The sequence below is a fragment of the Pistacia vera genome, unplaced genomic scaffold, assembly GCF_008641045.1.
Source record: "Pistacia vera cultivar Batoury unplaced genomic scaffold, PisVer_v2 Contig196, whole genome shotgun sequence".
NCBI lineage: Eukaryota > Viridiplantae > Streptophyta > Magnoliopsida > Sapindales > Anacardiaceae > Pistacia > Pistacia vera.
In genome coordinates, this window is record NW_022195997.1 from 2113682 (window position 1) to 2257860 (window position 144179).

The window sequence follows — 144179 nt, forward strand, 5'->3', positions numbered from 1 at the left end:
ACGATTAGCAAGTAGCAAAATAGTTGGTCATTTGGGTTCCATCCCTCAAACTTAATCAAGGTTCTTTTAACTCAAGCCTTCTCAAAAAAACCATTGACCTATTATTGTCTGATTTATTTATGGTTCTGTGTTAATTCATTGAAAGTTCAATTTTTGATGTTTAAAGCTAACCTCGGTTATGTAGTGTCTCCCGTAGGCTATTCTCGTTAGCTCACATTGATTCTCTTTCGGACCTTCAACATTTACTCAAAAAAAATGTCTTTACATACCAAAGTTGTATAGACCATACGTTCCAATCAATTCCAAACATTAATACAATAAATCTCTAGAAAAATGAAACATCATTTCACTTCCTTAACAATCAAGAATTTGAACCAACATTATCAAGCAAGCTATATGGCTAAAATCGCAATATTTACCAATACTATGTAAGCATGTTACTGAAAAATGTTTTCCTAATTTCGTCCCAAACTCCAATTGAGACCAACCCAATCGCCTTAATAAAACAGTAACAAAACCTAGATATGTAATCAAGCAAAGAAACACAATGAAACTGCGCTTACAGTTAGTTCACTATTTTCAAATTAGAAGTTGCAATGGTTTGAATAAAAGGTAGTCCATAAGTTGAAAATCACCCCCACACCACCATTCACCTCATCAGCTTCCACTCACTAAAACCCCTATCATCCCACCTAAGATCACCCATCAATTGTGCACGTGTTAGGTCGCAGGCACGCAAGTGTGCCTGCATGCACGAAAGGGGTAGGTAATATGAAGTTTCAAATTCATGTTGAATTTGTGTGCCTTTGAGTGATAATTTTCAAATTGTTGGATGGATTGCCACCTACTAGATCCATATATCTAGTGTCACTTGTAAGTGAAATCTGAATCCGGATTTCCAATCTTAGTGAAATCTAAATCAGGTTTTCCAATCTTTGAACTCTTGAAGGAAAATAATTCATGAAAATGTAAACTCATGTTGGCTCCATCTTGCAACATCTTCTGTTGAACAATATTTGATAATAAATCCTATAACATGCAACCTCGCGGCAGACGTGTGAGTAGAAGCCAAAGAGAGCGTAGTCTAAGTGGGAGTTAGAGTAGGAGTCCAAGTGTTTCGCGATCCCGTTCACCGTCAATATGATTCGTCTCATATATCACTTTACTTTCATTATTTTTTATCAATGATATACCATCTTAGACATTCTCCTCAACTTCCTAATTCTGGTTATGGTGATATTGGCAGGTGAGATCTGATGATTGATCCTGACTTGGTTGGTGACTTCAGGGATTGTGTTATTGAGAACAGTTTATATGTTAACATTAGTCTTAGTTGAACTTCTATGGTGAAATGCTAGAACTTCTTATTAATAATATGATTAGGTATAGCACACTACCTATGAATTTGAAATATTATTATTGAAGGATCATGTGCTCTTATTTTTCTGAATGAAATTTGGACTCCCAAGCATTGATATTGAGATGATAAATTTCCTCGGTTATTTTATTGTGATGGTTTTATACTCGTTTTTTGGCAATTCTCTCTACATGTTTTCGGGTTAGATGATAAAGTTTGTGACTAATGAGAATTTAGTTGGCCCCTTTTGAATGCTTTCAAGAAGCATGATAGCAGGTAGAATAATTAAACACAATTCAATTTTACTATTTTCAAGACGAATATGTAAAGAAGAATAATTTAACTTATTTATATCCTGTTTAATGAAGAGGAATTGTTGTATTATACTCACAAGACCTTAAAAAAAAAAAAGAATTATTATCCGATAATTGTCTTTCTCATAACTCGAACAAAATTTTTGGATATAGCTAATCTTAGAAGCTAAAGAGTTTGTTATTTAGTCACAAGGAGAGAAGTTACTCAACCTTCAACATATTAAATTAATTAAAATTTCGTGTATCTTTATTGTAAACCCTGAAAAGATTTTAAATATTTTACAGGAATTTTTAAAAGAAAATCTTAATGCTTGTCATCAATAAAATTAAACCCATAATTTATTATAACTTGAAAAAGTAATAAAAACAAATGTTTTGTGAGATGAATAAAGTAGAATATTATTTTGAAAAAACTTCGGCTTCATTTAGTTCATTATTGGATGATTTTTAGAATAGTATTTTGAAAAAAAAAAAAAAGTAAAATTGGGTTATCTTTATGAGAAAGATAATTATTAATGTTTTGTGAGATGAATAAAGTAAAATATGATTTTGAGAATATTGAAACAAATGCATTTTTGGGTTTAACTTTATTGAGAAAACCAGAATAATATTTTAAAAAGTATACCAAACGGAGCTTAATTTTTACTTTTTAGGTCATGTTGAGCCTATTGTGAGTTATCAACATCATAAGATACAATTCGATACAGGTTGCCAACGATACGTATCAGAAAATGTATCCTAAACCTTTCAATACCTTAATATGTATCCTTAAAAATATCGATATAAATCGATACGACTTTATTAATTTGGGCCAAAAGCTCAAAAAAAAAATTCGGGTCAGAACCGGGTCACCCAACCTAGTTCACTAAAACCTATCCAAATTTACTCATTTTGCATAGAGAAAGTGAAGAGGAACATATGTTTCCCATTTTGCATGATAATAATAATATAAGTGGAAATATAAATATTGACATTGATCTTGGAAATGATATGAATGGTTGAGAGAAAATACTATAGATTCTTAATTTTGTGATTAATTTTGATTATGTAATACCATAATTTAAAGCCAATAATACCACAAAATTCTTTAATTAATCTTGTGGATGATATTAATTTTTAGAAAATTTTGATTATTTTATTTATTATTTTATTTATTTTTTTGAAAAAGGTGTATCCTACTATACGATACGATACGTGATACACGATTAAAAAATTTGGTTTTCGATACACGATACGATATACGATTTGACAACCATGATCAGCATGACTCTCTTACATTATTAAGATAGCATAACTTAAATTTTGGATTAAGATTATAAAAGTACTAATTTATTATTTCCAAATACAATAATTATAAACTCTATGTTGGATTGACTTATCAAATTGTTTGAAATTGTATATCCTAAATAAAACCTTTTGGGGGTGTTTGGTTGGCGGTAATATCCGATTATTGGGGTAATATCGTCTTATATTACTTGATTATCACATTTAGTTGTCAAGTAATATAAAATTCCGGTAATCTTCAAATACCAATAGTACGATTGTCAAGTAGTTACTATTGGTAATATTGGAGGTAATCTGATTACTTCAATTTTCTTAGGTATTATGAGATTACCAGGGTTATCTTTTTTTGTTACAATTTTATCCCTTATTAATGAAAATTTTGGACAATAATGACCTCATTTAAAAATAAATTTACATTAATATCCTATTTCAATTTTACCCTTGTTTAACTAAAATTTTGGACAATAATGTCCTTATATTTAAAACAATTTACAGACCACCACTGCCACTCAGCCACCATCACCACTGCCACCCAACCACCACCGCCGACAGCGGCCAACCACCACGGACTGTCGCTAAAAACTCGTCAGAGTCCCTAAAAAAGAATGAGTTTCTGTGGAAGGCTCCAGGAGGCTTCGATATGGCCATTTCCAGCCATATTGATGGCCGAAAACGTTCATATCAGCCTAGATCTAGCCGATAATGGTCAGGGATTTGACCATTAACGACCAGATCCATCGATCTGGCCTGATATGGCCGTTTTCAGCCATCAATATGTCGAAAACGGACATATTGAAGCCTCTTAGTCACAGTGAGTTACTAATGGGGACTTTCAGAGACATCCAGCGGTGGTCTGCGGTGGCGGCAGAAAGTGGGGGTGATTTCGTAATAAATTAAAATTTTATATAAGCAGAGATGTTTTAACTAAATCTAAAATATTGGGGGTTAAAAGAAATTATTCAAAAATTAATAATAAAAATAATATTATATTAATATTTGTAAAAGGGACAATTTAATAATTTAAATAACATACCCACCAATTTATTCCCCATAACCAAACATATTAATATAACATATCCACCAACTAACCGAACACATTTTCTTAAAGATTCTTAGTAATCTTCCAAAATAATCTATCTTTCCAATAATCCAACATTCTCAATAATCTAACATTCCTAAACCAAACGCCTCTTTAGGAGCATGTTACATTGCATCAAATTTAATCTTATAAGTAGAGATGCTTAAGCCAGTTTCACACTTCAGAGGCTAATTCTTTAAAGTTGTTTGTATAAGAAGACAAATAAGAGGGCAAATTTTACAAATTCCAGATATACAAAGTTTCTTTTTTCTGGCTTTGGGCTCTGGCACAAAAGCATGTTCACATTATGCTTCGGCCATCCAACATTTGAGATTATTTCATATCCTCAATAGCAAAGAAACTAGAGGAAGCCAAATTGTTCCATCACATCGCCACCCGACTGCTAAAAAAGACCGTTTTCGAAGGCCACTCTCAGAGTTTTTTTTGAGTCTGTTCAAGACTCCAAGCATTATATATCGTTTCTCAAGCATACATAATTTTGGTTTCAGTCATAGTAGTGTTAAGTTTGATGCACCAAAATAGCACAAGCTATAAATTTTCTATGACTGATTTTGTGATAATGTCCTCTCCGGTCCATGCCTTCGTCGCAAGCTGCTGGGTCTAATGCCTGGATCTGAGCCACCGGCGGGCTGATGGAATCCACCCCAACTGGAGTCTTGGTCAACCTGGTTCATGGCGAATGACGGCAAGGAATCTCTTTCCCATGCATGGAAACGACTTGACAAAAGATTGTCGGCTTCTTGGTAATTACGGCCTGATGTACCTGGAGGGAAGAAATAGAAGCCACCGGTCTGATCTGATGATGAGGCCACTGGCCCTACTTGTGGTATACCTCTATGACCACTAGATCTTCGGCTGCCAGGGATGATGGGCGTTCGCATGGCTGGCGAAGTGCTGGGTTGTTGCTGTTGATAGTATGCCTGGAGAGCCTGGACTCTATCACGTGCGCGGGCATTGCTGCCTGGGTATGGAGGTATCATAGATGAAGCAACTGAACTTCCAGCTCTAGCACTGAAACGGAAATATTTTCACTTAGAATCAATAATTTAACTGAAACATATAATTCAGTGAAATAAACAGAGGTGGAGGGAAGGTTCTAATAAGATGTTATTAAGGTAAATATTCAAATAATCATGCAATTACCATACTCAACACCAAACTTTTGCTTGACAACATTTAAAACCAACACGGAAAAAACAAATCCATGCAACAGCAAGAAATTTATCAGGACATACCTGTGACCAACAAGGAACGGATGCATAAAAGATCCTGATCTTGGTATATCAGATGTGGTCCTTGTTGACCTCTGAGTGACAGGTGGAATTGAAGGCTGATCACCACTACCAACTCGACTGCTGGATGTAGAGAAGGGAGAAGAATGCTGATCCCAAGTGTGATAATGGAGATCCATGGGAGGGAAACTATATGAAGTTGGCATCTCACTATGTACTGATGGACCATTCCAGGGATTGTTGAAATTAGAACTATCTGAAACACTTCCGCTGCTGTTTGAGGATGAGGGATGAATGGGTCCAAAATAAGCAATATATGGACATGGGTGAGTAGCGGATGATACAGCTGTGTGTTCGGCAAAGATAGCATGTTGTCCCAGTAGATCATGATCTGCATTACAAAATTACTTCATCAATATACTATCTACAGCGCCTTCCACCATTCAATCTTCTACAGGAAATCTTTAGTTATGCATAAAAAGGAGGAACATCTTACATGCAGTTGAAGAAAATTCTCCTTCTCTGCAAAAATTAGAAAAAGAAAACATGTTTAGGAAAACTGAAAACTAGAAATAGCAAGAAATACCAAGCAAACTAAACCACAATGCCTACAAAGAAAAAAGAGAAGGAAAAAACATTGCATCAATGGAAATTTTTTCCTGGATGCAAAATATTTTTGCGTGCATGTTAATAACAGCAGCATGATTTTACTAGTTAGAACCATTTCTAACAATCAGAGCATGGCTCTATTTTTCTGTCAAGGAAGTACATAATCTGTAATAAATCCTGAGATTCAAATACTTCCATCTTAATTTGTACCGGTCTCATTTTTTCCAATCCCTTAATCATTTCTTTTTTCTAACTGAATCAAGAGATCTTCTCTATGATTTTTTTTTTTTTTTTTTTTTTTTTAATTACAGAGAAAATATTGTTGTTTAAATCTTATGCAAGGCATTCTTCCAAGATATGACAAAGTTAAAATAATAAAACAGCTACCCACAAAATTGCAAATTAGAATTTTGAAGCATAAAACAACACAGATTTATTTTTTCTTTTTTTGTAGGAAACATAGAACTCAACATACTAATAATAAGGTAAACAACAAAGATTTAAGCTCTAAAGGGTGAGATTGTGCTTACTCAAAAGATGAAGGGAGTCGCGTTAAGCTACCAAATGGACACCAGTGAACTCCAAAAGACTGCAAAACCCATTTAGACACCGCAATAAATATGTTGAGTCATGTAAAGTTCAATAATATCATTATCTTGTTCTCATAAACCCAAACACATATTTACACATACATTCATTGAAGAACAACTGCGTTGTTTCATTTTTCATAAAGTTACAGAGACAAAAAAGGAGAAAAATGAAATCACACAAAAATGATAGAGAATCATAAATAAAAAAATTAGTATAGAAGTTATCAACATGTTGACATTCAAGTGCAAGCTGGTATAACAAATTCTAGCACATCTTCAACTCTTATTACACCATTACTTGCCTCCTGAATAATTCAAAGTATCACCCTGGAAGAACTTACAACTAAAAACTATGCAGAATGTCTCCAGACAACATAGCTGAAATTTTCATGACAATACTGAGAGATTCAGAGATACTTATTGGTACAAAACTAGTACAAGAGAAATTACTAAGGCATTGGTTTTATAAATTAATTTTAATTTCTAGGAAGGACCGATTTCCTAAACTTCTAGGTTGTCTGCATTGCAGAATTCTTTGAGTCTTTCACATTATTATCTTGTTTTCTGGATATATAGTTTGGTGAACAATGATGTTGACAATGGAATGTTTAAAAACTTTGTTCCCAGTAACAATTAGCATTCTAGAATTTATTTTCATAACTCAGATGCAAATAGGTATTACTCGTGAAACTGTTCTCCAAAAACACATAGCATTTATTTTCTCATCCTCTCTGTTTAGCCTAGACACTCATGTGATCAATGTTACCATTCATTTACCCATTCCCAATCCTACATAAATCTCTTCCTTGTTTAGACAGGCAAAGATACTTCAAAAACCTAATAAGAAAGTTTCCAAATCAGTAAATATTGAAGCAAAGTCTTTCAATTTAGAGAAGATTTACTTATCCTCTGCACCTTGTCAAGAAGCTGCCTTTGCAGGTTTGCTTCTGTTAGATAGTATTTAATGCTAAGTTTATTTGGCCTTCTAACAACTGCCAAAGAGGGGTGATGTATGAAAAAATAACTTTGCTGATTCTAAGTCTCCTAACTTTATTTGTACATAATGATACTAGAGCAATCAGCATGTTCATTCTTGCATGAGACCAGAATATCAATAGATAATGTAAAATCTTGCATGAATTGGAAAGTAAACCAGATTAAAAAATTAGTATGTCATCATCACTGAATTAAAATTTTAAGAGCATGTGTGAAAAAGGATGCAATTGATTATGTGGGTAAAACGAGAAGGTTCAACCTATTGAATAAAAAATAAAATAAAAAGAGAAGTAACTACAATAGGCAATGGAAATTCTAATAGAAAAATTGTTTTTACCATTTCTGAGTAGCTTAGATCATACAGATCTTCGTCATGCGTCCAGTCATCCATGGTAAATTCAGGAAAGGAACGGCAACCATTTGCATAAAGCCATTGACCTTTCTCAATTTTTCGACAATTAGGGCATTGCATTGCACCCTTTACATTGAAGGCTGACCCAATGCAATCTGAAGACAATCATGAAAAATAGATTATAAATTATGAAAGGAAAGATGAAATGATATTAATATATTCTAATTTGCATGTTAAATCAATGTCCTCCAAAAGTTGGGAAAAGTTATTCTATAAGTCCAAAATTATATTCTAGAGCACATGATCTTAAATAATCCAAATAGAAACTTCATGAAAACCTAGGCCAGTACAGTCATCCCTCAAAGAAGATAATATCACAATTTTATTACTTTATTTGGAAGATCTATAGCATCATATTATTATAATGTAAGTCGAAACAATCAATTGATGTACCTACTCCCATCACCGCCAACAAACATAGCAGACAAACACTTTAACTCAATTCTTACACTCAAGTCAGTTGAGGTCTCCCTAAGGCTACAACTCTTTTTAATTTTTTCCTCTTTTGCTATGAAAAAAAAGGAGTAAGCCACAACCCATTGGTCCATGAAGTCACCATACACAAGGACAGAGGCATGGCAAAAACAACCCCATTTCAATATACCCAAACATGATCATGCTCCTATTTTAATCAGCAACTTCTACCAATCTCTAAACTCTAATAACAATGAAAACGTCCATAATTTGGTTCCAATATTATACCAAATAACAAAAATAAGAACTGTGAATCGAACTAATATCCGCCACTAAAACAACAATCCTATCATAAAAATTCTCTCATACTCTAATCTCTTTGTTAACCTGACAAAATGTAACATCACAAACTAAATTCCAACATATTCAAATAATCACAATGAAAATAACTTACCTTAATGTAAGTTCTCATTTTGTACATGTCTAATATATGATAAAAAAATAACCATTAACAAAAACAGACAGGGAATCCATTAACAAAATTTTAAAATATTCAGATCATCAAATTACCAAAAAAAAAAAAAAAAAAAAGGAGATCTCATCAAACAAAATCCAACCCATCAAATCAACCCAATTCAAAATCTCGAAATACAACCTTAAACTCACCTAAATGAAATTGATGACCACATTGAAGCTTCGCCCACGACCGATCCCCATTATCGGTGACCAAATCAAGACAAATCGAGCACGAAACGGAGCCAAACCCTTTACCACCACTGTTACACTCACCTCCATCGCCGACTGCATCATCAACGGCCACATCATCGTCGTCATTAGCCCCTAATCCCATAATTAACCAAAATCCCCAAATTTGGAAAACCCTAATTCAACGAAATCAAAATTACCACCACCACGACCCAACGACAACAAAAATAAATAAATTAAAGTTGAATTATGGAACCAGAATATTCATTGACAGAGAAACGAAGAGAGAAAGATGGTGAAACGAAATGGGAAATAAAAATAAAAATAAAAATAAAATGTTGCCTTCGTGTTTTTGTTTCCAAAACTGTGTTGCCTTATTATCTTTTGTGTTGAAAATTGTAGATTTGGGACCGTTAGATTTGGAGCCTGTTGGATTACTGTTAAAAAACCGCTGTCCAAATGATGAAGATGGACGGCTGAGATCATTTTGAGAGGTCTTTGAGGATTGATTTTGGTTGACATTGGTTGTTGCCTTGTCTTTGTCTAAGATCAGATTTTGTTAGTTTAACTAATTAATTAATTTTTTTAACCAAAATTATATTTTCATTTTTATGAAATTTAATAATATTTTTATTGGGTTTTAAATTTGATGCCCATCAATATTTAATTTTCTTTTATATGATTTTTTATGGATTTATCATATAATTTAATTTTAATTGATCAATAAGGTAGGGATTAATTAACCCAATTAAAATTTATATATATTATATATATATATATATATATATTATATATATATATATATATAATATATATTATATATATATTCACAATTTAATTTATAATTAATCATAATATTATTTGCTTTAATATCATAATCAACAATTATATCTTCCATAATTAAAAGATTCTATATAACTCTCCCCTGTGGTCAGGATGAAAGCCGCTTAGATCTTGTGTTTGTTTCGTGGTCTGAGGATTAAACGGACTCAACTAACAATTGTGTCCGAATACCCAATTATAAAAAAATAAACTGTAAACTTAAACTTGACAATAAAAATCATGGACAGAGTCAAAATCAATCAATCTCAATCTTTTTTTCTTTTTAAACTTTTTTTTTCATATCTTGTAGTGATGCTAGCATAAGGGCTCCACAAATATCTAAGATTAAATAATAGGGTTTAAATTAATTAAAATTGTGATAAAAAAATCAAACTCCTTTTTTAGTTACACCAAACTCATCTCTGTTCAACTAATTAATTATTTAAAGTAATAAGAAGAAAAAAAAAAGAATATTAATAACAGGTTTTATTTACATTTAATTGAAAATTTTTGGTTAATTGATTTTACATATGTTAAAAATATTTTGACTTTTTTTTTTCGGTATTATGAGTATTTTAAGATCAAATAGATATAACTACCTTCAAATAGAATATTTTGAGGTCATATGAAAAGTCTTAATTAAATCTCGTCAAAATTAGGGTTTTAAATAAACAAAAACGACTAAATATATCTCAAGGGTGTTGCATATTTCTATATACCCTTTGGTGTGCAATCTTGGCAATATTTTAGGAAAAAAAAATAAGAATATTGTAACATGTTAAATGAAAGTACTTCTGTTTTCTGTGTTGCGAATTCAGTGATATGACAGTAAGCAAATGAATATGTATAATTGGCAACAACAATAAAGGCTTATTAAACTTAAATTGCTTGCAAGGCTTCTAAAAGTGCATTTGGCATTTATTCTTGAAGTTAAGAGAAGGTTGTATTGTGTACTTGTTTTGGGTTCACAAGTGAACTCAATTTGATGTTGTATATATGAGTTGTATATAGTCCTACATACTTTAATTGTACTTCATACATTTATATATACTTTTAAAAAAAAAAAATCAATGAACATATTGTTGTGACCTGGACGTAGCCAGGATTCTGAGTTAATAGGTTTAAAATATCAAAATATCAAAATTTATAATAAAATATATACTGAAGTAATGAGCATAAAATGTACATTTAAAAGTTATACATACCAAATTATCAATTCTATAATTGTCCTTGACATTTTTTCATATTCTGAAAATGTGGCATAATCCCCAAATCTCTATAACTTAGGGTTTCATTAATTCTTTAAACCATTTAAAATTAACTCAATAACTAGCCAAAATTTATCAAACTCAACTTAAAATAATAACTAATTAACTCATACCTTAACATAAACAAGATTAAATCAAAACTCACATTAATTTAATTTCTAATTTCAAACTCATTTATTAAACTCAACAAAAACTCATAACTCATGATCTTTCATCAATTAAGAAAGCTAAAAGAAAAAAACTTTAAGTAAAAAAAATTAAAAAAAAATGAGCATTAACTTACCTTGTAATCCAAAGGAGTGGTCTTCCTTGAGTATTTAACCAAAGGAAAAATATAATATGAGGGAAAATGAAGAAGAGAGAAAAATTAAAAAAACAGTTAATTAATAATTCATGAGGTCAATATGAAATTAAGTTGGGTTAAAATTGTAAAATTCATAAAATATTAATACTCTTTTGAAATTTTTAAAAAGTTGAGTGGGTTCAATTGAACCCACAACTCTCTATATGGCTACGTGTCTGGTTGTGACCTAAAGTTTCATATCGCTCCTATGTGAGGATAGATGAGTGTTTAAATAGGGCTAATAAATCTATATTCAACATAAATGTTTTAGGCTTAAAGCCCTAAGACAAAACCATGAGACATTGCAGTGCTAAAACGGACAATATCTATTGAGCTATTTACAACATGCCATCAACCGGGAGCGTTGACATTTGGTCAATACATTAAAAATTTTAGGACGAAATCCAAGAATAGTTATATATATATGTATTTATAATCTGTCTTTGGTATCAAACTTTTTAACGTGTGAATCAGAAGTTGATGACTAGTCACTAACTTAACAAATGCAAAATCAAAGCTCGTACCTAGATATCAATCTTTGATTAGAACATTAAAAATTTCAAAATATCCATAATAGAGAATATATAACCTCTCTATAATGATAATATTAGGTCTAACTAAATTTATTATTATGAGGAGATTATTATTTAATAGATGTGTAGTTACAAGAATTAATATTTTGATTTCTTATTTTATAATTCACGTTTTAGTAGTATTAGGATTTAAATTCATGTTTTAGTAGTATTAGGATTTCAATTCATTATTTTAGTAGTATTAGAATTTCTTATTTACTTTTCATGATGTAGGAATATTACTTGATTTCTTATTTTATAATTCATGTTTACATAATATTAAAATTTCAATTCATATTTTAATAGTATTAGAATTTTTAATTCATTATTTTAGTAGCATTAGGATAGTACAAAAGTTGATATAAAAAAGTCATTGCAAAATTAAGTGATCAAATTCGACAAGAAGAGGAAGGATATAATCCTGAGAACAATAGTATGGAAATACCAAAAGTTTCATGTCAATAAACTCTAAATATGCTTGAAAAGTTAGAAATATTTTGGCTTCAACAAAAAGGTGTCCATGCTAACAACTTATTACGAACTTGCAAGATAAAAGATGTAGTAATAATTCTAAAGCATAAAACATTGTCCCAAACAACTTTAGATAAATGTTTTATTTCATCTTAAACATTTAATATAATATATAACATATATTTTTTTGCAATATACATATAATTATTATTATGTAGAGACAAGTTTCTTAAGACGAGATCTAGAAAAATTATAATTTATTACAATATGAAATTTGTTCTTATTTATAACTGACCCAAGTTGAGATCAGAATTTTTTATGACTACATAGAAATTATTCTTATATAAAGTATCTCTATAAAGAAGTTCTATTGTATGTGTAATTAATGTGCAAATATCGTGAAATTTTTAATGTGCAAATTAATTATAAACTATTCATCTTTATCAATTTAGGGGTGTTGAAAAAATCAATATTGATATAATACTCTATGCTTTTAACCTATCAATACATTCATATTACAACTTGGTAAGTTTTTGAGAGCCAAATCATGTTGCAAGCAAATTGAGTCCAATCAAACATCTTCAAATTTTTATGTGCTAGCTAGCCATATGGGTCATTTTTATTGGAAACAAATATATGGGTAGTAAAAAAATAGTGGTCTCAAGGTCAAAATAGTAAAATCAGTTATTCTAGTCTCACCAAGATATTTAATGGAAGGATAATACTAGCCTTACTAATTCCATGTGGTAACTTGCAATTGGCTTGGTTAAGCGAGACTCATTATTGAAGAGATATGTCTCATGCGAGCTAGCCAATTGCGAGTTAACACGTGACGTTTGTAAGAGAAAATTAATGAAAAATGTTTATGAGTGTAGTGTTACTCTTAATGGAATATGTCTCTATACAATGGATATTCTTAGCCACTTGTAAAACTAAACTACCCATTGGTCCATTGTTCATTTTCTTGCTTTATCTTTTGACTGTAGCCCACTTGATAAATGGGTTTCCGTTGCTTCTAATTGAACCCAATCTGATTCTGATTCTTTAGACTTCGGATCCTTGGTCAACTTAATTATATATAGATTTTGGTGCAATAATTAAGGGATTATTCTTGTAAGAGTCTAGCATAAGAACCCATCATCACGACTCTCCATTTAAATCGTAAATACTCAAATAGAAAAATAAAACCGTGTGTTTATTTACATTATCTCTCCATTTCGCCCTAACCATCTAAACTACTCATAGATAGATAGTCTTAACTTTCATATACACTAATATTTTCAAAAATTTATTATAATTTTTTTTTGCACGTCGAAAAATCTTCAAACATTTTAACATAAGTATTCCTCGTCCTAGATTATATATGTAAATAGAAAAAATTTCAAATTTTTTTATTTATATATTCAATTAAATTACTTCAATATGTTCATCTAATAAGCTATAAACATTTAAAAATTGATTTATTTTTATTCTTACATGTGGGTCAACTAATAACTATTGTGTGGCCAAAAGGCCCAAAACTCAAAACACAATACAATATTGGAATTTTAACATAAATGGAAGGCCAAATTCGTAATTTCATGGTTACAATCTTTTGCCCCAGCCCCCACGTGTAACACTGTTCACTATAAATACTCACCGCCTCATGCCAGCGAAAGACACTCAAGACGCTCTCTCAATTTCTCTTATTTCTGTTTCTGAATCAGAATTCAACTCACAAAGTTAATCAAATTATCACTTTTAACTAAAGATGTTAGTTTACCAGGATCTTCTCACAGGTAAAAATCACTTTTTTCAAAGTACCTTTTTGATGATTTTTTATGGTATGAGAAACATATAATAATGTTATGTTAGTATTGATATGTTTGTTTGATTCTGTAATTCTCACGCAAGATTTTTTTTTTTTGGGGATAAATTTATTATCTTTACATAATAGGATGAAAAGGGTGTTTGTTTATTTAATTTTTTTACATAATTGTGAACTTTTTTTTTTTTTTTCTTTTTTTTTTTTTTTTTTTAAATATATTTTCTGATGTTTTCTGTTGGGCTGAGATTAAATTTTGAGTTAGGGTATTACTTGATTTTTATGATTGAAAGATTGTAGTTTTGATTGGTGAGTTTGACGTTGTTTGTTTTGTTTTGTTTTTGTGTTTTTGTTGCTAAACTTTGTTGGGGTTGATCAACTTTCAGGTGATGAACTTCTCTCAGATTCATTCCATACAAGGAAATTGAGAATGGAATGCTTTGGAAGTAGAGGAAAAGTTAGTTCTTAATCTCAATCTTCTTTGATATTGTATCATGAACAATTTCTATTTTGATTGTCTCTTGATATTAATGTCTTAGTTAGTTTTTTGATGTTTTGACTAGAATTTAGATTTACTGAACTCTGGAAAACTCGACGATGATTGTCCTTAACATTTTCATATGATTAACGTCTTGGCAGTGGGTTTTTCAAGGAGCAGTTGATGTAGACATTGGGGCCAACCCTTCTGCAGAAGGTGGCGGCGAAGATGAAGGTGTTGATGACCAAGCTATCAAGGTTGTCGACATTGTTGATACTTTCAGGCTTCAGGTGGGTGAATTGAATTGCTTTGGATGATTTACTGCTGAGGTTTCACTTGTATAGGTGTTCTAAATAGTTGAGTTCTGTGATTCACAGGAGCAACCTGCTTACGACAAGAAGCAATTTGTCACCTTCATGAAGAGGTACATTAAATTGCTGACACCAAAATTGGAGGCAGAGAAGCAAGAGTTGTTTAAGAAGCATATCGAATCGGCAACCAAGTTCCTGCTATCTAAGCTCAGTGACCTTCAATTGTATGCCCTGCCCCTTGTTCTTCATATTGATACTGTCTTATAGGAGCAATAGTTGTCACATGATGCATAACTTCTCACATGATAAAATCTAAAGGTATACTTAGTCATAAAATGTCGAATATCTTATCTAGTTGAGTTCTCATTGCAGTTTCGTGGGTGAGAGCATGCACGATGATGGCAGCGTGGTGTTTGCATACTACAAAGAAGGTGCAACAGATCCAACTTTTCTGTACTTGGCGTACGGGTTGAAGGAAATCAAGTGTTGATCAAGCCTTCACAAGTCGGTAAACGGATGGTCGTGTCCTATAGTTTAGGCATTAAGTTTTATAAGCTATTTAGTGTCTTTGTTTACCTTAGTACCAAAGAATGGTTATAGTGCGTTTTAAACCCATTTAAAGAGTCGCAGATTCAAACTCAAAACTTATTATTATTACATTTTACATGTTCTTCTGATGATGAGGATATATATATATATATATACTTCATTCAGCTGAGGAATAAAAAAATGTACATTATATTTCATTCCTGCTGTTGCAGTATTTGATTTCGGCTTTTCAATGAAAAGATCATATTCAGCTGGGGAATAAAAAAATGTACATTATATTTCATTCCTGCTGTTGCAGTATTTGATTTCGGCTTTTCAATGAAAAGATCATGCTGAATGGCAATCAACTACATCCAATTTTTGCTTATTGATTGCTGCATGTTAAGCATTTTTGTTCTGGTCAAGTGGTGATAAATTATCAGAGTATTGGGGTGGGTGAAGTAGATGCAAATATTCCCCTTGTTCATTTGATTGTGGAAGAAGAACTGATTCTCTTCCATCTTGGATGGTTAGAAATAGAAGGGAATACATTGAAAAAGAAGAAGAAAACGAGACAAATAAAAAAGCAATGCTATTTACCTTGTATGGATGTATTATGCCATATGTCTCAAGAAAGGGCAATACTATATTTATAACTTAATCTCATAAACTTTAGCAATTGGGTAAGTAGGACTCATAACGAGCAAATGAGACTCATTTACGAGCTGTCATTTTGGAATTGTAAGAGAAAGTTTGTAGGATTGAGTTCTGAGCCAATCTTTATTGCTCAAGAAATTATTAATCAAAACCATTGGGCTTGTGACTGTATGACAAGACCTTAACCATTTGGGTGAGTTACCCAAAGGTCTTGTGTTCGAGTATAATGACTACTTATCACATTTATGACTTACTTGATTCATTGTCTAATAGGGTGTTCAGTAGGTCTTTGGGATTAAACCCTGGTTATCAAAATAAATATATAAATTATTAATCAAGTAAGGTGTCTTAATTTAGCCTTAAAAAAGGGTATTTTTTTTTTTTTTTAGTAATCGAGTGTTCGGACCAGTTTACACACACTTCAAGTAGTCCTCATGATCCATTGAACACATCATCCACTTAAGCTATTACTAATTACCTCCCAAGCGAGGTCCAATTTTAAACTTAACAACTAAACAATCTCCCTTTTGCATTCAATACTTGCTTCAAACAGAGATCGATTCCAACAGGGGTAGGATAAATAATCCAAAAATAAATTTGAAATAATTTTTCAATATATGCTTTATATTATTAAATCGTAAGTTGGTGACAAATGTTCTTGACACGCCAAAAGTCCCTCACTTTCATTCAGGTTAAGGAACTTTTCTGTTTTACATAAATTTTAACATTGAGCTCAAATGAAAACATGACACAGCAGAACCTCAAATTCCTCATCACCAATCACCATCCTCTCCAAGCTCCTCTGCTGGTTCATCACAGCACCAACACTTCCACCTTGAATCTTCATTTTCACTCCCAAGGCTCTGGAAGAGGTTTAGATGGACCTTAGCTTTTCTCATACTTTCTTACAATGTTTCTGATTATCAAAATCGAGCTACTTAATACGAATTCTTAGGGAAAGTTTATCCGAAATGAGAGCTATGCTCTTCAAGGTTTCTACTTTTCTTTCCCCTGTTCAGTAGTTTTACTGAATTCAAGTAAATCAAGAGCCTCTGCGCATGACTATCAAAGTAAACAATGTTAAAGAGTTAAAACTGGGAATTGAAACAGGATTTTTAGGTGGAGGTGGATTTATACTGGATTGTCACTGTTCACATAGAATTCCAACTACAATTAGCTCGGCTCTTGTAATCAGAAACATTGCAAGACAATAAGAGAAACGTTACCATCCATCCACACGTCTTCCACCGTCTTAGGCTGTGATAGAAACGAAGTGAATACGTCTTCCGCCGTCGTAGGCCATGGTCGAAACCATCGAAATGAATATGGTTGACATGGGTTGGGGGCTGTGATAGTGTGATTAACCAGAAGAGGAGGACTGCCTGACGTTACAGTCCATAAAAAGACTCAGAGAGGAAGAGGAAGGGGAAGGTGATAAGGAATTTGGTTGAGCCGCAAGATCTCAACTCTATTTTATATGCCTAATTTTTTTTTACTAAAAATCAATATAAACTCCAAATATATATCATAATTCCCATCATATCCCTTACACAAAATTATAAGAAAAATACGAAAATGTATTTTCACCACAACTCTGCTCAATTCACTTACCCATATTTCCCTCACTCAAAACAACACACAAGGATTCGTACTCCCGGACCGAAATGTCTCGGCGATCGCTCCACCTCCTTAAAAACCTCACCACAACTTGATCCATCACCTACATGCCCCGACCCGGAGACGGCGCTCCTCGACCCGTGACTTTAATCCCTGGCGACGGGATCGGACCGTTAGTAACGGAAGCCGTGGAACAAGTAATGGACGCGATGCACGCGCCGGTGTACTTCGAGAAGTACGAGGTGCACGGTGACATGAATCGAGTGCCGGAACACGTGATGTAGTCCATAAAGAAAAACAAGGTGTGCTTGAAAGGCGGGCTAAGGACTCCGGTGGGCGGGCGTGTGAGTTCGTTGAACGTACAGTTGAGGAAAGATCTGGACTTGTACGCGTCGTTGGTAAATTGTTTTAACTTGCCTGGATTGCCGACACGTCATCAGAATGTGGATATTGTTGTGATTAGGGAGAATAGGGGGAGTACGCGGGACTCGAGCACGAGTCTTAAGGTAATTAATTAGTTAGTTTAATATTTGTTTTTTTAATTATATTAGTTCAGCTGCTCCATGTCTTGAGATTATAAAAAAATTATTAAAAAAAGAACTATTCTTTTGATTGACACAAGGAAAGGGAAATTTTATTTTACTGTATCTCAATTCTGGTAATGTTACCGAGTGTGTTGTGAGAAGGGAAATTAATGTTCTATTGGCAGGGATTTGCTATATTGCTTGCCAAGTGGTGTTGCTGGGCCAGTGCCATTTTCTTGCCCCTATTAAATAATATTAGTGTTGGGTACTACTGTTAGTGAATTCTGGAGATGTTACCGGGTGTGCTGCAGGAATGGAAATCTGAAATGTTCTATTGTTAGGGATTTGCTATTTTGCTTGCCAATTAATGTTTTCAATTTGTTTTTGGTCAACTGGCTTTGTAACATTACTTGTGTTATCGACCAATGCTGTAGTAATGTATTTAGACGTGATTCAGGTGTTTTCTGATGTTTTGGGAATAGTTGGGCCTGCTTTTAGTTGAATATTTTAATTGTTGTGGTAGCATTTCTGTTTCTTTCTCATTCGGCTCTTCTTCTTCTAGGTGATGACAAAGTTCTGCTCAGAACGTATTGCAAAATATGCATTTGAGTACGCCTATTTAAACAACAGGAAAAAGGTGACAGCTGTGCACAAAGCCAACATTATGAAGCTTGCTGATGGCTTGTTCTTGGAATCTTGTGGGGAAGTCGCAATGAAGTATCCCAGTATCAAGTATAATGAAGTTATTGTTGATAATTGCTGTATGTAACTTGTTTCAAAGCCTGAGCAATTTGATGTAATGGTATGTCACTTCCAAAGATTGATATAGATTAGTTCAGTCTTTCTTATGACAGTTTGCTGTTAATGCTAAATTTTGTTGTGTTTTGGATGGCATGATCATTAATTAAATAATTGAATGAGTATAATCAGCTCGGCTAATTGTTAAGGACTATTCTTCCTTTTTGGTACATTTTAGCAATGGCACCTCTATGATTGAATTGGCATGTGAGACAATGCTGATATATAGAGATGCAACTTTGGTCTAAGACTAACTCTTGATGGTTTAGCTCATATCCAAGTGTTGGTTAGCCAGTTTGGCGTTGACTTTTTCTAGCTTTCTAGCAACCTAACTTATGGAGGCTGTTTTGTATTTGTAGGTGACCCCAAATCTTTATGGCAACTTAGTGGCAAATACAGCAGCTGGTATTGCTGGAGGCACTGGCGTCATGCCTGGAGGTAAAAATCACTCTGATCGATAAGTTCTAATACTTTTTAAACTGTTTCCTGTATGCTTTGTTGAGCTGTGATATTTAGATATTATTTTATGGTAATTAATGACTAAGCTATTTCATTGATGAATATACTCAAGAAGGAACCACCTAGGCAAAATTGTTTTGGTGCTGCATCGATTCCTCCGAATGTGATTCTTGTGTCAGTTATGAGTCATTCTCATCAAGTGTTTGGTGACTACAGGTAATGTGGGAGCTGATCATGCTGTTTTTGAGCAAGGTGCTTCAGCAGGAAATGTGGGAAATGAAAAAGTACTGGAACAGAAGAAGTCAAATCCTGTGGCTCTGCTTCTTTCATCAGCCATGATGCTGAGGCACTTGCAGTTTCCTTCATTTGCTGATCGACTTGAGACTGCTGTAAAACGTGTAATATCCGCTGGAAAATGCATGACCAAAGATCTCGGTGGACACAGCACTACTCAAGAGGTCGTCAATGCTGTCATTTCTAATCTGGAATGATCACCTTGTAATATTCTATCTACATTGTAGGCATCAATTCAAATTTTAGATTCTTACCCAAGTCATTATTTCATGCTTTGAATGACCAGTTTTGAATAATACGAGTTGATCTCACTTATCAGGAAATGTATAATGCAAAATCTTTGAGCATACTTGTCAAAATTCTTGTATTATGATGCAATATTTTTTTATCAGTTTCTTATAAAACAGGATCTCACTATTACTAATCAACACTTTATTCTGATGAAGCACCCATTCACATTTGTTCATAAGAAACTTTAGAAGACACGAAAAGTTAGCCAACTGTGATTCACCCTTAATTTTTTAATCTTGAGATCTTTTTCTTTGGCCGTCAATTTAGGGTAGGGATCTTGACTACTTCATGTCATAGTTAAAGTTTCCATGTATGTCGGTGGAGCAATCAGACAATGTGGGGTAGTAAATATTTCATTTGTCCATTTTTCAGTGTCTTAGTCAATAAATAAAATTATAGAAATCTCTCCACCCAGGAAAATAGATGCACGATGACTGAAACTTGCCCTTTATGGCTGAAAGCTAGTCTTTACAGTTCATAATCATTTTGATACGTGGGGATTTGACAGAAAATTGTCCATCCACTTTTATGATTTCTGATTTGTGTCGTGATAAAGTGGGGTGACAATACATCATCCCATTCACATTTATGAAACACAATATGGGATGCCATTCACACTGATGGAACACAAGAAAAATAATTTTACAGCAGCTACTGTACAAAATTATGTGAACTTCTTAAGCTTGATCTTAGGAAATGTTACAATAAATCAGTTTGAAAGTATCCAAATTTTCAGGCCTCCCATAAACTCTTGAAAGAAAATAGCATAATGGATATTTTGGTGCCATCTGTGTTAAGATTGAGAAGTTATAGGATATTCCTAGTAGTCAATTGCAAGGAGGCTCGTCACTAAACATTCAGCATTATGTCCAAAGATATTAGCTTTACTCAATTTAATCTACTTTCTTGGTTGTTACTGTTGGCTCTTGTCTATTTTCAACTCTTTATTTTATCTTATTCCTATTGACTCCTTCTGTGTTTCACGATGTACCCAAGTTCCTATATAAAAAGCTTCATTTACATGCCTAGTTTCTGGCAAGGTTATTTCTTGTTTCCTGAACTTTTCAAAGTGCGTTTATCACACACATTGTTCTCTTCTGTAAAGATTATAAGTTTATGCAAATAGAGTTTAGTTAGTAATGTTGTGGTCTATTGCGTTGTGTGTTATAGCATTGGTTATCATATGCTTAACTCATTTTATATTAAAGTGGAGAAATCCCAAGTGCAATGAAGTTCTTCCTCCAGGATCAATGGGGCTTCCTTTCATTGGAGAGACTATTCAGTTAATTATCCCCAGTCATTCCTTGGATGTTCCACAATTTATCAAGAAGAGTGAGAGGTATTGTTACTAATATGTAAATTTACATGAAAATATTATTATACAACATTTTAGATGGGGGACTATAACCTTTCTATGATGTTTCAGATACGGTCCAATATTTCGAACTAATGTGGCTGGTCAGACATGGTTGTGTCTGCTGATCCTGAATTTAACCACTTCATTCTTCTCAGAGGAAAGTTGGTTGAAGCTTGGTATTTGGACTTATTTGCTAAGGTTTTCAAGCAAGGGGAGAATAAAGCGACAGGGCCTCCATTCACAATCCACTCGAAAGATATCTTTGAATCACTTTGGTGTTGAAGCCTCAAAGGAAAGCTGCTTCCTAAGATTGAGGAAATGTTTCATAAAACCCTTAGCAGTTGGTCAAGCCAGAATGCATAGAAGTGAAATACGCTACTTCAGTTGTAAGTTTCAAGCTCACTTGCTATGTTAATATGGTGCAATTTTGCACAAGATGTGTCTGTTAAAATAGAGCCTCATAAATTACTTTGATGATACCAGATGACTCTTGATTTTGGTGCCAAGCAGCTCTTTAGTTACGATAATAAAATCACCAATGAACTTCTGTGATAAATTCATTAATTTCTCACGAGGTCTTATGTCCTTTCCCTTGAATATCCCTGGAACTGCATACTACAAAGTTTAAAGGTAATTCCCATCCTAAGTTCATTAAAGTATCTTTAAACATAATCATTCTAATCTCTTGAAAATTATTCAGGACTATAAAAGACATTTGAAATGTGGCCAATGTGTCCAAGAGAGACGAGCTTCACCTATAGGCAACATGGTGATGTCCTTGATCATGTTATTGAAGACATGAATGTTGAGAAGTTTTTAACAGAGGATGTGTTGTTGTCTCAACTTATGTTTGGACTCTCTTTGTTAATTTTGATTCACTTTCATCAACATTAACATTAGTTTTCAAGTTACTTTCAAGAATCCTTTGGTGTTAGAGGAACTGACAGTAAGTAAACCTTTATAGCAGATTTACAGAAATTTGGAAATACATACAAATAATTACTTTACATACTTGTTGCATCTGTGGTTTATTTATCAGGCTGAGAATGAAGCTATTCTAAGAAGGGAGAAAAATCAGATTCCCCAATCAATGGGAAGAATATAAGTCAATGACTTTTACCCTTCATGTCAGTGCCATAGCTTTAACTTAGTCTATTCTTGTGTCTTTTGCTAGAGAAACGAAAAATTCTTATGCAAATTTCTCTATTTACTAACTTTCTTCTCTATGAGAAATAACAGGTAGTAAATGAGACCTTAGATTAGGAAGTGTTGCACCAGGGTTCTTGCGAAGAGCACGGCAAGATATTCAAGTGAATGGTAAACTCAAACCAGAGATGAAACTTATCACCATGTTTAATTTGATTGAAAGTATGACATAAAAGAAAATATGGATTATTTCTTCACAGGATATACAATTCCAGCTGGTTGGGCGATTATGGTTGCCGCTTCAGCTCTCCATTAAATCCTGACACATACAAGGACCCTCTTGCATTCAATCCATCGCGTGGATGGTAAAATATTTATATTCTGATCAACACCAAAAATAAACCATTAGCAATAACTGTTGGCAATTAGATTGACACTTTTTTCATCTGCCTTTCTTAAACAAAATTAGGACCTTAAAGCAAATGTTATAGCAAAGAATTTCATGCCTTTTGGTGGAGGCATGAAGCAATGTGCAGGTGCTGATATAGCAGGGTGTTGTTGGTCATCTTTCTCCATGTCTAGTCACCAGTATAGGTAATATTAAAATATCAGCTCAACATGCTTTTTTTTTTATTTATTTATTTTGAAAATCACTTAGCACACACATGGGATATTCTGAATAGTTGAACAAGCTTTATACATATATTTTTTCTCTTATATAGGTGGACAAAGATCAAGGGAGGAAACATTGTTCGGAATCCTATTTTACAATTTAAAGACGGCATTCACATTAGATCTCAGAAAAGCATGGTTGAAGATTGTTGCAGCATTTGTAAGAGATGCAGCCTCAAAATCATCCTATTTTGTGGTTTATACAGTCAAGGTTGGTGTGTTGATCTGTTGATGCTAAATATTTTAGAGGTTTTCCAAGCATCAAAATGGCAACTTATCAAAATACTAGTTCAATATGTGTTTACTGGTTAGCTAAATAACCTGTAAAACTGAAATGTGACCTCAAAGTAATTTGCACCTTGTAAGATACAATCTGAGAAATGTATTATGATTGAGTAGGGTCTAATAGAAGCTTTCCATGACCATTCCAAGTCTAAAAATACCACTTTGTAATCTAATTCATAAGCAGAAGAAAGACTGAATTTTCTATACAGTAAGACACATTATCTTGCACAGTTTAACCAAGAAAAACAAAAAATCGCCTGTTTGCCATAAACTTTTGGACAAATATCTCCATGAAGATCTTAGTTACGATAATGCATTTGACTTATTAATGGAAGAAATAAAAAGCATGTGGGGTTGGAGTATCTTATAGGTGGATCATGAATATTTCTTTTCATGTACTCTTACAATTACTTACCGCAAACCTCTCCACCAGCTTGCAGTTTGTCTTTCAGTAAACTATGGTGGGAAAGAAGTGCTTTTGGGCCATAATCGCTATTGAAAACTTCTAACAAACACAATAATAACGAAGAAGTCTTAGCAATAAACAACTAGAATGCTATTTTATATACAAATATTATATCATCTCCAACTATTCAACTAGTATGATGCAGTATAACTTCATATACTAAAATTTCTCATTCGGTGTGCTACCCTTTTTCCAAATCTGCCAAGACTATACTTTGTCTTACCATGAGTTGGCAAAATTCAACCACTAAATGTCCCTGTTCTTGAGGACTGAGTTTTGAGTATACAAACTCTTCAATTTGTCAATTTATGATGACAAATGCGAGAGAAAATTGCCCGGAAACATTGTATGACTAGAAAACTTGTCATTTCTATGGAAGATTAGATTGTTAACCTGTAAGATCAAGCCTACTAACTGGCCATATTGAGCAGGTGCGCAATTATCGGAGGTATTTAATCAATCAACAGTCCATTGGAAATCAGAACTTTGTTTAATCAAGATTAATATAAGTATCCCCTTTGTTTATGGGTCAACTTTCAGTAATGATAATAGGTTGGCATTTGATGCTTGATGTCACTGTTCCATTTTCTAAGCTATCACTGCATTATTTTAATGGAATAAAATCTCAGGTGTATCTCCTGCAATGAAAATTATTGATAAATGTCAAAGTACAGAATGAATAGGATCCATTAATAAGATCATGACAATTATGGATTGTTTTCTCCTCAAAATTTCCTAACTGAAATATTACAAAAAGACTGTCAAACTTCATCCTGGACTATTTCTCATTCTCTTCTTAGCTTATGTAAGTTGATACCAGAAGATAAGCTCCAGAAACACTTGGAATTCAGGAGATAAAAGGGTTTCCTCTTTGTTGTGGGGTGTGTTTTTGCACTTGAGGTATGAAGTTGTAACTACTTTTATCTAATCTCTTTTTTTGGAGAATGTGTAAGTTGAAAATATGCAATTTAAAAGATAAAGAAGAGGAAACTTTCTTCTGCAATAGAATAACCTTATCACAAATTTAGGAAGTCTCACCCAGTGCATGTCATGAACGGATATACCAATTAATTCTGGAGTGCGCCATATGGTAGATGCAATAAATGGTTTTCCATTTTTTAATATTGATAATCAATGAACTGTGAATGGAATAACACCAGGGAAATGGTCAAGAAGTGAGACTCTTTTAACTTAGACTCTGAAGATTTAAGAACTTCTTGATCTGTTGGAAGTTACATGAAGGGTTTTGTTCTGGGAAGTGAGCTAATACATGTGAAGTCACATGAAGACGGACCATTTCTACTATTTCTTTTCATGTACTCTTACAACACTTGCTCACAGCAACCTCTCCACCAGCTTGCAGTTTGTCTTTCAGTAAAACTATGGTCGAAAAAAGTGGTTTTGGGCCATAATCACTTAATGAAAACTTCCAACAAAGGCTATAATAACAACAAGCCTTTGGAATAAACAACCAGAATGCTACCACCATCCAGCTTGCCGTTTGTCCTGTCATAAGATATTTTATTTATACAAATAAAACTTCTAACAAACACAATATACAAACAAGCCTTTGTCATAAACAACCAGAATGCCCAACCTCCCAGCTTGCGGTTTGTCCTGTCATAAGATATTTTATTTATACAAATATTATATCATCCTCCAACTATCCTTTTATTCGTGCTAGGTTATGCCTATTTTAACTAATCTCTTGTGACCCTGAAGTTGACAACCGAGTAAACCTTTCAGTGATCACTCCTATTAGGACCAATAAAGACTCAAACTCAAAAGTTCATAAAACCTTCTTTTATTTTCTTACAATCAGATCACCGTATAGTAATTAACTATTCAACTAATATGATAGCAATATAACTTCATATACTAACATTTGTCATTCGGTGTGCTACCCTTTTTACAGATCTGACAAGACTATACTTTGTCTTACCATTTTGTATATGGATAAAAACAACATAAGTTGGCAAAATTCAATACTAAATGTCCCTATTCCTGAGGATTAAATTATGAGTATATCAAACTCTTCAGATTTGTTTAATCACAATGGGTTACTCTGACGGTAAAAAAGGTTTGTTCTTTTTTTTGAGTTTCTGTGTTCAAACCTTGACGTCACTTAATACAATGATATTGTGGCTTATCTGATTCTTTCAGCTTGTAAGATGTTCAATGGATCTCTGAGATTAATTAAGATGAACGCAAATTTACCCGAATACCTTGGTTACCAGAAAACAAATTCTTCAACTTCGTCCAGTTATGATGAAAAATGTCAGAGAAAGTTGTCCAGAAACATTGTATGACTCGAAAATTTGTGATTCCGATTGATGATAAGATTGTTAATCAGTTAGATCAGGCCCACCGACTGGCCATATTGAAGCAGGTGCACAATTTTTAATGTCTATGCATATTGATTAGTCATTGGATGTATTGTCAACATCACTGACGATAAAAGGTTGGCATTTGATGTGACTATTCCATTTTCTAAGTCACCACTGTATTATTTTAATGGAATGAAAATTACTAATAAAATGTAAATAGAATCCATTAATATCTAATTCTTAATAAGGAATGTTACGGTCACTCAAAATATACGTTAAATTCACGCATTAACATATGTGGTATCATCTATTTTTCTTAAAAAAAAAAAAATTCATAATTAATTGACGATCAAAATGATGTTACATCTATCGACGTATAAATTTAGTGTATTTTTTTTGAGTAACTGTATCATTTTTCTTAATTCTAAATGCCTAATAATTAAGATCATGACAATTATTGATTGTTTTTGCCGTCAAATTTTCCTATATGAAATATTTCAAAAAGGCTGTCAAACTTCATCCTGGATAATTTCTCATTCTCTTCGTAGCTTATATAAAGTTGCTACCAGAAGATAAGTTCCAAGAAAACACTGGAATTCATGAGATAATTTGTTGGTGGAGGTGTTCTTTTTGCACTTGAGGGTATGTCACTACTGCTTTTCTCTTCTCATTTTTTTCAAGGATGTGTAGGTTGAAAATGTGCAATTTCAAAAATAAAGGAAACTTTCTTCTGCAATAGAAAAATTTTATAAAAAATTTTAAAAGTCTCACCCACCGGCCACTGCTTTCATGAAGTGATATACTAATTAATTCTTGAGTGTGTCATATGGTAGATGCAATAGATGGTCTTCCAATTTTTTAATATTGATAATCAATGAAGCGTGAATGGAATAACACATGGGAAATGGTCAAGAAGTGAGACTCTTTTAGCTTCAATTATGAAGAGTTAGATCTGTTGGAAGTTACATTAAGGGTTTTGTTCTGGGAAAGTGAGCTAATACATGTGACCATTTCCATTTAAGTTGCTATAAAACTGGTTGATGAAAATAAAATTATGGCTCTGGCAAATCAAATCAGCTCCCGCTGGAATTCTGTGAATGATTGAATTTCAGATTGAATCTGGAAATATATTTTACTTTTCTTGCTTGCTTGCTGGTTTATTGGAAGAATAATTTATTAAAATTTACACATGGTTGATTTTTGTAGTAACAATGTATTTACTATCCATCCCCCCACTTGTATAGATAAATATATAAGCAGGCTCTAAGGAGGACGAAGCATATGCAATTGATAGCTAACACTAGTTAGCAATGGAGAAAAAAATAGCCATCATTGGAGCTGGTATTAGTGGTCTTCTTGCCTGTAAGTACGTTCTGTCAAAAGGTTTCCATCCCATTGTTTTTGAGGCGAGAAGTAGCATTGGAGGAGTATGGATAAAAACTGTTGAGACAACAAAAATACAAACGCCTAAACCAGCATATCAGTTCTCAGATTTTCCGTGGCCCTCTTCGGTCACTGTAGACTTCCCTAGCCAACATCAAGTCCTTGATTATATTCAATCTTATGCACATCATTTTGACTTGCTTAAGCACATCAAATTCAATACCAAGGTTGTTGGCATTGAATATGAAGGTGCTTCCGATGAAGAGATTGGGTCTTGGAGTTCATGGAATGGAAGTGGTACGCCCTTTAGCTCTCAAGGGAAATGGAAGGTTGTAGCAGAGGACATACAAAGCCATTCAACTGAGGTACATGTATCCTTTATATATCTTTGTTTAGAGTTTTAAGAACATATAGATACAGTTCATTATGATCTAGTATGTTTCTTTTTGCTAAGGACTTATTGAAAATGCAGGTTTACCAAGTGGACTTTGTAATTCTCTGCTTGGGGCGATTCAGTGATGTTCCAAACATGCCAGAATTCCCTCCAAACAAGGGTCCAGAAGCATTTCATGGCAAGGTGATACACTCTATGGAATACGTTGCCATGGATTACAAAAGTGCTGCTGAGTTTTTGAAAGGGAAGCGAGTTACCGTGGTTGGGTTCCAAAAAAATGCATTGGACATTGCAATGGAATGCAGTGCAGCAAATGGTAAGACAAACTTAACAACTAATCATTCTCAACTAAAGTTTCCTGTAAAAGACCAAGCAATTTGTAGATCCTCATATAACTTGTGCCAAAAGTAGAAGGAATCTCCAGTTTACTGCATTAATCTTCTATTAACCAATTTTATTGGATTCCAGGGTTGGAATTTCCATGTACGGTTATGTACAAGACTGAACACTGGAATGTCCCTGATTACCTTCCCTGGGGAGTCCCTTTGGCATACTTTTACCTGAACAGGTTCTCAGAGCTTTTGGTTCATAAGCCTGGAGAAGGAATTCTACTGAGCCTCTTGGCAACATTGTTTTCACCACTGGTACACTTTTTGTATTCCTTTATGAATCATTCAAAATATTTCTTCCATTCCAAAGAAAAAAAATCACCATCTTAAAGGACTAATTTACTTGGGGTATGCAATTTACAGAGATGGGCATTTTCAAAATTTGTAGAAAGCCATATTAAGCACAAGCTTCGATTAGCAAAGTACGGAACGGTTCCCAAACACAGTTTCCTTAAGGAACTGAATTCATGTTTGATCGCAACGGTGCCTGAAAAGTTCTATGACAAAGTTGATGAGGGCAGCATCATTTTGAAGAAATCTCCAAGTTTCAGCTTTTGTGAAGAAGGCATCTTGGTTAATGGAGAGACCGAGCCTCTGAAGACTGATTTGGTGATATTGGCTACAGGATTCAGGGGTGAAAAAAAGCTAAAAGACATTTTTGTCTCCCAAACCTTTCAAGACTACATTTTAGGCTCGCCAAAGGAAGCAGTTCCACTCTACAGGTTAGCATATACATTAATGAAAATATTCAGGTACCAACCTCTTATTTTTCTTCACTGAGATTATTAACTTTTAATATGTTTACATTTGATCAGGGAAATCATTCATCCCCGAATTCCTCAACTGGCAGTAATTGGATTCTCGGAAAGTGTTGCAAATTTGTACACCTCAGAGGTAAGATGCCAGTGGCTCGCAGAACTTCTCTATGGAACTTTTATATTACCTAACATAAAGGAGATGGAAAAGGATATAAAGAAATGGGATGAATTCATGAAGCAATCCTCTGGTGAATACTACAGGAGATCATGCATAGGTGGGCTTCATATATGGTATAATGATCAACTGTACAAGGACATGGGAAGGAACCCCAAGAGGAAGAAAGGATTTTTTGCTGAACTATTTGAGCCTTATGGACCATCTGATTACCTCCCTTCTTCAAGAAGCAATTAAACTGATGAAGTAATGATATTTTGCTGGAAATGCATTATTCAGAGGCTGGTTTTTTTAAAATGTTTTTGGCGCCAAGGAAGACTGTTTTGCTGTGCTGAACAAAATTGGTTAAGGGGCAGCTGGATGATTTGTTTTTGTGATGTAATTAGGTAGATGGAGCCGGGATTATGGCATTTTGTCTTTAAATTATAATGTATTAGTTTTAACTTGTGTGGCTTAATTTAAATTCTGTAGAAGTGTCCCTGCAAGGGTGGTTGTAACAGTGGACTCTATCTAAGCAAGTATTTTGTGTAAGTTTGTTCCATGTTGTTCAATGAAAGATAACCTTCACTTCTCCGAATTCTTTTCTTCTTTTCCTTTTTTGATTGGTCTTGCATTAACACCAACAAATGGTATCAGAGCCATTTCACTAGACCTCTAGATAGAATCAAAAATCTAATCGTCAAGGTCAGTCACCCTCCATTTTTTCCAAAAAAATAGCTATGTCCCAAGTCTCAAAACCTGCTTCTATGGCCTCTCAATTAGCCTCCCTTTCACCTCCTATCTTCAATGGTGAGCAATACCACATGTGGGCTATAGAATGAAGGCTTATCTAAGAGGGCAAGGACTCTGGCAATACGTGGAAGAAGAGAAACGGCCTCCTCAGTTGGGTCCAAATCCCACTCTAAATCAAATAAGGCTACACGAAGAGGAATTGTCAAAGGCTCCAACAGCTTTATCCCATATTCATTTAGCTGTTACAGACCTTGTGTTTACAATGATAATGGCGTGTGAAATAGCAAAAGAAGCATGGAAAGTGGAGAGAGGAGTTCATGGGAAGTGACACAATAAGAAACATGCAAGTGCTGAATGAGAAGGGAATTTAAGATGTTGAGAATGCAAAAAACTGAGAGGGTAAAATAGTATGTGGATAGACTGATGAGTGTGGTCAATAAAATCAGGCTACTTGGAGTGGAGATGACTGACAAGATGATTGTTGAGAAGGTGCTAGTGAGTTTGCCTGAGAGGTTTGAGTCAAAGATTTCCTTCCTAGAGGATTCTAAGGACCTGTCTTAAATCACCCTTATTGAGTTGGTCCATGCATTGCAAGCTCAAGAGGAAAGAAGGTTATTGAGGCAGGAAGATGCTAATGAAGGTGCTATGATAGTAGCTCAAAGAGGCAAGGTTATGCAAGGGAATAATAGAAGGTATGTTGGAGATAAGAAGGGAAAGGAAAAGACTAATGGTTAGTGGGGAAAATCAAGTGGAACAAGAGGCTATCCACTATGTCCTCATTGCAAGAAAAAGAGTCATGCAGAGACTAGGTGCTGGTTTAGGCCTGGAATTCAATGTAGAGCTTGCAAACAATTTGGCCACATTGAGAAGGTGCGTAAGAACAAAAGAACTCAGCCACAACAACAAGCACAAGCCATGGAAGATCAACAGCAAGGCCATGAGTCTTAACAGCTTTTTGTGGCTTCCTGTTATACGACTCAGGTCAGCAATGAGGTTTGATTGATAGATAGTGGCTACACCAATTACATGGTAGCAGATTTGTAGAATTTTATCAAGCTGGATATGTTATATAGCTCCAGAGTCAAAATAGGGAATGATGATTATTTGGAGGCCAAGGGAATTGGTGATGTTGCTGTCCTAACACAATCAGGTACAAAAAGTATTTCAAATGTTTTGTATGTGCCCGAGATAAGTCATAATTTATTAAGTGTTGGACAAATGTTAGAAAATGATTATTCCCTGCATTTTCAAAATCAATCATGTGTTATATTAGATAGAGGGGGAAATGAATTGATGAGTGTGAAGATGTTGGGAAAGAGCTTCCCAATTGAGTGGAAAATATTAGAAACTCTTGCACTAACGAGTAGGCTAGAAGAGTCTAAACTTTGGCACAAAAGGTTTGGTCATTTCCACTATATTGGCCTCAAAGAGCTTAGAAGTAAAGACATGTCCTAGTTTACCTAAAATTGAAGAGAAGAAGAGCCTTTGCATAGCCTGCCAACTTGGTAAACTCAACAGACCACCTTTTCCATCAAATTAGGCTTGAAGAGCAACTAATAAACTCTAGCTGATCCACACTGATGTGTGTGGCCCCATGAAAACTGAATCACTAAATGGAAGTAAGTATTTCGTTCTATTTATTGATGATTTCTCCTTGATGGCCTGGTTGTACTTCCTAAAACAAAAGAATGAAGTGGCTACTGTGTTTAGAAAATTCAAGCTTCTGGTGGAGAATCAGCAGGGTTGAAGATCAAGGCCATAAGGAGTGACAATGAGACAAAATATACATCAAGTGAGTTTGGCTCAATTTGCAAAGAAGTTGGGATTATGCATCAATTCACCACTCTATACACCCCACAGCAAAATTGGGTAAATGAAAAGAGAAATAGTACAATCATGGAGATGGCAAACTTGCTATTTGATGGGACGTGGGACGACACCACAAGGGTGCGAGGTCCATAATAGTGATGACCTCACAATGACGCAAAACCCATAAGGTTTTTCCCATCCTATATAGACATGCGAGGTTCATAAAATGCATTTTAGGTGAAAGACGCTTGTGAAGCCTAAATGCAAATGTGCAGGCCAAACAAAGCCGTGCATTTTGAGTAATGGACGTTTACGTGATGCCCGAATTCAAATCCGTGCAAGCCTAGTAAAGCGAATAATATCTACTCAATTGGACCTAAAATTTTACTATAACTATTATAAAAATGGTCTCTAAACATTGTAACTAGTAAGAAACTGTTGTGAAAGGTTTCCATCACTATGCTAAGACTAAAAATATCACTTGTATATCTAATCGTGAAACAGAAAAAAGTATCACTTCCACAGTCTAAATAAATAAAAAGAAAAAGAAAAACATGTTGTTTGTGACTTGTTTGCCAGAAACTCTTGGACAAATTTTTCCATGAAGATATCAAGTACAATAATAGCGGTTGACTTATTAATTAAAAGAATGTGGGGTTGTGCTATGACTATCATATAGGTAGATGATAATACTTTCTTTTCATTTACATCCTATTCCTCTATTAACCCATTTGAACTAAAACAATTGCACTCACACAACCTACACTTACTACCAGCAAACTTCTCCACTAGCTTGCAGTTCGTCTTTCTTTAAAATTATGGTGGGAAAGAAGTGCTTTTGAGCCATAATCACTTTTGAAAATTTGTAACAAACACAATGAAAAGAAGTCTTTGGAATAAATAAGAAGAATGCTGCCACCAGCAGCTTGCAGTTTGTCCTCTCACTGATATTTTATATACACAAATATATATCATTCTCCAACCATTCAGCTAAGATGATGCAATATAACTCCATAAACAACACCTTCCCATTCTGTATGCTACATCTAATTTCCACATCTTACAAGATTATATTTTTTTCTTACTCTGTATTTGATATATTGACAAGCACCAAATGAGTTTCCTCTTTTGCTGGTGGTGTTGGTGTTGTTTTTGCACTTGAGGGTATATAACTGCTGCTTATCTTATCTCGTTTTCTGAGTTGAAAATATGCAATTTAGAAAATACAAAAAAGGAAACTTTCTTCTGCTATAGAATAACCTATCCCAAATTTAGATAGTCTGTCATGACTTGATATACAAATTAATTCTTGAGTACATTTGACAATTTTCATGTCTGGTGCTATAAAACTGATAAAGGAAAATAAACCCATGGCTGCTGCAAATTAACTCAGCTCCCTCTTGAATTCTGTGAATGAGTTTCACATTGAATTTCAACAAATTGTAGAGAATTAATCTGATCACATATATATTTTACTTTTCTTGTTTGCTTGCTGTTTAATTGGAAGAATAATTTATTAAAATTTACAAATGGTTGATTATTGTGGTCAACTATAAAAATATTTAACTCCCCACTTCTATGTATAAATATATGCAGGCTCTAAGGAGGAAGAAGCATATGCAATTGGTAGCTAATAGTAACAAGCAATGGAGAAAAGAATAGCCATCATTGGAGCTGGCATTAGTGGTCTTCTTGCCTGTAAGTACATTTTGTCAAAAGGTTCCCATCCCATTGTTTTTGAGTCATAAAGTTGCATTGGAGGAGTACGGACTAAAACTTTCCAGACAACAAAGCTACAGACTCCAAAATCACAGTATCAGTTCTCTAATTTTCCATGGCCCTCTGCGGTAATGAAACACTACCCTAACCAACGTCAAGTCCTTGATTATATTCAATTTTATGCACATCATTGTGATTTCCTTATGCACATCAAATTCAATACCAAAGTTGTTGGCATTGAATATGGTGTATCCGATGAAGAATTGCGGTCTTGGAGGTTATGGAATGGCGATGGTACGCCCTTTAGCTCTCAGGGGAAATGGAAGGTTGTAGCAACATACTAAACCATTTAACTGAGGCATATGTATGCTCTATATATCTTGTTTTGTTTTTTAATAAAATATAGATTTTTACATATACAGTTCATTTATGGACCTAATAGTCATGTCTAGTATGTTTCTTTTTTCTAAGAACTAAATGAAAATGCAGGTTTACCAAGTGAATTTTCTAATTCTGTGCGTTGGGCAATTTGGCGATTGTCCAAACATCCCAAAATTTCCTTAAAACAAGGGTCCAGAAGCATTTCATGGCAAGGTGATACCCTCCATGGAATATGCCGCCATGGATTATGAAAGTGTTGCTGAGTTTGTGAAAAGGAAGCGAGTTAAGGCTACATTTTAGGCTCTCCAAAGGAAGCAATTCCACTCTACAGGTTAGCATATACATTAACGAAAATTTAAGCATGTGTAACTACTAGATTCTTAATTAGGTGGAAACTTTTAATGTGTTTTCATTCGGTCAGGGAAGTGGTTCATCACCGAATTCCTCAACTAGCAGTGATTGGATTCTCAGAAAGTGTTGCAAACTTGCACACCTCAGAGGTGAGGTGCCAGTGGCTAGCTATAGGAGCAGATAGTGAAGAGGTTAATTGGCTCTTTCATTGTATTCGATATGTACAATATATATACTGATTACATGAGTATAAATTAGGAAATAGAATAATTGTAATTGCAGACAATATCCTATAATCAAGCTATCCTATAAATGTAATATTGACCCTGGGAATTTGGCAATGATTCTTGCTCTACCGTAGTCTTATCTGTCAATTGCCTAATATGCCCCCGCAAGATTGGGGTACCAGAATGGACTCCAATCTTGGCTCGATGTGCTTCAAAGAGTCTTCGATTCAACAGTTTGGTAAGTGAATCTGCAAGTTGATCAGAAGAGGGGACGTGACTAACACGAAGTAGACGCTTAAGAACTTGATCACGAACAAAATGATAGTCAATGGCCAAATGTTTGATGTGAGAATGAAAAACAGGATTTGCAGAGAGATAAGTGGCACCCAAATTGTCACAATAGATTGTAGGCGTGATCGAAGAGCTAAGACGCAGCTCACTGAGTAGATTTTGAATCCAATTAATTTCAGCAGCAGTGGAAGCAATAGCACGATACTCAGCTTTTGTGGAAGAGCGAGCAATAGTGGGTTGCTTCTTAGAGCTCCAGCTAATAGGATTTGCACCTAGAAAGACTACATAGGCAGAGTTAGAGGAGCGATTGTCAGGATCACCCGCCCAATCTGCGTCAGCAAAGGCATGGAGCTGAAGAGGAGTGTGACGGTGGAGAAAAAGACCATGTGAGATGGTGCCAGAGAGATAACGAAGGACTTGTTTCATTGCACGCCAATGTTGCTCAGTAGGTTGATGCATGAATTGAGACAATTTGTTGACAGCAAATGAGATATCTGGCCGAGTGAGGGAGAGGTATTGCATAGCACCTACAATCTTCAGAAAAGGCCGAGCTTCGACAGCAGAGCTACCATCATTAAGGCAGAGAGATTCGATGGCCGATAAAGGTGTAGACAGAGGCTTGCAGTCTTGCATATTATTGTTGACCAAAAGATCATGAATATACTTTTTCTGAGTGAGAAGAAGCCCGGAAGGAGTGGAAATAGCTTCAACACCGAGAAAGTAGTGAAGAGAACCCAAATCCTTCAGAGAGAAGCGTGCAACGAGACGATGAATGAATTGGTTGACCAATGGAAGAGAAGTCCCGGTGATAATGATGCCGTCAACATAGACTAGCAAATAAAGGGTTAATCCGTGACGAGAGAAAATAAAAAGAGATGTGTTAGACTTGGAATTACTGAATCCTTGAGCAAGAAGGAAGGAGCGGAGCTCATTATACCAAGCGCGGGGTGCTTGACGAAGACCATATATAGCTTTCCGTAATTTGCAAACATGAGTGGGTTAAGCAGTGTGAATAAACCCCTGTGGCTGAGCCATATACACATCATCCTCCAAGTGGCCTTGAAGAAAGGCATTATTGATATCCAGTTGACGAATGGGCCATCCAAAGTGAAGTGCCAGTGTAAGAATAAGACGAACAGTGGTAGGCTTGACCACGTGACTGAACGTGGATTGAAAATCAATGCCAGGTCGTTGATGAAATCCTTTTGCAACTAAACGCGCCTTGAAACGTTCGATAGACCCATCGGCGTGCCTCTTTATCCTGTAAACCCACTTACAACCAATAATGTTTTGTGAGGGATGAGAGGGGACTAGGTCCCATGTGTGGTTACGAGTTAAGGTATCAAATTCGTCATTCATGGCTTGACGCCATTTTGGTTGTTTTTGGGCTTGACGAAATGTGGTGGGTTCCGTGGTATCAAGAGTAGAACTACATGAGGTCATGTAGAGGTGATAATCGGAAAGAGTGGTGTTGGGTTTGACAATATTGTTGTGGGATCGAGTAACCATATGATGGGAGGGTTGGGGAGTGGAGATCGGTGGGTCATTAGGTGATTTGAGGTGATGAGATGACAAGTCGTGTGGGGGCGAGTTTTCATGGTGTGTTGGGTGTGTGGAAACAGTGGTGTCTAAACGACAGGTCGTGGGAGTGGTGGAGTTTGGGGTTTTAAGGGAAAGTGAATGTGGGGTTGAGGGAGTAAAAGAGGATGAAGGTGAAGAAACAGGGATAATGGTAGTTACCTGATCTGAGGATGTGGTCATGGAGGGATCCGGCAAAGGTGAAGCACTTGCACCAATCGGAGTAGGAGATGTCGAAGAGTGGTGTGCACTATCCTAAGAGTTACTGGAGGGTGATGGACTAGAGGGGAATGAGCGAGTCAATCCCTGAGTTTTGGACACATATGGTCTTGGACGAGAACTTGGTGGAGATTTGAGGTGAGTGATGGGAGATTCTAGAGAAGATGGACATGCTCCCAAGATGCAGGATGTTTGTGGATAGGAAGGTGGTGTGGAGGTAGGTGAGTCAAGATACCAGTGATTCAACACAGACTCGGTCAAGGAAAAGGAAGTACCTTGATTTATAATGCCAGGAAATTTATCCTCGACAAAGAGTACATGACGAGAAATGAAGAATTTGGCAGTGTCGGGGTCAAAACATTTGTAAGCATTATGAGCAATGGAGTAGCCAAGAAAAATGCAAGGTTTTGATCTTGGTTGTAATTTGTGCTTGGTGTACGGTTTCAGCCAAAGATAACAAAGGCATCCAAAGACACGTAATTTGGTGTAATTTGGAGAAATGGAAAATAATTTTTCAAAGGGAGAGATATGTGAAAGAGGAGGAGTTGGAAGACGATTAATGAGATATATGGCAGTAAGAAACGCTGTAGGCCAGAATGAGAGAGGGATAGAAGCTTGATGAAGAAGGGTAAGACCAGTTTCAACAATGTGGCGGTGACGCCGTTCGACTGTACCAACAATTTCGGGTGTGTATGGTGGTGAGGTCATATGTTGAATGCCAAGGTTAAGAGCAGTAGTGTGAACACCATTATATTCGGTGCCACCATCGGTGTATAGAGTGAGAATTTTTGTTTGAAAATAATTTTCCACTAAGTTTTTAAAACGAGTAAAGATGAGTGGGACTTCGGATTTTAATTTGAGCAAGTAAAGCCAAGTGTACTTAGTATAATGATCTACAAAAATTACATAATATCATGACTGATCAAAACCAAGTACAGGAGCAGGTCCCCAAACATCAGAATAAATTAATTCAAGAGTTCTAGAGCTAGACAAGGTGTTAGGTCCAAATGGAAGCCTATGACTTTTATTGCAAAGACAAGAATTACAGTGACTGGAAATAGGAGACTTGGAAATTTTAAGAGAGTGATGGGAAGCAATTTGGTGAAGGACGCGGTTAGACGGATGACCTAATCGTCGGTGCCATTGATTAAGAGAGCCTTTGGTAGAGAGAAAAAGTTGAGAAGATGGTTGCTGCCACTCATAGACATTTCCATTACTCCGGCCTTTGGAAAGCGATGCCCCCGTGCTCAAATCCTTCACAACAAAATTGTTAGGAAAAAATTCAATAGAGGTATTGTTTTGTTTGCAAAATTGTGAAACAGAGATTAGATTCTTTTTAATGGAGGGAGCACACAAAACATTATTAAGTTGAAAAGTAGAATTACATGAGGAAAGAGTGGTAGAGCCAGTATGAGTTATCGGTATACCTGAGCCATCACCGATTATTATGCCATCATTACCCACATAATCAGAGTGAATAGACATATTTTGGAGATCAGAAGTGATATGATGAGAGGCTTCAGAATCCATGATCCAATTGGTGTTGTTGTTTGTCTCACTGGCAGTATAGTTGGCTTGAGGTGAGGTTCTGCAAGAGCGAGCTGTATGGCCAGGCTTATCGCATAGTTGACACATTGTTTTGGGTTGGTTGTTTGAGTTTCCGTGCCAAGGTTGAGTGTTCCACTGCTGGTTGTTTTTGTTCCCTTGGTTGTGGTTACCTTGGAAGTTGCCACCGCTACCTCTGAAAGGCTGAAAGTTGTTGGGACTCTGGGGCCGAGAGTTGTTGTTCCGATTGTGTGGATTCTGATTGTGCCATGAGTTGTTGTTGTACCTTCTGCCGCTGCTATTGGAGCTTGATCGTTGAGAGTATTGAGCAGTAAACTGGTGGGAATCTTTACGAGCGTCATCAAGCTTTAAGAACATTTCATGATCAGACAATTTTTCATGAAGTTCCTCAAAAGAAATAGCTTCGGAGCGTGCCCGGATTCCAGCACTGATTTCTTTGAATTCGGAAGTGAGGCCTCTTAGAACATGATGAACAATTTCATCCTCTGTGAGGGGATGCCCAATCAAGGCTAGATCATTAGCCAAAATTTTAATGGCTTGCATATATTCAGAGACAGATTTTCCTTCTTTGCTGATGTTGGAGAGAACATCTCGAAGTGTGAGATATCGAGTACGAGAGTGATTTGCGTAGGTCTCATTCAGTTTTTTCCAAGCTTGAGCAGCTGTTGTTAAACCATTAAGTGAAGGTTGAATGGCAAAAGTGGATGAAGAAAGAATCGCATGACGAATAAGAGCATCTTGACGAAGCCATTTACGATAATCTGGGTTTGAAACAATTTGTTTTTCATGAGTGATTGTTTCTGGTGGGCAAGGAAAAGAGCCATCGAGATAGCCATCAAGGTCAAGGCCAAGCATTAAGGTTTCAAACTGAGTTTTTCAGGATGAGAAATTGGTAGGGGTTAATTTCAGAGGGAGTTGTGTTGTGGTGTTAATGGTGATAATATCACCAATTGAAGATGAAAAATCGGGTAGAAGGTTTTTTGAAGTGGAATTGATGTTTGCACTCATTTCTGACATGATTAATTGAGGAAGAAAAGAGGGAGGATCGAAGGAGCAAAATCTCGTGAGAGTAGATGCTCTTATACCATATAGGAGCAGATAGTGAAGAGGTTAATTGGCTCTTTCATTGTATTCGATATGTACAATATATATACTGATTACATGAGTATAAAATAGGAAATAGAATAATTGTAATTACAGACAATATCCTATAATCAAGCTATCCTATAAATGTAATATTGACCGTAAGAATTTGGCAATGATTCTTGCTCTACCGTAGTCTTATCTGTCAATTGCCTAATACTAGCAAAGCTTCTTGATGGAACATTCAAATTACCAGGAATAAAACAGATGGAAAACGATATAAAGAAATGGGATGAATTCGTTAAGCGATCCTCTGGTGAATACTACAGAAGATCATTCATAGGCGGGCTTCATATTTGATACAATGATCAACTATACAAGGACATGGGATTGAACCCCAAAAGGAAGAAAGGATTTTTTGCTGAAATATTTGAGCCTTATGGACCAACTGATTATGTCCCATCTGGAAGAAGCAATTAAGCAATTGTCCAACCACATTTTCTTTTTCTTTTTCCTAGATGCAAAAGGGTTGTGGTCGAAACATTTGATGTAATGTTATGTATGATGAAGCAACATGTATAATACCGCAGCAAAATCAATAAAAATTGGTATTGTGTTATGTAAATCATTCTCTGAAGTGTTAAAGGCTCAAATGATTGAGAATTAATTGTTAATAGAATATCAATCTCTTACAATATTAAGAAACAGAAATGTATTTGTAGTTGAAGAAAGATAAATTGGTTAAGAAGTTGTGGGGTAGGATAGATACAAGAAAATGGAAAAGGATATAAAGAATGACATGTCGTTAAGNTTTATGCAGGAATCCTTTGGAATATGCGGTGGAATTGGTGAAGAAGGCGAAAGCTGAAATAAATGAAGAGTATGTAAGATCTGTGGCAGATCTTATGGTCATCAGGGGAAGGCCTAAATATACAAGCGAAGGATACTTCATTGTTTCTGATAATACTCGGACTGGGTTTGATGAGGTTGATTTAGGGTGGGGGAGGCCACTGTTTGGTGGAATCGCTGGGGCTTTATTAATCATCAGTTTCTATTTGAAGTACCAAAAGAGAGATGGAGAGATTGGAACTATGGTACCAATATGCTTGCCATTGTCAACTATGGAGAAATTTCAAGAAGAAATGAAGAAAATGACTGAAGGACCTATGTGAAAACGATTAACTATGAAAATAATAATAATAATAATGATCTATGGTGCATGCATGCATAAAATTTTACGGAGGTCCTATTGAGCTATGCATAACTTATCATCTTGGTTTGTAGCGATGATACGTTGTGAATTGTCGAGAATGCCCTAGGTTGTTTTATTGTTTAACGGTTTTATCCTTCTGGTGTTTCGATTGAAGTTATAGTAATTAGTTAATAATTACGGTGTTGTGGTTGGGTAGCGTAAAACGACCCAATAAGAATGCGACACGCTGACATGATCAGATGTACGAAGCAAGTTGACTGTAATTAATATGTGTTTAGCAATTCGAGTTAATTTTTTTGTTTTTCATTACTAATTTTGTATAATATAATACATGGTTATGACTTATTCAAATTTCTAGTCTTATTTAATCGCAACATAGAAAATTTTGAAACCTTATGTTGGGAACACATTATATTATTTTGTGTATTATATCTAAGTATTCATATATTTTACATTACTTCACTAAATGGAACTTTGGGGAGTTCATCGCATTACAATGACCTAAGACCTAAAAACAAATTTACGTCGATGAGGTCTAAAATAGACAAAATAAGAAGTTATAATTTTATCTTTCTGGAGCTTATGAAAATAGACAATATAAGAAGGTGATTCACACTCCATTTGGGCTCTAGGCAACTAANAAAAGGAAGAAAGGATTTTTTGCTGAAATATTTGAGCCTTATGGACCAACTGATTATGTCCCATCTGGAAGAAGCAATTAAGCAATTGTCCAACCACATTTTCTTTTTCTTTTTCCTAGATGCAAAAGGGTTGTGGTCGAAACATTTGATGTAATGTTATGTATGATGAAGCAACATGTAAAATACCGCAGCAAAATCAATAAAAATTTGTATTGTGTTTTGTAAATCATTCTCTGAAGTGTTATAGGCTCAAATGATTGAGAATTAATTGTTAATAGAAGATCAATCTCTTACAATATTAAGAAACAGAAATGTATTTGTAGTTGAAGAAAGATAAATTGGTTAAGAAGTTGTGGGGTAGGATAGATACAAGAAAATGGAAAAGGATATAAAGAATGACATGTCGTTAAGTTCTTCCAAAACCCACCAGCAAATCATTCGAAAGAGTATGACAAGTCGTCCATTTGTGGAAAGTATGAACGAAATGTCGAAGGCAAGGGAAATGAAAGAGACTTACCACAATGTTATTGCAATTGAAGGGAACAGTTTTTCTTAATACTGGTAAACCGTTTTCAAACAATCTACAATATTCCTTTTGAGAATTCTCAGCCGTAACGTCTTTACTTTTTTTTCTTAAAATCAACAACTCAATTCAGAGGTAGGAACTGATAATGTTGTCAAAAATCTTCCCTTTTTGCTTTTTTTCCATGGCTAGATTGAATGAATTTAGTAAAACAACAAAATTCTATTAGTTATTATATATTATCCAACTTTCAAGATATGCGGTGAGTTACTTTTTACAGTTTTTGACCGACGATGAATGGAACAAAGTGGACTAAAATATCTTTGTGCGATCAAAATGATTTACCTCTTTTGGGTACATGGACCAGAATGTTTTAGCTTCAATAATGGTGTTTTGTAGAAGATAAGGCCATGCTCAAGTTGATCCACTTGAAAACTCCCCTATTTAAGCTACAGATAAAGGAGACGAAATGGCAAAAGTATCTGATAACATTAACCAATGGGGGAACAAATCGCCATTGTTGGAGCTGGTATTAGTTGACTTATTGCCTGTAAGTACTGTCTGTCAAAGGTTTTCAAACCCCTTGTTTTTTAGTCTCAAAGTTGCATTGGAGGAGCGTGTGTTGGAGATCCCATATCAACTAGGCATACTCAAGCCGATGAGTTTATAAGAGTGGGCAATCCTTTCACTCAATAAGGCCTTTTGGGTGAGGAGTTAGGCCCAACTCCAACAAGTGGTATCAGAGCCAGCCCCATTTGAGCTGACTGATTGATCAGCGGTGGGCTGCCAAACTACCTCCATTCATAGGCAAGTGGATCATATGGGCTTGACCGTGAGGGGGAGTGTTGGAGATCCCATATCGACTAGGCGCACTCAAGCCAATGGTTTTATAAGAGTGAGCAATCCTCCCACTCAATAAGGCCTTTTGGGTGAGGAGTTAGGCCCAACTCCAACAAGTGGTATCAGAGCTGTTGTGATCTTTCAGGACCTGGAAAAACAAAAACCTCTTAACAAAACTCAACACCATACTATCATCTTCATGGCAGCAACTCCAGCTTCACTTTCTCCACCCATCTTCAATGGAGATCAGTTCCATGTATGGGCTGTCAAGATGAAGACTTATTTAAGAGGTCATGGGTTGTGGCAATACGTGGAGGAGGAGAAGCAAGTTCCTCAGTTGGGAGCAAACCCCACACTGAACCAAATCAGGATTCATGAAGAGGAGATGTCTAAAGCACCAAGGGCCCTATCTTACATACACTCAGCAGTGACAGACCAAGTCTTCACCAGGATTATGGCGTGTGAAACTCCTAAAGAGGCTTGGGATAAGCTTAATGAGGAGTTTGGGGGCAGCAATATGACACACAACATGCAAATTCTAAACCTGAGAAGAGAATTTGAGATGCTTAAGATGCAAGAGGCTGAGTCTGTGAAGGAGTATGTGGATAGGCTGATGAATGTGGTGAACAAGATTAAGCTACTTGGTGAAGAGTTGACTGACAAGAGGATAGTAGAGAAGGTTTTGGTCAGTTTACCTGAGAGATTTGAGGCAAAAATCTCTTCACTTGAAGACTCCAAAGACCTGTCCCAGATCAGCTTAACAGAACTTGTGCATACTTGTGCATGCTCTTCAAGCATAAGAGCAGAGGAGGTTGCTGAGGCAGGAAGACACAAGTGAAGGAGCCATGATAGCAAGCCAAAATAGGAGGTATGTTGGAGAGAAGGGAAAGGAGGAAGTTAACAACGAAGGAGGAAAAAATGCGGGACTGAGAACCTTTCCTCCTTGTCCTCACTGCAAGAAAAAGAACCACTCTGAAAATAGATGTTGGTTCAGGCCTGACATACAATGCAGGTCTTGTAAGCAGTTTGGACAAGTAGAAATGGTGTGCAAGAACAAAAGAGGGCAGCAGGAGCATCAATCCCAGGCAGTGGAGAATCAACTGTAGACTCAAGAACTTGAGCAGTTGTTTATGGCTTCAGGATGTGTAGCTGATTTTGATCAAGAGGTGTGGTTAATTGACAGTGGTTGCACCAACCATATGTCACCAAACATGTCCAATTTCGTGAGCTTAGATCAAAGCTACAAGTCTAAAGTTAAAGTGGGAAATGGAGAGCTGCTGAAGGTCAAAGGCAAGGGAAATGTTTCTGTCCAAACCAAGTCAGGTATCAAGATTATATTTGATGTTTTATTTGTTCCTAAAATTAGTCAAAGCCTACTTAGCGTAGGACAAATGCTTGAGAGGAATTACTCTTTGCATTTTAAAAACTTAGCATGTGACATTATAGAACATGATGGGAATGAGTTAATGAGAGTTAGAATGCAAGAAAAAACTTCCCGGTAGAGTGGGGAAAGGTTGTTTTTCAAAACCATTGAGCTAACATGGTTAGTAGAGATGTCAAGGTGGACGAGTGTGTTGTTTGGAATTTAAAAAAAAAAATTAGGTTAAAGTCAAGCCAAGCTTACAGCAAGATAGAATGCCCAAAAGTCAGATTGAAGACGTGAAGTCAGATTGAAGACTTGAAGTCAGATGAAGTTGATGAAGTTCCAGTCAAAGGTATAAAGCCAATATCTGAAATTTATGAGAGGTGCAATGTGGCTGAGTTAGAACCAACCAGCTACAATGAGGCAGTCAAATCTGATGCATGGAGAAGCTGCAATGAAGGAGTTCTCTTTAATAGAGAAGAACAAGTTGCTGATATAATGACCAAAGCTTTGTCCAAAGCCAATTTTGAATATTTAAAGCTCAAACTTGGTGTTTCCAGCAATGATATCAAGGAGGAGTGTTGAATGGTGATACCATGCTAGAAATGATGAAGTCAACACATGGTGGGAGTTGCAAGATTTTGGCGCCACGATTTGAAATGCTACTGTGCATGAAGAAGTTGTTTTTGGTCACTGTTTAAGAAATATTTCAGTGATGTGTTTAGGTGAATTAGGTTGATAAAATGATGTATTTTGATATGTTTGTACGTGCATTAGTTGGAGTGTTTGGTTTAAATTTTAAATTTGTTGCTTTAGGTGGAACAATGGCGTGTGCTTTGTATAAATCTACCCCTGTTTTTTGAATGTAAAACAGAGCAAATTTCAGTTCAGATTTTCTCTCTCTATAGCTCTCTCTCACGTCAGTTTTTGGTCCTCTTTCCTTAGTATACTCCAGCTCTAAAAACCAACAAGTGGTATTAGAGCCAACCCCATTTGAGCTGAGTGATTGACCAGCGGTGGGTTGCCAAACTACCTCCATTCATAGGCAAGTGGACCATATGGGCTTGACCGTGAGGGGGAGTGTTGGAGATCCCATATCGACTAGGCACACTCAAGCTAATGGGTTTATAAGAGTGGGTAATCTTTCCACTCAATAAGGCCTTTTGGGTGAGGAGTTAGGCCCAACTCCAACATGGACTAAAACTTTGGAGACCACAAAGCTACAGACTCCGAAATCATTGTATCAGTTCTCGGATTTTCCCTGGTCATCTTGATGATGTAGGTGATAACTTGCTGGAAATGGGATAAGTTCCGTTGGATATTCAAACCTGATTTTTGGAGCCAAAGTTTTAGCTTCTGTTTTTGTTAAGACTGCAGTGGTTATGGAGCAGATATCAGGCCACTCATGTGAAGACTTTATGTCATGTTTTGTTGAGACTTGACTTGGGTTGGTGCATATTTTTTTGCTAAAAGTGTATTTGTAATATTTTACTTTTACTACAGTAGGTAAAACAGTGACGTAAGTTTGTATATACATTGCTCTGTTCAATGAATGAAATGAAGAGAGAAAAATCCCTAAAATCTTATCGTCTCCTTCACTTTCAATCTCTCATTTTTACTCGGAAATTTTCTTCCTTGAACCAACAAATGGTATCAGAGCAATATTGATCTTAAGGGCCTGATAACCTCATCTCTTCTTCTGCACTTTCTTAACCCCTGTTACGCTGAAATCAATTTCAAGTTCCACACAAACTGACTCAATGGCACAACCCTCAATTCTTTATCTCCTCCAACCTTCAATGGGGATCAATATCACATTTGGGTTGTCAAAATGAAAACGTTCTTAAGAGGACAAAGATTATGGCAGTATGTTGAAGAGGAAAGACAACCACCTATACTGGGGCTAAACCCCACCTTGAACCAGATTAGATTTCATGACGAAGAAGCCACAAAATCACCTAGAGCTTTGTCCCATATCCATGCTGCAGTGACTGAACAAGTGTTCACTAGAATCATGGCATATGAATCAGCCAAGGAAGCATGGGATAAACTCAAAGAAGAGTTCGATGGCAGTGATACAACAAAGGGTATGCAGGTGCTAAACTTGAGGAGAGAGTTTAAGATGCTGAAAATGCAGGAGTCTGAAACCGTAAAAGAGTATGTGGATAGGTTGATGAATGTGGTAAACAAAATCAGATTAATAGGAGAGGAGATGACAGATAAAAGGATAGTTGAAAAGGTTCTTGTTAGCCTACCCGAAAGGTTTGAATCTAAGATATTCTCACTTGAGGATTCTAAGGATTTGACACAAATCACCCTCACTGATTTGGTGTATGCCGTGCAAGCTCAAGAACAAAGGAGATTGTTGAGGCAAGAGGACACTAGTGAAGGTGCAATGGTGGCTGGATTCAAAGGCAAACCAGGTCAGGGTGGAAGCAAAAGACTTGCAGGAGAAAAGAAATGAAAGGAGAGAATGGGAAACCAGTGGAATAAACCGACTGGAGGGAAAGAATTTCCACCATGTGCTCACTGCAAAAAGAAAGGGCATTGTGAAAAGAGGTGCTGGTTTAGGCCTAATGTTCAGTGTAGATCATGCAAGCAATATGGTCACATTGAAAAGGTATGCAAAAGTAAACCATCTCAGTCAACACAACAAGCACAAATTGTGGAGGACCAGCAGCCAAACTCAGATCCAGAGCAGTTTTTCGTGGCCTCATGCAGTGTTGTTCAAGCTCAAAATGATGATTGGCTGATAGATAATGGGTGCACAAATCACATGATAGCAAACCTGGAAGACTTTGTGAATTTGGACAAGTCTTACCACTCCAAGGTTAAGGTTGGAAATAGGGAATTTGTGGCTGTGAAAGGGAGAGGAGATATTGTTGTGCAAACAAAATCAGGTATCAAACTCATTCCCAATGTCTTGTATGTGCCTAGTTTAAGTCATAACTTTTTGAGTGTTGGACAAATGATTGAGAGGAAGTATGCCCTGCACTTCCAGGATCAGTTTTGCACAATCCTGGACAGTGAAGGGAATGAATTGATGAAGGTAAGGATGATGGGAAAAAGTGTTCCCATTAGGCTGAACAAACCAGATTTCGAAGCATGTGTTGTGAATGTAGATGAGACTGAATTATGGCATAAGAGATTAGGCCACCTAAATTACCATAGTCTTAAGGAAACTCAAACCAAAGAGCTGGTCTGTGACCTACCCGAAATTGCTGAAAACAAAACCATTTGTGCTACTTGTCAACTTGGCTAGATGAGCAGATTACCCTTCCCTGTTAACAAGGCCTGGAGAGCTAGTGAGAGGCTACAACTCATCCACACGGATGTGTGTGGACCTATGCAAACACCATCCCTAAATGGAAGCAAATATTTTATCCTCTTCATTGATAATTATTCCCTGTTGTGCTGGGTGTATTTTTTGAAATTAAAGAGTGAAGTTGCAGTGGTGTTTGAGAGGTTTAAAGTGCAGGTTGAAAAACAATCAGGCCTATGTATAAAAACTGTTAGAAGTGATAATGGGAGTGAGTATACTTCCAACGAATTTGAGAAAATCTGCAGGGAGGCTGGAATTGTTCACCAGTTCAGTTGTCCCTATACTCCACAGCAAAATAGAGTTAGTGAGAGAAAAAATAGGACTGTAATGGAGATGGCAAGGTGCATGGTTGCTGAGAAGAGGCTGCCCAAATCATTTTGGACAGAAGCTGCAAATACAGGGGTCTATTTGCTTAATAGACTCCCAACTAAATCCTTGACAAATCAAACACCCAATGAAGCTTGGTATGGAATGAAGCCCTCAGTTAGAAACCTGAAAATTTTTGGGAGTGTGTGTTATGCTCTCATCCTAGCAGCTAAAAGAAGCAAGCTAGATGAGAAGGCTTTGACAGGAATTTTTATAGGATACAGTGAGCAGTCTAAAGCCTATAGAATCTATGATCCTGCAACCAAGAAGATACACATCACAAGGGATGTGAGGGTGGATGAAAAAGGGACCTGGAACTGGGTGAAAAATGAAGCTGAAATGGACAGAATAGAGCAGATTGTAGATGCACCAGTGGACAGTTTGAGATTCCAGAAGAGGCAGACTTGGATGATGATTTTCCAATCAGGGGAACAAGGTCTTTGGCTGAGGTTTATGAGAGATGTAATGCAGCCATGCTTGAACCTGCAAACTTCAGGGAGGCTGCTAAATCCGAAATCTGGAGGAATGCAATGCAGGAGGAGATAAACATGATTGAGAAGAATGGAACATGGGAGTTAGTTGACATACCAACAACCAGGAGAGTGATCCAAGTAAAATGGATTTTTAAAAGGAAGCTAAGGCCTGATGGTTCAGTGTAAAAACATAAAGCAAGACTAGTTGTTAAAGGTTTTGCTCAACAATATGGTGTGGATTTTTCGGATACCTTTGCACCAGTGGCTAGGCATGATACTGATTCTTCTTGCATTGGCAACCCAATTTGAGTGGAGAATCTACCAATTAGATGTCAAGTTAGCATTCTTAAATGGTTGGCTCAATGAGGAAATTTTTGTGGAGCAACCGGAGGGATATGAAGTGGAAGGGCATGAACATAAGGTGTATTTGCTGAGAAAGGCCTTATATGGCTTGAAACAGGCTCCTAGAGCCTGGTACAGCAGAATTAATGAGTATTTGATGAGTTTGGGTTATGCAAGGAGTGCTAATGAGCACACTCTATATGTTAGGAGGCTGGAAAATGAGTTTACGATAGTTTCACTATATGTCGATGACCTACTCATCATGGGGAGTAGCTCAACTCAACTTAATGATTTCAAATCAGCCATGCATAAAGAATTTGAGATGACTGATTTAGGGGAGATGTCCTACTTTCTTGGGATGGAAATCCACCAAAGTCACTATGGGATATTTGTCAATCAAAAGAGGTATGCAACTGAAATTCTGCATAAATTCAATATGGACAAATGCAAATCAGTGGATACTCCACTGGCTGTGAATTTAAAGCTAAGTAAGGATGATGATGCTGAGAAGGTTGATGAAACAATGTATAGAAGCATTATAGGCTGCCTTCTGTACTTGACTGCCACAAGACCAGATTTAATGTTCGCAGCGAGTGTCCTCTCTAGGTTCATGTCCAATCCAAGTGAAATTCATCTCAAGGCAGCCAAGAGGGTGCTAAGGTATATTAAAGGAAGTGCTGAGCTTGGAATATGGTTCAAAAAGGCTAAAAAATTGCAGCTTGTTGGCTACTCGGATAGTGATTGGGCTGGATGTATTGATGATATGAGGAGTACATCAGGTTATGTATTCTTCTTGAACTCAGGGGCCATATGCTGGCATTCCAAGAAGCAAGACAAAACAGCTCAGTCCACGGGCAGAAGCAGAATACATTTCTGCTGCTGCCGCAGTTAACCAAGCTATTTGGTTGAGAAAAATCATGCTGGATTTGAGGCAGATTCAAGAAGAACCTACTGAAATTTTCTGTGATAATCAATCAGCAGTGTCTATGGCACAGAGTCCAATCCTACATGGCAGGACAAAGCATATCAAGATCAAGTTCCATGCCATGAGAGAAGCTGAAAGTAATGCTGAAGTGAAACTAATCCATTGCAGGGGTGAAGATCAACTTGTAGATATCATGACCAAGGGTCTACCTAAAACCAAGTTTGAGAGTTTGAGACTTAGACTTGGTGTTTCCAGCAAGCTTATCAAGGAGGAGTGATGATGTAGGTGATAACCTGCTGGAAATGGGACAAGTTCCGTTGGATATTCAAACCTAATTTTTGGAGCCAAAGTTTCAGCTTCTATTTTTGTTAAGACTGCAGTGGTTATGGAGCAGATATCAGGCCACTCATGTGAAGACTTTATGTCATGTTTTGTTGAGACTTGACTTGGGTTGGTGCATATTTTTTGTAAAAGTGTATTTGTAATATTTTACTTTTACTGCAGTAGGTAAAACAGTGACGTAAGTTTGTATATACATTGCTCTGTTCAATGAATGAAATGAAGAGAGAAAAATCCCTAAAATCTTGCCGTCTCCTTCACTTTCAATCTCTCATTTTTACTCTGAAATTTTCTTCCTTGAACCAACACATCTTCGTTAACTGAGGAGTTTCCTGACCAACATCACGTTTTGGATTATGTTCAATCTTATGCACACCATTTGACTTGGTTAAGCATATCAAATTCGATTCCAAGGTTGTTTCCATTGAATTTGAAGGCTCTTCCGATGACGAGATGCAGTCCTAGAGTTTGTGGAATGGCAATGGTTTGCCCTTTAACCCTCAAGGGAAATGGAAGGTCATGGTAGAGGACTTACAAAACAATTCAACAGAGGTATTCATATTTTTCATTTTTTTAGGATTAGTTCAAATGTTTACATCATCAATGGCTTTTATATGCACATTATTTTTAAAGAAGCTAATACTACTGTTCAATCATGGTCTAACAAATTAAGGCAGGTTTACCAAGTGGACTTTGTGATTCTGTGTGTGGGGAGATTCAGTGATTTTCCAAACATCCCGGAATTTCCTCCAAGCAAGGGTCCAGAAGCATTTCATGGCGAGGTGATACATTCCATGGACTATGCCGCCATGGATTATGAAAGTGTAGCCAAATTTGTCAAAGGGAAGCGGGTTACTGTTGTTGGGTTCCAGAAATCTGCATTGGATATTGCAATGGAGTGCTCAGCAGCCAATGGTAAGACAAATTAATCTTGACTCAAACTGCCAAAACGAAAGCAGTTATATACAAATTATCTACATGTTCCAATTTATTGCACTAATCTTCGTGATCTGAATTCCAGGGGTGAAAATTCCATGTACAATTTTATACAAGACTGAACATTGGAATTTACCTGATTACCTTCCTTGGGGGTTACCTCTGGCATTTCTTTACCTTAATAAGTTCTCAGAGCTTTTGCTTCCGAAGCCTGGAGAAGGGATCCTGCTAAGTCTATTGGCAACATTGCTTTCACCACTGGTAGCATTTCTTTGTTCGGTCTATTTGTCCTTTTTAACTACATTGGGAAGAATTTATCTTTTGAGGGTCTAACTTACATAGCTTGCAATTACCAGAGATGGGGAATATCAAAATTTGTGGAAAGTTATATCAAGAAGAAGCATCCATTGGCCAAGTATGGAATGATACCAAAGCATAGTTTCCTTCAAGAAATCAGTTCATGCCTAGCATCAACAGTTCCAGAAAAGTTCTATGAGAAAGTTGAAGAAGGTAGCATCATTCTGAAGAAATTTCAAAGTTTCAGCTTTTGTGAAGAAGGAATTTTGATCAATGGTGAGACTGCGCCTCAAAAGACAGATTTGGTCATATCGGCAACAGGATTCAGGGGTGATAAAAAGCTAAAGGACATTTTTGTGTCCCAAACCTTTCAAGACTGCATTGGGAGCTCCCCCGATGGAACACTGCCACTCTATAGGTAAAAATATCATCAAATTTTGGCAATTTATAAACTATCATTAGAAATGTTGAATTCAAACTTCCATTGTTTCAATGAATTAGAGTATTATTTTTGGCATTCTATTATATTAGTAATCTTTCTTATCAGGTAACTTGTAATGTTTTTCCAATATGATCAGGGAAATCATTCATCCCCAAATACCTCAACTAGCAGTAATTGGATTCTCAGAGGGTCTTTCAAACTTGTACACTTCAGAAATGAGATGCCGGTGGCTAGTAGAGTTTCTCGATGGAACATTCAAACTACCTGCAATAAAAGATATGGAAAAGGATATGGTAAAATGGGATGAATACATGAAAAGATACTCAGGCCAGTATTACAGGAGATCATGCATAGCTATTATTCACATTTGGTACAATGATCAACTATGTAAGGACATGGGATGGAACCCCAGGAGAAAGAAAGGATTGTTCGCTGAATTGTTTGAACCTTATGGACCTCTGGATTACGTTTGCAGTAGTTAATTGATTGACTACCCTTATGAATTTAATATTCATTTTCTTCTAATTTGTGTTTTGTAACCATTTTCAATGCAAAAAGAGTATGCATGTGAAACAAGACACAGCAGCAAAAGTATTGTTGATTGTTGCTACATCTGTTAAGTTTGTTTCTGCAATACCAGTGGAACACATAGATTCTCATAATGTGACAAATTTCAATCATTTATGTAAAAATTATGGTGGGACACTTCACATCACACTTTGAAATAGTTAGGGAATGCATTCATTGAGACTTTAGCACAATAAAATCAATTCTGATGTGATAATAGTGTTGATTGTCTTTGTGCAAATACTTTTTTCATCCTCCAACCACCGACACTGTTCAACTAATGTCGTAACATCTTGAAAAATGGGGCTGGGATTCGCATAAATTATATATAAACGTTACATCTAACATTTAAATAAGATATATCATTTATCATGCTCTTTAAAATATTGCTTTAGTTGACACTGACAAAAGTTGCAGGATTTTAAACTTTGATTACAATAAGATCACTCCCTCAGGAGTTGAGGCCTACATGAGAATATCATATACAGAAATAGTGTAAGCATACAATTTGTTAGGAATAAATAATTTCAATTCAAATTGAATAGTGACCCCAACTAAAGGCTTTTTTTAATTAATATATCATTAAATGTTATAAATCTGTGATCACATTTTAATTATGATACTCGAAAATACAATGCCAACCTTTGGCAGGGGTGAAGGATTATATTAGGCAGATGTACTTTGAGGAAGAAATCCTAGTTGGCAATGGAGAAACAAATAGCCATTGTTGGAGCTGGTATCAGTGGCCTTCTTGCCTGTAAGTATGTCCTGTCAAAAGGTTTCCATCCCATTGTTTTTGAAGCTCAAAGTAGTGTTGGAGGAGTTTGGACCAAAACTATAGAGACTACTAAGCTACAATCTCCTACACCAGCATTTCAATTCTCAGATTTTCCATGGCCATCTTCTGTCACTGATCTATTCCCCAACCAACATCAAGTCCTTGATTATCTTCAATCTTATGCGCATCACTTNTACAATAAAAGTTTTAAAATTAACAAAAATACCCCCACCCACCCATTAAATGCCGGCAGTCGGCCACCACCGTTGGACAGTGGCTAGAAGTTGTCGGAATAGCCCACGATCGGTTATCACCGGACATTTTATAAATAATGATTGGAAGTTGCAGAAGCTTATTATTAGCTTTGTTCATTTACCTACTCCTGATATGGTGTTGAGATTATTGATTCTATTCATAAGTGTTTGATGGAATGGAAATTGAGAACAAGTGTACACTATCTCAGTTGATAGTGCTTCAAGTGATGATGCGGCAATCAAGATTTTGCAGCAGAATTTAGGAAGGAACAATAAGTTGTTATGTGGCGGGAAGTTGTTATGTGGCGGGAAGTTGTTTCATGTGTGGTGCTCGAAATAGATCTTGAATCTTATGGTTTAAGATGGGCTTTCCCAAATTAACCACATCATTCAAGACATACATGAGAGTATTTCGTATGTCAAGCTATCGGAGGCTAGAGTTGTTATGTTTTCAGAGATTGTTCGAATGCTACAGTTGCCTCACCGAAAACTTATACTTGATTGTAAAACGAAGTGGAATTCTACTTATGAGATGTTGGTACTTGTAATTAAGTTCAAAGAGGTATTTCCAATGTTCAAGGAATGTGATCCTCATTTTACTTCTTCCCCAAATGAAGAAGATTGGGAGAAAGTTTGTGAGATTTTGGAAGTCTTCAATTCTACAACTAATATCATCTTTGGGAGTGACTATCCCACTTCAAACTTATTTTTGAAAGAATTTATCAGATCAAAGTTTTGTTAGATGAAAAGTCACATGATAAAGATGATTTCATCCGAGCAATGGTCGTAAAGATGAAAGAAAAGTTCAACAAGTATTGCAGGGAATGAAATTTGTTAATGACAATTGCTGTTATATTGAACTCGAGGATGAAAATGAGGGTGGTAGAGTTTTTTGTCCCAGAAATGTATCCTCATGAAGAAGCACGAGAAAAAATTGATAGAGTACGAGAGGCCTTGTATGAAATTTATGGGGAATATGTGGCTGAAACCTGAAAGTCAATCTCCTAGCAATAAGCAAGCTGTTGAAATCAATAGGGTTGATTAGGTGAATGTACAATGTGGTGCACATGGTTGGTCATGATTCAAACAGTTTGTGCAAACGGTTGAAACTGTGCAACCAAAAAAATATGAGTTAGATCGTTATCTCAAAGAAGGATGTTATTTACGTGAGGAGGATGAAGACTCGTTTGATGCGTTAGAGTGGTGGAAGGTGAATAATTTGAAGTATCGTATTTTATCTAGGATGGCTTGTGATATACTCGTCATTCCTATCACCACGATAGCCTTGGAGGCAACTTTTAGTGCTGGAAGAAGAGTGATTGATACTTATCGAGCTTCATTGACTCTCGAAACAATGCAAGTGTTAATCTGTGGAGGTGATTGGTGTCACAAACTCTATGGAGTCAAGAAAAGGAACAAAGTAAGTTCCATACTTCCATTTATTAAAATTATATATGTATTTTATCATATTTATTTACGGTTTAGTTTTAATTTATTCTAACTAAAACTATTTGTTTTCCTTTTTGTTCTTTAGAAAGTAAAGAAAATAGTGGAGATTGAACTTCCAATCCCTTGAAGTTTTGGTAGACTTTTGGCTGGTACATAAGACTTTATTTAAAGTAACCATCCTTTGTTTTGAAGTTTGGTGTTTGATATTGTTAGTGTTGATGTAACCTGTTTTGTTTGCGGCTGCAAGTTGCTTGTCCCTAATTGGTGCATTGGCATTTCTCTTGATGTTTTATTTATGTTGGTGTAATCTCTTTTGTTTGATCTGTTTTGTTTGTGTTGATGTAATCTGATGTTTGATGCTGTGTGTGTTGATCACATATGTTTTGAGCTGGACTATTGTTCCCTTGTTTGTTTAACTTTTCAAACTCTATTATATTCTATTATCCTATCCTAAAAAGTGAAAAATGTGTTTGTTTTGATATTGACTATTCAATTCATAATCTTATCATATTATATTTAACTCAAAACATTTAACAATTACATTCCTCAATAAAAGTTTATAAATTAACAAAAACACCCCACCCACCCAAGTAANGTGTTCTATTACCACCGCCTCCTACTACACAAGAATAAAACCCAGTTAGATGTGGTGAATGTAAAAATGTTGAATCTTCTAAAATTCAATAAAGACCATCTTGCATTAGATTGCCAGTTTATATTGACCTGATGTTAAATCTTCAATTGCATTACTTGAAACTTCCTCAGCAACATAAGAAGTAGCAACACTGAGGAGAGGAAAATTAAACAACTTCGAGATAATATTAAAGATCGATATAGAAACACCTGCAGAAGCCAACTCGACAGAACCTACAGCACCAAATTAAGCTTTCATAAGAAAACAATAAGCAAAACTAAAGAACCTCAATCCAGCTCAGCTTTACTATAATGAATCAGAACAAAGCAAGTGTTAGATAAAACAAAATTGTTGTTAATAGATCAAATGCAATAAAGGTTTTAATACCAGCAAAAAATTGAAAATCAAACAAATGTATATAACATCAAACCTACCTATTCTACCAATATAAGCAGTCTCCATCAGCTGTGCTAAGGGATCAAGGGCCTGTCCCACAATTGCAGGCAAAGTAAGCATTGTAAGCTCACGCTTGATATCTAAAGAATGTGATTTGTCAACCTCGCTTTTGGAATCTAGATAATCACTGATAGGTATCCTTTCCAATTTGCTGCAGACAAAATTACAAAAAAATTGACACAGCCATAGATGCATTAACACCAAGCAATATTCAAAAATCAATCATAATCTTTTCATATACAAATGAACTGACTCAAGAATAGTAAGAACTACACTCATTCAACCAAGCAGAATAGGAACATAAATATAATACAAAATTACAAGCACGTTATTCACATACAAATGCATAATGCAGCCCAAACACATAAAATGCAACTAAAGTAAAAAGAAAAACAACCAAATGTTGTGTTTTCAGTCTTACGGGTATTTTCCGGACAAACAGTTGAAACCACTGTCATCTTCTAAATTAAACGTCTCCTCACCATCAGCAGAATCCACACTCAAATCAGAATTCAGCGGATCATAAGCCACCAGAAAATTAGAATTTCTACCACGAGTAACCAAGAATGGCACACTACTTCTATGCTCCAAGGACAGGCGGCAATTCCTATCAAATGCTACACAAGAATCACGAACTCCACCTTGTTGCAATAGAAACCTTGATGTAATTGCTTTGGCCACTGAATTCTGATGTCTATTTCTAGTTCTCAGTCCACTAGAAAGTCTACCACCATTAAGTTGTGTAATCATCATTATCTAAAATGTTCTAACACTGTAACACAACAAACATGCAAAAGCAAAACATCAGAATTCGCAACTGAAACATAACCGTTCATAATCATATCAATAATCAGTTATAAACTTAATTAAAGCCCTAGTCTTTGCCCATATTTTTGTTATTACAAAGAAAAGATTGCTCAATAGCCATCAAATGGGTTGATACATAAATAGTAAAACAAGAATTAAACTGTGGTTTTGTAATGGGTTAACATAACAAAACAGAACAGAAAACAGAGTTAAAAAGCATCACAAACCTCAAGTATAAAAGAATAAAAGATACTTTTAAAGAGTCAAACAAGAATTAAAATGGATAAAAACGAGAACTTTATCGAAAACAAGAGAGTTGATAAACGAGGGAGAGTGTTTGTTTCTCCTGAAAAATGAGAGAAACCCAGAAAAGGAAAGAAAAACCTGTAACGTTTACAATTCAGAAAAAAAAAAGATAAATAGAAACAAAATACAAAGAAAGAGGAAGAAGAAGAAGAACCCGTTACGTGAATGCCAAGAAATAGAGAAAGCACGGGTTGGGTCGTTGAGTTCAAGAGATGCACATACTGAGTTTTTAAGTTTTTATATATGAGAAACCGAACTCAACTCCGGAGTTTGTTTTCTGTTTTGCAACTTCGCGTTTTCAACTCCCAAGTCTGGGCAGTCGCTAACTCGCTATGCAGATTTATGGTATTGGCCTAATAGGCTTGCATGCTAAGGGTGTTAGTAGTAAACCGAGTCTGAACGGCCCAGCCTCAGTCTAGTCTTGTTGTAAAGTGAATGGGCCGCAGGTTGGATTGAGCCTAACTACATTCCCATAGTTCCCTTTGCACAATTTAGATTAATTATATAAAAATAAATATCTTCAACTATTATAAAAAGGTCAACCACCACCAATTACCTAGTGGTGGAGGAAACCTTGCGTCGGTTAAAGTTGGGGTTGGTGTTTTTGAAGAAGAAAGAAGGGGGGGAGGACATGGGGGGTGCCGGGGGGCGCATCCCTTTCATTCTTCAGTCTATCCAAGATTATAGCAAACACCTCTCACAACTCTCACTTTCATCCCTTTTATTTTATTTTCTCCACTTTATCCTTCTTGAATTATTATTGAATTGCACCACTAAATTATAACACATTATCAGCACGACCAGCTTATCAAGTATAACGGTGTAGGCCTACTGAAAGTATGTATTTTCAACCTTATAAATATTATTTAATCCTTGTTTTCTGCCTTTATGGCTGAATTTATTTATTATCATTAACTTCTGCGTATTTTCAATCCCACATGTTCTGCCTTTATGGTTGGATTTACTTATTATTGTTAGATTCTGGCTCCATAGTCAGATTTATTTATTACTGTTAAATTACGCATCTATGGTCGGATTTATTTATTACTATTAATTTCCGCCTCCATGGTTAGATTTATTTATTATTACTGTTAAAATCTGCCTTTATAGTCGGATATATTTATTACTGTTAAATTCCGTCTTTATAGTCAGATTTATTTATTATTGTTAAATTCCGCCTTCATGGACAGGTCTATTTACAATTGTCATTTTATTTATCGATTCTTTACAGTTATCACATTTTATATTTCATTTCTTAGTTTTGGATGCCTGAATGCATCCCATGACATGCATCCAGAACTTCATGTCATGGCAAGTGCGGAATAATAACACAAAAAAAAAAAAAAAAAAAAAAAAAAAAAAAAAAATTCTCGCCATGCCATGATTCAATTACCCAAGATCACGATTTCGATATATTAACCTACATAAATTAACCCATACAAGGATAGGATTATACCTCCTATTGGCGACTCCTTCTTTAGATTATAACTTTCAGTATTGTTCATGCACTGTTCATCGGAACTGTTCACTGGACTTTTCATGGGTACTATTCATGAGTATTATTCACTGATACTGTTCACAAGTACTTCGCTATCGATCCAATGTAGGATCGAGTTTGATGGTATCCACTTGAAGGCAGGCTTGAGATCACCCTAAGATTGACTACTAGATCAATTGGAGGGCTTAAGGGAGATGGCGGATTTTAGAGAGAGAATTTCTCTCTCTATGGTTGGCGGCTAGGGTTTTTGGGAGAGTTAATTTTGCTCTTTAATTTGCAAAATTAACTTTTTGATAATTACTTTATTAAATCAAAACCCAATGACTCTTTATATAGGCAATCCCAAATAAGAATCCAATAAGGATTGTAAATCCTTAATTCCTATTTGGATTGGATTACAATCTTTTTAATTCCATTTGAATTGGATTGCAATCCTTGATATAAGGGATTAGAATATCTCTCAAAGATATTCTCCTTAAATATGAATCCTAATTAAATAAATATTCCTATTTATTTATTTCCTATATAAATACATATTCTAATTAAATAAATATTGCTATTTATTTAATCCATATATTTTTATATATATTTATCATATTTAATACATGAGCTTTAATATATATTTAATTAAATTAAATATATATTCTCTATATTAATTAAGATTAATATGATTCCAATTTTTCTAAAAATTCTCCCAATAAATTGGATAATGGCGTCAACCCTTTAGCAAAATTACCAAAGTGCCCTTTTCGCCCATAATGACAAAAATGCCCCTGGACTCTCAAATTATCGAAATGCCCTTTTCGGCCCAAGGACAAGATTTTCCTTCCATTTCCACTTCTCACTTAACTACCTTCTATGTGTGTGACCCAAAGGCTCTTCACTTTGTCGGCAGTGTCCTGATAACTAATTAAGCATCAAGTAATTAGTGTTTTCGTACACCAATCAAGATTAACCTCTAGCAAGGGATCATGATTCCCTGGTAAGTAAAGAATCAGTTATTTAGGCTTACCTTGTCTTTGATATGGTTACTGTGCAATTCGATCCGTTTCATCATCTTTTATCTCATTAAGGTTTGAGGTTCAAAATTAATGTCCACCTCAAAAGCTACCTTGACATGTTCTATATTTGGTTTTGAATCTGATGACTATTGGATTCAAGCACCAGCTCAATTTCACCGTGGCCATAGATTTGAGGTCGTAGTTCTTTGACCAAATATCTTGCTGAGATAAGATCTCCTGTAACTAGGAGTGATGAATCATTTGTTGATCCACCACAACCATAGTGTACTTCTCGATGTAACTAATCACCACCACTATGATAATCCCTAAAAGAGATGACGTTAGGCTAGTGTCAAATTGCATCGATATTTACACATGCTGCTCTGGCGATCTCAAGTCGAAGGACCACATGCACCCCCATCCTTAAGAGTATATATTCCACAGACACTGGGTTTACCATCTCATGTGGAATCTTTTGATGCGTTAGTTCAGTTTACTTGCACAAGCAAGCACCTAGGCGCCATGCGCCAAAGGTAATGCGTTGTGAGGCACATACCCCTTTAATTGATGGCTAGCCGTGCATGAAGGCACAGCCAAGGAGCCTTAGGATTGCCTAGTGGCGTGCGGCAATGTGCAACCAAGTGCAGCCACGTGCAGCAATGCGCAGCAATTTTAAACCTTTTTCACCTTCTGCATGGTAATTACAAAACATACCTATTACTTGTAATTATCGCATAAAAACCCAAACGAGTAATATTGACTCGCAAGCCTAGTCGAGCCGAGTTTACCTCGGCTTGACACTTATTACGAGTACTACTTGAGTCGAGCTCGAGTATTTAACAACTCGAGAGAGGCTCGACTCAACCAATAGTCCTAGTCGAGCTAGGGCAAGCTTGACCAGGTTTAAGGTTTTTACATCCCTACCATAGAGGTTGGATATAGTGCCCGGAGGCTAGATCTGGCTTACGACGATGGTGAGGCTGAATCTGATAAAAATCAAATTTAACCCTCTTTGGGCCAGTAGAGGCCAGATCCAATCTCTATGCAATTGTTAGAAACTTGATCTGGCCATGGGGTAGCCCGATGAGAAGGGAAGAAGAAGAGGGGGGAGAGAGTGAAAAGAAAGAAGGGAGGAAAGAGGAAAGGAAAAAAAAAGGCACAAAGTAGGGAAAAACCTAAGGTTTCTTATGAATGTTGAAAAGTCATAAATGTCCTTCTTTTAAAATGAGAATATTAATTTTAAAATGAAAGTCATAAATAAGTTAAATGTTTTGCACTTAAATAATATTTTTATAAAGAAGATTAAATTAATATAATCATTTTATGTTATCTTATAAAAGTAGTTGTGTTGTTGATTGACGTAAGAAAATTTTAATCAATAAGCAGACAATGATTGTAAGCATCTTGATTAAACATTATTAAAATTATCTCATAAAATTTGTGTTGCATAGGATAAACATAAAAACAAAGAGGAGAAGATGGAAAATTTAATCAATAAACAACAAACGAATGTTAATAAATACATAATGATCCATCCACTATCATTGAATAAAAGAAATTAGTTGAGAGAATAGCATGTTAAGACCATGGATAGAAAAGTTCAAGATTCTACCTCATGTCTCATCGATTCTCTTGCAGAGTATGATGCCTTGAAAAATTAGAATAGAAAAGTCTTATAGTTGTAAATTTTTTCTCTCTTCTGATTGATTCCACCTATTATTTAAAGTATAGTCTCTAATGAACTTCAAATTTGACTTTGCTGCCTCATGGCGCACCTCTAATAGTAGTCTCTAATAAACAACATAAAAACTGATCTTATAAATGAAGAAATTTTAACTAGAAAGGGATATGGACCTAATGTTTTTTTCTACAATACTTTAACCAATTGGTATTGCAAGAATAAAGAAGTTAACGAAGTTCTGATTATCAAGAGATGATTTTAGAAGGAATTAGGCCTAATGTGATTATATGAAACATTTTGTTAACTAGCATTTTTCTTAAAGCTAATGTAAAATATGCATGGAACTTAGTTGGTGAGATGCAACTTTATGGTGTTTTACTTGATTCTGGGACACATAGCATTTTCATTGATAAACTTTGCAAGAATGGACATATTTTGGAAGTAGTGGAAATGTTTCATACTTTAGTAAATAATAAGTTTGTAGTTGACCTCGATAGCTTGAATTCCCTCTTTGATGGATTATGTAAAACAGGGATATCCAAAATAGGTTGATAGCTATTTCAGAAATTTTCTCTCATTAAAAGCCTAGTGCCAAACATCGTTTTCAGAATCTTGTAATTGTTTTTAGAATTTAGTTTTGATGGATACCATTGTTTCCAAATTTTACAATCATATATGTTAATGTGTAATGTACGTTGTGGATAAGCTAATGTGTGGAATATTAGAATAGTATCATAAAGAGTTAAGGACATCAAGTCAACCCTTCTGAGGTTTATTATAATTTTGGATTCAGTAGAAAACCAGCTCAAAAGTCAAACCAAAAAGCACCTAAAGGTTGAAGGTGGATTTACATTTTTAACCTTCAGGGTGCTAAGTGAAATCATGAAGGTTGTTTATGAAATTTGTCAAAACATTTCTCTTTAATGCATTTGCATTTTGTGATAAACTTACTTTGGAAAAACACTCTTCATACATGGCTTTGAGATCTCTATTTCCTTCGTCTTCAATCTCTCAAAACCCTTTTTTAAAAGTTAATGTTTTATTTTTGTTAGCTCACTTACACAACCTCACGTCTTCAAGCTCCAAAAATGAAGTTTTGTATTCTTTGGAAAAACCCCTGGACCGATCCTCACTTGCTAAATTCCTCAAAGAAAATTGTCGATCAGGTAGCTTTACTCTAAATGAAGCATTGTACTTTTTTTATTACATGATTAATATGAAACCCATTTCTTCAATTTCATCATTCACTACTTTGTTTAGTGCACTAGCAAAGAAGAAGCATTACTATAAAGTGATTTCGCTTCATAAGCTATTGAATTCAAGGGGGTTGTCTCTGGATCTTATATCTTTGAATATTTTGATGAATTGCTTCTGTAATATTGAAAGGGTTTCTAATGGTTATGCGGCTTTTGGGGCGATTTTGAAGTTGGGTTTTAGCCCAAATACCGTGACATTTACTTGTTTGATTAAAGGTCTATGTGTAGAGAGAAGATTTGGAGTCAATGGAATTGTTTAAGCAAATGGTTACTATTGGTTGTAGGGCTAATGTGATCACTTGCAACACTTTGATTGGTGGATTGTGTGAAACAAGGAAGATAAGTGTTGCCATTAAGTTGCTTGAAGAGATGGTTAATGGGAATAAAGAATTTGGTGTTATTTGTAGGCCAGATGTTGTTACTTATAGCACTATAATTGATGGTCTTTGCAAGTCTGGATTGGTGAGAAGGCTAGACAACTATTTTTGGAACATATGATTCAGAGAGGTGTGGTTCCTAACATTTATACTTACACCATTTTAATAAATGGTTATTACTTGGCAGATAGAATTTGTGATGCAAGGGAGTTGTTTGATTCTATAACTAGAAAAGGGTATAGGCCTAATGTTGTGCTACACTACTTTAATCAATTGGTATTGCAAGAATAAAGAAGTCAATGAAGCTCTTAGTCTTTATCAAGAGATGATTTTAGAAGGAATTAGGCCTAATGTGATTACATATACCACCTTGTTAACTAGGTTTTTCCTTATAGCTAAGGTGAAAGATGCATGGAATTTAGTCCCTGATTCTTGGACATATAACATTTTCATTGATGGACTTTGCAAGAATGGATGTGTTTTGGAAGCAGTGGAAATTTTTAATGCTCTAGTGAATAATAAGTTTGTAGTTAGCATTGAAGGTTTGAATTCCCTCATTGATGGATTATGTAAAACAGGGAGATTCGAAACTGCTTAGGACCTATTTCAGAAATTTTCTCTTCATGGAAACCTGGTGCCAAATGTTGTAACATATAACATTTTGATCAATGGGCTGTGTAAAAATGGACAACTAGAAATGGCAAATGATTGTTGTCATATATAGAGGAAAAAGTTTGTGCTCTAAATGTAGTCACATTTAATACGCTTATGTTTGGTTTCCTAAAGAATAATGAGATGCCAAAATTTGTTGAACTCTTTCATAAGATGGCAGAGAAAAATGTGAAGCTAACTGAATGTACAATGTCCTTAGTCATGCAGTTACTAATGAAGGCCGAAAATTATTGTGAATGTTTGAACGAGCTTCCTCAATTTCCGGTCCAAAAGCAAAATTAGAGTTTATGTGATAAAACTTTAGTGAGTATTAGACTTTTTATGGAGCAGAGTCCTACAAAAGTTCATCCAACTGCGCAAATGCTTTATTTTGGTTATGGTAAGAAGAAGGTTCAACAAACACTTTCATCTATTAAGTAAACCCGACCCTTCAGCACACTTGAGAGAAATGCAGAGCAAACGAAGCAGAAGAATGGAACCAGAAGATCAAATCCTAGCGCCAAAAACCCGAGAAGAAGAAGACACAAAACATGGCTATGGCGGATACTAACGGAAATGCAGAAGCAACAGAGCCCAACTCTGCAGACTCGAGAGAGTCAAGTGACTCAGACTCAGACTCAAAAGATGAAGATGAAGCACAGCAAAAATTATCGAGTCCCAGCTCGCCAATGAGCCCTAACTATGAAGTCCATGTTAAAGTACGTTTTTATATCAATTTGAATATGAATTTCAATACCAGTTCTTGGATTTTTGTTTTTTGTAATAACATTGTTTTGCCTTTTTATTCTTTTTGTTGGTGGCATTAGTACATAAGGGTTTTGAGGAAAATGGGTGAGATTAAGAAGCTGAGACAAGCAAGAGAAGCTATGAATGAGATTTTTTCCATTGACTCCTGTTATGTGGCAACAGTGGGCTCGAGATGAAGCTTCTATTTTAACTAGGTATGTTTTAGTTTTTGTATTTTGTGTTCTTGTTATTAGTTTCATGATCAAATTTTGATCGCTTAGGGTTTATGGTTAACAAGAGAAAGTATAAAGAGAAAACTTAAATGGATTCATTTGAAAGGAGGAAGTGATTATCTTTTGGGGCATAAATGGTGAAAACAATGTTGAATTCAAGTTTATGTGACTTCTATCTACTGAGCCTTAGCTCAAATGTCAACTTAATTGAGTAAAAGAAATGAATTTTTGAGCTTTCTTCCTTTCTATTTTTTTCGGTATGTTGCAACTAGGAAGCAGTGATGGTTGACTTGAGAGGTTGGTTTTTGATAATTTGTAATTGTCTGATATTTTGTTTGTTTATAGATTTTGAGTTCCCTCTTGTCATTTCTTTTATGGATAGCCTACTTGCCCTCTTGCAAAACTCATTTCTCATAGTATAAGTATATTAGTTTCTCTAAAACATGAAGCTCAATGTTGAAAATCAGTAAGTGTACCTCTTGATGGCAGTTACCGCCAAAGCAAAAAAATAAAAGGGCGATCAGCTAAATTTTTAAGATTTTGATTTTTTCTTGTTCTGCATGACTGATACTATAGCTTTAGGTATACTTTGAGATTTTATCGCTTTGTCTAGCTGAAGGTAGTTTCTTGCTGATTCTCTACTTCAACATTGCAGACCTGAGGCATTTCTGGGGATTGAGAAGATTTATGAAAGAGGAGTTTCTGATTATCTGGTAGGTTTTTGTTATCATTTTGGATTTTGAATTACTTTATGTGTTGATTTATGGATTAAAACATAGTGATCTTAAGAATTTTCATTTGTGGTATTTTTAGTTATTTTCCTAAAAATAACTTTTTGGTAAAAAAATTCAACTTGCCAGATCTATGACTTTTAACTGGCTGAATTTTTCCAATAAGTAATTACTAATGACAAAATGGCTCATTAGTTTCATTTGTATGGTAAAGATGATTGCAGGCCTTGAAATTCAGAATGTATATCAATATTCTTACATTTGTGATGGTCTTTAAAGACACTTGGTTCCTTTTTGATGCATAATAATTTTTCCACCAAATTAGGCGATAGGATAAACTTTTTCAAACTTCTTGGGAATGGAAATCTATTTTTTTAAGTGGCAGTACATTTTGGAAGTTTTAATTGCATGTTGTAATCTTTTTCCCTACTTTTTATGGGAAATCAAGTTCTTGCTACTTTCAATCAAAATTTGCATATATGTGGAATCAGGGGATAAAAATATTAAATCCATTCTTTGGAGTTCCTTTAACTAAGTAGTTCTTTAAAATTGAATTACTAGAACTTGTTCTGGTGAAGTCTGTCTCACTTTGGTGTGACTGCTTGAGATTTGTGCAAGAATATGATCCATCTGTACATGAATTTTCACCTGATGGTATTGCAAAGGGAAGAAATCTCTTCGAGCATGCTATAACTGTTGCTGGTTTGCATGTTGCTGAAGGTAGTAAAATATGGGAAGCATAGAGGGAATTTGAGCAAGCCATTCTCCATACGATATATGAGACCAACATTAAAGTGATAATTTATAATATATATTTTAGAAACTTATTAGAATATGTGCCTAAAAGGGATGCATTCTATTAATCAATTTACTTGATTATTTAAAGACTTATTCCATCCTACTGGTTTGGTATTATGGTTAATAACACTTTTGTAGGTCTTCCTTTATATTTCCTAGAACCATGGCTCAAGTTGCATGCCCTGTTTATTTTAGAAACCTTTTTTCTTCTTTTCGTCATTATGTATAGTTCATAAATTTTGTTCTTTCATTTCCCTATGAAGTGCTATGTACCTAGAAAAAGTATCTGTTTTCAAAATTTATATTTGGAAAATTACTGCTCTTTTGCAGGAAAAAGAAAAACAGGTTCAACACATCCGAAGTATATTTCACCATCAGTTGTCTGTTCCCCTTGCTAACGTAAGGTCAACCCTTCTCACCTGCAAGTCTTGGGAGGTGGAACTGGGGATTGCTCTAGATGTTGAATCAGGTGATTTAGATAGGATTCCTTCTACTGTTGCCTCAACGTATCAAAAGGCATTGGAGATGTATAATGTTCGAGCTGATTTTGTAGAACAGATTACAAGGCAGGATATATCTGACCCCGAAAAATTTCAACAATTCACAGTATATAACATTTACTATCAGATATTGTTTCCTACATTAAGTGATCTGTGGCTTGATTATACTCGCTATTTGTATAAAACCTTGAAGGTTTCACTCATATTTTCTCTTTTCAATTCTTTGTGTTTCAGGTATTTGCAGGTTTGGCAATTAATCATCTCTTTTTCCCTTCAGGTAGGAAATATTGTGCGGGATGTTCATTCCAGGGCGAGGAAAAATTGTCCTTGGGTTGTGATCTTTGGATTCGATCTTTGCTTGCTTTGGAATGTTGTCGTGCGCTTGAGAAAGAGATATCTACCATAAGTTTCAGTTGTTGTTACCCTTCATCTGTTGCGAATTATGAGAGATTGTTATAAGTAGCTTAAGAGCAATGAAGTTTCACAAACTTTAGTGTTGTAATTTCATTATGCTCCTTTTACAAATATAGAGGTTTACTCTTATTGTTTAAAAAGATTTTCATATCATATTCAGGTCTTTGAGAATTCCCTTCTATGGAATTTTTCAACCATTGAGGAGGTAAAGATATTCTTTTCTCTCATTTGCAGGCTTGACTTACTACTTTTTGTAACTTGTTATTGTTTCATCTACATTTTATGCATTAAAGATCTTTGTTAATTGGGCCCTCTTTGTTTCAGTACCTAAACTTATTTCTCACTCAAGTGGATGGTTTGAGACGAAGAATCCTTTTGCCTGGAGCAGAACAGGATGAACTAAATTTTCCATTGATAAGGGAAAGCTTTCAGATTCGCATATGTATACTATTCATTTTTTCTCGTCAAAATTGTTTTTACTCGATGTCAAGAACTTGAGGCCTCTCAAGACATTTGTAGATGCTCTATTCATGGTGAATTTTGGATGAAGAAAATGTGGACCTTGTAGCTAGTCTACTCCTTCAGGGTCCAGGCTTAGATCTCTTATGAATATGTATCAAGTGCTTATACCCTTAGACTCTGAAGAAAAGTCTATTAATTTACTTCATTTAGTGTGCTGTTATAGTACCATTACGACCACTTTATGTAGAAATTACAGTGCATAGCTCTCGGTAATCCAAGATGGCTTTTGCTAATTTCTAGATTGTTACCTTTGTTAATTATTTTGTCATGGAATAGTGTCCTTTGCTAAAAAATTTCTCATTCAGCATTGGAGTTGCATGCATAAAAGATATCTTTATGGATCTGTGAATTTATAAAATTTGCATGTCATATTCAACTGGTACATCGTTGTTGTATAATGGCTGTCTTCAATATTTGTGTTTATAAACAATCAGCTTGATGTCTCTTTAGTGTACCATCGAAATTGTAGGCTCTGTATGATTGGATATATTATATGTACTTGAATACTTAACTGTGTAGTTTCTTCCTTTCAGTGCACATCAGATTACTTATCTCAGCGGATGAAGAATACAGATGGTTTGCTGCATTTGTATGCTTATTAGGCTCGTTTGGAGCTAAATTTGGCTGCAGCTCTGGGTGTTTGGGAGGGCCTGGTTAAGATTTGGTTTGGCCCATTCATCCTTTTCTCTTTCTTATCCTATATAGTTCAATATGATTGATTTAGGATTCATCTTTGTATTTTTTTCTGTATAATTTGCTTTTGTCTGTGCAGCAGGTCAATGTTGGAAGCTTGGCAAGGTTATATAGCTATGGAAATTGAATTGGGACATTTAACTGAAGCTAGGTCCATCTACAAGAGATGTTACGGTAAAAAAATTTAGTGGGACAGCTTCAGAGGTATAATTCTTTTACATTTCTTGCTTTCAATTATACTAGATTTGTGGACAGAATTTGAATTTGAATGTTCCTAAATTGGCTTTTTTCCTAATTTTTTTTTTAAATTGTTGCTTCTAGTAGTATACGATTTAACTTTATTTAATCAATTGATAGTTGTCATCTGCAATGCAAACATTTCTTTCTTTATTCTCCTTTTCGCAGTTGATGGAAGTTGAAACCAGACAAATGGCTTTAGTCAAGGTTGTTAAAATGTTGTTTATCAAGGAGGGCAATTTTTTAAGATCTTTTGAACTCTTAATATAGAATCATGCTCTACAGTTGAGAATATTTTTAGAGAATAGCCTTGCAATAGGTCAACCTGTTACTCGGGCACTAGAATCACAATGGTTTAATATGTCATTTTGAATAATTTTTCCAAATCATATGTGTTGTTGATAATCATGCGAAATCTTACAGATATTGCATGATTAAGTGTATAAATCTATAATAGGATATTAGGGTTGTAATCAATATATATTAAGAACAAATCTGTAAAATAGGAAGTTAGATTATTTATTTCCTAGATTAGATTATTTGTTTCCTAGATTAGTTCTTTATTTTCCTATATATTGATGTATAATTTATCAATACAGACATAAGAAAATCACAATCAGTTCTCTATTTGTAACATGTTATCAGAGCAATTCTAGGTTGTTTATCAATTTTGTTTTCTTTTTCTCTACCCAAGTGAGCATTCTTTGTGAGTCACCCTGGCGAGTGACCTTTTTTTCTCACCGCCTCCCTAGGAAGAAGCCCTTTCTGGCGATCGACCATTCCTTGAAGTTCGATCACTGGAGGAGCAGCGCGTGAGTCTCACGTGCCACCTTTTTCATCTATGGAGTATTCATGCTCCGACGCGTGGGCGCGCGTGTGATAGAGGACAGTGCCACAATCACCCTTCTCGGCTTCGTCTTGATATTTTTGGCAAGCCTGTGTGAGTAGTTCCTCAGTATCTCAGCCATCAGATTAGTTTTGTTGATTTTTGTTGGTGTCAGATTTCGTTCTTTGAAGAGTTTTGTTGGCTATTTGTGATGAGGTCAGTTTGTTGTTTTTCATCTTTTTACCATGGCTAATAAGCCCATAACTGATATGATTCCTGTAATGTCAAAAGCATTAGCTTGATGGGTCTGATAACTATTTTGATTAGAGTAAGACAATTCGTCTCTACCTGCGAAGCATTGGTAAAGATGATCATCTCACAAAAGATCCGTCTGAAGACGATTCAAAGATAATATGGTTGAGAGAGGATGCCTGATTGTTCTACAGAACTCCATCAACAATGAGGTACTTGGTTTAATTAATCATTGTGAATATGTGAAAGAGTTGATGGACTATCTAGATTTTTTGTATTCTAGGAAAGGGAATGTTTCTCGTATTTTTTATGTATGCAAACCTTTTATCGAGTTGAGAAACAAGATAGGTCTCTTATGGTCTATTTTATGGACTTTAAAAGGATATGTGAAGAACTTAACATCCTTTTACTATTGAGTGTTGATGTGAAAGTTCAACAAGCTCAACGAGAGAAAATGGCAGTTATGTGTTTCCTAGCTGGACTCCCTTCTGAGTTTGAATTTGTTAAATCTCAGGTTCTCGCCAGTTCTGAGATCACTTCCCTCCAAAACGTATTTACTAGGGTTCTTCATATAGAAAACATTCCATCTGTTTAGTTAAGTAGTGCTCTTGTAAGTCAGAATAATGACACTGGGCGTTCATTTAACAGGAGCAATAATAGAGGAGGGGGTTCGAATAATCGTGATAATCAAAGTCAGGAGTCAGGAGGGACTGTGTGCTACTACTATCATGAACCCGGTCATACAAAGTGCACGTGTAGAAAGTTGCAAAATAAGGCCCAGAAAACTCAGTCAGCTTATGTTGCCACTACTGATACTTTTGAGAAGACGGTTATGATTTCAGCTGATGAGTTTGCCAAGTTTTCTCAGTATCAAGAATCATTGAAGTCCTTATCTACTTCCATCACTACTCTTGTCGAGTCAGGTAAACCAAATACATTCTTATTTCCTCATCCTTCAAATAGGTCATTGATTCTAGTGCTACAGATCATGTGACGGGTAATCCTAGTCTATTTTCAACATATCAGTCACATAATTCCTCGTCTAATGTTACTTTAGCTGATAGGTCAACTTATTGTTTTCTTGGGTTTGGGTCTGTTAACCATACTTCGTTAATTTCCCTATCATCTGTATTGAGTCTACCACAGTTCGTTTTTAATTTAATTTTTGTGAGTAAACTCACTCGTGCTCTTAAATGTTGCATCTCATTTTTCCCTGATCATTCCCTGTTTTAGGATCTTACGACGAGGTAGATTATTGGTAAAGGACATGAATCTAGAGGGCTCTACATCCTTGACACACAGGTGCCCAGAACCATTGCATGTTCCAGTATTTCGACCCCTTTTGAGGCGCATTGTTGGTTAGGACATCCTTCTTTACCATTTTTAAAGAAACTATGTTCCCAGTTTAATAATTTATCTTCATTAGCTTGTGAGTCATGTCAATTTGCCAAACACCACCGTTTTCCGTCAAGTCCAAGAGTCAATAAACGGGTTAGCGTCTGTTTTGAATTAGTTCACTCAGATGTTTGCGGTCCGTGTTCTAGTATGTCTAAACTTGGATTTAAATATTTTGGTACCTTTGTTGATGACAACTTTCGTATAACTTGGCTTTATTTAATGAAAAATCGTTCTGAGTTGTTTTCTCATTTTTGTGCCTTTTATGCTAAAGTTAAAACTCAATTTAATACTTCTGTCCAAACATTAAGAAGTGATAATGCCAAAGAATAATTTTTGAGTTCTTTTTAGTCTTATATGAGTCAGCATGACATTCTTCTTCAATCCTCTTGTGTTGACACACCGTCCCAAAATGGAGTAGCTGAGAGGAAAAATAGGCTCCTTCTTGAAACTGCCCGAGCCCTATTATTTCAAATGCAAGTTCCTAAACAGTTTTGGGCCGATGCAGTTTCCACGGCCTATTTTCTAATTAACTGCATGCCTTCATCTATTCTGAATGGTTCCACTCCTTACAATGTCCTCTTCTCGTCTAAGCCTTTGTTTCCTATTGCACCAAAGATATTTGGTAGTACTTGTTTTGTTCGTGATGTTCGACCCCAGGTAACCAAGTTAGATCCCAAATCTCTTAAATGTGTTTTTCTAGGCTACTCTCGCCTTCAGAAGGGATATCGATGCTATTGTCCTAGTCTTAATAAATATCTGGTGTCACTTGATGTTATTTTCTTAGAAAACACCCTTTTTTTTTTCCTACTTCGTCTACCTATACAAGTTAAGGGGAGGACGATGACTTACTAATCTACACTACCACATCCCTACCGACTACTCCTACACTTGAGGCTTCCCCACCTACTGTTCCTCCTCTGGAACCACCTCATCTCCATCCACTACCTCCAATTTGCATTTTCTATTCTTCTCGATAGGAACCTCCTGTACGAATCCCTTCGTCGTCAAATCCAGTCTCTAGTGATCCCGATACCTATGTTCCTCGTCAAGAAGACCCTCAAAATTCATGTCCTACCCAAGACTCTTCGTCATTGGATCCAAACTTGAGTGATCTTGATCTTCCTATTGCTCTTTGGAAAGGTAAACGTTAGTGTACTTATCCTATCCTTTTATTTGTTTCTTATGATCACACATCATCTTCTTCTTGTTCTTTGTGGCCTCACTAGAGTATGTCTCCCTTCCTGCAACTATTCATGAAGCCTTATCTCATCATGGCTGGCGTGATGCTATGATAGAAGAGATGAACGCTTTAGATGTTAATGTTACTTGGACCTTGGTTGACTTACCTACTGGAAAGAGACCTATTGGATGCAAATGGGTGTTTGCTGTTAAAGTAAATCCTGATGGGTCAGTGGCTAGGCTTAAAGCTCATCTTGTAGCTAAAGGCTATGCTCAAACTTATGGAGTGGATTATTCTGACACTTTTTCCCCTGTGGCTAAATTGACTTCTGTTCGCTTATTTATCTCTATGGCGGCTACTCATTCTTGGCCATTACATCAGTTGGACATAAAAAATGCCTTTTGTATGGTTTGAAACAGAGTCCACATGCTTGGTTTGGAAAGTTTAGTCAGGTACTTGAAAAGTTTGGAATGACAAAGACCAAGTATGATCACTCAGTCTTTTACAAACAATTGGCAGTGGGCATTATTCTTCTTGTCATATATGTTGACAACATTATCATCATTGGGAGTGACACTATAGGGTTTTCATTACTTAAGTCATTTCTTCACACCCAATTTCATACAAAAGATTTAGGAGTGTTGAAGTATTTGTTGGGGTTTAAGGAAACAAGGAGCAAGAAAGGCATCTTCCTCTCTCAAAGGAAATATGTACTTGACTTATTAACTGAGATAGGAAGATTGGGAGCTAAGCCATGCAGTATGCCAATGTTTCCTAATTCACAACTTACGAAAGATGGTGAATTGTTTGAAGATCCTGAGAGGTATAGAAGACTGGTTGGAAAGTTGAACTATCCAACATTCACTCGTCTTGATATTGCATAGTCTGTTAGTGTAGTAAGTCAATTCATGTCTTCTCTTACAGTTGACCATTGGGCAGCGTTATAAGAGATTTTGTGTTATCTGAAAGGAGCTCTCAGACGTGGTATTTTGTACGGAAATCATGGACATAATAATATTGAGTGCTTCTCTGATGCAGATTGGGCGGGTTCCAAGATAGATAGGAGATCCACTACGGGCTACTGTGTTTTTGTTGGTGGAAATTTGGTCTCATGGAAAAGTAAGAAGCAAACTGTTGTGTCTCGATCTAGTGCAGAATCGAAATATAGGGCTATGACCTAGTCCGTGTGTGAATTAATATGGATATATCTGTTTTTTACTTAAGTTTGTCTTATGGCTTCTTTGCCAGCAAAATTGTGGTGTGATAACCAAATCGCTATTCATATTGCATCTAATCCCGTATTTCATGAACGAACTAAGCACATTGAAATTGACTGTTATTTCATTTGTGAGAAAACACATCAAGGTTTAATCTCTACAGGATATGTGAGGACTAGAGAGTAACTAGGAGATGTTTTTACTAAAGCTTTGAAAGGGGTTTAGATTGATTATATTTGTAACAAGCTGGGCATGATTAACATCTATGCTTATTCTTGAGGGGGAGTGTTGTAGATAATCATGCGAAATCTAATAGATATTACATGATTAAGTGTATAAATCTATAATAAGATATTAGGATTGTAATCAATATATATTAGGAACAAATCTGTAAAATAGGAAGTTAGATTATTCATTTCCTAGATTAGATTATTTGTTTCCTAGATTAGTTCATTATTTTCCTATATATCGATGTATAATTTATTAATACAGACATAAGAAAATCACAATCAGTTCTCTGTTTGTAACAATATGTAAATGATATATGACAGTATCTCTAGGGGTCATGCTAGTTGAAAATCCATGACGTTTATTTTTTTAACTTTAAACTTTGGAGTTACTGATACTAATGAAATTATGGCATATATGAAGCAACCACATTTAAACCATAGGTAGTGGAGTAGTTTTTGAAACACAATAGGCTGATATAAGAGTAGACTGGGACACCCTAGCTTTCCTTATTTATGAAAATTGTACCCATTATTATTCAGAAATAAAAGTTTATTTTCTTTTAAGTGTGAAACTTGTCAACCTGCAAAATACACCAAGTCTATTTACCTAGCTCATAAATATAAGAGTTCTAGGCTTTTTTAATAATTCATAGTGATATTTAAGGGCCATCTAGAGTTACAAATATTGTAGGGTCTAACTGGTTCATTACGTTTATTGATGATCACACCAGAGTATGTTAGGTATACTTGATGAAAAACAAGTTTGAAGTAGGTCAATTGTTCAAAAACTTTCATTCAATGGTTGAAACTCAGTTTCAAGAAAAAATCCAGGTTTTACAGACTGATAATGATAAGGAATATTTTCACTCTATCCTAGGAAACTACCTGTTGCGTCACAGGATTGTACATCAAAGCTCTTGTGTTAACACCCCTCAACAAAATGGGATAGCTGAAAGAAAGAATAGGCACCTATTAGAGGTAGCTAGAGTCTTAATGTTTACAATGAATGTACCTAAGTGTTATTGGGGTCATGCGATTTTAACAGCTGCATATTTGATAAATAGATTAGCTACTAGAATTTTGGATTTTCATACACCTCTTGAGACTTTGCTAAAGATCTTTCCTAGTTGTAGGATCCTAAATACTTTACCCTTAAAGGTGTTTGGATGTATTGCTTTTGTACATGTTATGTCTCCTAATAGAGGAAAGCTAGACTCTAGGGCCATTAAATGTATCTTCCTTGGATATTCTCCCACATAGGAAGACTATTAGTGCTATTGTCCTGTAAAGAGAAAATTATATGTCTCTAGTGATGTTACATTTTTTTAGTCACATCCATTCTTTCCCACTTCCCTTCAGGGGAGAACTTGAGAGATTGTGAAGGTCATTCGTGGGAAGTAGTGTTACCCTTACAACCACACTTGAGTCAGTCTCAGTAGTCTCCCAGTCCAGGTCAAAGTTCAAAGTCACCTAGTTTCTTATAGGTCAGCCTAGTCCTATAAGAATGAGTCAGTCTCCTAGTCAGCCTAGTTCAAGTTAGCTTCCTATAGGCCAGCCTAGTCCCATAAGGATGAGTTAGTCTCATAGTCAGCTTACCAATTTAGGTTGTACTCTAACTATATAACCCACTCTTGATAAACCAAACTCTCCGAAAGATTGGAACCAGCGGGAGGTCTGGAAAGATTAAATTAGTAGGGTCTCCAATGTTATTCTCGAAGAACTGACTATCAAAATGGAAGGAAACTTAATGATCTGCATGAGCAATCATCCCAACTGGAAGAAACCAGTGATTCACAGTCACAAGGTAAGGAAGAACTATCTTCTGATGAGTCTAAATTAGGGCATGATGATTTACATTTACCTATTGCACTAAGGAATGGTGTTAGATCCTATACATTGCATCATATTGCTAAGTATGTGGCATACGATAAGTTGGCAAATTATTTTTTGCCATTCACCACTAATCTCTCAACTGTGAAGGTTCCAGCACTGGTACATGAGGCATTAGAGGATGAAAAATGGAGGAAGACTGTGACAGAGGAGATGGAAGCTCTTGAGAAAAAACAAGACTTGGGAGCTGGTGCGTTTACATGAAGGGAAAACAATTGTGAGCTGCAACTGGGTGTTTACTATTAAGTATAAAGCAGATGGAACAGTTGAAAGGTATAAGGCAAGGCTGGTGGCAAGGGGATTTATGCAAACCTATGGAGTAGACTATGAGGTGACCTTTGCTCCAGTGGCTAAGTTGAACACTATCAAGGTGCTCAACTCTTGGAACAAATCTAGAATGGCCTTTACAACAACTAGATGTGAAAAAATGTGTTTTTGAATGGTGAACTTGCAAAAGGGGTATACATGGAAATGCCACCAGGGTTTGAAGGGAGTGGAAAGGATGGAAAAGTGTGTAAATTGAAGAAATCATTATAGGGCCTAAAATAGTCTCCAAGGGCCTGGTTTGAAAAATTCACAAAGACTGTTAAGAGGTATGGTTTTACTCAAGGGCAGACTGATCCTACATTATTCCTTAAAACCTCTGTAGGTAAGATTACTATTCTAATTGTTTATGTAGACGATATTATTATTATTGGAGATAGTTTTGAAGAAATGGAGGCTGTAAGAAGGTTCTTGCTTGGGATTTTGAATTGAAAGACTTGGGGTAGTTTAGGTATTTTCTTGTATGGAGATTGCTAGGAGTAAAAAGGGAATTTTAGTTTCACAAAGAAAATATTTGCTGGATTTACTAAAGGAGATAGGTATGCTAGGTTGCGAGCCAGTTGAGACTCCCATTGAACCAAATCTGAAATTTGAGAAAATGAGTTGCGATGCTCTGGTTGATAAAGGTAGGTATCAAAGGCTGGTTGGGAAGTTGATATAACTATCTCATACTAGACCTAACATAGCCTTTCCAGTGAGCTTAGTAAGTCAGCATATGTATAACCCACAAGAGAAGCATTTTGAGGCTGTGAGTAGGATTCTAAGGTACCTTAAAATGACCCCTAGGAAGGGGCTGTTTTTTGGTAAAAAGAATGAAAGGAAAGTAGAAGCATTCACGGATGCGGACTAGGCTGATTCTGTGGATGATAGAAGATTGACCTTAGGTTATTACACTTTTGTTTGGGGAAATTTAGTAACCTGGAGAAGCAAGAAGTAGAACGTGGTAGCTAGAAGTTGTGTTGAGGCTGAGTTTCGTGCTATGGCTCATGGGATTTGTGAACTAATATGGCTAAGAAGAATCTCGGGAGAGCTTGAAATCAAAAGTGTGGAGCCTATGAGGTTGTACTGTGACAACAAGGTTACGATTGGGATAGCACACAATCCAATGCATCATGATAGGACCAAGCACGTTGAAATAGATAGACATTTCATCAAAGAAAAGATAGAAGATAAGCTGCTGTGTGTTACCTACTTGCCTACAAGTCAGTAGACAACATATATTCTTACAAAAGGACTGCCTAGAAAGTTGTTTGTTAATCTAGTTTCCAAGCTGGGAATGATAAATATCTATTCACCAGTTTGAGGGGGAGTGTAGGATTTCTAGATTAGAATATGATCAATTTAAGAGTTTTCTAAGTCTTATCTAGTTTAAGATATTGAAATAAAAAGATTATCAAGATTTGTTTTCTCCTGATTTCATGTTTAAATCTCTCTATATGAGATTTGGGCCAGTTTGGTTTGTAATTCAAAAATAATTTTGAAAAACTAAGTTCCAATTAAAAATTTTAAAGTTTTATCTCTAAATTTTAAATATATGAAAATATATTTTGTATTTTAAATCTCTTTATGAGATTTGGGCCAGTTTGGTTTGTGATTCAAAAATAATTTTAAAAAACTAAGTTACAATTAAAAATTTTAAAAGCTTTATCTCAATATTTTAAATATTTGAAAATATATCTGGTATTAAAAATTGTTTTTCAAGTTAAAAACTATATAAAGACTGATAAATGATATTTTTCTTGTTTTCCAATTTTACACTAATTTTTAGGATTATATGCAAAAACATTGTTTTTTTAAAACATTTCAACTTATTTTAATAAAAACATTTTTCAGAAAATTCCTTATATTCCTTGTTTTCGAAAATAAAACACTATTTAAATTTTATAACAAATAAGCTCTTATTTAGATTATAAACTTGTATATGTATTTATGTTATATTTATGGTTGTGATTGTGGCTGTTTAGCTCACGAGATTGTGTTAAATTTCAAGTATGGTTGTTGAATGCTTAACTATCAATTTAAGCTTTTAGGTCAAGTTGTTACGTAACATTGTTAAAGATATTACTGAATTATGATACATCTACTTGGTATTTATTGAATGTATGCAATCCTTGCTATTTTAACTTAATGCATAAAGATGCTTATCTTTGTTCCCTTTCTCATATTACTCCCCGCTTGGGAAGAGCTGCAACTATTTAGGTTAGAGCAGGAAGCCAAATCTGTTCCTGAACTAATAGATCAGAAAGAGAAGTTGCATAAGAAAAGTGTTAATGGAAAGAGTAAAACAGATTCAAACATGATTGACGAACAATCTCCAGCTAAGCGGCAGAAAAATATTGCCCAAAACAAAGTGCATGGGAAAGAAAAGGGACGAGACAGAACTTAGCTGAAGAAAACGAAGTAGAAGAAGCAAAACCCAAGTTTGAAGAGCATCCAAATGACTAGCACATCAAAGACTCCACCACTGGAAGAGCCAAAGTATACATTGACGAGTGTATTGCATTTTTATCAAACCTTAACTTCAGGGCAAGTAGAGATTCTCTCGCACTTTAGAGAGAGATTGCTTTTAATTCCTTTTTAACGTTGGACTGGCAAATACAGAGAGATAATTCTGATGGTTTTAATTTTTTTTTTCAGGCAACTTCTAAAGATCTGAAAAAAATTCTTTAGCGATGTTGGTGGGGTTGGATCTATTCAGATTCTGTAGGACAAGTTCATCGGAAAGTCAAGGGTATGACTCTCCTTCTCTCATTCATTATTTGTCAATGTTCTTTGTGCTTTATGCTTCAAATGATCTATTGGACCTTCCATGTGCACATCGATCTTACAGTCAAATCCTTATTTAACATTGCCTAACCTTTAAACTTCAACATATGTATGCATAATGTGGACTTTACCACAGAAATTATCCCTAAGAAACTAATTTTAATGAGACTGGGAGAACATCATGGCCGATGCTTTAGGGAGATAGAAACTGCTAATTGCAGTCCATTCTCTTTGATCAAATTTCTCTAGGGTGCTCACTGAAACTTCAATTTGATTTCTTCCTTTCATGCAGTCAATAAATCATTTAGTTCTTACGCTTTTGGGTTTAAGATGAATGTTGTAATACCCAAGATGTCAAAGGTATGTTCCTAACTCAAAATAGTCCTTTAGATGTTAATTTTATGTTAAAAAGCATAAAATCTAACTAAGGGCAAAATAGTCGATTCATTTGGAACGATATGAATCAATTATCCATAGAAAGGCTTATGGGCAAAATAGTCACTTTGCCTATGGATAAGCATTGAAAAAGTCAAGGATGAGTAGGTTTAATGCATTTAATGGCATTAATTAAGTAATAATTATATCTACTGTGAAATGACCAAAATGCCCTTATATGAAGAATTAAGGACTTATGAGTTATACAATTAAAATAATTGGGCCAATAGTATAATTTTGGAAAATAAATGAAACATTTGCCTATAAATGAGATGAAATTCGTTCAAGCGAAGGGAGAGAGCATTTCTTCAACATTTCTTCCATTTTCTCTCAAATCTTCCATGAAACAAGCTTTCTTTCTCTAAGCTTTAAAGGAGTTTTGCATAATTTTTCAAGGAGAACAAGATAGAAGCCTTGGATCTTCAATTTGAAGGGTTTAAGGTAAGGATTAAAAACCTTAGTTTTGATGTGATTTGAAGATTTGAAGTAGATGTTGAGTTATAATGTGATATATGTAGGATTAAGGTGTAAAAGAAGACAAAGGCAAAGGATTTGTTGGAGGAAGTCTTAAAAAAGGTAAGGAAGAACCTCCCATGACTTTAGGGATTATGCTAGGGTTTTTAGATTTTTATGAAACCTTAAATTAAGGCTTTAAGGCATAGAATTAGTTGATGGCAAGTGTAGTTGAACTCATTTATTCTACTTATTGCCTTGAATTCATTATACATGAAGTTATTGCTATTTATGTTTTATGAGTTGTCATGTTTGATTGAAGAAAATGAAGTAGGCAAGTGTAGTTGAACTCATTTATTCTACTTATTGCCTTGAATTCATTATACATGAAGTTATTGCTATTTATGTTTTATGAGTTGTTATGTTTGATTGAAATAAATGAAGTGTGGATGCTGATGGTGGCAAAACTTGTAGTATTGGAGGTCACATGGTATTGAATGGTTGCTATTAGAAGTGTTGATGTGTTGTTTGCATTAGCTTACAATGTTATAGCAATAATGGATGATTATGGGAATGAGATTTTACACTTCCTTTAAGATGTTAAAGACTATTAAGGGGAGGTTTATTTGATCCATAAGTTAACCTATTGGTTAATGTCAATAGGAATTGATGTGGCATAGTTAATATGAAAAATTGGATATGTAGTAAGCTTAGGGGTTATGTTAAACATGCTTCAGTATCGACCCTAACTTGAGTTATAAAAATTTAAATGAGATGATTCTTGAAGCATTACAAAGTTAAGACACAGCCCATAACTTTTGTTTATGCCAAGAGCCAATTCGTTTGAAAAATGGATGGAAAATGGCCTGAAGTATAAACAGTTATTAAAGTAGATTTAACATGATCAATTCTTATGATTTGAATTGATTATTAATGTATTATTATAATCATGCCATGTACTAATGTTTACCATAGTTAGATGATCTTTGAAAGATACACATGGTCATGATGTCAATGCATGATTAGTGTTTTGAATGGCATGAAGATGCAATGTAATACATGTTTTAAGATGATGTATGTGAGCAAGAGGTAACGTAAAGGATTGATAATCCATAGATGAATTAAAAGTATTAAGCTCACCAAAATATGTATTTACATGTCATAAGATGTTAGAGATGCATATAAACATGATGGGAACCGGTAGCATATCCTCATATACCGGTTGAGGAAAGATGAATAAATGCTTTAGATGTTAAATAACGCGTAAGCACGCCTCTCGATGATATGAGCTCTAGATGAATTTGAGGGTAGATGATATGAAGTGCTTAAGAGCTAAGAAAAGTCCGATCGGCTACACGTTAAATGCTTCATATGCATTTAGTTGCACTACATGAGTTATGATGTATTTACATCATGAGATGATTTATACTCATGTTAGATGATATAGATGTTATATCATGACAGTAATGTGTGTACTATGTTTACAACTTATTTGTATGTGTATGATTGATGTTCATATAGCCATGGGAAAAAATGATGAAAGACATATAGAATAGAAACCAAAAAAAAAAAAAAAAAAAAAAAAAAGGAAGTATCCCTAGATGTAAAAGGGAAGTGATGTGTTAACAAATATGTTTAAATAAAGGTCAAATAGCACATTTAGAATGAAATGGATCATTCCTTACTGAGCAATTAGCGCTCACCCTTTCATTGTTGATTGCTTTGCAGGTAGACCAGAAGCAAAGTATGCTAGAGACAGCGGGGCTACATGTGAGGGGAGATGATTTATTGTCATCTTGATGTTTTTATTTTGATGTAAATAATGTAAATGATAAATGTTTGTGAAACACCTTTGGAAGCTTCCACCCTATAAATATGTTTTGATTGTGTAATTTCAGGATAAATTTTTAAAGTTTCTAAATTATAAGTTTGGATCTTGCATGACATTTTATATGCATGTTTTGGATATTATTATTGTTATCCTTATATAGATTTTTCTAAATACAACTCGTTCTCTAGACATGTATCCCTAGGATTCTCATTGAGGGATATTCAGAGGATACCTGACTGGAGGGGGTTTTACAAATGTCCTTTCCAAAGACGATTATGCTGTCTCAAATAAACCTACAGAAGCATTGAATTCCATAATTATGGTAAAATTACTTAATTTTCTAAGTATAAAGTGTCTTAACTGTCTAAGAGCATATTTTTTCATTTTGCTAGCAAGTGATATGCTTAGGAGACTCAACCATAGTCCCATACAGATTTACCCATATTCTAGCTTGCCTTTAAACTGTAGAGCATTTGTATAGGACCGTTGCATACTAATTTATAATATCCTCTGATCAATTTTTGAAGGGCCTCACATATGTGGATTTTGCTGAGGATACACACCCTGCTGCAGTTGTAGGAAAGAACAAAAAAAAAATTTCTTGGGAAGAAGATAAGCATTGTAAGATCAAATTCGAAGCAAAAGAGAAAGGATTTTGTTGGCCATGGGGCCTCTGGAGAACATGGTAGGCTAAGTGGAATTATGTTTTATCTTTGTTATTACTTGTGTGTGTGTGTTTGTGTGTAATGCAGTCTATAGACATTTGCATGTTTGTGTTTCCCAATTCTACCTTTTATTTTCTTACTCTTTGGGTTAAATGGCAGCACAAAGTAGTAATCAGACTTTCAGGGAGTCTAGAGCGCCACACTTTGCTGCTAATAAACATAGTGATAGCATTCAGCTAAAGGGGAGGAACACATTTGCAATGCCAAGGAACGTTAGACCACTTGGTGTCCTCTCGACATATCCAAAAGTGGGGGAAGTGGAAGATGAGAAGTCGAAGTCAAATAATGAGTTCAGAGAAATGTTCCTTAAGATGTGAGGTTTGTTCCTGGGTTTACATGTTACATGTTAACTAGAATAGTACAATAATTGACAAACTTCTCTTTCTTATAAAAAAAACGTAAGGTTTTGCCTCAATATGTTTCTGTAAACACAGTTATGACAAAAGATACCTATCTGAGGATGAAAAATATATGTGCTATTGAGATCAATCTATATCAGTACCCTTCTTGTAAATTTTCTTCTAGATATGTGAAAGTTTATACCCATTTTATTCAAAAGGATAAAGTTCTAATATGTTTCTTGTGGAATATATATCTAATCCAATTTGTGATGAGGATAGCCTCAATACCTTACCCCAAGATTCAGAGAAATTTTAGCCAATTTAGATGGCGATCAAGTTCCTTTTTATGTGACAAAGGACCAATGGTATAGGATCCAACAAGATCATGAAAACTATTATGGGTTGGTGGTCTATTCTTGGTCTAAAATGACATTGAATACTCACAGTGCAACTGTTAGGTTCTTTGCTTTTCAATACCTATTGATTCTATTCTAGCAGAGAATCCATTTTACTATTTTTCATAGACGAAAATCCTAAAGCAGAAAGATGGACCACTAGAGCACTATTGAGTTTGTGTACTGAAACAACAATGGCCTTGCATCTCATGCTTCTGGAAAATGTGAAAAAATGTCTTTAGTCTAGAAATTGTCTAAGGAAGAATATGAAGAATATCATCTGTATGCTCGCCTGATTAAAATTTCCACACACATACATTCATTTTTGTTGTTTGTTTTGAATGAATATCCATATCTCATATGATTATGTTTGTTTCACTTAGACTCTTCATGATTCTATCGGATACTTTCATAAAATTTCTTGTAGAATCGAGAATGAGGTTTTCACTTTGTACATGTTAGATCATGAATTAGTACCAATCTTCAAAAAAGATCTAATTGGTTCACTTTCTATTTTCGGAATGGAATATTTACATAATCTCCATGAATAGGATTTAACGTTATTCCATGGTATTTGTTTGATATTCCTTCTTAATTTTAAGTGAGTACTTGAGAGGGTTTAAGTGATCTATGAATTTTTTTTCATTTTTTTTTCTTTTATGTACTAAGTCACTAAGTGTGAGATTCCCCTCGGCGACCATTATTAACTTGTTCTCCCATGGGCTCTTTCCCATGTCGCCTCCTAGAATCAGCTTGTCTTCTAACTTCACACCCATGAGTCTCATATTTGGAATTTGGTAACCCCTTTCTCATATTTGGAAGGGGTATTTATGCAAGTTTACACCAAAGGAAGTAGAGAAAAATCCAAGATTGCCATCAAACTTGGTAAACAATTTCGTGATTTTAGTTATTGCGCGCTAGGATCACACAGATATTGATTCGTTCTTATCCCTTTCAAGATGTTCGAGATAAGGCTTATCCCTTAGTCTTTCAAACAGCTGTATTGGATGGTCACGATGAGGTTATGCTGAGTCAGACTTCAAGATTCCATGACCTTGAGATCATGTCGATCTACTGATTTCCGAGATACCGAGACTTTCAAGCTTACGACAAAAATCACACACAACAGATATTAAAGTAGAGGTCATGATTTGAATCTCTCATGTATTACATCCTGCTGTATTTGGGTTGGTCTTTCTGTCTGAATTTGGGGTTGGTTTATGTAACACGTGAAGATGCCTCTTACAGAGCTTAATACCTTTTTCAGCTTAGGCTTTTAGGTCAAGTTGTTTGTCAACAAAGTTGTTGAAATTTCGTTATAATTTCAATTTCTTGTGGTCTTTCTCACTTTTAATATAAGTAATCATTTTATGCATGTTAAATGTTTTGCACTTAAATAATATTTCTATAAAGGAGAATAAATTAATAGTAATAGTTTTGGTTAAGCATTATTGAAGTTATAAAAGTAGTTGTGTTCTTGATTGACATAAGAAAATTTTAATCAATAAGCAAACACTGATTATAAATGTTTAACATTAAAATTCATGGATTACCTTGAAATTAACTTAGCTTCTACGAGCATCGTGATTTAACATGATTAAAATTATCTCATAAAATTTGTGGTTCATAGGATTAACATAAAAACAAAGAGGAGAAGATGGAAAATTTAATTAATAAACAACAAGCGAAAGTTAAATAAATACATAATGATCCATCCACTACCATTGAATAAGAGAAATTAATTGAAAGAATTAGCATGTCAAAACAATGAGAGAAAAGTTCAAGATTCTATCTCATATTTCATTAATTCTGTCGTAGAATATGATGCGTTGAAAAATTAGAATAGAGAAGTCTTATAGCTATAAAAATTTTCTCTTCTAATTGATTCCATCTATTATTGGAAGTATAGCCTCTAATGAACTTCAAATCCGACTTCGCTGCCTCGTGGTGCACCTCTAATAAACAACATAAAAACTAATCTTATAAATGAAGAAGTTTTAACTTGAAAGGGATATGGACCTAATGTTATTTACTACAATACTTTAATTAGATGGTATTGCAAGAATAAAGAAGTCAACGAAGTTCTTAGTCTTTATCAAGAGAAGATTTTAGAAGGAATTAGGCCTAATGTGATTACAAATAACAATTTGTTAACTTTCCTTTTTCTTAAAGCTAATGTAAAAGATGCACAGAAATTAGTTGGTGAGATGCAACTTAATGGTTTTACCTTATTCTTGGACACATGGCATTTTCATTGATGGACTTTGGAAGAATGGATGTGTTTTGGAAGAAGTGGAAATGTTTCATACTTTAGTAAATAATAAGTTTGCAGTTGACCTTGAAAGCTTGAATTCCCTCTTTGATGGATTATGTAAAACAGGGATATCCAAAACTGCTCGGTAGCTATTTTAGGAATTTCTCTCATTGAAAGTCTAGTGCCAAACATTGTTGTCAAAAATTTTGTAACTGTTTTTAGAATTTAGTTTTGGTGGATACTATTGTTTTCAAATTTTACAAGCAATTGGGATCATAATAGAGACTACAATGTTATAAGAAGTACATTCAAACATAAGCTCTTTATTGAGATAGGTGTATGTGCGGCTGTCTAATCACTTGATATGTGCTGATCATATATGTTAATGTATAGTGCACGTTGTGCATAGGCTAATGTAGAACATTACAATAGCGTCATAATGTGTTAAGGACATCAAGTCAACTCCTTTGAGCTTCACAATAATTACAAAAATTCACTTAAGATTTTTGAAATAAAAAAAATTTCTCTTATTATTAATAAACTATTAGTCTGCTAGAACATATATCTATAAAATTAATAAATATTTATTAACTTGCCCTGATTCTATTATTTTAGTCCTTATAATTTAACAGTAGAGATTTTTATTATTTTATAAATTTGATTATTTTTATTATATTAAACCTCAAGGTTGTCAATATAACTCTATTGTATAATACAAAACTAGTAATTATATTAAACTATACATACTATTATTTTAGTAATATAGATATTTCAGCAATATAATTAGCATAATAATCTTATTAATATGATAACGAAACATTATTCATGTAACTTCTAAAAAGTAAAAAACAATATCTCTTGAATTTTTAATATATCACATTCAATTATGTGAAATATCGATTTTGGTATATTTAAAAGTTTAAAGAACAAATAGGAAAAAAATAAATTTACATTTTAAACCTTCAAGATGCTAAGTGAACAATTTTCGAAATCATAAAGGTGGTTTGGATAGGAAAAATATTTTTGCTCCTTAGGTGATGGAGGAGGAGCAAAAATATTAATAGGGAGATAGAGAGAAATTAATAGCTTAAGAGAAGAAATCAAGAAAGGGATACCAAGGACTCAAATACTCTATCCTAAAATTAGAAGATAAGGACTAGATACCCATTTGCACCCTTCCTTTTATGTTTTGCATCGTCAGGTTACTGCATTTAGTTTCAGTACTAGATATTAGACATTAAAAATACAGAACCAGAGAAAATATATCATATATCTCTAGTCTATTATTATCAGTTTTTAAGAAATAATTTAGATAATAGTACCATAGTTACACAGACATTATTTTCAGAGAAGTATAAGAAAAAATGTTTTACAAAATCATCTATTCACTGAATATTTTTAGGTCATCATAGGAATTTTGTTGAGCAGTGATTTCCGCTCAAGGTTAGATCCATTCGATAGTTTGATTTTGCATGTCATGCCGCATGTAATGATGTAAACTGCATGAGGGTAATCACCCATATCATTATTATATGCATATTTCCATCTGAATTTATGATATGTACCATTTTGTTTTCAGAAAAAAAGATTTGGTACTAAAGAGTTTTCTTTCAAAGAAAAATATGAAATGCTATAATAAAATGAATAATTATAACACAAAAGAAACATCTATTTACCTTTTGTTTTGTTTCTATTATATATTTGTCAAGAAAAATTAGTCCTAATTAGTAAATATATTTTTAAAATAATGAAATAAGTGTTGCCATTAAGTTGCTTGAAGAGATGGTTAATGGGAATAAAGAATCTAGTGTTATTTGTAGGTCAGATGTTGTTACTTATAGTACTATAATTGATGGTCTTTGTAAGGCCGATTTGGTTGAGAAGGCTAGACAACTATTGTTGGAACATATGATTCAGAGATGTGTGATTCCTAACATTTATACTTACACCATTTTAATAAACGGTTATTACTTGGCATATAGAATTGGTGATGCAAAGGAATTGTTTGATTCATAGCTAGAAAGGGGTATATACCTAATGTTGTTTGCTGCAATACTTTAATCAATTGGTATTTGTAATGCTTTCAATTGAGTTTGTATGTTGTAATGGTTAAGTGTTTGCCTTGGTTTTGGTTGAGATTTGGTGAATTTTGGAAATCCAACCTTCGCCGGGGCGAAGGAGAATCTTCACCGTGGCGATGAGGTGCTGCACCCACGGGTAGGTTTTGCCGTGTTTCGCCGGGGCGATGGAATGTTCTTCGCCGCGGTGAGGAGCTTAACAAAAAATTTCTTGAGTTTTCTAGAGAATTCTTCCTTTGGGGCATAATGACCTTTCTACCCCTAATTAGTAGGAAAAGTGGGGAGTAAAATGAAAGGAAATTTAGTAGAGAATGTGTTGGTGATAAGGATGTATTTGTAAAGAATCAAAGGATATAGATGAAATTTCCAAGGAAGAGCAAGGGCAAAATGGGAAACTACATATATATATATATATTATTATGTAATAAGAGTTCAAGAGTAGAAACCCTAGCCACTCTATCCCTCCATTCATGCCATTCTACTCAAATTCTCTCAAATTTCTTCACTAGATTTCCAAGGAAATTCATAGATTTTGGGTATTTTTGAGTGGATTTTCAATCCTAAGCATCCAAAGGTAAGATTCTTGCATCAAGATGTAAGATTAAATTTTAAAGTTTTGAATTCTTATGGTTTTATATGCTTAGGGTTTAAGAGGAAAAGGAATTCTATCAAGGAGAGATTATAGTGTTGGAGTTGCTCAAATTCAAGGTAAGTAAATCCAATCAAGTTGAGATTCAAGAAAGTAAATGAGTAGAGATTTATTTTAATTGTGTATATATGTTACACTTACTGAAAAATTGAGATGAGATGTGTGCTTAGTCATAGTTGTTGGATATGCTTAAATTATAAGTGTTTTTGATGTGTGATGAGATAGTGAAATTGAGTTGAAGTTGGAGGAGTTTTGTATGAATATTTTTTAGAGATTGTTTTCCTTGGCAGGAATTAGACTATATGAGGGAGTTTTCCTCCCATTTTGGATGATAAAGAGAAGAGTAGAGTTATAGATAAGTAGAGCTGTGTATGCATATGAGTTGTTTGATGAAATGCCTAAGTGAGAAACTGCCCTGTCACAGCCGTGACTTTCTGAGTAATTTTTGGGCATTTTCCAGATTGACTGGGTTTAGACCAAAACATAAAAGTTGTATCTCTGTCTCTAAGCTTTAAAGCGAGACCAAAAACGTAGCAATCCGATGTGTATAACGCAAGTTATGCCCTTTTTAGTGTACCTGTGCAGAATGACGATTTTAGAGCAACATTGCATTTGTTCATTTCATGAGTTGCATTAATAAGCATGAATCATCCATATGCATTAGTTAGGCATTAGAGAAGAGTAGAGAACTTTGAGTGTGAGCTTTCTTAAGAGAAAAGAAGAGAAAAAGAGAAGAGTAGTGTTGTGCATGGGGAACTCGTGAGTTATGGTTAGATTATTCCCGTATGTACGCCGCATTGAGAGAGAGCGGCTGAGTAGGAAAAGAGAAGTGGTGTAGCCCGTGAGAGTGCATGCGGATGAGGCTATACCTGAGAGTACCCCGAGAAGAGAGATTATACACTCACATGGCCAAGGGTTCCGAATCCATGCATACCGAGTCCGATCGGCTAGAATGAGTAGAAGTCATGTAGAGTGGGAGCGAGTCCCGGCGGCCTCCAGTAAGATGAGGTCGTGACTGCTAAAGAGAGTTAGTAGAAAAAGTTACGAGAAAGAGAAAATAGAGAGAAGTGTAAGAGAGAGTAAACAGAATTGTAAGGAAAGAATATAGAGAGAATAGTTACGGGGAAGATGCATAGAGATTTACTTACTGAGCATTATTTGTGCTCACCCCGTGTTTTTCATGTTTTGCAGGATCTAGATGAGGACATGGTCGGTGATGATGTCGCAAGGCAAGGGAAATGGCTACACTGTCCATCTTATTTTGAGTGTTTGTACATATTACAATGTTTGTGAAAAGAATGTTATGTACATATATATGTAATGAAAGAAAAATTTGGGCCCAACTATTTATGTTAGTTTACATGTGTTTTCATTATGTGCATATTTATGAGTATTTGAATAATGGAGTTATACAGTATTGCAAGAATAAAGAAGTCAATGAAGCTCTTAGTCTTTATTGAGAGATGATTTCAGAAGGAATTAGTTTGATTGATTACATATAGCACCTTGTTAACTGGCTTTTTTTTTATAGCTAAGGTGAAAGATGCATGGAATTTAGTTGGTGAGATGCGACTTAGTGATGTTTTCCTTGATTCCTGGACATATAACATTTTCATTAATGGACTTTGCAAGAATGGATGTGTTTTGCAAGCATTGGAAATGTTTAATACTCTAGTAATTAATAAGTTTACAGTTAGCATTGAAGGTTTGAATTCCCTTATTGATGGATTACGTAAAACAGGGAGATTCGAAACTGCTTGGGACTTATTTCAGAAATTTTCTCTTCATGAAACCTGGTGCCAAATGTTGTAACATATAACATTTTGATCAATGGGCCGTGTAAAAATGGACAACTAGAAATGAAAAATGAGTTGTTGTCATATATGGAGGAAAAAGGTTGTGCTCCAAATATAGTCACATTTACTGCGCTTATGTTTGGTTTCCTTAGGAACAATGCGACACCAAAAGTTGTTGAACTCCTTCATAAGATGGCAAAGAAAAATGTGAAGCTGACTGAATGTACAATGTCCTTAGTCATCCAGCTACTAATGAAGGCCAAAAATTATCGTGAATTTTTGAATGGGCTTCCTCAATTTCCGGTCCAAAAGCGAAATTAAAGTTTACGTGATAAAACTTTTGTGAGTATTAGAATTTTTTCGGAGCAAAGTCCTGCGAAAGTTCATCTAGCTGCCCAAATGCTTTATTTTGGTTACGATAAGAGGAAGGTTCAGTAAACACTTTCATCTATTCTAATTTGATAGGGATGGTGATGGGGAAGATTTTGAATGATGGCTTCCCTGATCAGACATACAATACGTGATTTGTCTATATTATAAGTGCATATTGTGGAGGTGGTAGCATTGCAGGCTGCATCTGGATTTGCACATGAAGTAGGTCTTAAGGGTTTGAGGATTATTTTTGGTGCAAATTTCAGTAAGCAAAAGTTGTACATGAGAAATTGTGGAATGGTTCTTACTTCAACTATGACAATAATGGTAGCCGTTCAATTCATCTATTCAAGCTGATTAGTTTACTGGGCAATGGTATGTTGCAACTGGTTAACTTCATTCATTGATATCCTTAATGGGATCTACCTGTTGGAATAGTTGAAATGACAACATTGCAGTGAAGAAAAATATGGTCTGGTGTTACATATGCAGTTGCTGTAACGATTTTTAATGGAGATTTGGTCGATGTGGGATTTCAAATTGCCATTGAAATCTATGAAGCAGCATGGTCAAAAAATGGACTTGGGTAAGAACCCCCTAAGTTTATCAAACGTTGTTATCTTATAGCTTAGTTAATAGGCTGTTAACTAAGGTATGAGTTTGTGTTCTATCTCAAATATGTATAGGTTTCATTGAATCATTTGTTTTGTCAGTTCATTTATTTTTTTTGTGGATGTGCCGTTTAACCATTTTCTAGTAGATTCTTGATGTTGTGAAATGTTGGACAAAACTCTGGTAGTTATAATGTCTGGTAGATAATATTTTTGCTCCTTAGGTGATGGAGGAGGAGAAGAATAACATAGATAAATAATATAGGATTCTATATAAGGAGATAGAGAGAAATTAATAGGTTAAGAGGAGAAATCAAGAAAGGGATACCAAGGACGGAAATACTCTATCCTAAAATGTAGAAGATAAGGACTAAATACTCGTTTGCACCCTTCCTTTACGTCTTGGATCGTCAGGTTACTGCCTTTAGGATAATTTTCTGCCAATTACAATTGGAAACTTTATATTCTGCATAATTTACATTGAAAATTATCTGCTTTAGAACTATTTGTTCCTGATAATTCAGTGACTCATTGTTGTTTTCTATGTAGTTATTCTATCTAAACTCTTGAAGCTTGGGCCACTGTTGATTGTTTTAGAGCGCTAGGTTACATGCATTCTTTTGCCGTATGGGCAATGGGCTCTTACAAGGCCAAAACCTTGTAAGAATGGGATGAAACCAACAATAAACGAAGAATGTCTGTATATATATCATGCAGGATTCTGCAAAGTTCCCCGCCTTCTAAAGGTATCGAGTGAGAAAACACTAAAAGGTCTTTTATGGTCACTCTTGTATTACACTTGCAAGAAGATGTTTCCATAATTGATTGGTTCTTGTGACTTGTTACTGTCATGCAATTTTATGTATAGTAATGAGTTGTATTTTAAAAGAAAACATTTGAAATGCTTATTGTAAATTATGTTATTTTACTATTAGTTATTTGATTCTTGTAACTATTTTAAGAATTTAGTTTTGATGGGTACCATTGTAAAATTTTCAAGCAATAAGGGTCATAACAGAGATAACAATGTTATAGGAACTAGAAAGCACATTCATAACAAAAATTATTGACTTAGATGGGTGTATGTTTGACTGTTTAACCACTTGATATGTGCTGGTCATATATGTTAAGCTATTAGTTAACATATATGATCAATTAGTTCAATATCAGGTACTAGTTTTATAGTATCATATCAATTTTCTGTTTTACAGTATTAGAACAATTATTACTTTATGGTATTAGATCATTTATCAATTATTAGTTTTAATGTATCATAAATGAACTAATAAAGTAAACAGTTAATAATAACAGTTTCAGTGCCATTTATTAGACATTAAAAATACAAAATCATAGAAAATATATAATATTTCTCTAGTTTATTAATATCAGTTTACAAAAAATAATTCAAATAATTGTACCTTAATTAATAGACATTATTTTCAAAAAAATATAAGTAAAGAAAAAATGTTTTACAAAATCATCTATTCAGTGAGTATTTTTAGGTCATCATGACAGAATCGTGTCGAACAATGATTTTCATTCAAGGTTAGGTTCAGGCAACAGTTTCATTTTGCCTGTTATGCCGCATGTAATGATGTAAACTGCATGAGGATTATCACCCATAGACTTATTATATGCATATTTCCATCTGAATTTATGATATGTACCATTTTGTTTTCAGAAAAAGGATTTGGTACTAAAGAGTTTTCTTTCAAAGAAAAATATGAAATACTATAATAAAATGAATAATTATAACATAAAAGAAACATCTATTTACCTTTTGTCTTGTTTCTATTTTTGTTATTATATATTTGTCAAGAAAAAATAAGTCCTAATTAATAAATATATTTTTTAAATAATTAGACAATTTGTGGTTTACTACCCTGTCACCTCTGAGGTCTGAAAACTAACAATTCTACCGCTAATGGAGTTTTGTTCTAATTAATGATGGTGCAAAGGATTAGAAAGACATTTTTAATAGACAGTTAGCCTTTTTTACATCTGAGAAATACAACAATGCCAAAATAATTTGTCTTCTTTTCAAAATGGATACTATGTAAGATAATTTTCCTGATAAATTTAAGATCTTAATTTAGTTTATTTGCTTATTTTATTTTACTTGTTTTCTCTATTTTTTTTTTCCTTATGTTATGCCAAAGGAAAATAGCCAATATATATAGTGTAAAATCTCTATATAATCATAATAGTGGGACTAAATAATTTTATTACTATAAGGATGTTCTTACTTAATAGAGGTGTAGTTACAAAACTTTTTTATTTTATAATTCATGTTTTAGTAGTACAATATCAGGATTTAAATTCATGTTTTAATAGTATTATGATTTCAAATTCAGCGCTTCGATTGCCTACTTTTGAAACAGATAAAAGATCATGTCTTGAAACTAACAAATATAAGTGTCCTTGATGAAATTGTAAATGTAGTTGCTGCATGGTTAATTGATGTGAAACCACAAACAATTGTCAATTGTTTTAAACATTGTAAGATTAGGGCCCTCGATGTCGATGAATTGCAAGTTACAAATTAAGTGGAAAAGGAGAATCAAAGAGTCATAGTAGAATTGAGTGATTATATTCGATAACTTCACTACACTAATTGAATAGATATTAATATCTTTCATCTAAATGAACAACAAGAATAGAAAGGAAATAATCATGAGTATGATAGTATGAAGATACAAAAAAATTTGTGCCAAGAAGCTCTAAACATACTTGTGATGCTAGAAATATTTTTGGCTTTAACAAGAATATGTCCATGCTAGTGAGTAATGTAACCCATAAGTTCAAAGATGTGATATCAACTCTAAAGCATAAATCATTATCGCAAACTACTTTAGATAAATATTTTATTTCATCTTAAACCTTTAATGTGACATAACATATATATTTTTACAATATACAAATTTTTATTATTATGTGGAGGCAACTTTGGGAATTAAAAAAATTATAACTTATTATAATGTGGAGTTTATTTTTATTTATAATTATCCCAAAACATGAATAGTTTTATTTTTTATTACGAGCATAACTGTAGAGAGGTCTATACACACACACACACACACATATATATATATATATATAGTTTTTACACCAAACCTCTGTGTAGCAATGCAATAAACCCAACTCTTCAATGCACTTGAGAGAAACACAAAGCAAACGAAGCACAAGAATGGAACAAGAAGATCAAACCCTAGTGCCAAAAACCCGAGAAGAAGAAGACACAGACACAGCTATGGCGGATACCAACGAAAACCCAAAAGGCAACTTTCTAGACTCGAGAGAGTCAAGTGACTCAGCCTCAGACTCAGAAGATGAAGATGAAGCACAGCAAAAATTTGAGCTTCAAAACATCATGTCCTAGCTCGCTAATGAGCCCTCCAACTATGAAATCCATGTTCAAGTACGTTTTTATATCAACTTGAATATGAATTTCAATACCCAGTTCTTGGATTTTTGTTTTTAGTAATAACATTGTTTTGCTTTTTTATTGATTTTGTTGGTGGTTTTAGTACATAAGGGTTTTGAGGAAGATGGGTGAGATTAAGAAGCTGAGACAAGCAAGAGAGGCTATGAATGAGATTTTTCCATTGACTCCTGTTATGTGGCAAGAGTGGGCTCGAGATGAAGCTTCTATTTCAACTGGGTATGTTTTAGTTTTTTTCATTTTGTGTTCTTGTTTCTGGTTTTATGATCAAATTTTGATCACTTAGTGTTTATGGTTAACGAGATAAAGTATAAAGAGAAAAATTAAATGGATTCGTTTGAAAGGAGGAAGTGATTATCTTTTGGGGTTTAAATGGTGAAAATGATGTTGAATTCAAGTTTATGTGACTTCTATCTACTAAGCCTTAGCTCAAATGTTGGCTTAATTGAGTAAAAGAAATGAAGTTTTGAGCTTTCTTCCTTTCTATTTTTTTTCGTATGCTGCAAGTAGGAAACAGTGATGGTTGACTTGGGAGGTTAGTTTTCGATAATTTGCAGCTGTTTCATATTTTGTTTGTTTATAGATTTTGAGTTCCCTCTTGTCATTGCTTTTATGGACAACCTGCTTGCCCTCTTGCAAAACTCATTTCTCTTCGTATAAGTATATTAGTTTCTCCAAAACATGAAGCTCAATGTTGAAAATCAGTAAGTGTACCTCCTAATGACAGTTACCCCCAAAGCAAAAAAATAAAAAGGTGGTAAGCTAAATTTTTAAGATTTTGATCTTTTCTTGTTCTACATAACTAATACTAAAGCTTTGGGTTTACTTTAAGATTTTATCGCTCTGTCTAGCTGAAGGTAGTTTCTTGCTGATTCTCTGCTTCAACTTTGCAGACCTAAGGCATTTCTAGGGATTGAGACGATTTATGAAAGAGGAGTTTATGATTATCTGGTAGGTTTTTGTTATCATTATGGATTTTGAATTAATTTATGCATTGATTTATGGATTAAAACATAGTGATCTTAAGAATTCTCACTTGTGGTATTTTTAGTTATTTTCCTAAAAATAATTTTCTGATAAAAAAATTCAGGTTGCAGGATCTATGACTTTTGAATGGCTGAAATTTTCCAATAAGTAATTATTAATAACAAAATGGCTCATTAGTTTCATTTGTATGGTAGAGATGATTGTAGGCCTTGCAATTCAAAATGGATATCAATATTCTTACATTTGTGATGGTGTTTAAAGACACATGGTTCCTTTTTGATACATCATCAATTTTTTCTACCAAATTGGGCAATAGGATAAAACTTTTTCAAGCTTCTAGGGAGTGGAAATTGATAGAGCACCACCAATACCATACAAGAGAAGGGATAAAAGGGGTAATTAGTGGTTAGGCTATAAGAGTTTGTTAGCTTAAGCACATGGAGATAGTGGTGAGAATATTGTGATTAGTTAGTATAAACTTGGGCAAATTAAAGGAAAGAGAGCAAAATATGTTTTAGTGGGAATTGTTGGGAGGTCTCTAGCTCCTTGATTTTCTAGGCTATCATATATTTCTTTTTCGTCATCTCTTTACACTTTTCCATGAGAAGTTTGAACTTCCATTTTCAAAGTCAAATCAATATAGAAGATATTAGTATTGTTCAGAAATCCTTTATTCATTGAAGTGTTTATCTGTATTGAGTGATTGAAGTTCTAGGTTTCTAACATAAATCTATTTTTTTAAGTGGCAATACATTTTGGAAGTTTTAATTGCATGTTGTCATCTTTTTCCCTACTTTTTGTGGAAATTAAGTTCTTGCTACTTTTAGTCAGATTTTGCATATATGTGGAATCAAGGGATAAAAACATTAATTTCATTCTTTGGAGTTCTTTTATCTAAGTAATTCTGTAAAATTGAATGACTAGAACTTGTTCTAATGCAGTCTGTCTCATTTTGGTGTGACTGCTTGAGATTTATGCAAGAATATGATTTGTACGTAAATTTTCACTTGATGGTATTGCAAAGGCAAGAAATCACCTCGAGCGTGCCATAATTGTTGCTGGTTTGCATGTTGCTGAAGGCAGTAAAATATGGGAAGCATACAGGGAATTTGAGCAAGCCATTCTCCATACCATAGATGAGATCAGCATAAGGTGAGAATTTATAATATATATATTAAAAACTTTTTAGAATATGTGCCTGAAGGGGATGCATTCTATTAATCAATTTGCTTGATTATTTAAAGTATTATTCCATCTTACTGGTTTGGTATTGTGGTTAATAATGCTTTTGTGGGTCTTCCTTTATATTTCCTAGGACCATGGCTCAAGTTGCATGCACTGTTTATGTTATAAACTTTTTTTTTTTCTTCTTTTTGTCATTTATGTATAGTTCATAAATTTTGTTCTTTCATTTCCCTATGAAGTGCTATGTACCAAGAAAAAGTATCTATTTTCAAAATTTACATTTGGAAAATTACTGCTCTTTTGCAGGAAAAAGAAAAACAGCTTCAGCACATTTGAAGTATATTTCATTGTCAGTTGTCTGTTCCCCTTGCTAACTTAGGGTCAATCCTTCTTGCCCACAGGTCTTGGGAGGTGGAACTAGGGACTTCTATAGATATTGAATCAGGTGATTTAGATGGGATTCCTTCATTGGAGATGTATAATGCTCGAGCTGATTTTGAAGAACAGATTGCAAGGCAGGATATATCTTACTCTGAAAAATTTCAACAATTCACGGTATATGGCATTTACTATCAGATATTGTTTTAGACAGCTAAATGATAATGCTGGGTTCTCACGTGATACCTTAAGAATTTAGGTTAAATGGTAACTTAATATGATATTAAAGTGTAGAGGTCATGGTTTGAGTCTCCCATCTATTACATCTTGCTATATTTGGGTTGGTCTTTCCATCTGAATTTGGGCTTGGTTTATATAACATGTCAAGTTGCCTGTTACAAAGCTGAATATCATTGTTGTGCCCTTACCTTTTCAAGCTTAAGCTTTTAGGTCAAGTTGTTTATCAACAAAGTTGCTGTTGAAATTTCATTATAATTTCAATTTCTTATGGTCTTTCTTGCTTCTAATATAAGTAATCAGTTTATGTAAACTTTAGATCTTCTCTTATTCTTCTTCTTCTTTTCCTAAGGGTGGGGGGTTGTAGAAGAATTTGCAATGTGGCAATAGGTTACTTTTTTTTTTTCCCCCCTTCTTTAAAGTGTTAATACTATTATTTTAATTTGAAATTTTTGCAGATCTACTTGAAGTTTGAACAGTCTTCTAGAGATCTAGCCCGTGTTCAACTTCTCTATGAATGTGCTATTACTGAGTTTCCTGTATCAAGTGATCTCTGGCTTGGTTATACTCTCTATTTGGATAAAACCTTGAAGGTTTCACTCATTTTTTGTCTTTTCAATTCTTTATGTTCTAGGTATTTGTAATTTAGCAATTAATCATCTCTTTTTCCTTCAGGTAGGAAATATTGTGTGGGATGTTCATTCCAGGGCTAGGAAAAATTGTCCTTGGATTGGTGATCTTTGGGTTCGATCTTTGCTTGCTTTAGAACGTTGCCTTGCATGTGAGAAAGAGATATCTACTGTAAGTTTTAGTTGTTACCCTTCATCTGTTGAGAATTATGAGAGATTGTTATAAGTAGCTTAAGAGCAATGAAGTTTCACAAACTTTAGTGTTGGAATTTCATTTTACTCCTTTTACAAATATAGAGGTTTACTCTTGTTTAAAAAGATTTTTATGTCATATTCAGGTCTTTGAGAAGTCCCTTCTATGCACTTTTTCGACCATTAAGGAAGTAAAGATATCTTTTCTCTAATTTGCAAGCTTGACTTACTACTCTTTGTAACTTGTTATTGTTTCATCTATGTTTTATGCATTAAAGATTTTTGTTAATTGGATCCTCTTTGTTTCAGTACCTAAACTTGTTCCTCACTCGAGTGGATGGTTTGAGACAAAGAATCCTTTTGCCTAGAGCAAAAGAGGATGCACTGAATTTTTGTAATAATTCTTTCTAGCTAGTCGACTTTGAAAAAATATAATACAAAGTCACTAAATATATCGTAGAAATTATATATGTATTTAGATACAAAATAGAGGGCCCAAAAAATTTCTTTACATTAACAAAAGTATCATATACATAATCTTAAAATACAATGGACAGTAGTGCCATTCTCTTCCGCTTTGACTTTCCATCCGACCGCGTGTCATCTACTACCTACAAGACAGTGAAAATCAATGGAGTGAGCACTAATTGCTCAGTAAGTAAATCCGCTATGATACACTTCTATCTCTATTGCTCATATTCTAAATTTCTTTTATTTCATCACACTTTTCTATTCTTCTCGGTTCTTTCTTTGTTCTTTCTCTGTTCTTTCTGTATTCCTAATTCCCTATATTCTTTCTAATTTCTCACTACTCATGATATTAAGCATGGTATCATGCATAGGTATGATGCAAATGCAGAAATGCATAAGTTGTGCATTTTTCTTTCTGTTTTTCTCTTTCTTATTATGTTTTTCTTTCTTTTCTGTATTTCTTTCTTCCTCTGTTTTTCTTCTTTCTTTTCTCTTCTTTCTTTCTTTTCTTTTCTCTTCTTTCTTTTCTTTTCTCTTCTTTTCTTTCTTTCTTATTCTTTGCCGATCGGACTTGGTTGAGGCATGGATTCGGAACCCTAGCTGTGTGAGTGAGTACAGTCCTCATCTACATGCACTTCTTATGGACTGTACAAGTTCTTCTTCTTCTTAGGCCGCTCACTAAAGGCGGTGTACATGTGGGAATATTCTTCTTCTTGTCACTCACGGGTTCTCCATCACAACAACCTTCTTTTCTTTTATCTTTCTTATAGAAATTAGTATTCAATTTCTTTTCTTTAATAATTCTCTTTTCTTTCTTTGCTCTTTAATATTCTTATATGCATGTAGATGGGCTTTTCTTCTTGTTCTTTCTTAATTCAAATGATTAAATTCAAGGATGCAATATGGCATGTAAACATGTCATTCTCTACTTTCTCTACCATCTACAAACTCATATCAATACAATAAATAAACATATTCATTCATGCATTTCTCTATGAAATTTCATCAAACACTTTATAGCACAAATAAAGCTCTAAGGTGATTACACATCCATAACAATCTTTAACCACCAAAATTTGAGCAAAGCTCCCTAAAAAAAAAAAAATTCAAACATAGCCAGGAAAATACACTCCATAACTTCACTCAAATTCTTTCTTAACTCATCCAAACTTTCATCAATTTCTATAAACACAATCATCACTCCTCATGGTGGAATTCTAACCATGAATCAATATCAATTTCATCAACATTCTCAACAATCAAGCATATAAATACATATAAAACTTTCTCTACACAATTATTGCTTAAATCATGACTAAGGTTGGATTTACTTACCCTAAACTTGGGTAGTTCCACACTAGAATCTCTCTCTTTGGTAGACTTCCTTTTCTTCTTAAACCCTAAGCATATAAACTATAAGAATTCAGCATTTCAAAAAAATTAATCTCACGTCTTATTGCTAGAATTCTTACCTTTGGATGCTTAAGATTGAATATCTACCAAAATCCAACAAAAAATCCTCTAAATTGCCTTGGAAATTTGATGAAGAAATTGAGAGAATTGGGGATGAAAGTGGTGTGTGAGGGGTAGAGAATGATAGGGTTTTTATTCTTGAACCCTTAATATCTCATATTAATAATTATACTTTCCCATTTTGCCCTTGCACTTTCTATGAAATTCCGTCTTTACCCTTTAGCCAATTATAATCATACCCTCATCTTCAATGAATTCTCCATGAAATTCTCTTACTTTTCACTCCCCACACTTTCAACTAATTCTAAGTGGAATGACCATTTCGCCCTTGAGTAAGATTTCCAGAATTTTCTAAAAAATTCCAGAGAGTTCTGTGCCCCGATGAAGCTTTTTCTTCGCCCTGGCGAAGACTGCATTTTCTGCCACGACTTTGGGCAGAGAGTTCATTGCCATGGCGACAAAAATCCTTTGCCGCGACGAAGTCTGCAATTTTCCAATTTTCAATCTTTCACCTTTAACAAGCAAAACTAAGGGCATTAAAGCATAAACAACTTACCTCAATGTGGGTGTTACAATAAAAAATTCCAGCGAGTTCTTTGCCCCGGCGAAGCTTTTTCTTCGCCCTGGCGAAGACTGCATTTTCTGCCACGACTTTGGGTAGAGAGTTCATTGCCGTGGCGACAAAAATCCTTTGCTGCAGTGAAGTCTGCAATTTTCCAATTTTCAATCTTTCACCTTTAATAAACAAAACTAAGGGCATTAAAGCACAAATAACTTACCTCAATGTGGGTGTTACAATTTTTCATTGATAAGGGAAACGTTTCAGGTTCGCATATGTATACTGTTCATTTTTCCTTGTTAAAATTCTTTTTACTCGATCTCAAGGACTTGAAGCTTCTTAAAGACATTTGTAGATGCTCTAATCATGGTGAATTTCAGATGAAGAAAATGTGGACCTTGTAGCTAGTCTACTCTTTAAGAGTCCAGGCATAGATCTTGTACGAATGTGTATCAGGTGCTTCTACCCTTAGACTCTACGAAAAGCCTTTTAATTTACTTCATTTAGTGTGTTGTCATAGTACCATTATGACCACTTTATGTAGAAGTTACAGTGCATAACTCTCGATACTCCAAGATGGCTTTTGCTAATTGCTAGATTGTTACCTTTGTTAATTGTTTTGTCATGGAATAGTGTTCGTTGCTAAAATGTCACGACTGAAGGCTATCCTCTGTCTTGCCACCTTTGGGATCAAGGGCTTTCCCCGCGTGCCGGACACGTCCAAGGTATTGTCTGCTATGGGTCTTTCTGGCCACGCCTCCTTCGGAGACTCATTGCTTTGCTTCGCTTCATGGTCTTTTTTCCACCTTGTGAATGCCTCCCCCATGACTTGACCCTTGGACTTATACCTTGACCAAGTAACATAAGTAACATTAGGTTAAGGAAAGTCTTGAGGGTCCGAAGGAGGCATGGCCAGAAGGACCCATAGTGGATAATACCTTAGGCGTGTCCGGTGCACAGGGAAAGCCCTTGAGCCCAAAGGTGGCTAGATAGAATATAGCTCCTGGTCATGACAATAAAAAGGCGTAATAGTACTCATGTTACTTGGCCAAGGTATAATTCCAAGGTTCAAGTCATGGGGGAGGCGTTCACAAGGTGGAAAAAAGACCACAAAGCGAAGCAAAGCCGTAAGGGTCTGAAGGAGGCATGGCCAGAAGGACCCATAGCGGACAATACCTTGGACGTATCCGACGCGCCGAGAAAGCCCTTGAGCTCGAAGGTGGCAAGATAGAGGATAGCCACCAGTCGTGACATAAAAAATTTCTCATTCAGCATTGGAATTGCATGCATGGAAGATATCTTTATGGATCTGTGAATTTATAAAATTTGCATGTCATATTCAACTAGTACATTGTTGTTGTATAATGGCTATTTTCAATATTTGTGTCTATAAACAGTTAGCCTAGGGTCTCTTTAGTGTGCCATTGAAATTGCAGGCCCTGTATGATTGGATGTATTATATATACTTGAATGCTTAACTGTGAAGTTTCTTCCTTTCAACAGGCATCTGATTACTTATCTCAACAGATGAAGAATATAGATGGTTTGCTGCATTTGTATGCTTATTAGGCTCATTTGGAGCTAAATTTGGGAAAAGGTCAAGCTGCAGCTCGGGCCTTTTGGGAGAGCCTGGTTAAGATCTGGTTTGGCCCATTCATCTTTTTCTCTTTCTTATCCTATATAGTTCAATATGATTGATTTATGATTCATCTTTGTATTTTTTCCATATAACTTGCTTTTTGTCTGTGCAGCGGGTCAATGTTGGAAGCCTGATAAGGTTATATAGCTATGGAAATGGAATTGGGACATTTAAATGAAAATAGGTCCATCTACAAGAGACGCTACATTAAAGGATTTAGTGGGAGAGGTTTAGAGGTATAATTCTTTTACATTACTTGCTTTCAATTATTTTAGATTGATTTATGGACATGATTTGAATTTGAAAGTTTTTAAATTGGTTTTTTTCCTCCTTCCTTCTCATTTTTTTTGGAAATTTTTTGCTTTTAGTAGTATACGATGCAGCTTTATTTAATCAATTGATATCTTTCATTTGCAATGCAAACATTTCTTTCTTTATTCTCTTTTTGTTGCTGATGGAAGTTGAAACCAGACAAATGGCTTAAGTCAAGGTTGTTAAAATGTTGTTTATCAAGGAGGGCAATTTATTGAGATCTTTTGAACTCTTAACATAGAATCATGCTCTGCAATTGAGAATTTTTTTAGAGAGTAGCCTTGCAATAGGTCAACCTGTTACTCGGGCACCAGAATCACAATGGTTTAATATGTCATTTTAAATAATTTTTCCAAATCATACGTAAATGATATATGATAGTATCTCTAGGGATCATGCTAGTTGAAAATCTATGACGTTTATTTTTTTAACTTCAAACTTTAGAGTTACTGATACTCTGATGAAATTGTGGCATATATGAAGCAATCACATTTAAACCATAGGTAGCAGAGTAGTTTTTGAAACACAATAGGCTGATATCTTTTTCCACTTAGCTTATTTTTTCCAATATGTTTGAAGAAAAGTTTCTTAATTCAAGCTTTACTTTCCGAGTTTCATGTCAAAATATGCTATAGGTTAAAGAAAACTTATTGATGTAAATAATTTATATGACCTATCATAAAGTCATCTAAGTTCTCTATTTTCTATGATCAATTTAGGGTTTAGTTTGATAAAGTTAACCTTGGTATTTTCATCTTATCTTGATTGGCCTTATAATATTTAATCGGATTGTTTCCCAACTCTCTGCACTTGCTCCCATTCATATTATATGATCTCATTAATGATCTCACTACGTCATCTAAAGTTACTGACAATTCTTGCTTCTTGATTTTATGATATTAAAAATATTATTTTGGGTCCACAACTCCAGGGTGACTTTCGTCAATTGTTATGTACTGCCTTTTGGATTTGTTGATGTATTCTTTTCCTAAAAAACAAAATTATTCAGGACATATGCCACAACTGGTTGCGTTTTGAGAGGGAATATGGGACACTTGAAGATTTTGACAACGCTGCACAAAAGGTACACATTCCTACTGCAGTTTTAATTTATTTGTTTTAAGTGCCAATTAATTACGTATTTCTTTTTTCAGTCTAATGTGTATGATGCATTTGCATTGCTATTGAGAATTAGTATGTATAGATTTATTAAAAAACAATTGAAGTGTTTAACTAATGATATTTTAGCTGGTTGTGATATCCGCTTTATCTAGTAACCATATGTGTTTTACTTAAATGTGCCATTTTAGTAGTTGTCTTTGATGACCTCAAATGATGTGCTTGTAAGTGAGTTGTGTTTATGTGCCTCTGTACATATTATGAACTCTTTGCTTCTCTCTTGTCAAAGCTTAAATATTATTGGTGGATCATTGCCTATCTGTTTAAATTTTTAGTTTAAGTGATAATTTAATAGAGTATTGTAGCAAGGTGGTCCACACAGTCTTGTGTTTAAATCTCTCTATGAGATTTGGGCCAGTTTGGTTTGTGATTCAAAAATAATTTTGATAAACTAAGTTACAATTAAATATTTTAAGTTTTATCTCTGTATTTTAAATATTTGAAAATATATTTTTTATTTTAAATCTCTCTATGAGATTTGGGCCAGTTTGGTTTGTGATTCAAAAATAATTTTGAAAAAACTAAGTTACAGTTAAAAATTTTAAAAGTTTTATCTCAACATTTTAAATATTTGAAAATATATTTGGTATTTAAAATTTTTTTTTGAAGTTAAAAACTATAAGGATTGAGAAATGATATTTTTCTTGTTTTCTAATTTTACACTAATTTTTAGGATTAAATGCAAAAATATTGTTTTGAAAACATTTCAACTTATTTTAATAAAAACATATTTTCATAAAATTCCTTATATTCCTTGCTTTCGAAAATAAAACACTATTTAAAATGTATATCAAATAGGCTCTTATTTAGATTATAAATTTGTATTTGTATTTATGTTATATTTATGGTTGTGACTATGGGTGTTCAGCGCATGAGATTGTGTTAAATTTTAAGTATGGTTGTTGGATGCGTAACTATCAATTTAAGCTTTTAAGTCAAGTTGTTATGCAACATTGTTAAAGATGTCATTGAATTATGATACATCTGCTTAGTATTTATTGAATGCATGCAATCCTTGCTATTTTAACTCAACGTGTAAAGATGCTTGTCTTTGTTCCCTTTCTCAGTTTACACCCCGCCTGGAAGAGCTGCAATTATTTAGGTTACAGTAGGAACCCAAATCTGTTCCTGAACTAATAGATCAAAAAGAGAAGTCACATAAAAAAAGTGTTAATCGAAAGAGAGAAACAGATTCAAACATGACTGATGAACAGTCTCTAGCTAAGCGGCCAAAAAATACTGCCCAAAATCCAAACAAAGTGCATGGGAAAGAAAAGGGACAAGCACGGAACTTAGCTGAAGAAAACGAAGTAGAAGCAAAACCCAAGTTTGAAGGGCATCCAAATGACCACATCAAAGACTCAACCACTGGAAGAGCCAAAGTATACACTGACGAGTGTATTGCATTTTTATCAAACCTTAACTTCAGTGCAAGTAGAGATTCTCTCGCACTTCAGAGAGAGATTGTTTTTTATTCCTTTTTAATGCTAGATAGGCAAATACAGAGAGATAATTCTGATGGTTTTAATTTTTTTTTTTTCAAGCAACTTTTGAAGATCTGAAAAAATTCTTTAGCGATGTGGGTGGGGTTGAATCTATTCGAATTCTGCGGGACAAATTCACTAGAAAGTCAAGGGTATGACTCTGTTTCTCTCATTCATTATTTATCAATGTTCTTTGTGCTTTATGCTTCAAGTGAAAAAGGAGAAGCTATCCACTAGACCTTCCATGTGCACATTAGTCTTACAGTCAAATCCTTATTTAACATTTCCTGACCTTTATACTTCAACATATGTATGCATAATGTGGACTGTACCACAGAAATTAGCCTTAAGAAACTAATTTTAATGAGACTAGGAGATCAGCATGGCTAATACTTCAGGGAGATTGAAACTGCTAAATGCAATATATTCTCAAATTTCTCAAGGGTGCTCACTGAAACTTCAAATTGATTTCTTCCTTTCACGCAGTCAATAAATCATTTAGTTCTTATGCTTTTGGTTTTAAGATGAATGTCATTTCCGAAGACGATTATGCAGTCTCAAATAAACCTACAGAAGGGTTGAATTCCATAATTATGGTAAAATTTCTTAATTTTCTAAGTATAAAGAATCTTAATAGTCTAAGAGCATATTTTTTTCATTTTGATAGCAAGTGATATGCTTAGGAGACTCAACCATAGTCCCATACAGATTTACCCATATTCTAGCTTGCCTTTAACTGCATCTATCTGGGACCATTGCATACTAATTTATAATATGCTCTGATACATTTTTGAAGGGTCTGGCATATGTGGATTTTTCCGATGATGCACACCTTGCTACAGCTATAGGAAAGAACAAACTAAAGTTTCTTGGGAAGAAGATAAGCATTGCAAGATCAAATCCGAAGCAAAAGAGAAAGGATTTCGCTAGTCATGGGACCTCTGGAGAACATGGTAGGCTAAGTGGAATTATGTTTTATCTTTGTTATTACTTGTGTGTGTTTGTTTGTGTCCGATGCAGTCTATAGACGTTTGCATGTTTGTGTTTCCCACTTCTAACTTTTATTTTCTCACTCCTTTGGGTTAAATGGCAGTGCATAGTAGTAATCAGACTTTCAGGGAGTCTAGAGCGCCACACCCTATTGCTAATAAATGTAGTGATACCATTTAGCTGAAGGGGAGGAACACATTTACAATGCCAAGGAATGTCAGACCACTTAGTGTCCCCTCAACAAATTCAAAAGCCGGGGAAGTGGAAGATGAGAAGCCGAATTCAAATAATGAGTTCAGAGAAATGTTCCTTAAGAAGTGAGGTTTGTTCCTGAGGTTACATGTTACATGTTAACTAGAATAGCACAGTAATTGACAAACTTCTCTTTCTTATAAAAAACATAAGGTTTTGCCTTAATATGTTTCTATAAACACAATTATGAAAAACGATACCTGTTTGAGGATGAAAAACATATTTGCTACTGAGATGAATCTATATCAGTACCCTTCTTGTCTTCCAAATATGTCAAGTTTATACCCATTTTATTCAAAAAGGGTAAAGTTCTAATATGTTTCCTATGGAACATATATTTCATCCAATTTGTGATGAGGATAGCCTCAATACCTTACCCAAAGATTTAGAGAAATTTTAGTCAATTAGATGGCAATCAAGTTCCTTTTTATGTGACAAATGACCAATGGTATAGGATCCAACAAGGTGATGAAAACTATTATGGGTTGGTGGTCTATTCTTGGTATGAAATCACATTGAATACTCACAGTGCAATTGTTAGGTTCTTTGGTTTTTTGTACCTATTGATTCTATTCTAATGCAGAAAGATGGACCACTAGAGCACTATTGAGTTTGTGTATTGAAACAACAATGGCCTTGCATCTCATGCTTGATGAAAATGTGAAAAAATGTCTTTGATCTGGAAAATGTCTGAGGAAAAATATGAAGAATATCATCTGTATGCTCGCCCGATTAAAATTTCTGCACATGTATATTCATTTTTATTGTCTTTTTTGAATGAATATCCATATCTCATATGATTATGTTTGTTTCACTTGAAATTCTCCATGATTCTAGTGGATGCTGTCATAAAAATTCTCGGAGAATCTAGAATGAGGTTTTCACTTTGTACTGTTAGCTCATGAATTAGTACCAATCTTCAAAAAATATCTAATTGTTTTAAGCAAGTCCTTGAGAGGGTTTAATTGATCTATGAATTATGTTTCATTTTTCGTTTCCTTTATGTATTAGGACACTTTTTCTTGTTGATGTTGAATAGGTGTACATATGATGTGATGTTCATGATGTTGTTAAATGAGGGTATGAATAATATGATACAACTGTTTCACGGAAGAGCATATCACTTCATTTATATGCCCAATATATATATATATATATATTTTTTTTTTTTTTTTGGGATAATTCATAATGGTTTGGGGCCTTCACCTTTAGCAGCAAGACCTGCTTTAGATTTGGGCAATCAACCAAGATTGGCTTTGATGGGGCAAAAGGGCACTCAGATTTATGTTGCACGGTGAATCAAAACAAACAAATCTTGTATTGAAGTACGGGCACTCAGAATTAATGTTGTCTCTGCTCATGTGACTAAACAGTGGGAAAAAGCAATTATCTATAAATATGCAAAAACTTCTGTCATTTGCAGGGGCAGGAAGCCAAAGAAGCACTAAAACCAAAATTTTACTCATTTTCTGCATCAAGGTTTTTCTCATATGCAAGACTGATTTTCTTTTTTTCTCTATTTCTTTCATCATCAGAACTGTACTATCTTCTTTGCACTTTGTTGTGTAACACAAATGCAATGAAAATACGAATCCAAATCTATAATTCCGTAAAAGCAGTAAACATTAATATGTGTATATAATTATTTTAGGTGTAGATGTAATTTAATTAATTTTTACATATCTATGTTTGCACCATAAGAAAATATAAATCTTCAAATTAGTTAACACAAGCTAATTAACTTCACATATACATGTGCATTTATATATGTATATGTAAGAATTTATAAGTATTGATCACCGTAAAAAAAAAAAAAATTGTACTTTAACAACAACACCTGTTTCAACAGGACCTAATATCGTCGGAACATGTCACATACACCAATATTATAAAGTGTCACTGAGCATATAACATTAACATTTTCCGGCTAAGGTTGAACTATAGGAAAGTTGTATTACAATGCAATGAAGGTAGTGTGGCCAGCCACACCGTACCCCTATAAGGTAGATATAAGGAGGTTGAAGGTGTATGCTCACCATGAGTTTTGTATTAATTACTTCACTCTTGAGAAATGAAAGAAATGTCTATACAAAAATTTTCAAGTGAAGTAATTGCTCCTATAGATTCAGTTTAATTTCATAAGAATGAGTACACAACCTATATAATATACCGCGAATTGTCTTTTATTATTGTTGTGCGTGAATTTACTTTAAGCTCGAAGATGTTGATAGCTTGTATAGTATAAAGCTCGCTGCGATCTAAAGCTCGTAAGAAGATACAACAAACATGATCATTATCCTGGATTTATCTCACTTACCTTTGCAGAAATTCTTGTATAAATACCCCTAAAAAACATTATAGGAGGTTGGATAATATTTTTTTAGGAAAAAAGCTTGTACTCTATAATCAATCAAAGAGAAGCAATAAAAATAGTGGATGTAGGTTTGAGGAATAGCTCACCGAACAACTTTAAAAACCTTTTGTGTCACTTTTATTTTCTTTTGGCTTATTCTACATTCTAAACTGATTTTAATTAATCATGCTCACATCTGTACCGATTCCATCACAGTCAATCGGATCACTCACGTTGATGCATTTTTTGGCATCAACAATTATCAACTAAATACCTCAACCATTATTTAAATTCAACATACAATATATATAGTATGAATATTAAGTAATATATTCATCATATTTTATGGTTTAATTAAAAGAATAAGAGATTGGCTAATTGGTCAAACAAGAATTTAATTAGGTGATAAAAAATATGGTTTGGTAATTGCATCGATCTTTAAAAGAAAGTGAGAGTTGAATGATGAAACAGTATGATTGTCTTCTCTCTAAAGTTGTATGCTTTATTAGTCATTTTTATCTTTCAGCTGGATGGCCATTCTGGTTTTGCATGGAGATTACAAAACACTAAACTCCAAGAAAATAAAAATAAAGAGATCATAATAAAGCAATATCCCCAACTAGTTCTTTTTCATCCTAATTAACTAAACAACTATCAAAACAAGTAGATCGAAATGTTAAAAGAAGTTTGAAATTTACACATCAAATTCCAAACCCCAAAAAATTGGTCAACATATAACGAACTTTGGAATGACAAGAAACTCTAAATTTCATTTTAATTCAACAAGAAACTTTTGCACGTCTTAATATCTTTATAATAAGGATTTCATTTATCGGCAATAGTTGACGGTTAACTACTACAAGTTAATATTAAAAGGCAAAATATTTTAGAGAATTGTGAAAATTGAAAATTTTTTCTTTTTATATTTGTTATCTATGTTTCTTAAAATGCAAATAATCGACACTTGAGAATTTTTATATATACATCTTTTTCTTTCTTTACTCTAGTTTCAATATATACTAGAACAAAATCCTTAAAATTTAAGCAAAGAATAATACCTTTTGCACTTAAAATATTCTCCTTTCGGTATAAACTCCAAACATATGTTCTTTTTTTTTTTTTTTTTTTCCTCTTAAAAATTTAGTAAAATGGACACTTCATATATATAATATAAACATAATTTTTTAAGGAAAAAAAATGAAAGTTAAATATTTTAGACCTTTTACATAAATATACTTACCTACATACTATATATGTACTAACGGATTGTGTAAAAGGAAAGGTTCACTTTAAATCTTTTGCTTTGAATCTCATGCTTTGGAGAATGTTCTTTTGAGTTGGTGAATAATTAAACTGAATGGGGTCCTTCTTATTTTTATTGTTAATTTATATTTATTTATATGTGTGTGATCTTTAAGGCTTTAAGGGTTTGGTTGTAAAACAAGACAAAAATGTTGAAGTGGTGGTGGGAATATTCCCAACGGCCAGCTCCTATTGTCTTTGCTTTTTGTTTCGAAAATTTAAAAGGAAGAAAATGAAAATTCTGTAAATCTATGATGAGGGTTCGGGTTTCAAAGCCATAAAGCTATCACGCTCCAATCAATGTCAAATTATATTTATTTTTGTTCTATCATTCGTGAAATTGACTTGCCTAAGCTTTGATTTTTGAATTGACACCAACACTCATTCTCATGTATTTGACAATTAGTTGATTATCAAATGAGTTGGTTTTATTGAATTGTAGATGAAAATAAAAGTCCTATTAAAAATAGAAATAAGAGTATTAAAGTTTATTAGAAATAAAATTTCTTATATTATATTAATACCCATAAATAGGAGGATGATGAAGTACTAATTGCATGTTCTGAGAGAAGGATGAACAACAAAAGATATGAGATATAAACGGATTGGTTAAACACCAAGATTAAATCTATGTTAACATTACTAGCTAGTGGTAGAATGATGAGATGGGTCATGTCAAACTACGTCAAATACTTGTCTCTTTTGTATTGTATGATTTTATTTATATTGTATTAATTTCAATGTTTGATTCCGTTATACAATTTCCTTATGTAATATTAACCACTATTATATTCTTATAATAGATATAGCTCATGGCATGTAAATGTCTCTCTCTATAGAACTCAACTTGATATGTTTCCTAAATATTACAAGTAAGAGTAGTCTAACCATTGAAATTGGGTGGATAACGTTTGTAGATGAATAAGATAATAAGCTTATAGTGGTGTCAGTTGGTAATAAGCTTGTAGTGGTGTCAGTTGGTAGTATAAAGGTGACGTCTAATTAGATATATATTTTTAGTACATTAGACATGATGCACATGGAATAATTAAATACAGAAGACCTCATACTTGTGACAAATCTCTAGATTTCTTTCGCATAATTTATTTACGTTAATTGGTTGAATGAACAGTAACAATGAACAAGAAAGTGAAGGAAAGTGAGAGAAAATGAAAGAAAATTTTGAGAAGAAAAAGTTTGTTATATTTCCTTAACTGAAACAATCGCATAGTTCAGTTTTTATACACTTAGTGTTATAATAGAAAGCTCAACCAAATGTAACGGAATACCAACCAAATAATAGTCAACTCAAGTCAACATTTTGCTTTGTTTCATATACTAACACCTGCCATAAATCAAACTTCCTTGAAATCTAGTCTTTGATTTCTTTCAAATCCTGACATCCTGCCGTAAATCAAACCTCCATGATTGCTCTACTCAACCAATTTAATTAACAGGAGGCTTTTCATAAGTTGAAGAAGCAAGCCAAATAAGGCAGATGTTCAAAACAAAGATCTACAGAGCAAATAACTTTAGAGCTGAAAAATTCATTCTGCAAAAAGCTGAGAACTTATCATGCAAAGAGCTAAAAAATTGCAAATGCCACTCATTTTGCAAAGAGCTGAGAACTTATTCTGAGAACTTATTTTGCAAAGAGTTCAGAACTGTAAATGGATGATTCTGTATTGACTATTAATTGTCTCAGTACTAGCCACCAAACTTTATCTCGAGTAAGTGGTAAGTGTGGCTTTCACTGTTCGCTGAGCAAGCACAACTCATACTGCCGCACTTAATCCTTATTTAAAACTCTGTACTGGCTACTAAAACTACCAGGCTGCAGCAAAATAACCAACTACCTTGCTTTGTAAAACTCTGCACTGACTACCAAACGACCTAAGCCATCAGAACTGATCAAGGCTATTATTAGATTGTAAGAGCCTAAGTATTAGATGCTGAGCCAATTGACCTGGACGAAGGTGGAGCTTGTATGGTTAGTTTGTTTCTTAGAGTTTCAAACCTGGAGGCTAGCAAAGCCTTTGTAAAGAAATCTGCTTTTTGATGTTTAGTGGGCACACATTGGACTTTGAGATTGTGAGAAGTAACATGTTCTCTAACATAGTGTGCATCAAGTTCAATGTGTTTAGCTCTTCCATGAAACACAGGGTTAGAAGCAAGAGATCCAGCACTTTCGTTATCACACCAAGTAGTTGGAATCTCTAATAAGGAAAGGCCAAGTTCAGAAAACAAGCTACAAAACCATGCCAATTCAGTGGACCCTTGAGCAAGTGCTCTATACTCGGCTTCAGTGGAAGATAAGGCCACAACTTTTTGCTTCCTAGAAGTCCATTGCAGTAGGTTAATGCCAAGAAAAACACAGTAGCCACTTGTGGACCTCCTGTCCTCAATGCTACTAGCCTAATCAGCATCGGTATAGCATTCTTGGTTGAGTCTATGATTTTTAGTGAAGAGAAGTCCATAGTTAGAGGTATCTTTAAGATACCTAAGCAATCTTTTACAAGCCTGCCAGTGGTTCTGTGTAGGGGCTTTGAGAAATTGGCTTAGTTTGTTAACACAATAGGCAATGTCAAGCCCGAATAATGTCAAATACTAAAAGGCTCCTAATGTCCTCCTATATAGAGCTTCATTTTCATAAAGATCACTATCTTCTAAAGTTAAACTATTGCCAATAGCCATTGGAGTAGTACATGGTTTGCAATCTTGCATATTAGTCTTTGTTAAGAGATCTTTGACATATTTTCCTTGATTATATGAAGATAGGATGTTGTTCTAGTAACCTCAAAGCTGAAAAAATATTTGAGTGAGCCTAGGACTTTTAAAGAAAACTGATTATTCAGCTTATTATTATTTCATGAAGTAAATTGGTGTCATTTCTAGTAAGTAGAATGTCATCGGCATACACTAGTACATACATAACCTTTTCCAAATTTTGATAGACAAAGAGACTTGGATCAACTATTAAGTGAACAAAATCCCAACTCAAAAAAGCTCTTTTCAGCTGATCAAACCAGGCTCTTAGACCATAAAGGGGCTTGACTAATCTGCACACATGATGAGGATGTTGAGGATTGACAAAGCCTTCAGGTTGAGCCATATATACTTTTTCAGTGAGTTCACCATTTAGGAAGGCATTGTTAATGTCGACTTGCTGAATTTCCCAGCCACTATTCACTGCTAAACTCAAAATAACTTTGATTGTGGGTGACTTAACCACTGGACTAAATGTTTCTAGATAGTCAATCCCTGGAGTTTGTTGAAAACCTTTTGCCACAAGCCTTGCCTTGAACCTTTGAATGGATCCATCAAGATTGTACTTTATTCGAAACACCCATTTGCAACCTACAGGATGCATATCAGAGGTAGTAGGAACTAATTCCCAAGTTTGGTTAGTTAGCAAGGCATCAAATTCAGATACAACCTTCCAAGCAGGGTGAGAGAGGGCTTCCATGATAGTGGCTAGTTCTTTGTTATCAAGAGAAGAAGGTGAAACAAGGATAGTATTATGTGCTCTGGTTTTAGACCTAATAAGCATGGGATGGGTGTTCAATGCAGGAGGTGGAGGCTTGGTTAAAGGCAGTTCAACAGTAAGAGGAATAGTGTCATAAGACTCATTTGAACCTATAGTTATAGGGGATAGAATAGGTGATGTTGATGAGCTAGAGTTAGAAGAAGGAGATGGCAGACTGAGTGCAGTGGTGGTTGAAGGAAATGCAGTTGTGGTTGGACTAGATAGTGAAGAGGCTGAAGTCTGAGGTAAATTAGATTTAGTAGAACAGGAAGGTGATAAAGAAGGTGAACTAGAAGATGCAATGTCTTGTAAGATTGACTGACCTAGTGTGGAAAGACGAGTAGAAGAAACTGGAGCTGAAACAGGATTGGAAGATATCCTAAAAACAGAAGCAAGTATATGCCAAACTAAAGGAACAAAAGAACTGGAAAAGGATTCAATGTTTATTGAATTAGGTGCAGAATTCGAACAAGAAAAAAATAGATGTTTTGAATGGAAAATCATATTCATCAAATTGTACACTTTGACAAATATAAATTCAACTAGAGGTATTCAAAAACCTGTATCACTTGTGATGCAAACTATAGCCAACAAAGGTGCATTTGGTGTTATGAAAATTAAACTCGTGGCTACTATAAGGTCGAAGGAAAGGGTAGGTAGCACACCTAAAAACTTTAATGAGTGAATAATTTGGAGGAGTTTTGAATAGAACTTGGAAAGGTGATGCATTGGATAAAACAAGTGTGGGTAGTCTATGTTAGAGTAGATGCCCTAGAGCCAATCAATTATTGTAGAATTGACTCTTTGTAATAATGTTCATTAATCAATAATAAAAGGCATTTTATTCTATATTGCGTAAATTATTATTATTGCAATATGTATTGATATATGTCCTTAGAAAGGTAGAACCGTGACGAGGGTATCAAGTGTTTCAAATCTTGATAGTGAGAACCTTATGAGCACATATGGTGGCCATTCTAGAAATGTTCGTAGCCCTAGTATTATTCTGAAGTAAGGGAACAGATAATACGGTAAGGCTATCATAGTGTTGAACGACTCTGTCGAAAGGCAATGACTGATCTCACTTGTCAAGGTTGTTTGGTGACAACCTAGTGCAACACATGGGTGCTTGCTGTAGGTGGATACACCGCAGGAAGTTCACTAGACTGACCCACCAGAGGATTTCATATGGATGGTAACCCCAGTGTCTATGGAATAAATCCTCTAATGAATGGTGGTGCATGTGATCCTCAGACTTGAGATCATCGAAGCGCCTTGTGCACCGATTGGTGCAGTTTGACACAAGCCTAACATAGTTCTTTCAAAGCTGTCAATATGGTGGTGATTGGCTACATCGAGAAGTGTATCAAAACTATGGTGGATAGACAAAGGATTCATCACTCCCGGGTACAGGAGAAGTTATCTCATGGCGCAATTCAGTATATGGCAATGACACTAAAACTGTGGCCATAGTGGGATTGAGTTGTTGCTCTATCCAGATTATAATACAGGTCATTGGTCTAGAAATTGAATAATAATATCGAGAGTAATCGAAGGTTGACACTATTTCTATGCCTTCGTCTCATCTAGATAACGTATGATGAAAGGATCGAATTGCACGGTAACCATATCATGGACAAGTAGCTACTTTGCTGAATCCGAATCTATCGGGTGGCCATGATGCCTTGCTAGGGGCCAATTTTGGTCTATGTACAGTGAGACGATTAATTGGTGTTAATCATGGTACTATACACTGCCGGTATGATGAGGAGCCTATGGGTCATACGCATAGAAGATAATTTAAGATCTAAGAAGAAGGAAGGGCATTTTCGTCTTTTTAAGGCAAAAGGGTATTTTGGTAATTTCACAATGCAATTAAATTTGCTGAAGGTCGTAGCCTTTATTTAATTAGAAAAATTAAATAAGTGAAATTAGTTTTAAATATGTGTTCACATATATTTAATTAAATCATCATTATTGTTAAATGTTAATATATAGATTAAATATATATTAATTGAGTTTAATTAAGATAATGATGAAATAAATAAAATATCTAATTAGGGAGTGTTTGGTAATATAGGGTGTTTGGGTTGGAGCCCAAGCCTATTCCATATGGGAATAGGGCATTAAAGTTTTACTATAAAAGAAAATGTTTATTTGTAAAATGTGACAATTAATTGATTAGCTCATTTTCATTGTAAAACCAAATACACAGCAGCCCCATTTCTGTCCCACGGCAGAAACACATTTTTGCCCAAAATCAATTCATTTGATTTTCTTCTTTAATCTTAAAGCTATGGAGGATCTAGCAAATCCCTTCTTAGTTCTTTGTGATTGTCTTCGTGTGGACTACGTCGGTTCGATCCTACACTTGGATCGGTAGCAAAAACGTTCATTGACAAATTTGGAGGAGCCTCCAAATGTGTGTATGTTTTTCTAAACTCACGATTAATATTTCTACAAATTCTTATTATGATAAAATTGTAAAATTATACCCTTGATCTTGGCTCAATGGGAACGATCCTTGTATTATGATTTTTGTTTTCCGCTGCGTATATGGACCGTTTCCTAATAGTCTATTGGTGAGGTAGGCAGTTGTTTGAAGGAAAACCACCAAAACTTAGGTGGCATGCTGGCTTAGGCTAGTAAAGTCCGGCCTTGTTCAACAATTTGTCTATGTTTTCTCTCGACTCTACTATGTTGTTGGAGAGTGTGAGGACATGGATGTCTAAAGATGATACCATGTTCTTGTAGATAAGGTACTAACTTCCTATACTCACCACCTTGATCAGTTTGAGCACATTTTAAAGATATGTTGAATTGCTTTTCAACTAGGACATGAAATTGTTTAAAAACACTAAAAGTTTCATATTTGGCTTTCAAAGGGAAAAGCCAAGTAAATCTACTATGGTCATCAAGGAATTGGATATAATACCTGTAGCCTTTGGGAGATGTGATAGGGGAAGGTCCCCAAAGATCTGAGTATACTAACTTAAGTGGTTTAGAGGCATGAGATGTGGATCTAGGATATATGGATTGGTGTAACTTGCCAAATTGGCAAGCTGAATAGAATGTTATATCATTTTTAGCATGGTGATGTAAGTGTACAGCATCAAGCACTTTTGCAAGAATGGTTGGAATGGGATGTCCTAATCGGTTGTGCCATAGCATGATATTGGCTGTTTAAACAAGTACCTCGTTATGCTAAATTCTTGAAGGAATTGTGTACACTTAAGAGGAAACAGAAACTAAAGGGGTGTGAAAAGGTGAGAGTGGGAGAAAATGTTTCTGCAGTAATTCAGAGAAAACTTCCAGCGAAATGCAAGGATCCAGGTATGTTTACTATCCCTTGTACGATAGGTAACACTAGGTTTGAGAAGGCCATGATAGACTTAGGAGCTTCTATAAATGTCATGCCATACTCTATTTATGCTTCTTTGAAACTTGAGCCTTTGAATAAAACTGGTGTGGTGATTCAATTAGCTGATAGATCTAATGCCTATCCTAAGGGAGTAGTTGAAGATATTTTGGTTCAAGTTAATGGCTTAGTCTTCCCTACTGATTTCTATGTGCTTGATATGGAAAATGGTGATCAAACTGCTCCTATTTGTTAGGAAGACCTTTCTTAAAGACTCCAAGACTAAGATAGATGTCATAGTGGCATACTTACCATGGAATTTGATGGTGAACTTGTCAAATTTAATATTTATGATGCCATGAAATATCCTGATGATGAGGATGATGATGATCATGTTTATTCTATTGATGTGGTTGATTCTTTAGCACAGGAAGTTTTTGAACTTGATGGAAAAGATGGAATGGGAGTTGCCATTAGTAAGCTCTTGAGGAAGAGAATGAGGAGTTCTTTGATACTGATTTTCAGGAGACTATTGCAGCGTTAAATATTCTCCAAAGTTACAACACAGTCAGGTAACGTTCCTTATATTGCATTACCAATTTCTAACGAGAGGCCTTTACCTTTTGTTTTGCAGGATCCCGTTCCAGATTTGAAGCCCTCCCTAGTTACCTCAAGTCGTGTTCCTTGGAGACGAAGAAACGTTACCGGTGAAAATCTCCGTAAACTCAGTGCATCGCAAGAAGAAAACCATTAGGTCGAGCCAACGACAATAAACAAAGGCGCTGCTTGGAGGCAACCCAAGGGGAGTTTGTTTTCTTTTCTAGCATTTTAAATTTTGGTTATTGTTGCCTTTTCTTTGCATTTCATCTTACATTGGGGACAATGTCAGTTTTAAGTGTGGGGGAGGGGATTTAGGTTTTGTTTAGGTTCTGTCTTTAGTGTAAAAAAAAAAAAAAAAAAAAAAAATCTGCCTAGTTTAAGGTATATCGGCTGGAAACCAGAACCCGCCTTAAAAACTGCCTAGCAGTACTTGGCAACCTCGGGTATAACAACGCCACGTACACCTTAAACGAATTCCGCATTTGTTTTTAGGAAGGTTTATCTTTAAGTCATGTCTTTGAACGTCTAGTGATGCATGAAATAGTAACTTGACTTTGTTGTTGACATATTCCTTGACTTAGGATGTTAGCAATCTTCATAAAATAGAGTCAATCATATTTAAATCTTTGTAGTTTGAAATATATGTTCTTGAGAAGTTGTGTAGACTTGGTGACGAAGCATGATTGAGGAGTGTACAACAACCCTTAAAAGAAAAGAAAAAAAAATTGTTTCTCTTAACTAGTCCTAAATTTGGGTTTAAGCAAATAGGAAAAAAGAAAAGAAAGGTATGTGGTGAGTCGAGATGGAGCGTAAAACGCACTCACTCATAAACACAACCATGAAATGAGATGGAGCATAAAATCACTCATTCTTTTTCAAAAAAAAAAAAAAAAAAAAAAAAAAAAAAAAAAAAATTTTATCCTTAGTTTGCTACCCAGTTTGTAGTAGTAAAGAGAAACAGTAAAAGAAAAATTGAGAGGTGAGTTGTACACGAATTGGTTGTGATTAGTTTCCTTGTTTGCATTGACTAATTGAGAGTAATTGGTGAAAATGATGAAGAGAGATGAATGTCATTAACTCTACTTTATTTTATTTTGCTGCTTCCTAAGTTAGGTATGAATATGCATGGATTAAATACTGTTTCTTATGCATCATGTTAATGTTCTGGATATGACTTGAGATGATGGTGTTCTGGATTTGACTGGAGTGTAGTGTTTGTTTGAATTAGTTTGCCCGAGGACGTGCAAAAGCTAAGTGTGGGGGAATTTGATGAGAATGCAAAATGTCATATTTACCCCCCTTAATGCCTAGTCTTTTATACCTATTTGCTGCCTAAAATGTACTGATTTTTATTCTATTTTGACTTAGGAAGCAAATGGAGCGTTAATTGCAAAACGGAACTAATTAAGTGAATTCGGACATTTTTGACATTGTTTCGTATTTTGGGCATAACTCTCTCATCTGAGCTCCGATTGAGATGATTCAAAATGCTGTAGAACGCTACGAAATATATCTACAACTTTTATGTTTTGAGTTTGGAGAGTAATTGCTGCATCAATGTTGTAATTGGGCTTGAAGTTGACGCATCTGCACTGCCGATGTTCTGGAACATTCTGCCTTGTAATGCAAGTCCAAGAGGCAGTTTATTATTGGAAGATTTGAAGACATGTGGCACACGAGTTACAGCTGGACACATCACTTTCCTATTTTTATTTTTAAGACTTTATTGTATTTTCAATTAATTAGAATCAGATTAGGATAATTGATTTTAGGAGATTGATGGATTCAAACACTGAATTAGATTTTTGGGAGGAGAGATCAGATTAGTTTTTTTTTGGGTGACACACAGCCTCTCTCTGGTTTTCTTCTGAACTTTTCCTCTGTAATTCGGTGATGGCCATGAGAGGCTGATTTTGATAACTTGGTCGAAGTAAACGGAAGCCTCGGAATCGATAAACTGTGAGATCTAATATAATTTTCTTTGTGTTCAATTTTCGTGTTTGAGTATTGGATGTTTTTCTATGCCTAATTTTATGATTGTTTCATTTAATTACTAGGGAGGCCTACTAGTTTATTAATTGTCGCAATCTACTGCTAAGTTAGATATCAAATCCGTAATTGTTTGATCCCTCCAACTTGCGAAGCAATTAGGGTTAGTAATTTGCTGCGTCAGGAATTAATAACCTTACGAAGAACATTCAACTAAATTAAATACAACCGCTTGTGTTTGTGTTGTTTAGCTTCATCGATCTCTCTAATTCTTAAGGCTGCCACTAGATTAAATCTTGAGCGCTTGTCTAGGGTTGTTTAGGGGTAAGATTAATTAGGATCGCTTGTTTCCTGATTAATTACAATTAAGGAGAGATAGGAAATTAGTTCCAACGGTGAATATTCAATGTGTGAATTGATTATCTTCGCGTCAATGATCAGTTGTAAGATTCCGATGGTGGATGTTGACGGAGACCAAGTTTCGTTATATTAATTGAATTCGAATTAAATTGTTTTTGTTTTTGCTGAGATTGTTTTCTGTTTTACACAAAACCCCCCAGCTTTGTTCACATAACATCAAATTCGGCTAGACACTCTTCGTGGGATCGACCCTGACTTACACTACTACGTGTATTTTTAGGTTTTAATTCTGGGTGCCTACGACAGCACGCCAGATATTCACAACAGCTGCATCATATTCAGACTCTAGTCCTTCCAAAATGTAATTAAGCAACTCTTTATCTGTTATCACTACTCCACTAGATGACAAATTTGCGGCAAAACCCTTCATCTTAAGGTAGTAATCATGCATGCTCATGTTCTCCTTTCTTGTATTTTGTAAAAGACTCTTAACATGTAATGTCTTAGCCCTAGATTCAGTAAGAAATTCCTTCTCTAATGTGAGCCATATATCTGTAGCAAATTGACACTTGGAAATAACAACAAACATCGATTCTGATATGGATGAGAGTAGCCAACTAACTAGCATTTTATCAGTCTTCTTCCAAAGTATATATTAAGGATTAGACTTCTTAGTTACCTCTAAGCTTAAAGTGTCTGATTGTGCTCTGATGAAAGGAGCTGGACATGGAATTAATCCAGTCAAGTGCTCTTCAAGACCATGGGCTCCCACTTCGAATAATATTTGGGACTTCCAAAAGCGATGATTGTTCTGTGTTAACTTTGGTGAAATTATTGGGAGTGTGAACGAATTCATTGAAGATGAATTGATGAGATTAACAGTGTTTGAAGAGGTTTTAAAGCTGGAATTTTTGTCAAAATTGTTAAATGAGAAGGAATTGAAGAGGAATCAGCCATTGGTGACGTTTGTCGATGGCTCTGATAATAAATGAACAAAACAGTGAACAAGAAAGTGAAGGAAAGTGAGAGAAAATGAAAGAAAATTTTGAGAAGAAAAAGTTGTTATATTTCCTCAATTGAAACAATCGCATAGTTCAGTTTTTATACACTTACTGTTATAACAGAAAGCTCAACTAAATGTAACGGAATACCAACCAAATAACAGTCAACTAAGTCAACTAATATTAGTCAACTCAAGTCAACATTTTGCTTTGTTTCATATACTAACAGATTTCATGTGTTCAATTCCTTTTTGATGCTACTATCATTAACCCACAACGTCATTTCAAATGTATATATGCACAGTGTAGAACAGAAATTCTAAAATTAAAATGCAAAGATTATATATATATATATATATATTTGAGGACGAAAGAAAAAAAGGTTGCAGAAAAGTGGTGATGAACTATGTCAAATATACTTGATGACTTGAAGAATTTGCTTTCATCATATGAAACCATATGCAGTGTTTCATATTTGCTTGGCTTTTCAACTATCTGCCTCACTTTATCTGTACATTTTATTTCTGTAGATGTAGATCAATAACACAACATCTATGTATCTATTAGAGTTTTTTATTTTTTTAAGTTAATTCCTTTTATATATATTAAGCTTAAAAAAAACATCATATCTTGTCTAAATATATGTTTCCTCCTTGTAACCTCCAAGTCTGTCAAAGAAACTCCGATTTAGATAGCTCTCTTCTTCGAGGCATAGTTAGTTTGCGAAAATCATGATTTAAACAAACTATATTAATCCAATATGATTCAGCGATTTGGACGTTGAGTAAACAGAAAAATAATTTTCTCTGACTTCTTTCTTATATCCATTACATCAGGAACTTAAAAACTTAAGTGAAAATTTTGTGTTACAGTATCTAAAAAAAAAAAGGGTCTAATTAATTATAGAGGGATATAATGATATATGTATTAATGAGCAATACTCATGATATTCTAGGAAGACATAAATGAATATTTGTTGAACATTTTTATATGGTATAATAGTAGAAGTGAGAATCTAATTTGTGAAAACATTAAATATATAATGTCTAGTCAGTAAAAGATGAGATATATGCTAGAGAGGGTGAATGTTGTGTGTGAAAGCAATAATGAATCGGGAGCCATGAGTGCAAATTGAGGTAGAATGATAACCAAGAGGTTCAAACCCTAACAATGAAGTAAAGAGAGATTGCTATCTTCTTCATAAATTTCAAGTTTAAGGAACCAACAGAATAAACTTAAAATAAATTAATATATACATGGTTGTCAAAACTTTATGAAGAATAAAAATTATCATCATCTTAATTCATATGCGGATAAAGAGAAAAAGGTAAGAGAAGTTAATGAGTATTAAGTTAGCTAGAATAATACCCTCATTGGTGGTGGTCACCACATTTTGGCAATCTCAATTCTAGTAAAAAGAACCCATGTTGAGTACTTGTCAAACAAACCCTAAAGCTCTTCACTTTGGTAAGTAAACTCATCATTAGTTTCCCAAAAATAAGAAGAATGTTCGTATAAAAGGAAAAGCATTGTGATTTCGTGATTTAAATTTTTGATACTATTTGTAATACGTTTATTTAATATTGTTAAGAGAAAAGTTAAAGGTGTAGTTACTTTTAGTGTTGACTCAATGTCTCTCAACAAGTTAAATTGATAAGATGCATTATTTATAGATTGTCTTAAAATTAACTAAAAAATTATAAAAATTATAAATCCCAGTATCCTGATCCCAAAAAGTAATCTAGTATTATCTGGTCTATAATAGTTGTAAAAAAATTTACTAGTTTCATAAATATATAAGAATTGCAATATTGTAATTTGAGTTTTTTACACTATATTCAATTGTGTGGAAAAAAAAGTTAAAGTAGTCAAATGATAAAGATAAGGGATTTGGACATATATAATCAACTCAATAATCACAATTGTGACAAATGTGCAGGTTTTATTTAAAGTACATTTTTAGTTGTAAAACCCAATGAGTTGCTAATTATGTCCTTAATGAAACAACAAATGATATATTCTTAAAATATAACACTAAACTATGTTATACTCGATAGTCTAGCATTTAACTAAACAGTTTGACATCCTAATTAAAATATGCTGGACCATGCTAGATGGTGCTAGACTTAGTAGTCTAACGTATTCCAGCTATTTTCATCCTTACTATTTTTTATTAATGGCAATTAAGTGTTTTATGGTTAAATCTATTTTCTTTTATAGACCCTTACCATTTTGAGAATTAAAATTAATAATAAAGGCACATATATAAATATTTGCTAAGATAATAACTAATATATATTACTTGTGAGAAGTCCCAAATTTCTGAAAATAAGGTCTGGTGTTTTGCCAAAATTTGGAGTAGCTCTAGCCCCAAATTTGTCAGAAGTCCCAAAAATTTTGGAGTAACATAAGCAGCCAAACACATGCAGATGGTTAAGGTCCAGTGTTTTGCCAAAGAGAATCTCAAAAGGTGTCTTACCATGAGGTACCTTGGATGGCATAGGATTGATCAGGTCTATAGTTGTGACCACACATTCACTCCAAAAGGAAAAGGGTAGGTTGGCTTGGTGTTTAAGGGCACGGGCTACTTCTAATTAGTGTCGGTGCTTGCGTTCAATGACTCCATTTTGTTGAGGAGTATAGATACAGGAACTCTCATGTAAAATGCCAAGGGATAAAAAGAGAGAGGAATAATTATGATTAAAGAATTCTTTCCCATTGTCAGATTGAATCCTTTGAACAGATGCACAAAATTGAGTTTTGACCATGGCTAGAAACTCCCTAATGTGAGTCGCAGATTGAGTTTTGTTTTGCATGAGAAAGACCCATGTACTGCAGGGTAAATCATCGACAATAGTAAAGAAGTACTTAGCCCTATCATGGTTTGGTGTGTGATATGGGCCCCAAATGTCCAAGTTTATGAGTGCAAAAGGACATTTGGTTGTAGTGGTGCTAATGGGAAATGTGTTTCCGGATTGTTTGGCTAGAGGGAAAATGAGACACTTTGGCTGTGGAATGGAAGCACTGTGACCCAGTATTTAATGTAAAATAAGAGAACTTTTATTAATACTTGTATTACAAGAAATTTTATTGGGTGTAATATATTTGGATAAATAAGAAAAAACAGTAGAAGAGACATCAGGAGTCCAATAGTAAAGACCGTTATTGACCCAACCCAAGCCCATCGGTTTCCCAATCAAAGAGTCGTGAAATTCACATTTTGAAGGTAGAACATGTAAACGACAATTATTATCCTGATAGAGTTTAGACACAAAAATGAGGTTGAAATGAAATGTCGGGACACATAGTACATTTTTAAGCATTAAATGATTGGTTAAATAAATAGTGCCTATGTGGGTGGCAGGGGCAATGTTGCCATTTGGCATACGGACAGAAGTGCTCGTGGTATTTATGGTATGTGTATGGAAAAATTATGGATTGCAAATTATGTGGTCGCTAGCTCCTGAATCAATTATTCAAGCATAATTTGTGATAAGATTAAGACAGTAAGTTGTACCTGCACAGGAGGATTTTGATGTCTGAAGGGTGTTCTTCAACATGTAACCCCCGTACTGCTTTGTTTTCATGTATGTTGTATATAGTTACGCATTGGTATGATTTTTGCATGTGTGCTCATATTTTTTTTATGTTGGACGAATGAAAAGATTTTGTTCGTTGGTTGTGAATTTCTAATTTGAGTTGAAAAAGAGAAATCCAATCAATTTGGTGGGACTGGTTTGACTAATTGATAAATGGAAGTGTTTTGGTTAACTTGAAGTGTGAAATGGATTGTGTAGAATGTTTACTCTTAACTTGTTTTGCAATTGTGAAGTGCAGAAAAATTCAATCACTTGAGTTATAAAATTAATGTTTGGTGTATCGTGTGATAATTGGTGGTTGGTTTGGAAAGGGATCACCTTTCTATGTTGGTAATTTGAGTTGTGTTGAAATGTTGCTGGGAATGGGTGAAAAAGGAGGGTGAATTGCAAGTTCTTAGAACTTTTTTGGGTCCAAGTGAAAATATTTAATACATTGGGACTATATGAAATTTTTTCAGATTTTGGTGCTGCATCAAAGAAATTTTTCGCCGGCCAATGTACATTTTGGAATTTGGACTGAATTGCGAGTTTTAAAAGTTTCTTTGTTATCTTGGGGGTGTAAGTGAAAATATTCAATCTTATATAGTGATAAATAGGGGTCCTTTTATAATAAAAATACAATTGTGTTAGGGGCTTTTTGGAAATAACGTAAAAATTCAGGAGGTAAATTGATATGTGCCACTCCACCGACTTATATTCCAGTTCAGTCGATTGGAAGGAGGAAGGAGAGAAGAAAAGGAGAAGAAAAGGAGAAGAAAAGGGGAATAAGGGTGGTTTTAACCCCATTTTCATTTCAGAATCGATTTTTGGGCTTGCTTGATCCATGGGTAAGCTTTTAATTGGGTAAAATTTTATCATTTATCCTTCATTTTCCCTAAATTTATAGTTTAAGCTAATTTCTTCAAAGAATTGGTTCAAATAGGAGGAGGAGAACCAAGTTCTTTGAGGGCTTTCGTTATTTGGGACAAGCTTCACGGGTGTGAGTGGAAAATCTAAAACCCTAACTTTTATTTTTAGCAAGATATTATATAAATGGTTTACTCTAGCATTAATGTTTTAATTGCTTAAATCCTTTGATTTTTGTTATGGAAATGTGTTTAATACAAGATTATCCTTTAGATTTGAGAATTGACATTAGAATGATTGAATTTTCGAAGTCTCTTGGGCAAGAATTGTTGACAATACAAAAATTGGCAAAAACTGTTATTAAGACTTGTATTTTTAGCCTCCTATTGTATCTTGTGAATTAATATTATGTTATATGTTTCTTTTTGAATGAAGGTATGAGATCTATGGAAAGATGTAAATTGAAAACATGTATATTGATAATAGTAGTTTCAAACCATCATTTATAGTACCCATCTCGCTCACAATATTGATTGGATCCTACGCATGCTCACGGTTGGTTATTTTGTCGACCCAAGTGGGTCGAAGGCCTGAGCAAGGCAGATATTGCTACATTGAATTTATTTTGCCGACCCAAATGGGTCGAAGGCCTGAGCTAGGTAGATATCGCTACATTGGATTGTTTTACCAGCCTAAGTGGGTCGAAGGCCCGAGCGAGGTAGATATCGCTACACAGGATATGATCGTGCCGGCCCGAATGATGCTTGGTCTCACTGGGTTGAAGGCTTGAGCGGTGACCGATTCCGCCTAGAAGGATGGATTTAGTGGTTCAACCCACGTGATGTTAGATCTTGCCGGGTTGGATGGATTTACCCCTGGGTACTAGTTGGGTGAGAGTTTTCACATGTGATTGAGAGATGGTTTGGATATGTATATATATGTATATCATTTATTTGAAAATGGGAACTTATAAATGTAAATGTTATCCGTATATGAATTGTTTCTTAGAAATGATATTTTTAGAGAAACATGAGTATTGATTCGTTTACCATAATAGTGTTCAGAAAGAAGTCTTGCCATGAGAGATTTCACCATGTGTTATGAAAGGTGGCTTATATTATAAAATGTGTTTATGGAAATGAAATTTTATAAGCATGAGTGTTTTTATTGTATATTGAAATGTTTTATTACATACTAACCCATTCCCCACTCACTAAGCATTTCTAGCTCACCCCGATTTTTCAAATGTTTTTCTTCCCCCACCCCCCCAAACCAGGTTAAGAAGGAGATCGTGCAGAGGAGTGAATCCCACTCAAGGTTGGGCCACACGACTTTATTTCATCATATGTTTCATAGTTGTGTTTCATTTTCCGCTACAAAGTTTATATTTCTTTATCATGTATTTATTTCATGTTTTGGATTGTAAAAGATATGGAAATATCTGATACCATACATTCATTTTGTAAAGGAAAATTTAGTTGTATTTTGGTTATTTGCAAATGATGTTATATTTATTTTGTGGCAAACAAAAATAAGTGTATATAAATTTTTTAGGTAGAAGAGTTTTATGATGTTTTAATTCATAAACAGGTTTTCATAGTTTTCCCACATGGCACGTCTCGGTCTCCTGAGTCTCATGGGTGTGCTCAGAGCCTATGGGATAGGGAGGGTCGGGACAGGCGTGTCACAACATTTGTAGAAGCTAAGTGTATTGCTCTTGGCTGATCAAGGGTGTTGAGATAGGATCTCCTGAAGAATTGTTGGACACTTGATGTTGCCATTTTTGTCCTTGGTGGGGTGCCCATGAAGCTTCTAGCAGTGATCCCGATAGACAGGATCTCCTGAAGAATTGTTGGACACTTGATGTTGCCATTTTTGTCCTTGGTGGGGTGCCCATGAAGCTTCTAGCAGTGATCTCGATTGTGATTTCGAAGTTTGCAATAGTCACAATAAAATTTGGGCTTGCCTTGTCTGGAAGATCTGGGCCCATGGTAACCATTTGATCCATTTGATGAAGACCCAAGACCATTTGAGCCACATGATGAAATATGTCATGATCGACATATTGTGTTGTGATTATAAAATGAATGATTCGGAAGCGGGTCTATAGTTATCGAAATTCAGCGTATAATGTATCAAATTAAAGCCCTATCTATATAGTTTCCAAATATGCACATCGCTCATCCATTGGATTTTTATTGAGCAAGTTATGGCTAATTTACTTCTACTGACTGTTTGGTGGAAACTGAAAAACAAGAAAAATCGCAATGTGTGTGTGTGTAGTATCATAATCAAATCAACTCCTCTGAGGTTTAGTATAATTACAAAAATTCACTTAAGATTTTTTAAATAATAAAATTTCCCTTATTATTAATAAACTATTAGTCCGTTAGAACATATATCTATAGATTAATAAATATTTATTAAATTTCTTTCATTCTATTATTTTAACCCATATAATTTAATAGTACAGATTTTTTATTGTTTCATAAATTTGATTATTTTTATTATATCAAACCTCAAGGCTGTCAATATAACTCTATTATATAATATAGAATTAGTAATCATATTAAACTATGCATAATATTATTTTAGTAGTATGGATATTCCAATAATATAATTCGTGTGATAATCTTGTTAATATGATAACGAAACATTATTCATGTAACTTCTAAAAAGTAAAAAACAATATCCCTTGAATTTTTAATATATCACATTCAATTATGTGAAATATCGATTTTGGTATATTTAAAAGTTCTAAGAACAAATAGAAAAAAAATATTTTTAATATCATTGTAAATTAAATCCAAACTTCAATAGAATATTTATTTGAATCTCATAATTTATAAATAAAAAAGGTAAAAAAAATTCCAATTGATGGGTTGCATTTTGTTTGATGGGCCAGATAATTTTGGATTCAGTAGAAAACTACCTCAAAAGTCAAACTGAAAAGCACCTGAAGGTGGATTTACATTTTTAACCTTCAGGGTGCCAATTGAAATCATGAAGGTTGTTTATGAAAATTTTCAAAACATTCTCTTTAATCAGTTTAATGCATTTGCATTTTGCAATAAACTTACTCGGAAAAATGACCCTAAAAAACACTCTTCATACATGGCTTTGAGGTCCCTATTTCGTTCGTCTTCAATCTCTCAAAACCCATCTTTAAAAGTTAATGTTTTATATTTGTTAGCTCACTTACACAACCTCATGTCTTCAAGCTCTAGAAATGAAGTTTTGTATTCTTTGGAAAAACACCTAGAACGATCCTCACTTGCTAAATTCCTCAAACAAAATTGTCAATCAGGTAGGTTTACTCTGAATGAAGCATTTTACTTTTTTTATTACATGATTAATACGAAACCCATTTCTCCAATTTAATCATTCACTACTTTGTTTAGTGCAGAAGCATTATTATGAAGTGATTTCGCTTTATAAGCTATTGAATTCAACTAGGTTGTCTCCGGATTTTATATCTTTGAATATTTTGATTAATTGCTTCTATAATATTGAAAGGGTTTCTAATGGTTATGCGGTTTTTGGGGCGATTTTGAAGTTGGGTTTTAGCCCAAATACCGTGACATTTACTTGTTTGATTAAAGGTCTGTGTGTAGAGAGAAAGATTATGTAATCAATGGAATTGTTTAAGCAAATGGTTGTTGTTGGTTGTAGGGCTGATGTGATCACTTGCAACACTTTGATTGGTGGAATGTGTAAAACAGGGAAGATAAGTGTTGCCATTAAGTTGCTTGAAGAGATGGTTAATGGGCATAAAGAATTTGGTGTTATTTGTAGGCCAAATGTGGTTACTTATAATACTATAATTGATGGTCTTTGTAAGGCTAGATTGGTTGAGAAGGCTACACAACTATTGTTGGAACATATGATTCAGAGAGGTGTGGTTCCTAACGTTTACACTTACACCATTTTATTAAACGGTTATTGCTTGGCAGATAGAATTGGTGATGCAAGGGAGTTGTTTGATTCTATAACTAGAAAGGGGTATAGGCCTGACGTTGTTTGCTACACTACTTTAATCAATTGGTATTGCAAGAATAAAGAAGTCAATGAAGCTCTTAGTCTTTATCGAGAGATGATTTCAAAAGGAATTAGGCCTAATGTGATTACATATACCACCTTGTTAACTGGTTTTTTCCTTATAGCTAAGGTGAAAGATGCATGGAATTTAGTTGGTGAGATGCGACTTAACGATGTTTTCCCGATTCCTGGACATATAACATTTTCATTGATGGACTTTGCAAGAATGGATGTGTTTTGGAAGCATTGGAAATGTTTAATACTCTAGTAATTAATAAGTTTGTAGTTGGCATTGAGCGTTTGAGTTCCCTCATTGATGGATTATGTAAAACAGGGAGATTCGAAACTACTTCGAACCTATTTCAGAAATTTTCTCTTCATTGAAACTGGTGCCAAACGTTGTAACATATAACATTTTGATCAATGGGCTGTGTAAAAATGGACAACTAGAAATGGCAAATAAGTTGTTGTTATATATGGAGGGAAAAGGTTGTGCTCCAGATGTAGTTTCATTTACTACGCTTATGTTTGGTTTCCTCAAGAATAATGAGATACAAAAAGTTGTTGGACTCCTTCATAAGATGGCGGAGAAAAATGTGAAGTCGACTGAATGTTCAATGTCCTTAGTCATGCAACTACTAATGAAGGCTGAAAATTATCATGAATGTTTGAATGAGCTTCCTCAATTTCCGGTCCAAAAGCGAAATTAAACTTTACTTGATAAAACTTTAGTAAGAATTAGACTTTTTTCGGAGCAAAGTCTTGCGAAAGTTCATCCAGCTAACCAAATGCTTTATTTTGGTTATGGTAAGAGGAAGGTTTAGTAAACACTTTCATCTGTTCGAATTTGATTGGAATGGTGATGGGGAAGATTGAGAATTATGGCTTCCCTGATCAGACATACAATAGGTGATCTGCCTCTATTGTAAGTGCATATTGTGGAGGTGGCAGCATTGCAAGTTGCGTCTGGATTTGCACATGAAATAGGTCTTAAGGGTTTGAGGATTATTTTTGGTGCAAATTTCAGTAAGCAAAAGTTGTATATGAGAAATTGTGGAATGGTTCTTACTTCAACTACGACGATAATGGTAGCCGCTCAAGTTCATCTATTCAAGCTGATTAGTTTACTGGACGATGGTTTATTGCAACTGATTAACTTCATTCATTGATATTCTCAAATATCTAGGCCTCGTAAATCTTGATTTATTTATAGCTGTTGCAAACAGAGAACTGATTGTAATATTTTTCATATTGTATTGACAAATTATATATCAATATATATAGGAAAATAAAGAACTAATCTAGGAAATAAATAATCTAATATAGGATATAAATATTCTGACTTCCTATTTTACAAATTTGTTCCTAATATGAATTGATTACAATCCTAATATCCTATTATAGATTTATACACTTAATCATGCAATATCTGTAAGATTTTGCATGATTATCTATAACACTTCCCCTCAAGATGGAGCATAGATTTAATCATGCCCAACTTGTTACAAATATAATCAATCCAAACCCCATTCAAAGCTTTAGTGAAAACATCTCCTAGTTGCTCTTCAATCTTCACATATCCTATAGAAATTAAACCTTGCTGTATTTTCTCATGAATGAAATGATAGTCAATTTCAATGTGCTTAGTTCGTTTATGAAATACGGGATTAGAAGCAATATGAAGAGCATCTTGGTTTTCACACCACAATTTTGCTGGCAAAGAGGCCATAAGACCAATTTCAGTAAAAAACTGATATATCCATATTACTTCACACACAGACTGGGCCATAGCCCTATATTCTGATTCTGCACTAGATCGGGACACAACAGTTTGCTTCTTACTTTTCCATGAGACCAAATTTCCACCAATAAAAACACAGTAGCCCATAGTGGATCTCTTATCTATCTTGGAACCCACCCAATCTGCATCAGAGAAGCATTCAATATTATTATGTCCATGATTTTCGTACAAAATACCACATCCTGGAGCTCCTTTCAGATAACACATAATTTGTTCTAACGCTGCCCAATGGTCAATAGTAGGAGAAGACATGAATTGACTTACTATACTGACAGAGTATGCAATATCAGGACGAGTGACTTTTAGATAGTTCAACTTTCCAACCAGTCTTCTATACCTCTCAGGATCTTCAAACAGTTCACCATCTTTGGTAAGTTGCGAATTAGGAAACATTGGCGTACTACATGGCTTAGCACTCAATTTTCCTGTCTCAGTTAATAAGTCAAGTACATATTTCCTTTGAGAGAGGAAGATGCCTTTCTTGCTCCTTGTTACCTCAACCCCTAAGAAATACTTCAACATTCCTAAATCTTTTGTATGAAACTAAGTGTGAAGAAATGACTTAAGTAATGAAATCCCTATAGTGTCACTCCCAATGATGATAATGTCATCAACATATACAACAAGAAGAATAATGCCAACTGCCGATTGTTTGTAAAAGATTGAGTGATCAGACTTGCTCTTTGTCATTCCGAACTTTGCAACTACCTCACTGAACTTTCCAAACCAAGCATGTGGACTCTGTTTCAAACCATACAATGATTTGCAAAGATGACAAACTTTCCCTTACTCCCCCTGAGCAACAAATCCAGGTGGTTGCTCCATAGACTTCTTCCTGAAGGTCACCATGTAAAAAGGCATTTTTTATGTCTAATTGATGTAATGGCCAAGAATGAGTAGCTGCCATAAAGATAAATAAGTGAACAGAAGTCAATTTAGCCACAGGGGAAAAAGTGTCAGAATAATCCACTCCATAAGTTTGAGCATAGCCTTTAGCTACAAGACGAGCTTTAAGCCTAGCCACTGACCCATCAAGATTTTCTTCAACAGCAAACACCCGTTTGCATCCAATAGGTTTCTTTCCAGTAGGTAAGTCAACCAAGTTCCAAGTACCATTAACATCTAAAGCATTCATCTCTTCTATCATAGCATCACGCCAACTAGGATGAGATAAGGCTTCATGAACAGTTGCAGGAAGGGAGACAGATTCTAGTGATGCCATAAAAGAACAAGAAGAAAATGATAGGTGATCATAAGAAACAAATGAAGAGATAGGATAAGTGTACTGACGTTTACCTTTCCGAAGAAAAATAGGAAGATCAAGATCACTCAAGGTTGGATCCAACGACGAAGAGTCTTGGGTAGGACATGAAGTCTGAGTGTCTTCTTGACGAGGAACACAGGTTTTGGGATCATTAGAGACTGGGTCTAATAATGAAGGGACTGGTATAGAAGGTTCCTGTCGACGAGAATAGACAATGCGAAATGGAGGTAGTGGACGGACATGTGGTGGTGCCGGAGAAGGAACAGTAGGTGGGGAAGCCTCAGGTGTGGCAGTAGCCGGTAGGGATGTGGCAGTATAGATTAGTAAGTCATCATCCTCCCCTTGACGTGTATAGGTAGATGAAGTAGGAAAAAAAAGGGTGTTTTCTAAGAAAGTAACATCAGGTGACACCAGATATCCATTAAGACTAGGACAATAACATCGATATCCCTTTTGAAGGCGAGAATAACCTAGAAAAACACATTTAAGAGATTTGGGATCTAACTTGGTTACCTGGGGTCGAACATCAAGAACAAAACAAGTACTACCAAATATCTTTGGGCAATAGGAAACAAAGACTTAGACGGGAAGAGAACATTGTAAGGAGTAGAACCATTCAGAATAGAGGAAGGCATACGGTTAATTAGAAAACATGCCGTGGAAACTGCATCGGCCCAAAACTGTTTAGGAACTTGCATTTGAAATAATAGGACTCAAGCGGTTTCTCGAAGGTGCCTATTTTTCCTCTCGACTACTCCATTTTGGGACAGTGTGTCAACCCGAGAGGATTGATGAAGAATGCCATGCTGGCTAATATAAGACTGAAAAGAACTCGAAAAATATTCTTTGGCATTATCGCTTCTTAATGGCTTGACAGAAGTATTAAATTGAGTTTTAATGTCAGCACAAAGGGCACAAAAATGAGAAAACAACTCAAAATGATTTTTTATTAAATAAAGCCAAGTTACACGAGAGTTGTCATCAACAAAGGAAATAAAATATTTAAATCCAGGTTTAGACATAATAGAACACGGACCCCAAACATCTGAATGAACTAATTCAAAAGGGACACTAGCCCGTTTATTGACTCTTGGACTTGAAGAAATACGGTGGTGTTTGGCAAATTGACATGACTCACAATCTAATGAAGATAATTTATTAAACTGATGACATATTTTCTTTAACAATTGTAAAGAAGGTTGTCTTAACCGACAATGCTCCTCAAAAGGGGTCGAAATACTGGAACATGCAATGGTTCTGGGCACCTGTGTGTCAAGGATGTAAAGCCCTCCAGATTCATGTCCTTTACCAATAATCTGCCTCGTCGTAAGATCTTGAAACAGGCAATGATCAGGGAAAAATTAGATGCAACATTTAAGAGCATGAGTGAGTTTACTCACAGAAAGTAAATTAAAAGCGAACTGTGGTAGACTCAATACAGAGGATAGGGAAATTAACAGAGTAGGGTTAATAGACCCAGACCCAAGAACACAAGAAATTGACCGATCAGCTAACATTACACAAGGAATTATGTGGCTGATATGATGAAAAGAGACTAGGATTACCTGTCATATGATCTGTGGCACCAGAATCAATGACCCATTTGGAGGATGAGGAAATAAGACATGTATTTGGTTTACCTGACCCGGTGAGAGTAGTGATGGAAGTAGATGAGGACTTCAATGATTCTTGATACTGAGAAAACTTGGCAAACTCATCAGCTGAAATCATAACCTTCTTCTCAGAAATATCAGTAGCGGCAATATGAGCTGACTGAGGTTTCTGGGCCTTATTTTGCAACTTTCTGCATGTGCCCTTATTATGACTGGGTTCATGACAATAGTAGCACACAATCCCTCCTGACTCCTGACTTCGATTCTCACGATAATTCGAACCCCCTCCTCTATTATTGCTTTTATTATATGAACGCCCGGTGTCATGATCTTGACTTACAATAGCATTACTCGATTGAACAGATGGAGTGCTTTCTGTACGAAGAACCCTAGTAAATATGTCTTAGAGGGAGGTGATTTCAGAACTAGCAAGAACTTGAGATTTAGTAGATTCAAACTCAGAAGGGAGTCCAGCTAGGAAACTCATAACTGCCATTTTCTCTCATTGAGCTTGTTGAACTTTCACATTAGCACTCATCGGTAGAAGAATGTTCTTCATATGTCCTTTTAAAATCCATAAAATAGGCCGTAAGAGACCTATCTTGTTTCTTAGCTCGATAAAAAGCTTTGCATACATCAAAAATATGAGAAACATTCCCTTTCCCAGAATACAAAAAATCTAGATAGTCGATCAATTCCTTCACATATTCACAATGATTAATTAAACCAAGTACCTCACTATTGATGGAGTTCCATATCTACAAGAATAACCGGGCATCCTCTCTCAACCATGTTTGCTTTGAATCGTCTTCAGACGAATCTTTGGTGAAATGATCATCTTTACCAATGCTTCGCAGATAAAGATGAATTATCTTACTCCAATCAAAATAGTTATCAGACCCATAAAGCTTATGTTCCGTAATTTTTGACATTACAGGAACCATATCAATTATAGACTTATCAGTCATGGTAAGAAGAAGAAAATAGCCAACAAAAAACTCTTCAAAGAACAAACTCTATACCAACAGAAACCAACAAAACTGATACCAACAGAAACCAACAAAACTGATACCAACAGAAACCAACAAAACTGATCTGACCTGACTGAGATACTAAGGAACTAATCGCACAGAATTGACGGAAATAACAAGACGAAGCCAGGAAGGGCACTCTCCAGGGTGACTCACAAATAATGCTCACTTGGGCAGAAAAGAAAAAAACGAATTGAAAAAAAAAAAACAACCTAGAATTGCTCTGATACCATGTTACAAACAGAGAACTGATTGTCATATTTTTCATATTGTATTGACAAATTATACATCAATATATATAGGAAAATAAAGAGCTAATCTAGGAAATAAATATTCTAACTTCCTATTTTACAGATTTGTTCCTAATATGTATTGATTACAATCCTAATATCCTATTATAGATTTATACACTTAATCATGCAATATCTGTAATATTTTGCATGATTATCTGAAATAATAGTGTTTCACATGTTTCTGTTTCTCAATATATATTCTTTTTTAGTTCAAATCTGATAAGACTAGAACTTACTAGGTGTGTCTATAATGTAGTTATGCATGAGCATGTGCTCTTTCAGCGATAGTTGATGAAGACAAAGCAAAAAGAGCATTAGAGAAGGTTTTTCACTATAATACCTTAAAGAATATGGATGCACAATAGGGGCCGGTCAATGGGATCTACCTGTTGGAACAGCTGACATGACAACATTGTAGTTAAGAAAACTATGGTCTGGTGTTACATATGCAGTTGCTGTAACGATAATTGTGGAGATTTGGTCTATATGGGATTTCAAATTGCCATTGAAATCTATGAAGTAGCATGGTTTGAAAATGGACTCGGGTAAGAGCCCCCTAAGTTTATCAAACGCTGTTATCTTATAGCTTAGTTAATAGGCTGTTAACTAAGGTATGAGTTTGTGTTTTTTACATCTAAATATATCTCAAATATGTATAGATTTCATTACATCATCTATTTTGTTAGTTCATTTATTTTTTTTTAGTGGATGTGCCATTTAACCATTTCTAGTAGATTCTTGATGTTGTGAAATGTTGGACAAAACTCCGGTAGTTATGGTGTCTAGTAGATAATATTTTTGCTCCTTAGGTGATGGAGGAGCAAAAATATTAATAGGGAGATAGAGAGAAATTGATAGGTTAAAAGGAGAAATCAAGAAAGGGATACCAAGGACTGAAATACTCTATCCTAAAATGTAGAAGATAAGGACTAAATACCCATTTGCACCCTTCCTTTTATGTCCTGCATTATCAGGTTATTGCCTTTAGATAATTTTCTGCCAATTACAATTGGAAACTTTACATTCTGCATAATTTACATTGAAAATTATCTACTCTAGAACTATTTGATCCTGATAATTCACTGACTCATTGTTCTTTTCTGCGTGGTTATTCTTTCTAAACTCCTAAAGCTTGGACCAATGTTGATTGTTTTAGAGCGCTAAGTTAGATGCATTCTTTGGCCATATGGGCAATGGGCTCTTACAAGGCCAAAAACTTGTAAGAATGGGATGAAACCAATAATAAATGAAGCATGTCTGTACATATATCATGCAAGATTCTTCAAATTTGCTCGCCTTCTAAAGGTATTGGATGAGAAAACGCTTATAGGTCTTTTACACTCACTCTTGTATTACACTTGCAAGAAGATGTTTCCATAATTGATTGGCTCTTGTGACTTATTACCGTCATGCAATTGTATGTATAGTAATGAGTTGTATTTTAAAAGAAAACATTTGAAATGTTTATGTAGATTATATTGTTTTATTATTAGTTATCCGATTCTTGTAACTATTCTCAGAATTTAGTTTTGATGGGTACCATTGTTTCCAAATTTTTCAAATAAGGGTTATAACACAGATTACAATGTTATAGGAATTAGGACGCACATTCATAACAAAAATTCTATATTGAGATGGGTGTATGTCTAACTGTTTAATCACTTGATATGTGCTTATCATATATGTTAATGTATCAATTAACGTATATGATCAGTTACTAGTTTTATAGGATCAGATCAATTTTCCATTTCACAAAATTAGAATTTAGAACAATTATTAGTTTTTAGAGGATCAGATCAATTTTCCATTTCACAAAATTAGAATTTAGAACAATTATTAGTTTATGGTATCAGATCATTTATCAGTTATTAGTTTTAATGTATTAGAAACGAACTAATAAAGTAAACAATTAATAATAATAGTTTTAGTACTAGATATTAGACATTAAAAATTCAAAACCAGAGAAAATATATAATATATCTCTAGTTTATTATTATCAGTTTTAAGAAATAATTTAGATAATTGTACCATAGTTACATAGAAATTATTTTCAGAAAAGCATAAGTAAAGAAAAAATGTTTTACAAAATCATCTATTCACTGAATATTTTTAGGTCATCATAGGAATTGTGTTGAGCAGTGATTTTTGCTTAAGGTTGGGTCCAAGCGACGGTTTCATTTTGCATGTCATGCCGCATGTAATGATGTAAAATGTATGAGGTTTATCACCCATAAACAGTTAGTTTTTTTTACATCCAAAAAATATGACAATACCAAAATAATTCGTCTTCTTTTCAAAATGGATACTATGTAAGATAATTTTCCTGATAAACACTTAGGCCTAATGTTGTTTGCTACACTACTTTAATCAGTTGGTATTGCAAGAATAAAGAAGTCAATGAAGCTCTTAGTCTTTATCGAGAGATGATTTCAAAAGGAATTAGGCCTAATGCGATTACATATACCACCTTGTTAACTAGCTTTTTTCTTATAGCTAAGGTGAAAGATGCACGGAATTTAGTTGGTGAGATGCGACTTAACGATGTTTTCCCTGATTCCTAAACATATAATATTTTCATTGATGGACTTTGCAAGAATGGATGTGTTTTGGAAGCATTGGAAATGTTTAATACTCTAGTAATTAATAAGTTTGTAGTTGGCATTGAAGGTTTGAGTTCCCTTATTGATGGATTATGTAAAACAAGGAGATTCGAAATAGCTTGGGACCTATTTCAGAAATTTTCTCTTCATGGAAACCTGGTGCCAGATGTTGTAACATATTGCATTTTGATCAATGGGCTTTGTAAAAATGGACAACTAGAAATGGCAAATGAGTTGTTGTCATATATGGAGGAAAAAGGTTGTGCTCCAAATGTAGTCACATTTAATACGCTTATGTTTGGTTTCCTCAAGAATAATGAGATACCAAAAGTTGTTGAACTCCTTCATAAGATGGCGGAGAAAAATGTGAAGCCGACTGAATGTAAAATGTCCTTGGCCATGTAGTTACTAATGAAGGCCAAAAATTAGAGTGAATGCTTGAAAGAGCTTCCTCAATTTCCAGTCCAAAAGCAAAATTGAAGTTTACTTGATAAAACTTTAGTGAGTATTAAACCTTTTTCCAGACCAGAATCCTGGAAAAGTTCATCCAGCTGCCCAAATGTTGTATATTGGTTACGGTAAGCAGAAGGTTCAGTAAACACTTTTATCTGTTCGAATTTGATAGGGATGGTGATGGGATGATTTAGAATGATAGCTTTCCTGATCAGACATATGATACATGATCTGTCTCTGTTGTAAGTACATATATTAAAGGTGGCAGCATTGCAGGTTGCGTTGGGATTTGTACATGTAGTAGATCTTAAGGGTTTGAGGATTATTTTTTGTGCAAATTTCAGTAAGCAAAAGTTGTATATGAGGAATTGTGGAATGGTTCTTACTTTAACTATGACAATAATGGTAGTCGCTCAAGTTCATCTATTCAAGCTAAACAGTTTACTGGACAATGGTATGTTGCAACTGATTAACTTCATTCATTGATGTTCTCAATTATCCAGGCCTAATAAATCTTGATTTATTTATAGTGTTTCACATGTTTCTGTTTCTCATTTTAAGTTCAGATCTGATAAGACTAGAACTTACCAGATGTGTCTCTAATGTAGTTATGCACGAGCATGTGATCTTTCAGCGATAGTTGATGAAGACAAAGCAAAAAGAGCATTAGAGAAGGTTTTTCACTAGAATATCTTAAAGAATATGGATGCAGAATAGGGGTTGGTCATTGGGATCTACCTGTTGGAACAGTTAAAATGACAACATTGCAGTCAAGAAAAATATGGTCTAGTGTTACATATGCAGTTGCTGTAACGATAATCGTGGAGATTTGGTCGCTATGGGATTTCAAATTGCCATTGAAATCTATGAAGCAGCATGGTTTGAAAATGCACTCGTGTAAGAACCCCTAAGTTTATTTAAAGTTGTTATCTTGTAGCTTAGTTAATAGGCTGTTAACTAAGGTATGAGTTTGTGTTTTTTAGATCTAAATCTATCTCAAATCTTTATAGATTTCATTTCATCATCTGTTTTGTCAGTTCATTTATTTTTTTTGGTGGATGTACCGTTTTACCATTTTCTAGTAGATTCTTGATGTTGTGAAATGTTGGAAAAAACTGCAGTATTTATAATGTCTAGTAGATAATATTTTTGCTCCTTAGGTGATGGAGGGGGAGAAGAATATCATAGATAAATAATATAGGATTCTATATAGGGTGATAGAGAGAAATTAATAGGTTAAAAGGGGAAATCAAGAAAGGGATGCCAAGGACTCAAATACTCGATCCTAAAATGTAGAAGATAAGGACTAAATACCCATTTGCATCCTTCCTTTACATCCTGCATCGTCAGGTTACTGCCTTTAGGATAAATTTCTGCCAACTACAATCGGAAACTTTACATTCTGCATAATTTGCACTGAAAAATATCTGCTCCAGAACTATTTGCTCCTGATAGTTGACTGACTCATTGTTGTTTTCTGGGTAGTTATTCTTTCTAAACTCCTGAAGCTTGGACCACCATTGATTGTTTTAGAGTGCTAAATTACATGCATTCGTTAGCCATATGGGCAATGGACTCTTACAAGGCCAAAACCTTGTAGGAATAGGATGAAACCAACAATAAATGAAGAATGTCTGAATAGATATCATGCAGGATTCTACAAAGTTGCTCACCTTCTAAAGGTATCGGATGAGAAAACACTTAAAAGTTTTTTTACAGTCACTCTTGTATTACACTTGCGAGAAGATGTTTCCATAATTGATTGGTTCTTGTGACTTATTACTGTCATGCAATTTTATGTACAGTTAATGAGTTGTATTTTAAAATAAAACATTTGAAATGTTTATGTAAATTATATTGTTCAACTATTAGTCATCCGATTCTTGTAACTATTTTTAGAATTTAGTTTTGATGGGTACCATTGTTTCCAAATTTTGCAAGAAATGAAGGTCATAACAGAGATTACAATGTTATAGGAACTAGGAAGCACATTCATAACAAAAGTTCTTTATTATAAGGGGTGTATGTTTGACTGTTTAATCTCTTGATATGTGCTGATCATATCTGTTAATGTATCAGTTAACATTTATGATTAGTTCAGTATTAGTTATTAGTTTTATAGTATCAGATCAATTTTCCATTTTACAATATTAGAACAATTATTAGTTCATGGTATCGATTCATTTATCAGTTATTAGTTTTAATGTATCAGAAATGAACTGATTAATTAAACAGTTAATAATAATAGTTTTAGTACTAGATACTAGACGTTAAGAATACAAAATCAGAGAAAATATATAATATATCTCTAGTTTGTTAATATTAGTTTATAAGAAATAATTCAGATAATTGTACCATAATTACAGAGACAATATTTTCAGAAAAGTATAAGTAAAGGAAAAATGTTTTACAAAATCATCTATTCATTGAGTATTTTTAGGTCAACATCGGAATCGTGTTGAGTAGTGATTTTCGCTCGAGGTTGGGTCCACGCGACAGCTTCATTTTGCATGTCATGTTGCATGTAATGATGTATACTGCATGAGGGTTATCACCCATAGAGGTGGCGGTGGGTCATGCCGTGTCTAAAAATTTAAAGCCTATCGTGCCGTGAGCTGAGCTGTGCCGTGCCAAGGCCCGCATAGTTTCATGCCCTGTTGTGTCGTGCTGGCCCACGAAATTTGAAGGCCCACGGCATGGCCCGTTAATATTGTGCCATGCTTTGGGCCGGCCCACGTGCTTTGTAAAAATATTTAATTTTAATATTTATAAATAATGGTAATTTTGATTTACTATTAATAATTATTTTAAAAATATTTTATATGTTATATTTAGTGACATTTTGTATTTATATTAATTAAAAATATATAATCATTATAAAATATAATAAAATAATGAGACACTGAAATATTAATTGAATTTCAACACTTTTTATTACTTATAAGTTATAATTATAAATTACAAATACAAACTTAGAAATTAGGATTAAGAATTATTATAAATCTTCATTTTTATTAATTTCTAAATTCTTGAAATCTTCAAATATATATTTAACAACACGATTTTGAAGCTTGAAATCTGCTGCCACCCAATCTTTCATGCACATAATGGCTTCAACAGCACTTTTAAAAAATAACTATTAATTTTATTATTTTTTAATTTTAATTTTTTTTTGTGCTATGTCGTGCTGGCCCATGGTGCGGCCCTCATATTTTCATGCTGGGCTGTGCCATGCCTTATCGTACCTTGCTTTTTTTGTGCCGAACCGTGCCATGCCGTGGGCTAACACGACCCATTGTCGACTCTAATCACCCATAGACTTATTATATGCATATTTCCATCTAAATTTATGATATGCATTATTTTGTTTTCAGAAAAAGGATTTGGTAATAAAGGTTTTTCTTTCAAAGAAAAATATGAAATACTATAATAATATGAATAATTATAACATAAAAGAAAAATCTATTTACCTTTTGTCTTGTTTCTATTTTTGTTATTATATATTTGTCAAGAAAAAATAAGTCCTAATTAATAAATATATATTTAATTTTTTAAATAATTAAACAATTTGTGGCTTATTCCCCTGTCACCTCTAAGGTCTGGAAACTAACAATTCTACCCCTAATGGAGTTTTGTTCCAATTAATGATTGTGTAAAGGATAAGAAAGACATTTTGAATAAACGATTAGCCTTTTTTACATCCGAGAAATACAATAATACCAAAATAATTTGTCTTCTTTTCAAAATGGATACTATGTAAGATAATTTTCTTGATAAATTTAAGATTTTATTTTAGTTTATTTTCTTATTTTATTTTATTTGTTTTCTCTATTTTTTTCCTTATATCAAAGGAATATAATTACTAGTAGGAAATCTTCCCTATTAGAATTAGAATACATATAATGATATATGGGGTGAAATGTGATTTTAAAAAATTAGGGAAATTTCATGCCAAATCTCTGGGTATCATTGCAATAAACCCAACCCTTCAGTACACTTGAGAGAAACACAGAGCAAATGAAGCAGAAGAATGGAACTAGAAGATCAAACCCTTGTGGCAAAAACCCAAGAAGAAGAAGACACAAACACGACTATGGCAAATACTAACGAAAAGCCAGAAGCAACAGAGCCCAAGTCTCCAGGCTTGAGAGACTCAAGTGACTCGGACTCAGACTCAGAATATGAAGCACAACAAAAATTTGAGCTTCAACACATCGAGTCCCAGCTTGCCAATGTACCCTCCAACTATGAAGTCCATGTTCAAGTACGTTTTTATATGAATTTGAATATGAATTTCAATACCCAGTTCTTGGATTATTGTTTTTGGTAATATTATTGTCTTTCTTTTTTATTGTTTTTGTTGGTGGTTTTAGTATATAAGGGTTTTGAGGAAGATGGGTGAGATTGAGAAGCTGAGACAAGGAAGAGAAGCTATGAATGAGATTTTTCCATTGACTCCTTTTATATGGCAAGAGTGGGCTCGAGACGAAGCTTCTATTTCAAATGGGTGTGTTTTAGTTTTTTCATTTTGTGTTCTTGTTATTGGTTTCATGATTAAATTTTGATCGCTTAGGGTTTATGGTTAACGAGAGAAAGTATAAAGAGAAAAATTAAATGGATTCGTTTGAAATGAGGAAGTGCTAATCTTTTGGGGTTTAAATGGTGAAAACAATGTTGAATTAAAGTTTATGTGACTTCTATCTACTGAGCCTTAGCTCAAATGTCTGCTTAATTGAGTAAAAGAAATGAAGTTTTGAGCTTTTTTCCTTTCTAACTTTTTTTCACATGTTGCAACTAGGAAGCAGTGATGGTTGACTTGGGAGGTTAGTTTTCGATAATTTGCGGTTGTCTGATATTTTGTTTGTCTATAGATTTTGAGGTCCCTCTTGTCATTGCTTTTATGGATAGCCTGCTTGCTCACATAAGAAAAGTGTTAATGGAAAGAGAAAAACAGATTCAAACATGACTGACAAATAGTCTCTAGCTAAGCGGCAGAAAAATACTACCTAAAACCCAAACAAAGTGCATGGGAAAGAAAAGGGATGAGTACAGAACTTAGCTAAACAAAACAAAGTAGAAGAAGCAAAACCCAAGTTTAAAGAGCATCCAAATGACCAGCACATCAAAGACCCCACCACCGGAAGAGCCAAAATATACACTGACAAGTGTACTGCATTTTTGTCAAACCTTAACTTCATGCCAAGTAGAAATTTTCTCGCACTTTAGAGAGAGATTGCATTTTATTATTTTTTAACGCTGGATAAGCAAATACAGAGAGATAATTCTGATGGTCTTAAAGTTTTTTTCAGGCAACTTCTGAAGATCTGAAAAAATTCTTTAGCAATGTTGGTGGGTTGAATCTGTTTGAATTCTGTAGGACAAGTTCACTGGAAAGTCAAGGGTATGACTCTCTTTCTCTCATTCATTATTTGTCAATGTTCTTTGTGTATTATGCTTCACATGAAAAAGGGGAAGCTATCTACTGGACCTTCCATGTGCACATCAGTCTTACAATCAAATCCTTATTTAACATTGCCTGGCCTTTAAACCTCAACATAAGTGTGCATAATGTGGACTGTACCACAAAAATTAGCCTAAGAAACTAATTTTAATGAGACTGGGAGATTAGCATGGCTGATTCTTTGGGGAGATAGAAACTGCTAAATATAGTTCATTCTCTTTGATCATATTTCTCAAGGGTGCTCACTGAAACTTCAATTTGATTTCTTCCTTTCATGTTGTCAGTAAATCATTTAGTTCTTACACTTTTGGTTTTAAGATGAATGTCCTTGCTAGAGACGATTACACAGTCTCAAATAAACCTACAGAAGGGTTTAATTCCATAATTATGGTAAAATTGCTTAATTTTCTAAGTATAAAGAGTCTAACTGTCTAAGAGCATATTTTTTCATTTTGATATATGCTTAGGAGACTCAACCATAGTCCTATATAGATTTACCCATATTCCAGCTTGCCTCATGTCTGGAACCATTGCACACTAATTTATAATATCCTCTGGTTGATTTTTGAAAGGGCTGGCATATGTGGGTTTTGTCGATGATGCACACCTTACTGCAGCTGTAGGAAAGAACAAACAAATGTTTGTTGGGAAGAAGATAAGCATTTCAAAATCAAATTCGAAGCAAAAGAGAAGGGATTCTGCTGGTCATGGGGCCTTTGGAGAACATGGTAGGCTATGTGGAATTAGGTTTTATCTTTGTTATTATGTGTATGTGTGCAATGCACTCTATATGTGTGCAATGCACTCTATAGATGTTTGCATGTTTGTGTTTCCCACTTCTACATTATATTTTCTTACTTCTTTTGGTTAAATGGCAGCGCAAAGTAGTAATCAGACTTTCGGAGAGTCTAAAGCGCCACACTGTGCTACTAATAAATGTAGTGATAACATTCAGCTGAAGGGGAGGAACACATTTGCAATGCCAAGGAATGTCAGACCACTTGGTGTGCCCTCCACAAATCCAAAATCCGGGGGAGTGGAAGATGAGAAGCTGAAGTCAAATAATGAGTTTAAAGAAATGTTCCTTAAG

The 144179-nt window shown here is 34.6% G+C and overlaps 5 protein-coding genes, 1 long non-coding RNA gene and 5 pseudogenes across 7 annotated transcripts; 9 read left to right on the forward strand and 2 right to left on the reverse strand.

The window, feature by feature from the left end:
* Positions 1 to 4254: 4254 nt before the first annotated feature.
* LOC116127982 (E3 ubiquitin-protein ligase RFI2-like) lies at positions 4255 to 9380 on the reverse strand. The gene is made up of 6 exons (XM_031413644.1): positions 8974 to 9380; positions 7819 to 7988; positions 6426 to 6484; positions 5783 to 5808; positions 5290 to 5677; positions 4255 to 5065 (listed from the first exon to the last, which is right to left on the reverse strand). Exons 1-6 carry the CDS (start codon positions 9155 to 9157, stop codon positions 4594 to 4596), a joined length of 1299 nt encoding a protein of 432 aa, XP_031269504.1. The 5' UTR covers positions 9158 to 9380; the 3' UTR covers positions 4255 to 4593.
* A 4788-nt stretch (positions 9381 to 14168) lies between these two features.
* On the forward strand, positions 14169 to 15571 carry LOC116128038 (annotated as a pseudogene).
* A 1964-nt stretch (positions 15572 to 17535) lies between these two features.
* On the forward strand, positions 17536 to 20232 carry LOC116127933 (annotated as a pseudogene).
* Positions 20233 to 20936: 704 nt separating this feature from the next.
* LOC116127924 lies at positions 20937 to 26484 on the forward strand (annotated as a pseudogene).
* A 601-nt stretch (positions 26485 to 27085) lies between these two features.
* On the forward strand, positions 27086 to 30148 carry LOC116127960 (probable flavin-containing monooxygenase 1). 2 transcript variants are annotated; one of them, XM_031413619.1, is made up of 6 exons: positions 27086 to 27144; positions 27763 to 28250; positions 28358 to 28595; positions 28748 to 28923; positions 29032 to 29390; positions 29484 to 29838. In XM_031413619.1, exons 2-6 carry the CDS (start codon positions 27813 to 27815, stop codon positions 29836 to 29838), a joined length of 1566 nt encoding a protein of 521 aa, XP_031269479.1. In that variant the 5' UTR covers positions 27086 to 27144; positions 27763 to 27812. The 2 variants fall into 2 exon arrangements, with proteins under 2 accessions (XP_031269479.1, XP_031269480.1); XM_031413620.1 differs by lacking the exon at positions 27086 to 27144 and having other exon boundaries at positions 27813 to 28250; positions 29484 to 30148.
* Positions 30149 to 33788: 3640 nt separating this feature from the next.
* LOC116127925 lies at positions 33789 to 34832 on the forward strand (annotated as a pseudogene).
* Positions 34833 to 43904: 9072 nt separating this feature from the next.
* On the forward strand, positions 43905 to 52241 carry LOC116127927 (probable flavin-containing monooxygenase 1). Its single transcript, XM_031413579.1, is given in 8 exon segments — positions 43905 to 44097; positions 45296 to 45404; positions 50214 to 50281; positions 50284 to 50456; positions 50582 to 50819; positions 50926 to 51101; positions 51197 to 51555; positions 51716 to 52241. Coding segments are annotated over 8 exon segments (1662 nt in total). The 3' UTR covers positions 52062 to 52241.
* Positions 52125 to 57170, reverse strand: LOC116127928 (protein DETOXIFICATION 45, chloroplastic-like). Its single transcript, XM_031413580.1, has 6 exons — positions 56992 to 57170; positions 56139 to 56489; positions 55696 to 55868; positions 55351 to 55494; positions 55214 to 55243; positions 52125 to 52207 (listed from the first exon to the last, which is right to left on the reverse strand). Exons 2-6 carry the CDS (start codon positions 56468 to 56470, stop codon positions 52125 to 52127), a joined length of 762 nt encoding a protein of 253 aa, XP_031269440.1. The 5' UTR covers positions 56471 to 56489; positions 56992 to 57170.
* A 7520-nt stretch (positions 57171 to 64690) lies between these two features.
* LOC116127838 lies at positions 64691 to 65692 on the forward strand. Its single transcript, XR_004127647.1, has 3 exons — positions 64691 to 64740; positions 64930 to 64987; positions 65584 to 65692. It is a non-coding gene; the product is annotated as an uncharacterized LOC116127838 (long non-coding RNA).
* A 27687-nt stretch (positions 65693 to 93379) lies between these two features.
* On the forward strand, positions 93380 to 105529 carry LOC116127929 (annotated as a pseudogene).
* A 22640-nt stretch (positions 105530 to 128169) lies between these two features.
* LOC116127930 (pentatricopeptide repeat-containing protein At1g12775, mitochondrial-like) lies at positions 128170 to 129283 on the forward strand. Its single transcript, XM_031413582.1, has 2 exons — positions 128170 to 128579; positions 128908 to 129283. Exons 1-2 carry the CDS (start codon positions 128170 to 128172, stop codon positions 129281 to 129283), a joined length of 786 nt encoding a protein of 261 aa, XP_031269442.1.
* Positions 129284 to 144179: the final 14896 nt, after the last annotated feature.

What these genes read in the sequence shown, in the direction of transcription:
- LOC116127982 (XM_031413644.1), bottom strand. Translation starts at nt 9,157, where the DNA reads ATGGGATTAGGGGCTAATGACGACGATGATGTGGCCGTTGATGATGCA. An exon ending in TGGTCATCAATTTCATTTAG is followed by an intron (nt 7,989 to 8,973) that starts GTGAGTTTAAGG and finishes GATTGTCTTCAG; the next exon opens with ATTGCATTGGGTCAGCCTTC. An exon ending in ATCTAAGCTACTCAGAAATG is followed by an intron (nt 6,485 to 7,818) that starts GTAAAAACAATT and finishes TGGGTTTTGCAG; the next exon opens with TCTTTTGGAGTTCACTGGTG.
- LOC116127960 (XM_031413619.1), top strand. Translation starts at nt 27,813, where the DNA reads ATGGAGAAAAAAATAGCCATCATTGGAGCTGGTATTAGTGGTCTTCTT. An exon ending in TACAAAGCCATTCAACTGAG is followed by an intron (nt 28,251 to 28,357) that starts GTACATGTATCC and finishes TTGAAAATGCAG; the next exon opens with GTTTACCAAGTGGACTTTGT. An exon ending in CAACATTGTTTTCACCACTG is followed by an intron (nt 28,924 to 29,031) that starts GTACACTTTTTG and finishes TGCAATTTACAG; the next exon opens with AGATGGGCATTTTCAAAATT.
- LOC116127930 (XM_031413582.1), top strand. Translation starts at nt 128,170, where the DNA reads ATGGAATTGTTTAAGCAAATGGTTGTTGTTGGTTGTAGGGCTGATGTG. An exon ending in TACACTACTTTAATCAATTG is followed by an intron (nt 128,580 to 128,907) that starts GTATTGCAAGAA and finishes TATGTAAAACAG; the next exon opens with GGAGATTCGAAACTACTTCG.